Below are 144,179 nucleotides of genomic sequence, written 5' to 3' on the forward strand. Positions count from 1 at the left end.
ACCTTGCGCCCATAAATGCTGCGGTACATTTGACAATCTTGGATCAAAATCACGTAATACATAGTGACCTTTAAAGTCACGTAAAAACAATCATATTCCTTCTGGAGAGCAGAAAATAACTGCACCTAATTCTTTCAATGTTTTAATGCCTAACAAATTTTCTGGACATGTTTTCGTAAGTAATAAATCAGTAGTTCGGGACAATGGACCAACTTCTAGAGTAACTGGCTTTGATATCTCGTTAACTATAGGCTTTCCTGAAAATCCAAGGGAAACATTTCTAGAGCCTGAGAGCGGAGCCCCTGGAACCTCGTCATGACTGATAGTAGTCCTACTTGCCCCTGTATCAATCAGAAACTTTCTGTCTTTCCCTAATACTTGACTATGTACATAGGGACCCTCTTGATCTACAGGTATCTCGATGAGAGGCAAGCCTACCTCCCTCTCTAGGCTGTTTCATGAATACGGTTGATACTCTGGATACTCGGACTGGGCGTACTGGTACATCTGCTGTGTAACATGCTGTGTTGCAGCGATAGGCTGCGGTGCTGGGACTGTCTGTTGTGCATTCTGTGGTAACTGAGAAGTCTGTGAAACTTGTTCTTGTCTAGGCGGACGTGGTCTTTCTTTAGTCTTACCAGTGGCTATGTTGTGTTTCAGAACTGCACACTCGTTTATAAAATGACCTGGCTGTTTACAATAATTGCGTGTCCCTTTAACGGGAGCTGCAGGATGACTGGCTTGATTCGGACCCCTCTTCTGACTGTCTTGTGGAACAGATTGTGCAACTAGTACTTTCATTTTTGTATCTTTCATACGTCTCCTTTCGTGTTCTTGCTCTTCCCTGATTCTGTTCTGGTGATACTGGAGCATCTGAAGCATCTGGGACGGGGTACTAGCTTGCCAGGTACTTTCGACTTTCAAAACTCGATTTTTAACTTGTGGACTTGAATTCTCGACTAGTTTAGTAACAAAAAGATGAGGGTATGACTCGCTACCTGTCTTCAAACCACTGTTAATAATAAAACATTTTTCAAATCTAGAATAAAAATCACTAGTGTCTTCATCCTGTTTCTGTTTGCATGCTGAGATTGCATCCCAATCTTCCTTTTTCGTGGCTAGTAATCTTGGCAAAACTTGAATCAATAACTCTGGCAATTCTTTACATTTGTCCCCAAGACCGGTACCTGGTACTCGTATTTTATCTTCAGCTTCTAGAGCTGTCCAATCAATCTTTTTCTCTCCCACCTCCCATTCTTTTTCCTTGAGTTTTTCGTATACCCCTGCGGGCAACAGGACCTTTAGCATTTTAATTATATCTGGATAAGTGTATTCTCCCATACGGAGCATGTCTTTTAATTCTCGATGGAACCCTGCTGGATCTTTGTCGTGACAGGGAATTAATTTCTTCATCTCTAAGAGTTCCATCTTTGTGATAGGGGTGTAAACAAATACTCGTTGCATTTCACCACCCGGTGTCCTAACTGGGTGTACTTCTCGTAACGGATGCTGTCTATCTATGTAAAACGGTTTACTTTCTGGGGGTGAGACGTGAACAAAATGCGGATTCAGAAACGTTCTATATTTGTGGCGCTGTTCTAGAATGACACTAATTAAATCGGTACCTAAACCTTTCCATTTATACTGGAGTAACTCGTTCAGAACATCATGTAACGGACCTGGATCAGAATGTTGTCCCTCATACAGTGTAATGAGGTGCTGGATCATATACATACCCACCAGTCGCTGCTCGGCTGGGGGCAGTTTCAGAAACATTTGTGCCACTATTTCGTCTGGAAAAGTGGTAGAATCAGTAATCCACCGGACTGCTGATCGGGCTAGTTCTTGTTCATGCATGGTACTAAGTTCACTATAACCGATTCGTGATTTCAGGATGTGATCGGTAGCTTGAAATACTTGTTCTAGAGAACCTTGTTCTGGTGCTGGAAGATGAAAAACTTTCTTGTGTTCTAGGCGTGAATATCGGTCGGGAAGTCTAGTTTTACCTACATACGCTATTCTGGTAGGATTCACGTCGTCTACCTCTTCAGTAGAAGAGTCGTTTTCCTTCTCGCTTACTTGTGCTGCTTTGCGTTTCTCGTGTAACCTTATTATTTCCTTACGAATTTTCTTGTACATACTGTCTATACTACTGAGTGTCTTGTGTCTTCCCTCGGCTATATGATCACTCCACTTTGTCAGAACTTTCATTTCGATCGGATCTTTATCTGGATAATCTTGTTCCCTAATTAAACAATTGATTAGAAACTTTAATAGCATGAGCTGAGTCTCAGCTTTCCTTAGTGACATGATTTCGCCAATACTTTCTGGATCTTCTCCTGTACGGATGAAACGATATATTCTGTCTAGATCTTCTTTCATATTCCGTAGGGTGTCCAAATACTCGGTCACCCGTCTTACACGCAATGAATATATAACCATATTATCATCGCCTGGGACTGGATCATAACGGCATTCAGTAAGAGCTCGTCTGATATCTGCAACGGACTGATATTTGGGCGTACGCTGTAACGCACGTTCATGTAACTCGACTAACGTTATACGTTTGTGTGGCGGCGGGGTTCCAGGAGGACCTCCCCCCGCAGCCCCTAAACTGGAATCATCGACTGATACTCTTTGTGCTGGCAGAGTGACCGATGTAGCGGGAACTTGTATTACGGGCTGGACCGGGGGTACCGTAACAGGTACTGTAACAGGTGCCCCGGTGGCTGGAGGAACAGAAATTACATTATTTACAGGAGCTGGCGGAGCAGGATTCGCATATTCTGGGACTGTGTCGTCCAAATAGGACGAGAGGAAAATATCAGCTGCGGTCGGTTTGTGACGTAGCTTAGTCGGAACTAATGGCGGCGGAAAATTACATGGTGCTTCCGGGGTTGCTTTTGGCAAGCCCTTGGCAAGAAGAGGATACATACCCTTAATGAGGGCATTCCTATGTCTGTCTGACTGTTCGGCTTTAACTCGTTCACCTATTTCGATTAATTCCCTTTCTTGGGCTCTTTCTGAGGATTCTCTACTTAATTCTGACTTTCTGATTTCTTTTTCGGTTCTTTTATGAGATTCTTTGCGCCATAACTCGATGGCATCTTTCTGGGACTGTCTGGCTTTCTTTTTCCATAATGCTTCTTCTACTCGCATGATGCACTCGGCATCCCACGTACCTGATACGGGCCATCTATATTTCTCTTCTAGATCTTTAGTATACTTGACCCATAAGTCTAGATATAATATGGCACTTATGCCATGCTTATGATACATAAAATGACCTGGACTGTCCCTAGGCGGGACAGGAACTGCTTCCTCGAGCAGACCTTTTCTAGTTTTTAACTGACGTAACTTTGAGAACAGAGGCATGGCTTAGACTGGAGTCTGGACGCAATACAATACACAATAAAACACAATAATAACTTGAAAACAAATCGCTCATACCACGACATTGAAAACACATGAAATAACATTTAAAATAACAGTTCGGACAGAATACTACCTGAAATACTGAAAACAGAACACATGAATTTCTCGAGAAACAGAACTTACTAGAATGACTAGATGCACTGCTAAAACAGTACGAAACTTACCGGTCTCATAAAGAGACACGTTAGGACCCGCATCCACCTCGGTGGACACTTCGTGTTGGATCTGTGTACCCAAACCCACGGACCAGAGACAAATCAATTGACCCTGTCTAGATACTACCCCAGCAACGGTACTCACCGGGCAGCAAGAACGGAAGGCCTCGGACTGGACTGGACTGCTACGATGACGGACGGACGAACCTCGGACTTCAGTTACAGGTGGGCCTCCGGATACCTCGGACCTTGGACTCTCGGCTTGGGCTCTGGTCGGGACTCGCCGCGTTCCTCCACCGCCTCGTCTGGACGCTGGACCGCAACCTCCGTCTCCTCCGTGGGCCTGAGGGATACTTGAAGCAGAAATATCTGCACGTGGCCGGTATGGTTCCGTCACGGCTGCAGAGGATCAGGGGGCTTGCGTGGCTTCTCCGGCGCGTGGGGAAAGGGCAAGTACCTATTCGGGCGCCATTATGTGGTAAATAAATAATTAATTACCTGATCTATTTTTGACTATAATCAATAAACGGTTAGCTCAATAAATAAGAGTCAAGATACGAGGTAGCTGGAGTATACAGGCTTTAATAAGCATAAAGGACAGGAACAGGACAGCCTGTACGGGAATAGGATGGCAGGGCCCGGCAGCTGCCGGGGGCAGGATCTGGGAATGGCTAGCAAACTTTAATAACAGTGCACGATATATATAGTTAAACAAAATACATTGCATTCAATACAGTAGGCGTAGCAGTAGGCGGAGTTTGTAGCAGTCGCGAAAGATAAGGCATAAAGTGGGTGTAACAAGAGGTGTGTACAGGGCGTATACATAGACATGTGATGTAAACGTAACAGAATATGTCATAAACGGGGCGGAAACATGGAGGGGGCTACCTGAGCAGCTGGGACCTCTAACCTAGTGGTGCGCGCAAACTGACAATGACGTGTTACTAGGGAGAACTGGGGGCTATGACTTCTGCGCTAGAAGAGGAGACTAAAGTCTGGAGTGTCGGAGCGACATGTACCTAGGCATATCTAGTATCTGGTGTTTATAGTACATGTTGATAGAATCCAAAAGTTATCACAGTAAAGGCTAACAGACATTAAGACTGGTGCATGCATTATTCTACATGTAGTGTGTGTGCGAGGAATATTCTATGAATATTAATACAGTATTTCTCTTACATGGAGACATAAAGGCTAGACCATGACGGAAACTATTGATGCGATTCAGTAGCTTAGGAATGCAGAGAAGGAGGGCTGGACTGATAGCTAGAATCATAACATACTCTTGGCAGACTGGGAGGCAGAGCCAGGCCGAGCCGGGCACTGCGAGGCATGAAAGTAAGTGAAGGGTCAGGGATACAGGTGGGGGCTGTATCGCTCCTCGGAGAGGGTTCAGGAGACAGGAGCTGAATCTGAGTCCGGGCCCTTTTGAGGCCTAGAAACGGGGACAATTCAATGAATTAACGTGCACACTGTAAAACGTGGCAACGTAGCTTTACATAGGCCTGATATTCGTTGTATTCACGAAGACTGGAAACTGGCATACTAGAGATGGACACAACTGTAATTGCGTTTTTAATTGATCAGAAAGGAATACATGCATATCGATCATGCACATATAACATAACATGGGGAACACGTAGGCACATATAACATGGCAAAATTTACTTTTCCACATTACCAAGGACACGTTCCCAGCCGGCCGGCCTGATGTTGTGTCTTCGGTATGAAGCGGTTCTCTCCAAGCGAACAACACCTCGTAACTAAAACATTACACTTGACCTAGAAGCATCCCAAGCTGCCGGGGCAGAAAGAAAGATGGAGTCTCTCCCGTTTGAGGCCTACCAGGCCCGAATTCAGCATAACTCCATGGAAAGTATACTAATACCCTAACTAAAGGACGAATTATCCCTAATACTAGCGAATCTATCCCCTAGCCTATATGTATAAGCCCTAATCTAGGGAGGAGGATACAGAATCATGTCAAAGTGCCTTGTAAATAGGCTCTATCCACTACTCTAACCCTTGCACTGGAATGATAAGAGACTGAAGTCACCATCAATCACCTTTCCTCCAAAGAGGGCCGGGAAAATCGAGCAGAACAAAGGTGCGGCACTGAGGTCTCTCCTGATCACAGGTGAGAAAATCGGAATTTGTGGTTCGGCTGATTTTAGAAGACTTTTTGTAAGTTTCAAAAATGGACACTTGGAAAAAAATTTCAAGCACAAACATGCAATAATATTCAATGGAGGAAATTCAAGTTAGAGGTAATGACAGTTAAAATTACTTTTCAGGATCAGTACTGGGCTCAAAGGTGCAGCACTGAGGTCTCTCCTGATCACAGGTGAGATGATCTGAATTCGTAGTTCGGCTGATTTTAGAGGAATTTTTGTAAGGTTCAAAAATGGTTAATTGGAATCTTTTTTTTAAGCAAAAACATGCAGTGATATCATATGGAGGAAATTCAGGTTCCTGGTAGTACAGTTAAAACAACTTTTCAGGATCCGTACTGGGCTCAAAGGTGCAGCACTGAGGTCTCTCCTGATCACAGGTGAGAAAATCGGAATTCGTAGTTCGGCTGATTTTAGAGGAATTTTTGTAAGTTTCAAAAATGGACACAGAATTTTTTTTAAACAAAAACATGCAATGATATCCAATAGAGGAAATTCAAGTTACTGATAAGTACAGTTAAAACAACTTTTCAGGATCGGTACTGGGCTCTAAGGTGCAGCACTGAGGTCTCTCCTGATCACAGGTGAGAAAATCAGAATTCGTAGTTCGGCTGATTCGGAGGAATTTTTGTAAGTTTCAAAAATGGACATTTGGAATTTTTTTTTTAGCAAAAACAGGCACTGATATCCTATGGAGGAAATTCAAGCTACTGGTAAGTACAGTTAAGTTAACTTCTCAGGATAAATATGGGCCTCAAAGGTGCAGCACTGAGGTCTCTCCTGATCACAGGTGAGAAAATCGGAAGTCGTAGTTCGGCTGATATTAGAGGAATTTTTGTAAGTTTCAATAATGAACACTTTGAATTTTTTTTAAGCAAAAACATGCAATGATATTAAATGTAGGAAATTCAAGTTACTGATAAGTACAGTTAAAACAACTTTTCAGGATCGGTACTGGGCTCAAAGGTGCAGCACTGAGGTCTCTCCTGATCACAGGTGAGAAAATCGGAATTCGTGGTTTAGCCGATTTTAGTGGAATTTTTGTAAGTTTCAAAAATGGACACTTTCAAATTTTATTTTAAGCAAAAACATGCAATGATATCCAATGGAGGAAATTCAAGTTACTGATAAGTACAGTTAAAACAACTTTTCAGGATCGGTACTGGGCTCAAAGGTGCAGCACTGAGTTCTCTCCTGATCACAGGTGAGAAAATCGGAATTCGTGGTTTGGCTGATTTTAGAGGAATTTTTGTAAGTTTAAAAAATGGACACTTTCAAATTTTTTTTAAGCAAAAACATGCAATGATATCCAGTGGAGGAAATTCAAGTTACTGGTAAGTACAGTTAAAACAACTTTTCAGGATCAGTACTGGGCTCAAAGGTGCAGCACTGAGGTCTCTCCTGATCACAGTTGAGATAATCGGAATTCGTAGTTCGGCTTATTCTGAGGAATTTTTGTAAGTTTCAAAAATGGACACTTGGAATTTTTTTTAAGCAAAAACAGGCAATAATATCCAATGGAGGAAATTCAAGTTACTGGTAAGTACAGTTAAAATTACTTTTCAGGATCAGTACTGGGCTCAAAGGTGCAGCACTGAGGTCTCTCCTGATCACAGGTGAGAAAATCGGAAGTCGTAGTTCAGCTGATATTAGAGGAATTTTTGTAAGTTTCAAAAATGGACACTTGGAATTTTTTTTAAGCAAAAACATGCAATGATATCCAATGGAGGAAATTCGAGTAACTAATAAGTACAGTTAAAACAACTTTTCAGGATCGGCACTGGGCTCAAAGGTGCGGCACTGAGGTCTCTCCTGATCACAGGTGAGAAAATCGGAATTTGTGGTTCGGCTGATTTTAGAAGACTTTTTGTAAGTTTCAAAAATGGACACTTTCAAATTTTATTTTAAGCAAAAACATGCAATTATATCCAATGGAGGAAATTCAAGTTACTAGTAAGTACAGTTAAAATTACTTTTCAGGATCAGTACTGGGCTCAAAGGTGCAGCACTGAGGTTTCGCCTGATCACAGGTGAGAACATCAGAATTCGTAGTTCTCCTGAATTTAGAGGAATTTTTGTAAGTTTCAAAAATGGACACTGGATTGTGTTTTAAGCAAAAACAGGCAATATTATCCTATGGAGGAAATTCAAGCTACTGGTAAGTACATTTAAGTTAACTTCTCAGGACCAATATGGGGCTCAAAGGTGCAGCACTGAGGTCTTTCCTGATCACAGGTGAGAAAATCGGAATTCGTTTTCACCTGATTTTGGAAGAATTTTTGTAAGTTTCAAAAATGGACACTTAGAATTTTTTTCAGCAAAAACAGGCAGTGATATCCAATGGAGGAAATTCACATTACGGGTAAGTACAGTTAAAATAAATTTTCAGGATCAGTACTGGGCTCAAAGGTGCAACACAGAGGTCTCTCCTGATCACAGGTGAGAAAATCAGAATTCGTAGTTCGGCTGATTTTAGAGGAATTTTTATAAGTTTCAAAAATGGACATAGAAATTTTTTTCAGCAAAAACAGGCAATGATAATCAATGGAGGAAATTCAAGTTACTGGTAACTACAGTTAAAATAACTTTTCAGGATCAGTCATGGGCTCAAAGGTGCAGCACTGAGGTCTCTCCTGATCAAAGGTGAGATAATCGGAATTAGTAGTTGGCTGATTCTGAGGAATTTTTGTAAGTTTCAAAAAGGGACATTTAGAATTTTTTTCCAGCAAAAACAGGCAATAATATCCTATGGAGGAAATTCAAGCTACTGGTAAGTACATTTAAGTTAACTTATCGGGATCAATATGGGGCTCAAAGGTGCCGCACTGAGGTCTCTCCTGATCATAGGAGACAAGATCGGAATTCGTAGTTCGGCTGATTTTAGAGGAATTTTTGTAAGTTTCAAAAATGGACACTTTCAAATTTTATTTTAAGCAAAAACATGCAATGAAATCCAATGGAGGAAATTCAAGTTACTGGTAATGACAGTTAAAATTACTTTTCAGGATCAGTACTGGGCTCAAAGGTGCAGCACTGAGGTCTCTCCTGATCACAGGTGACAAGATCGGAATTCGTAGTTCGGCTGATTTTAGAGGAATTTTTGTAAGTTTCAAAAATGGACACTTGGACTTTTTTTAAGCAAAAACATGCAATGATATCCAATGGAGGAAATTCAAGTTACTGGTAATGACAGTTAAAATTACTTTTCAGGATCAGTACTGGGCTCAAAGGTGCAGCACTGAGGTCTCTCCTGATCACAGGTGACAAGATCGGAATTCGTAGTTCGGCTGATTTTAGAGGAATTTTTGTAAGTTTCAAAAATGGACACTTGGAATTTTTTTTAAGCAAAAACATGCAATGATATCCAATGGAGGAAATTCGAGTAACTAATAAGTACAGTTAAAACAACTTTTCAGGATCGGCACTGGGCTCAAAGGTGCGGCACTGAGGTCTCTCCTGATCACAGGTGAGAAAATCGGAATTTGTGGTTCGGCTGATTTTAGAAGACTTTTTGTAAGTTTCAAAAATGGACACTTGGAAAAAAATTTCAAGCACAAACATGCAATAATATTCAATGGAGGAAATTCAAGTTAGAGGTAATGACAGTTAAAATTACTTTTCAGGATCAGTACTGGGCTCAAAGGTGCAGCACTGAGGTCTCTCCTGATCACAGGTGAGATGATCTGAATTCGTAGTTCGGCTGATTTTAGAGGAATTTTTGTAAGGTTCAAAAATGGTTAATTGGAATCTTTTTTTTAAGCAAAAACATGCAGTGATATCATATGGAGGAAATTCAGGTTCCTGGTAGTACAGTTAAAACAACTTTTCAGGATCCGTACTGGGCTCAAAGGTGCAGCACTGAGGTCTCTCCTGATCACAGGTGAGAAAATCGGAATTCGTAGTTCGGCTGATTTTAGAGGAATTTTTGTAAGTTTCAAAAATGGACACAGAGTTTTTTTTAAACAAAAACATGCAATGATATCCAATAGAGGAAATTCAAGTTACTGATAAGTACAGTTAAAACAACTTTTCAGGATCGGTACTGGGCTCTAAGGTGCAGCACTGAGGTCTCTCCTGATCACAGGTGAGAAAATCAGAATTCGTAGTTCGGCTGATTCGGAGGAATTTTTGTAAGTTTCAAAAATGGACATTTGGAATTTTTTTTTTAGCAAAAACAGGCACTGATATCCTATGGAGGAAATTCAAGCTACTGGTAAGTACAGTTAAGTTAACTTCTCAGGATAAATATGGGCCTCAAAGGTGCAGCACTGAGGTCTCTCCTGATCACAGGTGAGAAAATCGGAAGTCGTAGTTCGGCTGATATTAGAGGAATTTTTGTAAGTTTCAATAATGAACACTTTGAATTTTTTTTAAGCAAAAACATGCAATGATATTAAATGTAGGAAATTCAAGTTACTGATAAGTACAGTTAAAACAACTTTTCAGGATCGGTACTGGGCTCAAAGGTGCAGCACTGAGGTCTCTCCTGATCACAGGTGAGAAAATCGGAATTCGTGGTTTAGCCGATTTTAGTGGAATTTTTGTAAGTTTCAAAAATGGACACTTTCAAATTTTATTTTAAGCAAAAACATGCAATGATATCCAATGGAGGAAATTCAAGTTACTGATAAGTACAGTTAAAACAACTTTTCAGGATCGGTACTGGGCTCAAAGGTGCAGCACTGAGTTCTCTCCTGATCACAGGTGAGAAAATCGGAATTCGTGGTTTGGCTGATTTTAGAGGAATTTTTGTAAGTTTAAAAAATGGACACTTTCAAATTTTTTTTAAGCAAAAACATGCAATGATATCCAGTGGAGGAAATTCAAGTTACTGGTAAGTACAGTTAAAACAACTTTTCAGGATCAGTACTGGGCTCAAAGGTGCAGCACTGAGGTCTCTCCTGATCACAGTTGAGATAATCGGAATTCGTAGTTCGGCTTATTCTGAGGAATTTTTGTAAGTTTCAAAAATGGACACTTGGAATTTTTTTAAAGCAAAAAAAGCCAATAATATCCAATGGAGGAAATTCAAGTTACTGGTAAGTACAGTTAAAATTACTTTTCAGGATCAGTACTGGGCTCAAAGGTGCAGCACTGAGGTCTCTCCTGATCACAGGTGAGAAAATCGGAAGTCGTAGTTCAGCTGATATTAGAGGAATTTTTGTAAGTTTCAAAAATGGACACTTGGAATTTTTTTTAAGCAAAAACATGCAATGATATCCAATGGAGGAAATTCGAGTAACTAATAAGTACAGTTAAAACAACTTTTCAGGATCGGCACTGGGCTCAAAGGTGCGGCACTGAGGTCTCTCCTGATCACAGGTGAGAAAATCGGAATTTGTGGTTCGGCTGATTTTAGAAGACTTTTTGTAAGTTTCAAAAATGGACACTTGGAAAAAAATTTCAAGCACAAACATGCAATAATATTCAATGGAGGAAATTCAAGTTAGAGGTAATGACAGTTAAAATTACTTTTCAGGATCAGTACTGGGCTCAAAGGTGCAGCACTGAGGTCTCTCCTGATCACAGGTGAGATGATCTGAATTCGTAGTTCGGCTGATTTTAGAGGAATTTTTGTAAGGTTCAAAAATGGTTAATTGGAATCTTTTTTTTAAGCAAAAACCTGCAGTGATATCATATGGAGGAAATTCAGGTTCCTGGTAAGTACAGTTAAAACAACTTTTCAGGATCAGTACTGGGCTCAAAGGTGCAGCACTGAGGTCTCTCCTGATCACAGGTGAGAAAATCGGAATTCGTGGTTTAGCTGATTTTAGTGGAATTTTTGTAAGTTTCAAAAATGGACACTTTCAAATTTTATTTTAAGCAAAAACATGCAATGATATCCAATGGAGGAAATTCAAGTTACTGATAAGTACAGTTAAAACAACTTTTCAGGATCGGTACTGGGCTCAAACGTGCAGCACTGAGTTCTCTCCTGATCACAGGTGAGAAAATCGGAATTCGTGGTTTGGCTGATTTTAGAGGAATTTTTGTAAGTTTCAAAAATGGACACTTTCAAATTTTTTTTAAGCAAAAACATGCAATGATATCCAATGGAGGAAATTCAAGTTACTGGTAATGACAGTTAAAATTACTTTTCAGGATCTGTACTGGGCTCAAAGGTGCAGCACTGAGGTCTCTCCTGATCACAGGTGACAAGATCGGAATTCGTAGTTCGGCTGATTTTAGAGGAATTTTTGTAAGTTTCAAAAATGGACACTTGGAAAAATGTTTTAAGCAAAAACATGCAATGATATCCAATGGAGGAAATTCAAGTTACTGATAAGTACAGTTAAAACAACTTTTCAGGATCAGTACTGGGCTCAAAGGTGCAGCACTGAGGTCTCTCCTGATCACAGGTGAGAAAATCGGAAGTTGTAGTTCGGCTGATATTAGAGGAATTTTTGTAAGTTTCAAAAATGGACACTTGGAATTTTTTTTTACGCAAAAACATGCAATGATATCCAATGGAGGAAATTCAAGCTACTGGTAAGTACAGTTAAAATTACTTTTCAGGAGCAGTACTGGGCTCAAAGGTGCAGCACTAAGGTTTCGCCTGATCACAGGTGAGAACATCGGAATTTGTAGTTCTCCTGAATTTAGAGGAATTTTTGTAAGTTTCAAAAATGGACACTTTCAAATTTTATTTTAAGCAAAAACATGCAATGATATCCAGTGGAGGAAATTCAAGTTACTGGTAAGTACAGTTAAAACAACTTTTCAGGATCAGTACTGGGCTCAAAGGTGCAGCACTGAGGTCTCTCCTGATCACAGTTGAGATAATCGGAATTCGTAGTTCGGCTTATTCTGAGGAATTTTTGTAAGTTTCAAAAATGGACACTTGGAATTTTTTTTAAGCAAAAACAGGCAATAATATCCAATGGAGGAAATTCAAGTTACTGGTAAGTACAGTTAAAATTACTTCTCAGGATCAGTACTGGGCTCAAAGGTGCAGCACCGAGGTCTCTCCTGATCACAGGTGAGAAAATCGGAAGTCGTAGTTAAGCTGATATTAGAGGAATTTTTGTAAGTTTCAAAAATGGACACTTGGAATTTTTTTTAAGCAAAAACATGCAATGATATCCAATGGAGGAAATTCGAGTAACTAATAAGTACAGTTAAAACAACTTTTCAGGATCGGCACTGGGCTCAAAGGTGCGGCACTGAGGTCTCTCCTGATCACAGGTGAGAAAATCGGAATTTGTGGTTCGGCTGATTTTAGAAGACTTTTTGTAAGTTTCAAAAATGGACACTTTCAAATTTTATTTTAAGCAAAAACATGCAATTATATCCAATGGAGGAAATTCAAGTTACTAGTAAGTACAGTTAAAATTACTTTTCAGGATCAGTACTGGGCTCAAAGGTGCAGCACTGAGGTTTCGCCTGATCACAGGTGAGAACATCAGAATTCGTAGTTCTCCTGAATTTAGAGGAATTTTTGTAAGTTTCAAAAATGGACACTGGATTGTGTTTTAAGCAAAAACAGGCAATATTATCCTATGGAGGAAATTCAAGCTACTGGTAAGTACATTTAAGTTAACTTCTCAGGACCAATATGGGGCTCAAAGGTGCAGCACTGAGGTCTTTCCTGATCACAGGTGAGAAAATCGGAATTCGTTTTCACCTGATTTTGGAAGAATTTTTGTAAGTTTCAAAAATGGACACTTAGAATTTTTTTCAGCAAAAACAGGCAGTGATATCCAATGGAGGAAATTCACATTACGGGTAAGTACAGTTAAAATAAATTTTCAGGATCAGTACTGGGCTCAAAGGTGCAACACAGAGGTCTCTCCTGATCACAGGTGAGAAAATCAGAATTCGTAGTTCGGCTGATTTTAGAGGAATTTTTATAAGTTTCAAAAATGGACATAGAAATTTTTTTCAGCAAAAACAGGCAATGATAATCAATGGAGGAAATTCAAGTTACTGGTAACTACAGTTAAAATAACTTTTCAGGATCAGTCATGGGCTCAAAGGTGCAGCACTGAGGTCTCTCCTGATCAAAGGTGAGATAATCGGAATTAGTAGTTGGCTGATTCTGAGGAATTTTTGTAAGTTTCAAAAAGGGACATTTAGAATTTTTTTCCAGCAAAAACAGGCAATAATATCCTATGGAGGAAATTCAAGCTACTGGTAAGTACATTTAAGTTAACTTATCGGGATCAATATGGGGCTCAAAGGTGCCGCACTGAGGTCTCTCCTGATCATAGGAGACAAGATCGGAATTCGTAGTTCGGCTGATTTTAGAGGAATTTTTGTAAGTTTCAAAAATGGACACTTTCAAATTTTATTTTAAGCAAAAACATGCAATGATATCCAATGGAGGAAATTCAAGTTACTGATAAGTACAGTTAAAACAACTTTTCAGGATCGGTACTGGGCTCAAAGGTGCAGCACTGAGTTCTCTCCTGATCACAGGTGAGAAAATCGGAATTCGTGGTTTGGCTGATTTTAGAGGAATTTTTGTAAGTTTCAAAAATGGACACTTTCAAATTTTTTTTTAAGCAAAAACATGCAATGAAATCCAATGGAGGAAATTCAAGTTACTGGTAATGACAGTTAAAATTACTTTTCAGGATCAGTACTGGGCTCAAAGGTGCAGCACTGAGGTCTCTCCTGATCACAGGTGACAAGATCGGAATTCGTAGTTCGGCTGATTTTAGAGGAATTTTTGTAAGTTTCAAAAATGGACACTTGGAATTTTTTTTAAGCAAAAACATGCAATGATATCCAATGGAGGAAATTCGAGTAACTAATAAGTACAGTTAAAACAACTTTTCAGGATCGGCACTGGGCTCAAAGGTGCGGCACTGAGGTCTCTCCTGATCACAGGTGAGAAAATCGGAATTTGTGGTTCGGCTGATTTTAGAAGACTTTTTGTAAGTTTCAAAAATGGACACTTTCAAATTTTATTTTAAGCAAAAACATGCAATTATATCCAATGGAGGAAATTCAAGTTACTGGTAAGTACAGTTAAAATTACTTTTCAGGATCAGTACTGGGCTCAAAGGTGCAGCACTGAGGTTTCGCCTGATCACAGGTGAGAACATCAGAATTCGTAGTTCTCCTGAATTTAGAGGAATTTTTGTAAGTTTCAAAAATGGACACTGGATTGTGTTTTAAGCAAAAACAGGCAATATTATCCTATGGAGGAAATTCAAGCTACTGGTAAGTACATTTAAGTTAACTTCTCAGGACCAATATGGGGCTCAAAGGTGCAGCACTGAGGTCTTTCCTGATCACAGGTGAGAAAATCGGAATTCGTTTTCACCTGATTTTGGAAGAATTTTTGTAAGTTTCAAAAATGGACACTTAAATTTTTTTTCAGCAAAAACAGGCAGTGATATCCAATGGAGGAAATTCACATTACGGGTAAGTACAGTTAAAATACATTTTCAGGATCAGTACTGGGCTCAAAGGTGCAACACAGAGGTCTCTCCTGATCACAGGTGAGAAAATCAGAATTCGTAGTTCGGCTGATTTTAGAGGAATTTTTATAAGTTTAAAAAATGGACATAGAAATTTTTTTCAGCAAAAACAGGCAATGATAATCAATGGAGGAAATTCAAGTTACTGGTAACTACAGTTAAAATAACTTTTCAGGATCAGTCATGGGCTCAAAGGTGCAGCACTGAGGTCTCTCCTGATCTGAGGTACTGGGTTTTTAAGAACCGGTACCGAACCGGTAACCCAGCGGTGCCAGGGGATCAACACCCAGAGACCTCGGGTTCTCCTGAGTCAGACCGAAAGAAACTTCAGAGTCTTCCAGGTGAAGTCAAAGATTAGTTTATTGGCTGCAACCAAGGTGACAGGGTCCTAGAAGTACAATACCAGTATATTCAGGAGACTGCACACTTTCACGAAGTCAGGCTTCTCTTCTTATACCTAATATTCAGCCTTGAGCAAAACATTCCTTGGATTCGTGGTATTTCATTTATGGTTACTGATTACAAAAGAAAAGCAGAGTCATGATGACATGTACATGTCGTGCTGCCCATAACAAATCATCCAGCAAGGCCCAACATTTCATCAGATATCGCTGGACCCCTAATAAAAATGGTCACCTCCCCATCATAAAACAAGTGAGGAAAAGGAGTGGAGAAAGATGTGAGCGAGATATGGCAGGTGTGCGCGCTGAAATGGTTTTATGGCTGGTTGGGCCTAGATGCTATCTTGCTCGGCCACTGGGAGGGAACTGACCTAACGAGTTCGGCCTGGGGCAATGGTTCTAACTTGTACTGGGGTCAGGGAAAAGTCGATTAAGGAGTATGTGTCCTTGTGGAATCAAATTCAACTGGATTAAGGCCTATGTAGAGGGCAACATGCAGCTAAGGGTTTAGAAGGTAAATGACGATTTCGAGGTGAAATCGTCACTCGAATATGCCGAAAATACATGTACTTGATGTACTCGTCATTCTCGGTCTTTTGATACCAAATTCGTCCTATTTCGACGAAGTTTTTATTCTCGAGTCCAGTACTATAATATGAATCCAGATTTTTCAGAACCACAGACCCTCCTTTTGCCCGTACATAGGCAATTAATCTATCCTCATGTTAATCTGAGTCCAGATCTATATTCCTAAAGTCATTGAGATGTTGCTGCAACATCATTCTAGTGCTGAGCTCATGTCTTGACACAGGCTTCCTTACACATGATGTAACACAGAGGCCACATATTGCAGGAGCACACTGTATGCATAGACAGAACAGGAAAAGAACGGCTAAGACCATCCCAATGACCATCAGAATTTTCCATCCCCAGGCAGATATCAGTCCCCAGAACCATCCCATTAATGACCAATCTCCTTTATCCACATGGATAGATTCGGAAATTTTATGTAGTTTGGAGATGGCCCCGTATACTGTTGGAGCATTATCTGGAATAAAAATGCAACAACTGGACTGGATCAATTTGCATACTCCACCTCGGTCCGCAAGTAGTACATCCAAAGCGACCCGGTTCTGAAGGGTCATCAGTCGATCCGACTGGAGCTCAGCAGTCAGGTTACTAAGGGCACCAGCAGTTTCAATCACGGTGGATTCAACTACCCTTGTCAATTGCCTTATGTTTCTGCTGTTAGCCATGGCTCCCCAGAACGGCAGAACACCCATTGCAAAGTCACCAAATTCTTGACCTGCAGTGTCTTCTTTACTCAAAACACCTCTAACTACCCTTGTCCGATGGTAATCCGCCGCTGCTGTGTAGGTGGGAGGTAACAGGAATGAAACAAAACATGAGCCCGAGAAGTCAGGGGGCAACCACGTATAGGCTCTATCACGGCAAATGAAATAAGTACCCTTAGCGGCTAAAAAGGCAGGGGAAGTCTGGGATCCAAAAACGTACGTTTCTGTGCAGACACTCTTCCCTAGCTGAGCTCTGGGATTCTTACCAATACCTTGCAGACACAGGTGACCTTGATGGGGTACGATCCAGATAGGGGACGATCTCTTGGCTTGCTGTTTCTCACTTAATGTAGTGCCATATCCGGTCACATTCCAACCTACATATGCAAGTATCTCATCATCCGGGGTATCTTCGTAAGAAGTTACTCCCTTGATCATGTCAACTATACCCTTGACTAGGGCGCTAGTCTTGAGGTTGTCTTTTACAGAACGTAGGGGTTGGATTTCTCGTGCATATATGAACATTGTCCTATATGCCCATACTGACCCATTGCGACTAAATGGCAGGACCAAATAGGGGATACCTCTATCCGTGGTGTGGGGCATGAGACCACACACCCAACAGTTGGTTGTGTTCATTACAAGTTGGTGTTGGTGTAATAACTGAACGAAGGAGTTATTAATGAACTCTAATCTCCTATTTGATTCGTGGTCAGGCAAAGGGTGGAAAGAATGAGAGGAAACAGTAGGAGGAGGTATGGGTGATGTAGTGGGCGCAAATGTCACATGAAAAGAGAATAAGACATAGCTTATCAAAAAGACCATTACGCTAAATAGCATAAAAATACACATTATTATAAAAATTCTCTTCCTTATTGTTTTCAAAAGTCTCTGCTTAAAGTTCATTTGTTTGGCAGTTCTCTCCACATCAGGAAACTCCATCCTCTCTAAGGTGCTGCCCGCGGCGGTAGGTTGTTTCTGCTAAAGGATGCTTCCGTCAGTCTAGGGTGGCTCCCTTGGACCAACTGGAACCAGCGACCTATCGTCGTCAGCTGCACCCAAAAGTCTTTAATCAACCGCGACCCTAGCAGCGGAACCCGGATGGCGGTTCGAAAAAACCAAAAATAAGCAAGTTACCTAGATGGGAGAATCTGCACTTTCAAAAATAGGATTTTGGGAAAAAAACGCATTTTTTATTAGTCCACAGGTTTTTCTCTCGGATCATAAAATAAATCACTTTTACTTTAGTCTGTTTTTCTTGGTCGCAGATTGTAGCGTCTTTTCCCGGGTACCGTCTGGTCCAGAAATAGTAGCTCAGGTTCCACAGAGTTCAATTGTTCTGGTGGTGGCGCAGTTTCTGAAAAAATGTTCCCACTTTCGCAATCAGGCCTTCCCCTCCACTCTAACAGTCGACCTTGTAGACAGGAGGACGAGGTGAGGCCCGGTCCATCTGGGCTGGTCGTTTCTTGTTCTTCGGAAATTGCGGACCAGCACCCAGGAACCGGGGTCAATGGAGTGACCCGGTGTCTCAGAGACCGGAGGCAAGGTGTTGTGGACCTGTTGATATAAAACATGCAATTTAGCCGTCAATTCATACAAATAGTCAAGCAAAATGGGGTGTTGCAGCTCGCTAAACTTCGTGGGCCTAGGCACTCCCCATATGTTGGCTGGCCGACCAAAGATTATTTCATAGGGGCTGAGTTTCATTCGCGAATGCACAGTCATTCTGGTGGATAGGAGTGCTAAGGGTAGAGCGTCGGGCCATTTAAGACCTGTGCTCGCTTGGATTTTGGCCAATTTAAGTTTAAGCGTGCCATTGTAACATTCCACTAATCCAGCTGATTGGGGGTGATTTGCAGCGTGGAACTTCTGCCTAATGCCTAGCCCTTCACACACTCTTTTCATCACACAACCCACAAATTCACTTCCGTTGTCCGACCAGACCATTCTAGGCATTCCGAACCTGGGGAAGAACTCTTTCACAAGGGCTTTCGCTGTGGACAAGGCAGTATTGTCCCTTAGGGGATAGGCTTCTACCCATCTTGAGAAGGCACAAACAACCACGAGCACATATTTTAAGTTGTTGCACCTCTCCATGTGTATGAAATCTAGCTGCAAAACCTCGAACGGATACGTAGGAGGTGCAAAATGACCAGCTGGAGATGGGGTTCCCCTACCAGGATTGTGCTACAGACATACCATGCAATTCTTGACAACATTCTCTGCACACTTGGGAATCCCTGAATTCTTCCACACTGGGGCCAACAACTCGCAAATCCCTTTCGCGCTGATATGGGCCATCCCATGAGCCATTGTAACCATTGCAGGCACATACGCATCGGGTAACAACCATCTCTGTTGCTTTGTCGATTCAATCCAACAACCATTTGCATCCATTCTCCCTGTACTTTCTCTCCACATGCTTAACTCTTTCTCCGTGGCCTCAGCTTGGATGGACTTCACACTTTCTATCGTGTCTTCACATATTCCAACATCACCAGTCCATCTTTCTGGGCTCGCGACATACATTCGGCTCATCATATTCTTTGCCGTTTCCTTAGCAGTTTCATCAGCAAATGCATTTCCACGACCAACATCATCAATCACTTTCTTGTGTGCACTACATTTCACGATCGCTACTTTCAGGGGCAACGTCAGTGATTCAAGAAGCTCATTTACCAACTGACCATGCTGAATCTTAGCTCCATGCGAAGTCAGGAACCCACGTTCTCTCCACAATCGTCCAAAACTGTGAGCCACTCCAAAAGCATACTGACTGTCGGTATAGACAGTCACTTTCATTCCTTTGGATAACACACATGCTCTCGTCAGCGCCACGAGTTCAGCGGCTTGAGCTGAACCATGTGGTATTCGCGCAGTTTCAACGATTGTGTACAAAGTTGTGACAGCATATGCTGTAGTCACGTTACCATTTGGGAGTTGAAAGCATGAACCATCCACCCATAATGTACCATCACATTCAGCAAGAGGAGTGTCGAATAAATCAACTCTCCCTTTCGTCTCTTCCTCTGTTCTGAGGAAACAATCGTGCTGTTCTGAAACATCCGATTCCTCAGCAATTGGTAACAATGTGGCTATGTTCAAGGTACTGCACCTTTTGATGTGCACATGGCTCGCTAGTAGCGTCAATTCATAACTGGACAGTCGAGCACTAGTTAAGTGCTGTGTCTTGGTCCTATTTAACAACGTGTCTACTGCATGCGGGACCATCACGATTAGTGTATTATTCATTACTAGACCTGCAGACTGTCGAATAGAAACAGCTGCTGCTGCTGTGGCCCTTAAACAACTTGGCAATGCTCGTGCTACCGGATCCAAAGTTGACGAAAAATAGGCGCATGGCCGCTGTCTATCTCCGTATAACTGAGTCAGCACAGACAATGCACAGCCCTCCTTCTCGTGGACATATAATGTGAAAGGCTTACTGTAGTTGGGGTTACCTAACACAGGGGCCGAACATAATGCTGTGCGTAATTCGAGAAAACTTTTCTGACACTTATCAGACCAAGGAATGGGATTGGGTGTATTTGTACACGTTAGTGCCAATAAGGGTTTGGCTAATAACGAAAAATTTGGAATCCACTGTCTACAGTACGATGTAATGCCCAAGAAAGCGCGTACTTCTCTCTGCGTTCTTGGCAAATTCAATTTAGCTATTGCCTGAATTCTTTCTGGGGTCAGTTTCCTTCCCTCCTTCGATAAGAGATGACCTAAGTAGGTCACTTCTTGTCGGCAATATTGAAGCTTGGAAAGTGACACCTTGTGATGCAGATCACATAGATGGCGCAGTAATGTCAACGTGGCCATTTTACAGATTTTCTCAGTATCCGCAGCGATGAGCAAATCGTCCACGTACTGTACGAGAGTGGAACCTTTGGGCAAAACCATTGTGTCAAGCTGACTTTTCAGAGCTTGACTGTATATTGAGGGGCTTTCACAGTAGCCTTGAGGAGCGCGTTTAAAGCGGAAGCTGTGACCACCTAAACTAAAGGAAAAAATATCCCTGCTTTCCTCAGCAATCGGGATACTGAAGAAAGCATTCTTCAGGTCAATCACCGAAAACCAGGATGCAGAGGCTGGAATCATAGTCAATAATGTTGTAATGTCGGGGACAACTGGGAATTGTGGCACCACTATCTTATTTACTTCCCTAAGATCGATCACAAATCTATACACAGGTGGCTGAGAAGGGTCAGTTCGTTTTAAAACAGGCAGAACAGGACTATTGCAAACATTGCCTCGTGTTTCTTCAATTACGTCTTTTTCAATCAACTCGTAAACAATCGCTAGCAAAGCTATTTCGCCCTCATTGGATATTCTGTATTGGGGAATTCGTGGCATTTTGACATTCGGTTTCAATGTTACAATATACGGTGGAATTTCTAAAAGACCTACATCATTCGGACCAGTAGCCCAAAGAATATCTGGTAGAAGTGCCAATTCTGCTGGAAGTGCATTTCTCGACAAATACATGGGAGAAACCACTTTCTTACCTAAAGTAAGTTGTACTCCTGAGGGAGAACAGTACAAAGTCGCATACAATCTTTTTAGCAAATCTAATCCTAGCAAATTTTCACCACAACCTGTTGTCAAAATAAGGGGTGCTTCGAATTCACAAGGACCAACAGAAAGAGATAAAGGGTCAGAAATCGGATTTCTAACCGGGCGCCAGAAAAACCTACGGAAACGTTCATTTCGCCAGACAAAGGTGCGCCAGGGAGTTTGGAGTGCATAATAGAACTCTTTGTAGCACCAGTATCCAACAGAAAAGGTTCTGACACACCCGATGTAATCACCTCAACGTAAGGTCCACTCTGATCTACTGGAACTGAAACAACTCCCTCTCCTTGTCTAAGGCTGTCCTAGCAATCATTACTCTCCCACTGCTCATTTTCTGTGTAATACTCATCAACGTAGTATTGAGCTGTCCTGTCAGATACGTTATTTTGCTGGTCAAACCTGTTCATAGAGTTTTGTGATGGAAGGGGACGTGCGTCCTGAGGGGTGTTTCCACGCCCTCTACCTCTAGGCGCTTGCTGACTACCACGACCTCTTACGCTTGAAATTCCGTTTGCACGTTGTGGTAGGGCAGGACAGTCATATTTGTAATGACCCTCTTGTTTGCAGTATAAACACTGGTTGGGACCTACGCGGTTTTGATTGTAATCGAATCTCTGCAAGTTTCTCTGAGGCTGCTGAAAAGTGTTCTGGTAGTGATTCTGACCATTATTATTTTTATTACCACCACCACGTGGAGGATAGGCTTGCTGTAGCAAAACCTTCGTTTTGAGTTCTCTAGTTTTCTTCTCTACTTTATCTTTCTCATCCTTGTCTCTATTCTCGTAGTACTGTGCGGTAGCTAATATCTGGGCTGAAGATGAGACTGCCCAAGAACTTTCTGAATCTTTTAATTTCCTACACAAGTCTGGAAGTAGATTGTGCACAAATTTATCGACAAACAATCTCTGACCACCTTCTGTGGTCATATCTTGACCGCTGTGGTCAATGAATGTTTCTTCAAATCTGGTGAAGAAATCTGAAACAGTTTCCTCTTTCTTTTGCTTGCATGCAGATAACTTATCCCAATTTACGCGTATTGCAGGCATTATCGTTTTTATGTAATCTACTATTCTACCAGGTAGTTCCGCTATCAGAGGCTCAGGCTTGGCACCACCAACTTGTCGTGCATCTGCAGTAGTAATATTAGCCCACGTGTCACCTAATTCCTGGTCATGATCTACATGACGAATTTTTCCCCATAAAGGCTGTGGAACAACGTTCCCGAATAACATATCGATATCGGCCAAATTCATTATACATGACCCAGCAGTTTGCGACAATTCTTTATAGTACCCTGCAGGATTTTTACGCGGATCTGGTAGTGTTTGTTTGAGTGCTAAAACTTCAGCTCGCTTCCATGGAACATGTACCCATACGCGGTGAAAGTGGGGCAGGACAGGTGGGACAGCTGTCGCGTCACCCTCTCTCCATTGTGGGGGAACTTCTCTCATAGGGTATTGTCGTGCCTTTTTCCTACTAGATGCACCGGATTCCGATGGTGACCCAGAACTGCTTCCCTTACTTCGATATGATAATAGCATTTCAACTGCTTTTTCCACATCGGGACCTACAATCATACCCTCTCCAAACTTAAATCGTACACGACACATCTCTAGCGGGATGCATTCTTGATCATTGTCTTCTAAATCCTCGCCAAGAAAGACACACATTTGTTCGAACACATATCTCTGTGTCGCTGCTTCCCATTGATGGAAGACTTCCATGACAGACTGTAAATCATATTTTGCAGTGTCCATGACCCATTTCCGAGCTAAACCATCCAGGGAATCTCTCTCTTGATAATCAGGCAGTTGACTTCGCAACTGTCTTCGTCCTATTTTAGGGGTCGCAGCAGGCGACCCAAAAAGGGGTAAAAGAAGATTAGTAACAGTGCTGGCCATTTTCTGCCGAAGGGAAGGTGAAACTGAAGGACAAACAGATGAAAAAACGGGGTGAGATAAGGCGGGGGTAGAGATGGCAGAAGAGGTATCAGGAATAATAGAGGTGGTACTAGGCAAAATCATAGAGGGGGCATTAGGAGATGTAGAAAGCACTGTAGGCAAAATCGTAGAAAACACAGGTGAAACAGAAGTGGTCGGTGGGCCTGGAGTAGGCTGCACCGAAGAAGTAGGAGCCAGCTGAAGAACAGCTGGTGGGTGCTGTGGAAGAGCCGGAGGCGCAGCTTGTGCAACTAAAGGTTGCGGGGGTGCTGTAGCATTCTGCGCATAGGGGGGTGGTGAAGTTAATAATTGCGACATTAATTGGTCTTTTTCACGCACTTTTGCTGTCCCTTGCTGAAGAGACGGCAAAACCGGATAACACTTATCTATTGCCATTTTACGTTGCCTGTGCAACTGCTCATTTATCTGCTCTTCCTCATTATCTTTAAACTGCACGGCAGCTTGCATTACTGAAAGTCCCCCTTCTCTCTTATTTTTCTTAGCTAATTTAATTTCTTTTTGTTTGGCTTCTTTGCGCCATAAGCGGAAAGAGTCAAACATCGCCGGCCGGGCTTTCTTTTTGAAGAGTTTAACTTCAAGGTTGTCTAAGATTTCAGAATCAAAGCTACCATATTGGGGCCATTTCAAAACACCATCTTTCCTAGTGTATTTAATCCATACCTCGTTGTAAACGATGGGGCCTACCCCATGTTTAACGTATAGCTCGTAAGTCGGAGTTCCAACTGGAGGAACCGGACACGAGTCCTCCAATCGGGAGTCCCTATTATTACTACCAAGACAAAACCAATTCCCGAGTCTAAGACTAGGCATCCTCGCTCTCTAGTCTAGTTCCAAAACTTCAAAGGATTTATCGATTACGATATTTCTCGTGAATACACGAGTCCTTCGGTTATGGTGCTTGCAAGAACCAATAAAAACCTTATGTATCTCCAAGATACCACAAAGTAAGTCCAACTAAGGACTGGGAGACGCTCCACTTATACTTAACTGAAAAATATCGATGGCTTCACCAGAAGACTCGTCTCAGCGTTTCGCTCTACCGAAAATTTCAAGGGTCCAACATCAGGGCGATAGCCAGGGCAGCAGTCCTTGTAGCCGTCGGGAAGCGGGGAACCTCGCAGTAAAGACCTTCGGACTACGTCGACATGCAGGGGTCGATGAGGTGGTGGGCCCTCCTCCGGAATTTTCACACGTAGCTCCTCACGATCTTCAGGCTTGATTGGTACCACTGGAATCGCCCCAAACGCTGGGCGCCAAATGAGGTACTGGGTTTTTAAGAACCGGTACCGAACCGGTAACCCAGCGGTGCCAGGGGATCAACACCTAGAGACCTCGGGTTCTCCTGAGTCAGACCGACAGAAACTTCAGAGTCTTCCAGGTGAAGTCAAAGATTAGTTTATTGGCTGCAACCAAGGTGACAGGGTCCTAGAAGTACAATACCAGTATATTCAGGAGACTGCACACTTTCACGAAGTCAGGCTTCTCTTCTTATACCTAATATTCAGCCTTGAGCAAAACATTCCTTGGATTCGTGGTATTTCATTTATGGTTACTGATTACAAAAGAAAAGCAGAGTCATGATGACATGTACATATTTCACGTCGTGCTGCCCATAACAAATCATCCAGCAAGGCCCAACATTTCATCAGATATCGCTGGACCCCTAATAAAAATGGTCACCTCCCCATCATAAAACAAGTGAGGAAAAGGAGTGGAGAAAGATGTGAGCGAGATATGGCAGGTGTGCGCGCTGAAATGGTTTTATGGCTGGTTGGGCCTAGATGCTATCTTGCTCGGCCACTGGGAGGGAACTGACCTAACGAGTTCGGCCTGGGGCAATGGTTCTAACTTGTACTGGGGTCAGGGAAAAGTCGATTAAGGAGTATGTGTCCTTGTGGAATCAAATTCAACTGGATTAAGGCCTATGTAGAGGGCAACATGCAGCTAAGGGTTTAGAAGGTAAATGACGATTTCGAGGTGAAATCGTCACTCGAATATGCCGAAAATACATGTACTTGATGTACTCGTCATTCTCGGTCTTTTGATACCAAATTCGTCCTATTTCGACGAAGTTTTTATTCTCGAGTCCAGTACTATAATATGAATCCAGATTTTTCAGAACCACAGATCAAAGGTGAGATAATCGGAATTAGTAGTTGGCTGATTCTGAGGAATTTTTGTAAGTTTCAAAAAGGGACATTTAGAATTTTTTTTCAGCAAAAACAGGCAATAATATCCTATGGAGGAAATTCAAGCTACTGGTAAGTACATTTAAGATAACTTATCGGGATCAATATGGGGCTCAAAGGTGCTGCACTGAGGTCTCTCCTGATCACAGGTGAGAAAATCGGAAGTCGTAGTTCGGCTGATATTAGAGGAATTTATGTACGTTTCAAAAATGGACACTTGGAATTTTTTTTAAGCAAAAACATGCAATGATATCCAATGGAGGAAATTCAAGTTACTAATAAGTACAGTTAAAACAACTTTCCAGGATCGGTACTGGGCTCAAAGGTGCAGCACTGAGGTCTCTCCTGATCACAGGTGAGAAAATCGGAATTCGTGGTTCGGCTGATTTTAGAAGACTTTTTGTAAGTTTCAAAAATGGACACTAAGAATTTTTTTCAGCAAAAACAGGCAATATTATCCTATGGAGGAAATTCAAGCTACTGGTAAGTACATTTAAGTTAACTTCTCAGAACCAATATGGGGCTCAAAGGTGCAGCACTGAGGTCTCTCCTGATCACAGGTGAGAAAATCGGAATTCGTTTTCACCTGATTTTGGAAGAATTTTTGTACGTTTCAAAAATGGACACTTAGAATTTTTTTCAGCAAAAACAGGCAATGATATCCAATGGAGGAAATTCACATTACGGGTAAGTACAGTTAAAATACATTTTCAGGATCAGTACTGGGCTCAAAGGTGCAACACAGAGGTCTCTCCTGATCACAGGTGAGAAAATCAGAATTCGTAGTTCGGCTGATTTTAGAGTAATTTTTTATAAGTTTCAAAAATGGACACAGAATTTTTTTTCAGCAAAAACAGGCAATAATATCCTATGGAGGAAATTCAAGCTACTGGTAAGTACAGTTAAGTTAACTTCTCAGGATCAATATGGGGCTCAAAGGTGCAGCACTGAGGTCTCTCCTGATCACAGGTGAGAAAATAGGAATTCGTAGTTCGCCTGATTTTAGAGGAATTTTTGTAAGGTTCAAAAATGGACAATTGGAATCTTTTTTTTAAGCAAAAACATGCAGTGATATCCTATAAAGGAAATTCAAGTCACTGGTAAATACAGTTAAAACAACTTTTCAGGATCAGTACTGGGCTCAAAGGTGCAGCACTGAGGTCTCTCCTGATCACAGTTGAGATAATCGGAATTCGTAGTTCGGCTGATTTTAGAGGAATTTTTGTAAGTTTCAAAAATTGACACTTGGAAACAAATTTCAAGCACAAACATGCAATGATATCCAATGGAGGAAATTCAAGTTACTGGTAATGACAGTTAAAATTACTTTTCAGGATCAGTACTGGGCTCAAAGGTGCCGCACTGAAGTCTCTCCTGATCACAGGTGACAAGATCGGAATTCGTAGTTCGGCTGATTTTAGAGGAATTTTTGTAAGTTTCAAAAATGGACACTTGGAATTTTTTTTTAAGCAAAAACATGCAATGATATCCAATGGAGGAAATTCAAGTTACTGGTAAGTACAGTTAAAATTACTTTTCAGGATCAGTACTGGGCTCAAAGGTGCAGCACTGAGGTCTCTCCTGATCACAGTTGAGATAATCGGAATTCGTAGTTCGGCTGATTTTAGAGGAATTTTTGTAAGTTTCAAAAATTGACACTTGGAAACAAATTTCAAGCACAAACATGCAATGATATCCAATGGAGGAAATTCAAGTTACTGGTAATGACAGTTAAAATTACTTTTCAGGATCAGTACTGGGCTCAAAGGTGCCGCACTGAAGTCTCTCCTGGTCACAGGTGACAAGATCGGAATTCGTAGTTCGGCTGATTTTAGAGGAATTTTTGTAAGTTTCAAAAATGGACACTTGGAATTTTTTTTTAAGCAAAAACATGCAATGATATCCAATGGAGGAAATTCAAGTTACTGGTAAGTACAGTTAAAATTACTTTTCAGGATCAGTACTGGGCTCAAAGGTGCAGCACTGAGGTCTCTCCTGATCACAGGTGAGAAAATCGGAAGTTGTAGTTCGGCTGATATTAGAGGAATTTTTGTAAGTTTCAAAAATGGACACTTGGAAAACATTTTTAAGCAAAAACATGCAATGATATCCAATGGAGGAAATTCAAGTTACTGATAAGTACAGTTAAAACAACTTTTCAGGATCGGTACTGGGCTCAAAGGTGCAGCACTGAGGTCTCTCCTGATCACAGGTGAGAAAATCGGTAGTTGTAGTTCGGCTGATATTAGAGGAATTTTTGTAAGTTTCAAAAATGGACACTTGGAAAAAAAATTTTAAGCAGAAACATGCAATGATATCCAATGGAGGAAATTCAAGTTACTGATAAGTACAGTTAAAACAACTTTTCAGGATCGGTACTGGGCTCAAAGGCACAGCACTGAGGTCTCTCCTGATCACAGGTGAGAAAATCGGAATTCGTGGTTCGGCTGATTTTAGACAAATTTTTGTACGTTTCAAAAATGGACACAGGATTGTTTTTTAAGCAAAAACAGGCAATGATATCCTATGGAGGAAATTCATGTTACTGGTAACTACAGTTAAAATAACTTTTCAGGATGAGTACTGGGCTCAAAGGTGCAGCACTGAGGTCTCTCCTGATCACAGTTGAGAAAATCGGAATTCGTAGTTCGGCTGATTTTAGAGGAATTTATGTAAGTTTCCAAAATTGACACGGAATTGTTTTTAAGAAAAAACAGGCAATGCTATCCTATGGATGAAATTCAAGTTACTGGTAACTACAGTTAAAATAACTTTTCAGGATCAGTACTGGGCTCAAAGGTGCAGCACTGAGATCTCTCCTGATCACAGGTGAGAAAATCAGAATTCGTAGTTCGGCTGATTCGGAGGTATTTTTGTCAGTTTCAAAAATGGACACTTGGAATTCTTTTTAAGCAAAAACATGCAATGATATCCAATGGAGGAAATTCAAGTTACTGCTAAGTACAGTTAAAACAACTTTTCAGGATCGGTACTGGGCTCAAAGGTGCAGCACTGAGGTCTCTCCTGATCACAGGTGAGAAAATCGGAATTTGTGGTTCGGCTGAATTTAGAGGAATTTTTGTAAGTTTCAAAAATGAACACAGAATTGCTTTTTAAGCAAAAACAGGCAATGCTATCCTATGGAGGAAATTCACGTTACGGGTAAGTACAGTTAAAATAACTTTTCAGGATCAGTACTGGGCTCAAAGGTGCAGTACTGAGGTCTCTCCTGATCACGGGTGAGATAATTGGAATTAGTGGTTTGGCTGATTCTGAGGAATTTTTGTAAGTTTCAAAAATGGACACTTAGACACTTTTTTCAGTAAAAACAGGCAATGATATCCTAAGAATGAAAATCAAATTACTAGTAAGTACAGTTAAAATTACTTTTCAGGATCAGTACTGGGCTCAAAGGTGCAGCACTGAGGTCTCTCCTGATCACAGGTGAGAAAATCGGAATTCATGGTTCGGCTGATTTTAGAGGAATTTTTGTAAGTTTCAAAAATGGACACTTGGCATTTCTTTTAAGCAAAAACAGGCAATAATATCCTATGGAGGAAATTCAAGCTACTGGTAAGTACAGTTAAGTTAACTTCTCAGGATCAATATGGCGCTCAAAGGTGCAGCACTGAGGTCTCTCCTGATCACAGGTGAGAAAATAGGAATTCGTAGTTTGCCTGATTTTAGAGGAATTTTTGTAAGGTTCAAAAATGGACAATTGGAATCCTTTTTTTAAGCAAAAACATGCAGTGATATCCTATAAAGGAAATTCAAGTCACTGGTAAATACAGTTAAAACAACTTTTCAGGATCAGTACTGGGCTCAAAGGTGCAGCACTGAGGTCTCTCCTGATCACAGTTGAGATAATCGGAATTCGTAGTTCGGCTGATTTTAGAGGAATTTTTGTAAGTTTCAAAAATTGACACTTGGAAACAAATTTCAAGCACAAACATGCAATGATATCCAATGGAGGAAATTCAAGTTACTGGTAATGACAGTTAAAATTACTTTTCAGGATCAGTACTGGGCTCAAAGGTGCCGCACTGAAGTCTCTCCTGATCACAGGTGACAAGATCGGAATTCGTAGTTCGGCTGATTTTAGAGGAATTTTTGTAAGTTTCAAAAATGGACACTTGGAATTTTTTTTTAAGCAAAAACATGCAATGATATCCAATGGAGGAAATTCAAGTTACTGGTAAGTACAGTTAAAATTACTTTTCAGGATCAGTACTGGGCTCAAAGGTGCAGCACTGAGGTCTCTCCTGATCACAGTTGAGATAATCGGAATTCGTAGTTCGGCTGATTTTAGAGGAATTTTTGTAAGTTTCAAAAATTGACACTTGGAAACAAATTTCAAGCACAAACATGCAATGATATCCAATGGAGGAAATTCAAGTTACTGGTAATGACAGTTAAAATTACTTTTCAGGATCAGTACTGGGCTCAAAGGTGCCGCACTGAAGTCTCTCCTGGTCACAGGTGACAAGATCGGAATTCGTAGTTCGGCTGATTTTAGAGGAATTTTTGTAAGTTTCAAAAATGGACACTTGGAATTTTTTTTTAAGCAAAAACATGCAATGATATCCAATGGAGGAAATTCAAGTTACTGGTAAGTACAGTTAAAATTACTTTTCAGGATCAGTACTGGGCTCAAAGGTGCAGCACTGAGGTCTCTCCTGATCACAGGTGAGAAAATCGGAAGTTGTAGTTCGGCTGATATTAGAGGAATTTTTGTAAGTTTCAAAAATGGACACTTGGAAAACATTTTTAAGCAAAAACATGCAATGATATCCAATGGAGGAAATTCAAGTTACTGATAAGTACAGTTAAAACAACTTTTCAGGATCGGTACTGGGCTCAAAGGTGCAGCACTGAGGTCTCTCCTGATCACAGGTGAGAAAATCGGTAGTTGTAGTTCGGCTGATATTAGAGGAATTTTTGTAAGTTTCAAAAATGGACACTTGAAAAAAAAAATTTAAGCAGAAACATGCAATGATATCCAATGGAGGAAATTCAAGTTACTGATAAGTACAGTTAAAACAACTTTTCAGGATCGGTACTGGGCTCAAAGGCACAGCACTGAGGTCTCTCCTGATCACAGGTGAGAAAATCGGAATTCGTGGTTCGGCTGATTTTAGACAAATTTTTGTAAGTTTCAAAAATGGACACAGGATTGTTTTTTAAGCAAAAACAGGCAATGATATCCTATGGAGGAAATTCATGTTACTGGTAACTACAGTTAAAATAACTTTTCAGGATGAGTACTGGGCTCAAAGGTGCAGCACTGAGGTCTCTCCTGATCACAGTTGAGAAAATCGGAATTCGTAGTTCGGCTGATTTTAGAGGAATTTATGTAAGTTTCCAAAATTGACACGGAATTGTTTTTAAGAAAAAACAGGCAATGCTATCCTATGGATGAAATTCAAGTTACTGGTAACTACAGTTAAAATAACTTTTCAGGATCAGTACTGGGCTCAAAGGTGCAGCACTGAGATCTCTCCTGATCACAGGTGAGAAAATCAGAATTCGTAGTTCGGCTGATTCGGAGGTATTTTTGTCAGTTTCAAAAATGGACACTTGGAATTCTTTTTAAGCAAAAACATGCAATGATATCCAATGGAGGAAATTCAAGTTACTGCTAAGTACAGTTAAAACAACTTTTCAGGATCGGTACTGGGCTCAAAGGTGCAGCACTGAGGTCTCTCCTGATCACAGGTGAGAAAATCGGAATTCGTGGTTCGGCTGAATTTAGAGGAATTTTTGTAAGTTTCAAAAATGAACACAGAATTGTTTTTTAAGCAAAAACAGGCAATGCTATCCTATGGAGGAAATTCACGTTACGGGTAAGTACAGTTAAAATAACTTTTCAGGATCAGTACTGGGCTCAAAGGTGCAATACTGAGGTCTCTCCTGATCACGGGTGAGATAATTGGAATTCGTGGTTTGGCTGATTCTGAGGAATTTTTGTAAGTTTCAAAAATGGACACTTAGACACTTTTTTCAGTAAAAACAGGCAATGATATCCTAAGAATGAAAATCAAATTACTAGTAAGTACAGTTAAAATTACTTTTCAGGATCAGTACTGGGCTCAAAGGTGCAGCACTGAGGTCTCTCCTGATCACAGGTGAGAAAATCGGAATTCGTGGTTTGGCTGATTTTAGAGGAATTTTTGTAAGTTTCAAAAATGGACACTTGGCATTTCTTTTAATCAAAAACAGGCAATAATATCCTATGGAGGAAATTCAAGCTACTGGTAAGAACAGTTAAGTTAACTTCTCAGGATCAATATGGGGCTCAAAGGTGCAGCACTGAGGTCTCTCCTGATCACAGGTGTGAAAATAGGAATTCGTAGTTCGCCTGATTTTAGAGGAATTTTTGTAAGGTTCAAAAATGGACAATTGGAATCTTTTTTTTAAGCAAAAACATGCAGTGATATCCTATAAAGGAAATTCAAGTCACTGGTAAATACAGTTAAAACAACTTTTCAGGATCAGTACTGGGCTCAAAGGTGCAGCACTGAGGTCTCTCCTGATCACAGGTGAGAACATCGGAATTCGTGGTTCGGCTGATTTTAGACGAATTTTTGTAAGTTTCAAAAATGGACACAGGATTGTTTTTTAAGCAAAAACAGGCAATGATATCCTATGGAGGAAATTCATGTTACTGGTAACTACAGTTAAAATAACTTTTCAGGATGAGTACTGGGCTCAAAGGTGCAGCACTGAGGTCTCTCCTGATCACAGTTGAGAAAATCGGAATTCGTAGTTCGGCTGATTTTAGAGGAATTTATGTAAGTTTCCAAAATTGACACGGAATTGTTTTTAAGAAAAAACAGGCAATGCTATCCTATGGATGAAATTCAAGTTACTGGTAACTACAGTTAAAATAACTTTTCAGGATCAGTACTGGGCTCAAAGGTGCAGCACTGAGATCTCTCCTGATCACAGGTGAGAAAATCAGAATTCGTAGTTCGGCTCATTCGGAGGTATTTTTGAAAGTTTCAAAAATGGACACTTGGAATTTTTTTTTAGCAAAAACAGGCACTGATATCCTATGGAGGAAATTCAAGCTACAGGTAAGTACAGTTAAGTTAACTTCTCGGGATCAATATGGGCCTCAAAGGTGCAGCACTGAGGTCTCTCCTGATCGCAGGTGAGAAAATCGGAAGTCATAGTTCGGCTGATATTAGAGGAATTTTAGTAAGTTTCAAAAATGGACACTTGGAATTCTTTTTAAGCAAAAACATGCAATGATATCCAATGGAGGAAATTCAAGTTACTGATAAGTACAGTTAAAACAACTTTTCAGGATCGGTACTGGGCTCAAAGGTGCAGCACTGAGGTCTTTCCTGATCACAGGTGAGAAAATCGGAATTCGTGGTTCGGGTGAATTTAGAGCAATTTTTGTAAGTTTCAAAAATGAACACAGAATTGTTTTTTAAGCAAAAACAGGCAATGCTATCATATGGAGGAAATTCACGTTACGGGTAAGTACAGTTAAAATAACTTTTCAGGATCAGTACTGGGCTCAAAGGTGCAGTACTGAGGTCTCTCCTGATCACGGGTGAGATAATTGGAATTCGTGGTTTGACTGATTCTGAGGAATTTTTGTAAGTTTCAAAAATGGACACTTAGACACTTTTTCAGTAAAAACAGGCAATGATATCCTAAGAATGAAAATCAAATTACTAGTAAGTACAGTTAAAATTACTTTTCAGGATCAGTACAGGGCTCAAAGGTGCAGCACTGAGGTCTTTCCTGATCACAGGTGAGAAAATCGGAATTTGTGGTTCGGCTGATTTTAGAGGAATTTTTGTAAGTTTCAAAAATGGACACTTGGCATTTCTTTTAAGCAAAAACAGGCAATAATATCCTATGGAGGAAATTCAAGCTACTGGTAAGTACAGTTAAGTTAACTTCTCAGGATCAATATGGGGCTCAAAGGTGCAGCACTGAGGTCTCTCCTGATCACAGGTGAGAAAATCGCAAGTCGTAGTTCGCCTGAATTTAGAGGAATTTTTGTAAGTTTCACAAAAGGACACAGAATTGTTTTTAAGCAAAAACAGGCAATGATATCCTATGGAGGAAATTCACGTTACTGGTAACTACAGTTAAAATAACTTTTCAGGATGAGTACTGGGCTCAAAGGTGCAGCACTGAGGTCTCTCCTGATCACAGTTGAGATAATCGGAATTCGTAGTTCGGCTGATTCTGAGGAATTTTTGTAAGTTTCAAAAAGGGACACTAAGAATTTCTTTTCAGCAAAAACAGGCAATATTATCCTATGGAGGAAATTCAAGCTACTGGTAAGTACAGTTAAGTTAACTTCTCAGGATCAATATGGGGCTCAAAGGTGCAGCACTGAGATCTCTCCTGATCACAGGTGAGAAAATCGTAATTCGTAGTTCACCTGATTTTGGAAGAATTTTTTTAAGTTTCAAAAATGGGCACAGAATTTTGTTTCAGCGAAAACAGGCAATGATAATCAATGGAGGAAATTCAAGTTACTGGTAACTACAGTTAAAATAACTTTTCAGGATCAGTAATGGGCTCAAAGGTGAAGCACTGAGGTCTCTCCTGATCACAGGTGAGAAAATTGGAATTCGTAGTTCGCCTGATTTTAGAGGAATTTTTGTAAGGTTCAAAAATGGACAATTGGAATCTTTTTTTTAAGCAAAAACATGCAGTGATGTCCTATAAAGGAAATTCAAGTCACTGGTAAGTACAGTTAAAACAACTTTTCAGGATCAGTACTGGGCTCAAAGGTGCAGCACTGAGGTCTCTCCTGATCACAGGTGAGAACATCGGAATTCGTGGTTCGGCTGATTTTAGACAAATTTTTGTAAGTTTCAAAAATGGACACAGGATTGTTTTTTAAGCAAAAACAGGCAATGCTATCCTATGGAGGAAATTCACGTTGTTGATAACTACAGTAAAAATAACTTTTCAGGATGAGTACTGGGCTCAAAGGTGCAGCACTGAGGTCTCTCCTGATCACAGTTGAGATAATCGGAATTCGTAGTTCGGCTGATTTTAGAGGAAGTTTTGTAAGATTCAAAAATGGACAATTGGAATCTCTTTTCTTAAGCAAAAACATGCAGTGATATCCTATGGAGGAAATTCAAGTTACTGGTAAGTACAGTTTAAACTTTTTCAGGATCAGTACTGGGCTCAAAGGTGCAGCACTGAGGTCTCTCCTGATCACAGTTGAGATAATCGGAATTCGTAGTTCGGCTTATTCTGAGGAATTTTTGTAAGTTTCAAAAAGGGACACTTGGAATTTTTTTTATGCAAAAACATGCAATATTATCCAATAGAGGAAATTCAAGTTACTGGTAATGACAGTTAAAATTACTTTTCAGGATCAGTACTGGGCTCAAAGATACAGCACTGAGATCTCCCCTGATCACAGGTGAGAAAATCAGAGTTCGTAGTTCGGCTGATTCGGAGACATTTTTGTAAGTTTCAAAAATGGACACTTGGATTTTTTTTTTAAGCAAAAACATGCAATGATATCCAATGGAGGAAATTCAAGTTACTGATAAGTACAGTTAAAACAACTTTTCAGGATCGGTACTGGGCTCAAAGGTGCAGCACTGAGGTCTCTCCTGATCACAGGTGAGAAAATCGGAATTCGTGGTATGGCTGATTTTAGAGGAATTTTTGTAAGTTTCAAAAATGGACACTTTCAAATTTTATTTTAAGCAAAAACATGCAATGATATTCAATGGAGGAAATTCAAGTTACTGGTAAGTACAGTTAAAATTACTTTTCAGGATCAGTACTGGGCTCAAAGGTGCAGCACTGAGGTCTCTCCTGATCACAGGTGAGAAAATCGGAAGTCGTAGTTTGGCTGATATTAGAGAAATTTTTGTAAGTTTCAAAAATGGACACTTGGAATTTTTTTTAAGCAAAAACATGCAATGATATCCAATGGAGGAAATTCAAGTTACTGATAAGTACAGTTAAAACAGCTTTTCATGATCGGTACTGGGCTCAAAGGTGCAGCACTGAGGTCTCTCCTGATCACAGGTGAGAAAATCGGAATTCGTGGTTCGACTGATTTTAGACGACTTTTTGTAAGTTTCAAAAATGGACACTTTCTAATTTTATTTTAAGCAAAAACATGCAATTATATCCAATGGAGGAAATTCAAGTTACTGGTAACTACAGTTAAAATAACTTTTCAGGATGAGTACTGGGCTCAAAGGCGCAGCACTGAGGTCTCTCCTGATCACAGTTGAGATAATCGGAATTCGTAGTTCGGCTGATTCTGAGGAATTTTTGTAAGTTTCAAAAAGGGACACTAAGAATTTTTTTCAGCAAAAACAGGCAATATTATCCTATGGAGGAGATTCAAGCTACTGGTAAGTACATTTAAGTTAACTTCTTAGGACCAATATGGGGCTCAAAGGTGCAGCACTGAGGTCTCTCCTGATCACAGGTGAGAAAATCGGAATTCGTAGTTCGGCTGATTTTAGAGGAATTTTTATAAGTTTCAAAAATGGACACAGAATTTTTTTTCAGCAAAAACAGGCATTGATAATCAATGGAGGAAATTCACGTTACGGGTAAGTACAGTTAAAATAACTTTTCAGGATCAGTACTGGGCTCAAAGGTGCAGCACAGAGGTCTCTCCTGATCACAGGTGAGATAATCAGAATTAGTAGTTGGCTGATTCTGAGGAATTTTTGTAAGTTTCAAAAAGGGACATTTAGATTTTTTTTCAGCAAAAACAGGCAATAATATCCTATGGAGGAAATTCAAGCTACTGGTAAGTACATTTAAGTTAACTTCTCAGGATCAATATGGGGCTCAAAGGTGCCGCACTGAGGTCTCTCCTGATCACAGGTGAGAAGATCGGAATTCGTGGTTCGCCTGATTTTAGAGGAATTTGTGTAAGGTTCAAAAATGGACAATTGGAATCTTTTTTTTAAGCAAAAACATGCAGTGATATCCTATAAAGGAAATTCAAGTGACTGGTAAGTACAGTTAAAACAACTTTTCAGGATCAGTACTGGGCTCAAAGGTGCAGCACTGTGGTCTCTCCTGATCACAGGTGAGAAAATCGGAATTCGTAGTTCGCCTGATTTTAGAGGAATTTTTGTAAGTTTCAAAAATGAACACAGAATTGTTTTTTAAGCAAAAACAGGAAAGGCTATCCTATGGAGGAAATTCACGTTACGGGTAAGTACAGTTAAAATAACTTTTCAGGATCAGTACTGGGCTCAAAGGTGCAGCACAGAGGTCTCTCCTGATCACAGGTGAGAAAAACGGAATTCGTAGTTTGGCTGATTTTAGAGGAATTTTTGTAAGTTTCAAAAATAGACACTTTCAAATTTTATTTTAAGCAAAAACATGCAATGATATCCAATGGAGGAAATTTAAGTTACTGGTAAGTACAGTTAAAACAACTTTTCATGATCGGTACTGGGCTCAAAGGTGCAGCACTGAGGTCTCTCCTGATCACAGTTGAGATAATCGGAATTCGTAGTTCGGCTGATTTTAGAGGAAGTTTTGTAAGATTCAAAAATGGACAATTGGAATCTCTTTTCTTAAGCAAAAACATGCAGTGATATCCTATGGAGGAAATTCAAGTTACTGGTAAGTACAGTTTAAACTTTTTCAGGATCAGTACTGGGCTCAAAGGTGCAGCACTGGGGTCTCTCCTGATCACAGTTGAGATAATCGGAATTCGTAGTTCGGCTTATTCTGAGGAATTTTTTTAAGTTTCAAAAAGGGACACTAGGATTTTTTTTTATGCAAAAACATGCAATATTATCCAATGGAGGAAATTCAAGTTACTGGTAATGACAGTTACTTTTCAGGATCAGTACTGGGCTCAAAGATACAGCACTGAGATCTCTCCTGATCACAGGTGAGAAAATCAGAATTCGTAGTTCGGCTGATTCGGAGACATTTTTGTAAGTTTCAAAAATGGACACTTGGATTTTTTTTAAGCAAAAACATGCAATGATATCCAATGGAGGAAATTCAAGTTACTGATAAGTACAGTTAAAACAACTTTTCAGGATCGGTACTGGGCTCAAAGGTGCAGCACTGAGGTCTCTCCTGATCACAGGTGAGAAAATCGGAATTCGTGGTATGGCTGATTTTAGAGGAATTTTTGTAAGTTTCAAAAATGGACACTTTCAAATTTTATTTTAAGCAAAAACATGCAATGATATTCAATGGAGGAAATTCAAGTTACTGGTAAGTACAGTTAAAATTACTTTTCAGGATCAGTACTGGGCTCAAAGGTGCAGCATTGAGGTCTCTCCTGATCACAGGTGAGAAAATCGAAGTCGTAGTTTGGCTGATATTAGAGAAATTTTTGTAAGTTTCAAAAATGGACACTTGGAATTTTTTTTAAGCAAAAACATGCAATGATATCCAATGGAGGAAATTCAAGTTACTGATAAGTACAGTTAAAACAACTTTTCATGATCGGTACTGGGCTCAAAGGTGCAGCACTGAGGTCTCTCCTGATCACAGGTGAGAAAATCGGAATTCGTGGTTCGACTGATTTTAGACAACTTTTTGTAAGTTTCAAAAATGGACACTTTCTAATTCTATTTTAAGCAAAAACATGCAATTATATCCAATGGAGGAAATTCAAGTTACTGGTAACTACAGTTAAAATAACTTTTCAGGATGAGTACTGGGCTCAAAGGCGCAGCACTGAGGTCTCTCCTGATCACAGTTGAGATAATCGGAATTCGTAGTTCGGCTGATTCTGAGGAATTTTTGTAAGTTTCAAAAAGGGACACTAAGAATTTTTTTCAGCAAAAACAGGCAATATTATCCTATGGAGGAAATTCAAGCTACTGGTAAGTACATTTAAGTTAACTTCTTAGGACCAATATGGGGCTCAAAGGTGCAGCACTGAGGTCTCTCCTGATCACAGGTGAGAAAATCGGAATTCGTAGTTCGGCTGATTTTAGAGGAATTTTTATAAGTTTCAAAAATGGACACAGAATTTTTTTTCAGCAAAAACAGGCATTGATAATCAATGGAGGAAATTCACGTTACGGGTAAGTACAGTTAAAATAACTTTTCAGGATCAGTACTGGGCTCAAAGGTGCAGCACAGAGGTCTCTCCTGATCACAGGTGAGATAATCAGAATTAGTAGTTGGCTGATTCTGAGGAATTTTTGTAAGTTTCAAAAAGGGACATTTAGATTTTTTTTCAGCAAAAACAGGCAATAATATCCTATGGAGGAAATTCAAGCTACTGGTAAGTACATTTAAGTTAACTTCTCAGGATCAATATGGGGCTCAAAGGTGCCGCACTGAGGTCTCTCCTGATCACAGGTGAGAAGATCGGAATTCGTGGTTCGCCTGATTTTAGAGGAATTTGTGTAAGGTTCAAAAATGGACAATTGGAATCTTTTTTTTAAGCAAAAACATGCAGTGATATCCTATAAAGGAAATTCAAGTGACTGGTAAGTACAGTTAAAACAACTTTTCAGGATCAGTACTGGGCTCAAAGGTGCAGCACTGTGGTCTCTCCTGATCACAGGTGAGAAAATCGGAATTCGTAGTTCGCCTGATTTTAGAGGAATTTTTGTAAGTTTCAAAAAGGAACACAGAATTGTTTTTTAAGCAAAAACAGGAAAGGCTATCCTATGGAGGAAATTCACGTTACGGGTAAGTACAGTTAAAATAACTTTTCAGGATCAGTACTGGGCTCAAAGGTGCAGCACAGAGGTCTCTCCTGATCACAGGTGAGAAAAACGGAATTCGTAGTTTGGCTGATTTTAGAGGAATTTTTGTAAGTTTCAAAAATGGACACTTTCAAATTTTATTTTAAGCAAAAACATGCAATTATATCCAATGGAGGAAATTCAAGTTACTGGTAAGTACAGTTAAAATTACTTTTCAGGATAAGTACTGGGCTCAAAGATGCAGCACTGAGGTCTCTCCTGATCTCAGGTGAGAACATCGTAATTCGTAGTTCTCCTGAATTTAGAGGAATTTTTGTAAGTTTTAAAAATGGACACTGGATTGTTTTTTAAGCAAAAACAGGCAATGATATCCTATGGAGGAAATTCAAGTTACTGGTAACTACAGTTAAGTTAACTTCTCAGGATCAATATGGGGTTCAAAGGTGCAGCACTGAGGTCTCTCCTGATCACAGGTGAGAAAACTGCAAGTCGTAGTTCGCCTGAATTTAGAGGAATTTTTGTAAGTTTCACAAAAGGACACAGAATTGTTTTTAAGCAAAAACAGGCAATGATATCCTATGGAGGAAATTCACGTTACTGGTAACTACAGTTAAAATAACTTTTCAGGATGAGTACTGGGCTCAAAGGTGCAGCACTGAGGTCTCTCCTGATCACAGTTGAGATAATCGGAATTCGTAGTTCGGCTGATTCTGAGGAATTTTTGTAAGTTTCAAAAATAGACACTTTCAAATTTTATTTTAAGCAAAAACATGCAATGATATCCAATGGAGGAAATTTAAGTTACTGGTAAGTACAGTTAAAACAACTTTTCATGATCGGTACTGGGCTCAAAGGTGCAGCACTGAGGTCTCTCCTGATCACAGTTGAGATAATCGGAATTCGTAGTTCGGCTGATTTTAGAGGAAGTTTTGTAAGATTCAAAAATGGACAATTGGAATCTCTTTTCTTAAGCAAAAACATGCAGTGATATCCTATGGAGGAAATTCAAGTTACTGGTAAGTACAGTTTAAACTTTTTCAGGATCAGTACTGGGCTCAAAGGTGCAGCACTGGGGTCTCTCCTGATCACAGTTGAGATAATCGGAATTCGTAGTTCGGCTTATTCTGAGGAATTTTTTTAAGTTTCAAAAAGGGACACTAGGATTTTTTTTTATGCAAAAACATGCAATATTATCCAATGGAGGAAATTCAAGTTACTGGTAATGACAGTTACTTTTCAGGATCAGTACTGGGCTCAAAGATACAGCACTGAGATCTCTCCTGATCACAGGTGAGAAAATCAGAATTCGTAGTTCGGCTGATTCGGAGACATTTTTGTAAGTTTCAAAAATGGACACTTGGATTTTTTTTAAGCAAAAACATGCAATGATATCCAATGGAGGAAATTCAAGTTACTGATAAGTACAGTTAAAACAACTTTTCAGGATCGGTACTGGGCTCAAAGGTGCAGCACTGAGGTCTCTCCTGATCACAGGTGAGAAAATCGGAATTCGTGGTATGGCTGATTTTAGAGGAATTTTTGTAAGTTTCAAAAATGGACACTTTCAAATTTTATTTTAAGCAAAAACATGCAATGATATTCAATGGAGGAAATTCAAGTTACTGGTAAGTACAGTTAAAATTACTTTTCAGGATCAGTACTGGGCTCAAAGGTGCAGCATTGAGGTCTCTCCTGATCACAGGTGAGAAAATCGAAGTCGTAGTTTGGCTGATATTAGAGAAATTTTTGTAAGTTTCAAAAATGGACACTTGGAATTGTTTTTTAAGCAAAAACATGCAATGATATCCAATGGAGGAAATTCAAGTTACTGATAAGTACAGTTAAAACAACTTTTCATGATCGGTACTGGGCTCAAAGGTGCAGCACTGAGGTCTCTCCTGATCACAGGTGAGAAAATCGGAATTCGTGGTTCGACTGATTTTAGACAACTTTTTGTAAGTTTCAAAAATGGACACTTTCTAATTCTATTTTAAGCAAAAACATGCAATTATATCCAATGGAGGAAATTCAAGTTACTGGTAACTACAGTTAAAATAACTTTTCAGGATAAGTACTGGGCTCAAAGGCGCAGCACTGAGGTCTCTCCTGATCACAGTTGAGATAATCGGAATTCGTAGTTCGGCTGATTCTGAGGAATTTTTGTAAGTTTCAAAAAGGGACACTAAGAATTTTTTTCAGCAAAAACAGGCAATATTATCCTATGGAGGAAATTCAAGCTACTGGTAAGTACATTTAAGTTAACTTCTTAGGACCAATATGGGGCTCAAAGGTGCAGCACTGAGGTCTCTCCTGATCACAGGTGAGAAAATCGGAATTCGTAGTTCGGCTGATTTTAGAGGAATTTTTATAAGTTTCAAAAATGGACACAGAATTTTTTTTCAGCAAAAACAGGCATTGATAATCAATGGAGGAAATTCACGTTACGGGTAAGTACAGTTAAAATAACTTTTCAGGATCAGTACTGGGCTCAAAGGTGCAGCACAGAGGTCTCTCCTGATCACAGGTGAGATAATCAGAATTAGTAGTTGGCTGATTCTGAGGAATTTTTGTAAGTTTCAAAAAGGGACATTTAGATTTTTTTTCAGCAAAAACAGGCAATAATATCCTATGGAGGAAATTCAAGCTACTGGTAAGTACATTTAAGTTAACTTCTCAGGATCAATATGGGGCTCAAAGGTGCCGCACTGAGGTCTCTCCTGATCACAGGTGAGAAGATCGGAATTCGTGGTTCGCCTGATTTTAGAGGAATTTGTGTAAGGTTCAAAAATGGACAATTGGAATCTTTTTTTTAAGCAAAAACATGCAGTGATATCCTATAAAGGAAATTCAAGTGACTGGTAAGTACAGTTAAAACAACTTTTCAGGATCAGTACTGGGCTCAAAGGTGCAGCACTGTGGTCTCTCCTGATCACAGGTGAGAAAATCGGAATTCGTAGTTCGCCTGATTTTAGAGGAATTTTTGTAAGTTTCAAAAAGGAACACAGAATTGTTTTTTAAGCAAAAACAGGAAAGGCTATCCTATGGAGGAAATTCACGTTACGGGTAAGTACAGTTAAAATAACTTTTCAGGATCAGTACTGGGCTCAAAGGTGCAGCACAGAGGTCTCTCCTGATCACAGGTGAGAAAAACGGAATTCGTAGTTTGGCTGATTTTAGAGGAATTTTTGTAAGTTTCAAAAATGGACACTTTCAAATTTTATTTTAAGCAAAAACATGCAATTATATCCAATGGAGGAAATTCAAGTTACTGGTAAGTACAGTTAAAATTACTTTTCAGGATAAGTACTGGGCTCAAAGATGCAGCACTGAGGTCTCTCCTGATCTCAGGTGAGAACATCGTAATTCGTAGTTCTCCTGAATTTAGAGGAATTTTTGTAAGTTTTAAAAATGGACACTGGATTGTTTTTTAAGCAAAAACAGGCAATGATATCCTATGGAGGAAATTCAAGTTACTGGTAACTACAGTTAAGTTAACTTCTCAGGATCAATATGGGGCTCAAAGGTGCAGCACTGAGGTCTCTCCTGATCACAGGTGAGAAAACCGCAAGTCGTAGTTCGCCTGAATTTAGAGGAATTTTTGTAAGTTTCACAAAAGGACACAGAATTGTTTTTAAGCAAAAACAGGCAATGATATCCTATGGAGGAAATTCACGTTACTGGTAACTACAGTTAAAATAACTTTTCAGGATGAGTACTGGGCTCAAAGGTGCAGCACTGAGGTCTCTCCTGATCACAGTTGAGATAATCGGAATTCGTAGTTCGGCTGATTCTGAGGAATTTTTGTTAGTTTCAAAAAGGGACACTAAGAATTTTTTTTCAGCAAAAACAGGCAATATTATCCTATAGAGGAAAATCAAGCTACTGGTAAGTACATTTAAGTTAACTTCTCAGGACCAATACGGGGCTCAAAGGTGCAGCACTGAGGTCTCTCCTGATCACAGGTGAGAAAATCGGAATTCGTAGTTCGGCTGATTTTAGAGGAATTTTTATAAGTTTCAAAAATGGACTAAGAATTTTTTTTCAGCAAAAACAGGCAATAATATCCAATGGAGGAAATTCAAGTTACTGGTAAGTACAGTTAAAATTACTTTTCTGGATCAGTACTGGGCTAAAAGGTGCAGCACTGAGGTCTCTCCTGATCACAGGTGAGATGATCGGAATTCGTAGTTCGGCTAATTTTAGAGGAATTTTTGTAAGGTTCAAAAATGGTTAATTGGAATCTTTTTTTTAAGCAAAAACATGCAGTGATATCATATGGAGGAAATTCAAGTTCCTGGTAAGTACAGTTAAAACATCTTTTCAGGATCAGTACTGGGCTCAAAGGTGCAGCACTGAGGTCTCTCCTGATCACAGGTGAGAAAATCGGAATTCGTAGTTCGGCTGATTTTAGAGGAATTTTTGTACGTTTCAAAAATGGACACAGAATTGTTTTTAAGCAAAAACAGGCAATGCTATCCTACGGACGAAATTCAAGTTACTGGTAACTACAGTTAAAATACCTTTTCACGATCAGTACTGGGCTCAAAGGTGCAGCACTGAGATCTCTCCTGATCACAGGTGAGAAAATCGGAAGTCGTAGTTCGGCTGATATTAGAGGAATTTTTGTAAGTTTCAAAAATGGACACTTGGATTTTTTTTAAGCAAAAACATGCAATGATATCCAATGGAGGAAATTCAAGTTACTGCTAAGTACAGTTAAAACAACTTTTCAGGATCGGTACTGGGCTCAAAGGTGCAGCACTGAAGTCTCTCCTGATCACAGGTGAGAAAATCGGACTTCGTGGTTCGGCTGATTTTAGACGACTTTTTGTAAGTTTCAAAAATGGACACTTGGAATTTTTTTTTGAGCAAAAACATGCAATGATATCCAATGGAGGAAATTCAAGTTACAGATAAGTACAGTTAAAACAACTTTTCATGATCGGTACTGGGCTCAAAGGTGCAGCACTGAGGTCTCTCCTGATCACAGGTGAGAAAATCAGAATTCGTGGTTCGGCTGATTTTAGACGACTTTTTGTAAGTTTCAAAAATGGACACTTTCAAAGTTTATTTTAAGCAAAAACATGCATTTATATCCAATGGAGGAAATTCAAGTTACTGGTAAGTACAGTTAAAATTACTTTTCAGGATCAGTACTGGGCTCAAAGGTGCAGCACTGAGGTCTCTCCTGATCACAGTTGAGATAATCGGAATTCGTAGTTCGGCTGATTCTGAGGAATGTTTGTAAGTTTCAAAAAGGGACACTAAGAATTTTTTTGCAGCAAAAACAGGCAATATTGTCCTATGGAGGAAATTCCAGCTACTGGTAAGTACATTTAAGTTAACTTCTCAGGACCAATATGGGGCTCAAAGGTGCAGCGCTGAGGTCTCTCCTGATCACAGGTGAGAAAATCGGAATTCGTAGTTCGGCTGATTTTAGAGGAATTTTTATAAGTTTCAAAAATGGACATAGAATTTTTTTTCAGCAAAAACAGGCAATGATAATCAATGGAGGAAATTCACGTTACGGGTAAGTACAGTTAAAATAACTTTTCAGGATCAGTACTGGGCTCAAAGGTGCAGCACAGAGGTCTCTCCTGATCACAGGTGAGATAATCAGAATTAGTAGTTGGCTGATTCTGAGGAATTTTTGTAAGTTTGAAAAAGGGACATTTAGAACTTTTTTCAGCAAAAACAGGCAATAATATCCTATGGAGGAAATTCAAGCTACTGGTAAGTACATTTAAGTTAACTTCTCAGGATCAATATGGGGCTCAAAGGTGCCGCACTGAGGTCTCTCCTGATCACAGGTGAGAAAATCGGAATTCGTAGTTCGCCTGATTTTAGAGGAATTTTTGTAAGTTTCAAAAATGAACACAGAATTGTTTTTTAAGCAAAAACAGGAAAGGCTATCCTATGGAGGAAATTCACTTTACGGGTAAGTACAGTTAAAATAACTTTTCAGGATCAGTACTGGGCTCAAAGGTGCAGCACAGAGGTCTCTCCTGATCACAGGTGAGAAAAACGGAATTCGTAGTTCGGCTGATTTTAGAGGAATTTTTGAAAGTTTCAAAAATGGACACTTGGATTTTTTTTTAAGCAAAAACATGCAATAATATCCAATGGAGGAAATTGAAGTTACTGGTAAGTACAGTTAAAATTACTTTTCAGGATCAGTACTGGGCTAAAAGGTGCAGCACTGAGGTCTCTCCTGATCACAGGTGAGATGATCGGAATTCGTAGTTCGGCTGATTTTAGAGGAATTTTTGTAATGTTCAAAAATGGTTAATTGAAATCTTTTTTTGAAGCAAAAACATGCAGTGATATCATATGGAGGAAATTCAAGTTCCTGGTAAGTACAGTTAAAACAACTTTTCAGGATCAGTACTGGGCTCAAAGGTGCAGCACTGAGGTCTCTCCTGATCACAGGTGAGAAAATCGGAATTCGTAGTTCGGCTGATTTTAGAGGAATTTTTGTAAGTTTCAAAAATGGACACAGAATTGTTTTTAAGCAAAAACAGGCAATGCTATCCTATGGACGAAATTCAATTTACTGATAAGTACAGTTAAAACAACTTTTCAGGATTGGTACTGGGCTCTAAGGTGCAGCACTGAGGTCTCTCCTGATCACAGGTGAGAAAATCGGAATTCGTGGTTCGGCTGATGTTAGAGGTATTTTTGTAAGTTTCAAAAATGAACACAGAATTGTTTTTTAAGAAAAAAGAGGCAATGCTATCCTATGTAGGAAATTCACATTATGGGTAGGTACAGTTAAAATAACTTTTCAGGATCAGTACTGGGCTCAAAGGTGCAGCACAAAGGTCTCTCCTGATCACAGGTGAGATAATTGGAATTCGTAGTTCTTCTGATTTTAGAGGAATTATGTAAGTTTCCAAAATTGACACTTGGAAAATTTTTTTAAGCAAAAACATGCAATAATATCCAATGGAGGAAATTCAAGTTACTGGTAATGACAGTTAAAATTACTTTTCAGTATCAGTACTGGGCTCAAAGGTGCAGCAGTGAGGTCTCTCCTGATCACAGGTGAGAAAATTGGCAGTCGTAGTTCGGCTGATATTAGAGGAATTTTTGTAAGTTTCAAAAATGGACACTTGGAAGTTTTTTTTAAGCAAAAACATGCAATGATATCCAATGGAGGAAATTCAAGTTACTAATAAGTACAGTTAAAACAACTTCTTAGGATCGGTACTGGGCTCAAAGGTGCAGCACTGAGATTTCGCCTGATCACAGGTGAGAACATCGGAATTTGTAGTTCTCCTGAATTTAGAGGAATTTTTGTAAGTTTCAAAAATGGACACTGGATTGTTTTTTAAGCAAAAACAGGCAATGATATCCTATGGAGGAAATTCAAGTTACTGGTAACTACAGTTAAAATAACTTTTCAGGATGAGTACTGGGCTCAAAGGTGCAGCACTGAGGTCTCTCCTGATCACAGTTGAGATAGTCGGAATTCGTAGTTCGGCTGATTCTGAGGAATTTTTGTGCGTTTTAAAAAGGGACACAGAATTTTTTTTCAGAAAAAACAGGCAATATTATCCTATGGAGGAAATTCAAGCTACTGGTAAGTACATTTAAGTTAACTTCTCAGAACCAATATGGGGCTCAAAGGTGCAGCACTGAGGTCTCTCCTGATCACAGGTGAGAAAATCGGAATTCGTTTTCACCTGATTTTGGAAGAATTTTTGTAAGTTTCAAAAATGGACACTTAGAATTTTTTTCACCAAAAACAGGCAATGATATCCAATGGAGGAAATTCACATTACGGGTAAGTACAGTTAAAATACATTTTCAGGATCAGTCATGGGCTCAAAGGTGCAGCACTGAGGTCTCTCCTGATCACAGGTGAGAAAATCAGAATTTGTAGTGCGGCTGATTTTAGAGGAATTTTTGTAAGTTTCAAAAAGGGACATTTCGAATTTTATTTTAAGCAAAAACATGCAATGATATCCAGTGGAGGAAATTCAAGTTACTGGTAAGTACAGTTAAAACAACTTTTCAGGATCGGTACTGGGCTCAAAGGTGCAGCACAGAGGTCTCTTCTGATCACAGGTGAGATAATCGGAATTCGTAATTCGGCTGATTTTAGAGGAATTTTTGTAAGTTTCAAAAATTGACACTTGGAAAAAAATTTCAAGCACAAACATGCAATAATATTCAATGGAGGAAATTCAAGTTACTGGTAATGACAGTTAAAATTACTTTTCAGGATCAGTACTGGGCTCAAAGGTGCAGCACTGAGGTCTCTCCTGATCAGAGGTGACAAGATCGGAATTCGTAGTTCGGCTGATTTTAGAGGATTTTTTGTAAGTTTCAAAAATGGACACTTGGAAAAAAAAGTTAAGCAAAAACATGCAATGATATCCAATGGAGGAAATTCAAGTTACTTATAAGTACAGTTAAAACAACTTTTCAGGATCAGTACTGGGCTCAAAGGTGCAGCACTGAGGTCTCTCCTGATCACAGGTGAGAAAATTGGAAGTTGTAGTTCGGCTGATATTAGAGGAATTTTTGTAAGTTTCAAAAATGGACACTTGTAAGTTTTTTTTTAAGCAAAAACATGCAATGATATCCAACTGAGGAATTTCAAGTTACTGGTAATGACAGTTAAAATTACTTTTCAGGATCAGTACTGGGCTCAAAGGTGCAGCACTGAGGTCTCTCCTGATCACAGGTGAGGTAATCGGAATTAGTAGTTGGCTGATTCTGAGGAATTTTTGTAAGTCTCAAAAAGGGACATTTAGAATTTTTTTCAGCAAAAACAGGCAATAATATCCTATGGAGGAAATTCAAGCTACTGGTAAGTACATTTAAGTTAACTTATCGGGATCAATATGGGGCTCAAAGGTGCCGCACTGAGGTCTCTCCTGATCACAGGAGACAAGATCGGAATTCGTAGTTCGGCTGATTTTAGAGGAATTTTTGTAAGTTTCACAAAAGGACACAGAATTGTTTTTAAGCAAAAACATGCAATGATATCCAATGGAGGAAATTCAAGTTACTGGTAAGTACAGTTAAAATTACTTTTCAGGATCAGTACTGGGCTCAAAGGTGCAGCACTGAGGTCTCTCCTGATCACAGGTGAGAAAATCGGAAGTTGTAGTTCGGCTGATATTAGAGGAATTTTTGTAAGTTTCAAAAATGGACACTTGGAAAACATTTTTAAGCAAAAACATGCAATGATATCCAATGGAGGAAATTCAAGTTACTGATAAGTACAGTTAAAACAACTTTTCAGGATCGGTACTGGGCTCAAAGGTGCAGCACTGAGGTCTCTCCTGATCACAGGTGAGAAAATCGGTAGTTGTAGTTCGGCTGATATTAGAGGAATTTTTGTAAGTTTCAAAAATGGACACTTGGAAAAAAAATTTTAAGCAGAAACATGCAATGATATCCAATGGAGGAAATTCAAGTTACTGATAAGTACAGTTAAAACAACTTTTCAGGATCGGTACTGGGCTCAAAGGCACAGCACTGAGGTCTCTCCTGATCACAGGTGAGAAAATCGGAATTCGTGGTTCGGCTGATTTTAGACAAATTTTTGTACGTTTCAAAAATGGACACAGGATTGTTTTTTAAGCAAAAACAGGCAATGATATCCTATGGAGGAAATTCATGTTACTGGTAACTACAGTTAAAATAACTTTTCAGGATGAGTACTGGGCTCAAAGGTGCAGCACTGAGGTCTCTCCTGATCACAGTTGAGAAAATCGGAATTCGTAGTTCGGCTGATTTTAGAGGAATTTATGTAAGTTTCCAAAATTGACACGGAATTGTTTTTAAGAAAAAACAGGCAATGCTATCCTATGGATGAAATTCAAGTTACTGGTAACTACAGTTAAAATAACTTTTCAGGATCAGTACTGGGCTCAAAGGTGCAGCACTGAGATCTCTCCTGATCACAGGTGAGAAAATCAGAATTCGTAGTTCGGCTGATTCGGAGGTATTTTTGTAAGTTTCAAAAATGGACACTTGGAATTCTTTTTAAGCAAAAACATGCAATGATATCCAATGGAGGAAATTCAAGTTACTGCTAAGTACAGTTAAAACAACTTTTCAGGATCGGTACTGGGCTCAAAGGTGCAGCACTGAGGTCTCTCCTGATCACAGGTGAGAAAATCGGAATTTGTGGTTCGGCTGAATTTAGAGGAATTTTTGTAAGTTTCAAAAATGAACACAGAATTGCTTTTTAAGCAAAAACAGGCAATGCTATCCTATGGAGGAAATTCACGTTACGGGTAAGTACAGTTAAAATAACTTTTCAGGATCAGTACTGGGCTCAAAGGTGCAGTACTGAGGTCTCTCCTGATCACGGGTGAGATAATTGGAATTAGTGGTTTGGCTGATTCTGAGGAATTTTTGTAAGTTTCAAAAATGGACACTTAGACACTTTTTTCAGTAAAAACAGGCAATGATATCCTAAGAATGAAAATCAAATTACTAGTAAGTACAGTTAAAATTACTTTTCAGGATCAGTACTGGGCTCAAAGGTGCAGCACTGAGGTCTCTCCTGATCACAGGTGAGAAAATCGGAATTCATGGTTCGGCTGATTTTAGAGGAATTTTTGTAAGTTTCAAAAATGGACACTTGGCATTTCTTTTAAGCAAAAACAGGCAATAATATCCTATGGAGGAAATTCAAGCTACTGGTAAGTACAGTTAAGTTAACTTCTCAGGATCAATATGGCGCTCAAAGGTGCAGCACTGAGGTCTCTCCTGATCACAGGTGAGAAAATAGGAATTCGTAGTTTGCCTGATTTTAGAGGAATTTTTGTAAGGTTCAAAAATGGACAATTGGAATCCTTTTTTTAAGCAAAAACATGCAGTGATATCCTATAAAGGAAATTCAAGTCACTGGTAAATACAGTTAAAACAACTTTTCAGGATCAGTACTGGGCTCAAAGGTGCAGCACTGAGGTCTCTCCTGATCACAGTTGAGATAATCGGAATTCGTAGTTCGGCTGATTTTAGAGGAATTTTTGTAAGTTTCAAAAATTGACACTTGGAAACAAATTTCAAGCACAAACATGCAATGATATCCAATGGAGGAAATTCAAGTTACTGGTAATGACAGTTAAAATTACTTTTCAGGATCAGTACTGGGCTCAAAGGTGCCGCACTGAAGTCTCTCCTGATCACAGGTGACAAGATCGGAATTCGTAGTTCGGCTGATTTTAGAGGAATTTTTGTAAGTTTCAAAAATGGACACTTGGAATTTTTTTTTAAGCAAAAACATGCAATGATATCCAATGGAGGAAATTCAAGTTACTGGTAAGTACAGTTAAAATTACTTTTCAGGATCAGTACTGGGCTCAAAGGTGCAGCACTGAGGTCTCTCCTGATCACAGTTGAGATAATCGGAATTCGTAGTTCGGCTGATTTTAGAGGAATTTTTGTAAGTTTCAAAAATTGACACTTGGAAACAAATTTCAAGCACAAACATGCAATGATATCCAATGGAGGAAATTCAAGTTACTGGTAATGACAGTTAAAATTCCTTTTCAGGATCAGTACTGGGCTCAAAGGTGCCGCACTGAAGTCTTTCCTGGTCACAGGTGACAAGATCGGAATTCGTAGTTCGGCTGATTTTAGAGGAATTTTTGTAAGTTTCAAAAATGGACACTTGGAATTTTTTTTTAAGCAAAAACATGCAATGATATCCAATGGAGGAAATTCAAGTTACTGGTAAGTACAGTTAAAATTACTTTTCAGGATCAGTACTGGGCTCAAAGGTGCAGCACTGAGGTCTCTCCTGATCACAGGTGAGAAAATCGGAAGTTGTAGTTCGGCTGATATTAGAGGAATTTTTGTAAGTTTCAAAAATGGACACTTGGAAAACATTTTTAAGCAAAAACATGCAATGATATCCAATGGAGGAAATTCAAGTTACTGATAAGTACAGTTAAAACAACTTTTCAGGATCGGTACTGGGCTCAAAGGTGCAGCACTGAGGTCTCTCCTGATCACAGGTGAGAAAATCGGTAGTTGTAGTTCGGCTGATATTAGAGGAATTTTTGTAAGTTTCAAAAATGGACACTTGAAAAAAAAAATTTAAGCAGAAACATGCAATGATATCCAATGGAGGAAATTCAAGTTACTGATAAGTACAGTTAAAACAACTTTTCAGGATCGGTACTGGGCTCAAAGGCACAGCACTGAGGTCTCTCCTGATCACAGGTGAGAAAATCGGAATTCGTGGTTCGGCTGATTTTAGACAAATTTTTGTAAGTTTCAAAAATGGACACAGGATTGTTTTTTAAGCAAAAACAGGCAATGATATCCTATGGAGGAAATTCATGTTACTGGTAACTACAGTTAAAATAACTTTTCAGGATGAGTACTGGGCTCAAAGGTGCAGCACTGAGGTCTCTCCTGATCACAGTTGAGAAAATCGGAATTCGTAGTTCGGCTGATTTTAGAGGAATTTATGTAAGTTTCCAAAATTGACACGGAATTGTTTTTAAGAAAAAACAGGCAATGCTATCCTATGGATGAAATTCAAGTTACTGGTAACTACAGTTAAAATAACTTTTCAGGATCAGTACTGGGCTCAAAGGTGCAGCACTGAGATCTCTCCTGATCACAGGTGAGAAAATCAGAATTCGTAGTTCGGCTGATTCGGAGGTATTTTTGTAAGTTTCAAAAATGGACACTTGGAATTCTTTTTAAGCAAAAACATGCAATGATATCCAATGGAGGAAATTCAAGTTACTGCTAAGTACAGTTAAAACAACTTTTCAGGATCGGTACTGGGCTCAAAGGTGCAGCACTGAGGTCTCTCCTGATCACAGGTGAGAAAATCGGAATTCGTGGTTCGGCTGAATTTAGAGGAATTTTTGTAAGTTTCAAAAATGAACACAGAATTGTTTTTTAAGCAAAAACAGGCAATGCTATCCTATGGAGGAAATTCACGTTACGGGTAAGTACAGTTAAAATAACTTTTCAGGATCAGTACTGGGCTCAAAGGTGCAATACTGAGGTCTCTCCTGATCACGGGTGAGATAATTGGAATTCGTGGTTTGGCTGATTCTGAGGAATTTTTGTAAGTTTCAAAAATGGACACTTAGACACTTTTTTCAGTAAAAACAGGCAATGATATCCTAAGAATGAAAATCAAATTACTAGTAAGTACAGTTAAAATTACTTTTCAGGATCAGTACTGGGCTCAAAGGTGCAGCACTGAGGTCTCTCCTGATCACAGGTGAGAAAATCGGAATTCGTGGTTTGGCTGATTTTAGAGGAATTTTTGTAAGTTTCAAAAATGGACACTTGGCATTTCTTTTAATCAAAAACAGGCAATAATATCCTATGGAGGAAATTCAAGGTACTGGTAAGAACAGTTAAGTTAACTTCTCAGGATCAATATGGGGCTCAAAGGTGCAGCACTGAGGTCTCTCCTGATCACAGGTGTGAAAATAGGAATTCGTAGTTCGCCTGATTTTAGAGGAATTTTTGTAAGGTTCAAAAATGGACAATTGGAATCTTTTTTTTAAGCAAAAACATGCAGTGATATCCTATAAAGGAAATTCAAGTCACTGGTAAATACAGTTAAAACAACTTTTCAGGATCAGTACTGGGCTCAAAGGTGCAGCACTGAGGTCTCTCCTGATCACAGGTGAGAACATCGGAATTCGTGGTTCGGCTGATTTTAGACGAATTTTTGTAAGTTTCAAAAATGGACACAGGATTGTTTTTTAAGCAAAAACAGGCAATGATATCCTATGGAGGAAATTCATGTTACTGGTAACTACAGTTAAAATAACTTTTCAGGATGAGTACTGGGCTCAAAGGTGCAGCACTGAGGTCTCTCCTGATCACAGTTGAGAAAATCGGAATTCGTAGTTCGGCTGATTTTAGAGGAATTTATGTAAGTTTCCAAAATTGACACGGAATTGTTTTTAAGAAAAAACAGGCAATGCTATCCTATGGATGAAATTCAAGTTACTGGTAACTACAGTTAAAATAACTTTTCAGGATCAGTACTGGGCTCAAAGGTGCAGCACTGAGATCTCTCCTGATCACAGGTGAGAAAATCAGAATTCGTAGTTCGGCTCATTCGGAGGTATTTTTGAAAGTTTCAAAAATGGACACTTGGAATTTTTTTTTAGCAAAAACAGGCACTGATATCCTATGGAGGAAATTCAAGCTACAGGTAAGTACAGTTAAGTTAACTTCTCGGGATCAATATGGGCCTCAAAGGTGCAGCACTGAGGTCTCTCCTGATCGCAGGTGAGAAAATCGGAAGTCATAGTTCGGCTGATATTAGAGGAATTTTAGTAAGTTTCAAAAATGGACACTTGGAATTCTTTTTAAGCAAAAACATGCAATGATATCCAATGGAGGAAATTCAAGTTACTGATAAGTACAGTTAAAACAACTTTTCAGGATCGGTACTGGGCTCAAAGGTGCAGCACTGAGGTCTTTCCTGATCACAGGTGAGAAAATCGGAATTCGTGGTTCGGGTGAATTTAGAGCAATTTTTGTAAGTTTCAAAAATGAACACAGAATTGTTTTTTAAGCAAAAACAGGCAATGCTATCATATGGAGGAAATTCACGTTACGGGTAAGTACAGTTAAAATAACTTTTCAGGATCAGTACTGGGCTCAAAGGTGCAGTACTGAGGTCTCTCCTGATCACGGGTGAGATAATTGGAATTCGTGGTTTGACTGATTCTGAGGAATTTTTGTAAGTTTCAAAAATGGACACTTAGACACTTTTTCAGTAAAAACAGGCAATGATATCCTAAGAATGAAAATCAAATTACTAGTAAGTACAGTTAAAATTACTTTTCAGGATCAGTACAGGGCTCAAAGGTGCAGCACTGAGGTCTTTCCTGATCACAGGTGAGAAAATCGGAATTTGTGGTTCGGCTGATTTTAGAGGAATTTTTGTAAGTTTCAAAAATGGACACTTGGCATTTCTTTTAAGCAAAAACAGGCAATAATATCCTATGGAGGAAATTCAAGCTACTGGTAAGTACAGTTAAGTTAACTTCTCAGGATCAATATGGGGCTCAAAGGTGCAGCACTGAGGTCTCTCCTGATCACAGGTGAGAAAATCGCAAGTCGTAGTTCGCCTGAATTTAGAGGAATTTTTGTAAGTTTCACAAAAGGACACAGAATTGTTTTTAAGCAAAAACAGGCAATGATATCCTATGGAGGAAATTCACGTTACTGGTAACTACAGTTAAAATAACTTTTCAGGATGAGTACTGGGCTCAAAGGTGCAGCACTGAGGTCTCTCCTGATCACAGTTGAGATAATCGGAATTCGTAGTTCGGCTGATTCTGAGGAATTTTTGTAAGTTTCAAAAAGGGACACTAAGAATTTCTTTTCAGCAAAAACAGGCAATATTATCCTATGGAGGAAATTCAAGCTACTGGTAAGTACAGTTAAGTTAACGTCTCAGGATCAATATGGGGCTCAAAGGTGCAGCACTGAGATCTCTCCTGATCACAGGTGAGAAAATCGTAATTCGTAGTTCACCTGATTTTGGAAGAATTTTTTTAAGTTTCAAAAATGGGCACAGAATTTTGTTTCAGCGAAAACAGGCAATGATAATCAATGGAGGAAATTCAAGTTACTGGTAACTACAGTTAAAATAACTTTTCAGGATCAGTAATGGGCTCAAAGGTGAAGCACTGAGGTCTCTCCTGATCACAGGTGAGAAAATTGGAATTCGTAGTTCGCCTGATTTTAGAGGAATTTTTGTAAGGTTCAAAAATGGACAATTGGAATCTTTTTTTTAAGCAAAAACATGCAGTGATGTCCTATAAAGGAAATTCAAGTCACTGGTAAGTACAGTTAAAACAACTTTTCAGGATCAGTACTGGGCTCAAAGGTGCAGCACTGAGGTCTCTCCTGATCACAGGTGAGAAAATCGGAAGTTGTAGTTCGGCTGATATTAGAGGAATTTTTGTAAGTTTCAAAAATGGACACTTGGAAAACATTTTTAAGCAAAAACATGCAATGATATCCAATGGAGGAAATTCAAGTTACTGATAAGTACAGTTAAAACAACTTTTCAGGATCGGTACTGGGCTCAAAGGTGCAGCACTGAGGTCTCTCCTGATCACAGGTGAGAAAATCGGTAGTTGTAGTTCGGCTGATATTAGAGGAATTTTTGTAAGTTTCAAAAATGGACACTTGGAATTTTTTTTTAAGCAAAAACATGCAATGATATCCAATGGAGGAAATTCAAGTTACTGGTAAGTACAGTTAAAATTACTTTTCAGGATCAGTACTGGGCTCAAAGGTGCAGCACTGAGGTCTCTCCTGATCACAGGTGAGAAAATCGGAAGTTGTAGTTCGGCTGATATTAGAGGAATTTTTGTAAGTTTCAAAAATGGACACTTGGAAAACATTTTTAAGCAAAAACATGCAATGATATCCAATGGAGGAAATTCAAGTTACTGATAAGTACAGTTAAAACAACTTTTCAGGATCGGTACTGGGCTCAAAGGTGCAGCACTGAGGTCTCTCCTGATCACAGGTGAGAAAATCGGTAGTTGTAGTTCGGCTGATATTAGAGGAATTTTTGTAAGTTTCAAAAATGGACACTTGAAAAAAAAAATTTAAGCAGAAACATGCAATGATATCCAATGGAGGAAATTCAAGTTACTGATAAGTACAGTTAAAACAACTTTTCAGGATCGGTACTGGGCTCAAAAGCACAGCACTGAGGTCTCTCCTGATCACAGGTGAGAAAATCGGAATTCGTGGTTCGGCTGATTTTAGACAAATTTTTGTAAGTTTCAAAAATGGACACAGGATTGTTTTTTAAGCAAAAACAGGCAATGATATCCTATGGAGGAAATTCATGTTACTGGTAACTACAGTTAAAATAACTTTTCAGGATGAGTACTGGGCTCAAAGGTGCAGCACTGAGGTCTCTCCTGATCACAGTTGAGAAAATCGGAATTCGTAGTTCGGCTGATTTTAGAGGAATTTATGTAAGTTTCCAAAATTGACACGGAATTGTTTTTAAGAAAAAACAGGCAATGCTATCCTATGGATGAAATTCAAGTTACTGGTAACTACAGTTAAAATAACTTTTCAGGATCAGTACTGGGCTCAAAGGTGCAGCACTGAGATCTCTCCTGATCACAGGTGAGAAAATCAGAATTCGTAGTTCGGCTGATTCGGAGGTATTTTTGTAAGTTTCAAAAATGGACACTTGGAATTCTTTTTAAGCAAAAACATGCAATGATATCCAATGGAGGAAATTCAAGTTACTGCTAAGTACAGTTAAAACAACTTTTCAGGATCGGTACTGGGCTCAAAGGTGCAGCACTGAGGTCTCTCCTGATCACAGGTGAGAAAATCGGAATTCGTGGTTCGGCTGAATTTAGAGGAATTTTTGTAAGTTTCAAAAATGAACACAGAATTGTTTTTTAAGCAAAAACAGGCAATGCTATCCTATGGAGGAAATTCACGTTATGGGTAAGTACAGTTAAAATAACTTTTCAGGATCAGTACTGGGCTCAAAGGTGCAATACTGAGGTCTCTCCTGATCACGGGTGAGATAATTGGAATTCGTGGTTTGGCTGATTCTGAGGAATTTTTGTAAGTTTCAAAAATGGACACTTAGACACTTTTTTCAGTAAAAACAGGCAATGATATCCTAAGAATGAAAATCAAATTACTAGTAAGTACAGTTAAAATTACTTTTCAGGATCAGTACTGGGCTCAAAGGTGCAGCACTGAGGTCTCTCCTGATCACAGGTGAGAAAATCGGAATTCGTGGTTTGGCTGATTTTAGAGGAATTTTTGTAAGTTTCAAAAATGGACACTTGGCATTTCTTTTAATCAAAAACAGGCAATAATATCCTATGGAGGAAATTCAAGCTACTGGTAAGAACAGTTAAGTTAACTTCTCAGGATCAATATGGGGCTCAAAGGTGCAGCACTGAGGTCTCTCCTGATCACAGGTGTGAAAATAGGAATTCGTAGTTCGCCTGATTTTAGAGGAATTTTTGTAAGGTTCAAAAATGGACAATTGGAATCTTTTTTTTAAGCAAAAACATGCAGTGATATCCTATAAAGGAAATTCAAGTCACTGGTAAATACAGTTAAAACAACTTTTCAGGATCAGTACTGGGCTCAAAGGTGCAGCACTGAGGTCTCTCCTGATCACAGGTGAGAACATCGGAATTCGTGGTTCGGCTGATTTTAGACGAATTTTTGTAAGTTTCAAAAATGGACACAGGATTGTTTTTTAAGCAAAAACAGGCAATGATATCCTATGGAGGAAATTCATGTTACTGGTAACTACAGTTAAAATAACTTTTCAGGATGAGTACTGGGCTCAAAGGTGCAGCACTGAGGTCTCTCCTGATCACAGTTGAGAAAATCGGAATTCGTAGTTCGGCTGATTTTAGAGGAATTTATGTAAGTTTCCAAAATTGACACGGAATTGTTTTTAAGAAAAAACAGGCAATGCTATCCTATGGATGAAATTCAAGTTACTGGTAACTACAGTTAAAATAACTTTTCAGGATCAGTACTGGGCTCAAAGGTGCAGCACTGAGATCTCTCCTGATCACAGGTGAGAAAATCAGAATTCGTAGTTCGGCTCATTCGGAGGTATTTTTGAAAGTTTCAAAAATGGACACTTGGAATTTTTTTTTAGCAAAAACAGGCACTGATATCCTATGGAGGAAATTCAAGCTACAGGTAAGTACAGTTAAGTTAACTTCTCGGGATCAATATGGGCCTCAAAGGTGCAGCACTGAGGTCTCTCCTGATCGCAGGTGAGAAAATCGGAAGTCATAGTTCGGCTGATATTAGAGGAATTTTAGTAAGTTTCAAAAATGGACACTTGGAATTCTTTTTAAGCAAAAACATGCAATGATATCCAATGGAGGAAATTCAAGTTACTGATAAGTACAGTTAAAACAACTTTTCAGGATCGGTACTGGGCTCAAAGGTGCAGCACTGAGGTCTTTCCTGATCACAGGTGAGAAAATCGGAATTCGTGGTTCGGGTGAATTTAGAGCAATTTTTGTAAGTTTCAAAAATGAACACAGAATTGTTTTTTAAGCAAAAACAGGCAATGCTATCATATGGAGGAAATTCACGTTACGGGTAAGTACAGTTAAAATAACTTTTCAGGATCAGTACTGGGCTCAAAGGTGCAGTACTGAGGTCTCTCCTGATCACGGGTGAGATAATTGGAATTCGTGGTTTGACTGATTCTGAGGAATTTTTGTAAGTTTCAAAAATGGACACTTAGACACTTTTTCAGTAAAAACAGGCAATGATATCCTAAGAATGAAAATCAAATTACTAGTAAGTACAGTTAAAATTACTTTTCAGGATCAGTACAGGGCTCAAAGGTGCAGCACTGAGGTCTTTCCTGATCACAGGTGAGAAAATCGGAATTTGTGGTTCGGCTGATTTTAGAGGAATTTTTGTAAGTTTCAAAAATGGACACTTGGCATTTCTTTTAAGCAAAAACAGGCAATAATATCCTATGGAGGAAATTCAAGCTACTGGTAAGTACAGTTAAGTTAACTTCTCAGGATCAATATGGGGCTCAAAGGTGCAGCACTGAGGTCTCTCCTGATCACAGGTGAGAAAATCGCAAGTCGTAGTTCGCCTGAATTTAGAGGAATTTTTGTAAGTTTCACAAAAGGACACAGAATTGTTTTTAAGCAAAAACAGGCAATGATATCCTATGGAGGAAATTCACGTTACTGGTAACTACAGTTAAAATAACTTTTCAGGATGAGTACTGGGCTCAAAGGTGCAGCACTGAGGTCTCTCCTGATCACAGTTGAGATAATCGGAATTCGTAGTTCGGCTGATTCTGAGGAATTTTTGTAAGTTTCAAAAAGGGACACTAAGAATTTCTTTTCAGCAAAAACAGGCAATATTATCCTATGGAGGAAATTCAAGCTACTGGTAAGTACAGTTAAGTTAACTTCTCAGGATCAATATGGGGCTCAAAGGTGCAGCACTGAGATCTCTCCTGATCACAGGTGAGAAAATCGTAATTCGTAGTTCACCTGATTTTGGAAGAATTTTTTTAAGTTTCAAAAATGGGCACAGAATTTTGTTTCAGCGAAAACAGGCAATGATAATCAATGGAGGAAATTCAAGTTACTGGTAACTACAGTTAAAATAACTTTTCAGGATCAGTAATGGGCTCAAAGGTGAAGCACTGAGGTCTCTCCTGATCACAGGTGAGAAAATTGGAATTCGTAGTTCGCCTGATTTTAGAGGAATTTTTGTAAGGTTCAAAAATGGACAATTGGAATCTTTTTTTTAAGCAAAAACATGCAGTGATGTCCTATAAAGGAAATTCAAGTCACTGGTAAGTACAGTTAAAACAACTTTTCAGGATCAGTACTGGGCTCAAAGGTGCAGCACTGAGGTCTCTCCTGATCACAGGTGAGAACATCGGAATTCGTGGTTCGGCTGATTTTAGACAAATTTTTGTAAGTTTCAAAAATGGACACAGGATTGTTTTTTAAGCAAAAACAGGCAATGCTATCCTATGGAGGAAATTCACGTTGTTGATAACTACAGTAAAAATAACTTTTCAGGATGAGTACTGGGCTCAAAGGTGCAGCACTGAGGTCTCTCCTGATCACAGTTGAGATAATCGGAATTCGTAGTTCGGCTGATTTTAGAGGAAGTTTTGTAAGATTCAAAAATGGACAATTGGAATCTCTTTTCTTAAGCAAAAACATGCAGTGATATCCTATGGAGGAAATTCAAGTTACTGGTAAGTACAGTTTAAACTTTTTCAGGATCAGTACTGGGCTCAAAGGTGCAGCACTGAGGTCTCTCCTGATCACAGTTGAGATAATCGGAATTCGTAGTTCGGCTTATTTTGAGGAATTTTTGTAAGTTTCAAAAAGGGACACTTGGAATTTTTTTTATGCAAAAACATGCAATATTATCCAATAGAGGAAATTCAAGTTACTGGTAATGACAGTTAAAATTACTTTTCAGGATCAGTACTGGGCTCAAAGATACAGCACTGAGATCTCCCCTGATCACAGGTGAGAAAATCAGAGTTCGTAGTTCGGCTGATTCGGAGACATTTTTGTAAGTTTCAAAAATGGACACTTGGATTTTTTTTTTAAGCAAAAACATGCAATGATATCCAATGGAGGAAATTCAAGTTACTGATAAGTACAGTTAAAACAACTTTTCAGGATCGGTACTGGGCTCAAAGGTGCAGCACTGAGGTCTCTCCTGATCACAGGTGAGAAAATCGGAATTCGTGGTATGGCTGATTTTAGAGGAATTTTTGTAAGTTTCAAAAATGGACACTTTCAAATTTTATTTTAAGCAAAAACACATGCAATGATATTCAATGGAGGAAATTCAAGTTACTGGTAAGTACAGTTAAAATTACTTTTCAGGATCAGTACTGGGCTCAAAGGTGCAGCACTGAGGTCTCTCCTGATCACAGATGAGAAAATCGGAAGTCGTAGTTTGGCTGATATTAGAGAAATTTTTGTAAGTTTCAAAAATGGACACTTGGAATTTTTTTTAAGCAAAAACATGCAATGATATCCAATGGAGGAAATTCAAGTTACTGATAAGTACAGTTAAAACAACTTTTCATGATCGGTACTGGGCTCAAAGGTGCAGCACTGAGGTCTCTCCTGATCACAGGTGAGAAAATCGGAATTCGTGGTTCGACTGATTTTAGACGACTTTTTGTAAGTTTCAAAAATGGACACTTTCTAATTTTATTTTAAGCAAAAACATGCAATTATATCCAATGGAGGAAATTCAAGTTACTGGTAACTACAGTTAAAATAACTTTTCAGGATGAGTACTGGGCTCAAAGGCGCAGCACTGAGGTCTCTCCTGATCACAGTTGAGATAATCGGAATTCGTAGTTCGGCTGATTCTGAGGAATTTTTGTAAGTTTCAAAAAGGGACACTAAGAATTTTTTTCAGCAAAAACAGGCAATATTATCCTATGGAGGAAATTCAAGCTACTGGTAAGTACATTTAAGTTAACTTCTTAGGACCAATATGGGGCTCAAAGGTGCAGCACTGAGGTCTCTCCTGATCACAGGTGAGAAAATCGGAATTCGTAGTTCGGCTGATTTTAGAGGAATTTTTATAAGTTTCAAAAATGGACACAGAATTTTTTTTCAGCAAAAACAGGCATTGATAATCAATGGAGGAAATTCACGTTACGGGTAAGTACAGTTAAAATAACTTTTCAGGATCAGTACTGGGCTCAAAGGTGCAGCACAGAGGTCTCTCCTGATCACAGGTGAGATAATCAGAATTAGTAGTTGGCTGATTCTGAGGAATTTTTGTAAGTTTCAAAAAGGGACATTTAGATTTTTTTTCAGCAAAAACAGGCAATAATATCCTATGGAGGAAATTCAAGCTACTGGTAAGTACATTTAAGTTAACTTCTCAGGATCAATATGGGGCTCAAAGGTGCCGCACTGAGGTCTCTCCTGATCACAGGTGAGAAGATCGGAATTCGTGGTTCGCCTGATTTTAGAGGAATTTGTGTAAGGTTCAAAAATGGACAATTGGAATCTTTTTTTTAAGCAAAAACATGCAGTGATATCCTATAAAGGAAATTCAAGTGACTGGTAAGTACAGTTAAAACAACTTTTCAGGATCAGTACTGGGCTCAAAGGTGCAGCACTGTGGTCTCTCCTGATCACAGGTGAGAAAATCGGAATTCGTAGTTCGCCTGATTTTAGAGGAATTTTTGTAAGTTTCAAAAATGAACACAGAATTGTTTTTTAAGCAAAAACAGGAAAGGCTATCCTATGGAGGAAATTCACGTTACGGGTAAGTACAGTTAAAATAACTTTTCAGGATCAGTACTGGGCTCAAAGGTGCAGCACAGAGGTCTCTCCTGATCACAGGTGAGAAAAACGGAATTCGTAGTTTGGCTGATTTTAGAGGAATTTTTGTAAGTTTCAAAAATAGACACTTTCAAATTTTATTTTAAGCAAAAACATGCAATGATATCCAATGGAGGAAATTTAAGTTACTGGTAAGTACAGTTAAAACAACTTTTCATGATCGGTACTGGGCTCAAAGGTGCAGCACTGAGGTCTCTCCTGATCACAGTTGAGATAATCGGAATTCGTAGTTCGGCTGATTTTAGAGGAAGTTTTGTAAGATTCAAAAATGGACAATTGGAATCTCTTTTCTTAAGCAAAAACATGCAGTGATATCCTATGGAGGAAATTCAAGTTACTGGTAAGTACAGTTTAAACTTTTTCAGGATCAGTACTGGGCTCAAAGGTGCAGCACTGGGGTCTCTCCTGATCACAGTTGAGATAATCGGAATTCGTAGTTCGGCTTATTCTGAGGAATTTTTTTAAGTTTCAAAAAGGGACACTAGGATTTTTTTTTATGCAAAAACATGCAATATTATCCAATGGAGGAAATTCAAGTTACTGGTAATGACAGTTACTTTTCAGGATCAGTACTGGGCTCAAAGATACAGCACTGAGATCTCTCCTGATCACAGGTGAGAAAATCAGAATTCGTAGTTCGGCTGATTCGGAGACATTTTTGTAAGTTTCAAAAATGGACACTTGGATTTTTTTTAAGCAAAAACATGCAATGATATCCAATGGAGGAAATTCAAGTTACTGATAAGTACAGTTAAAACAACTTTTCAGGATCGGTACTGGGCTCAAAGGTGCAGCACTGAGGTCTCTCCTGATCACAGGTGAGAAAATCGGAATTCGTGGTATGGCTGATTTTAGAGGAATTTTTGTAAGTTTCAAAAATGGACACTTTCAAATTTTATTTTAAGCAAAAACATGCAATGATATTCAATGGAGGAAATTCAAGTTACTGGTAAGTACAGTTAAAATTACTTTTCAGGATCAGTACTGGGCTCAAAGGTGCAGCATTGAGGTCTCTCCTGATCACAGGTGAGAAAATCGAAGTCGTAGTTTGGCTGATATTAGAGAAATTTTTGTAAGTTTCAAAAATGGACACTTGGAATTTTTTTTAAGCAAAAACATGCAATGATATCCAATGGAGGAAATTCAAGTTACTGATAAGTACAGTTAAAACAACTTTTCATGATCGGTACTGGGCTCAAAGGTGCAGCACTGAGGTCTCTCCTGATCACAGGTGAGAAAATCGGAATTCGTGGTTCGACTGATTTTAGACAACTTTTTGTAAGTTTCAAAAATGGACACTTTCTAATTCTATTTTAAGCAAAAACATGCAATTATATCCAATGGAGGAAATTCAAGTTACTGGTAACTACAGTTAAAATAACTTTTCAGGATGAGTACTGGGCTCAAAGGCGCAGCACTGAGGTCTCTCCTGATCACAGTTGAGATAATCGGAATTCGTAGTTCGGCTGATTCTGAGGAATTTTTGTAAGTTTCAAAAAGGGACACTAAGAATTTTTTTCAGCAAAAACAGGCAATATTATCCTATGGAGGAAATTCAAGCTACTGGTAAGTACATTTAAGTTAACTTCTTAGGACCAATATGGGGCTCAAAGGTGCAGCAGTGAGGTCTCTCCTGATCACAGGTGAGAAAATCGGAATTCGTAGTTCGGCTGATTTTAGAGGAATTTTTATAAGTTTCAAAAATGGACACAGAATTTTTTTTCAGCAAAAACAGGCATTGATAATCAATGGAGGAAATTCACGTTACGGGTAAGTACAGTTAAAATAACTTTTCAGGATCAGTACTGGGCTCAAAGGTGCAGCACAGAGGTCTCTCCTGATCACAGGTGAGATAATCAGAATTAGTAGTTGGCTGATTCTGAGGAATTTTTGTAAGTTTCAAAAAGGGACATTTAGATTTTTTTACAGCAAAAACAGGCAATAATATCCTATGGAGGAAATTCAAGCTACTGGTAAGTACATTTAAGTTAACTTCTCAGGATCAATATGGGGCTCAAAGGTGCCGCACTGAGGTCTCTCCTGATCACAGGTGAGAAGATCGGAATTCGTGGTTCGCCTGATTTTAGAGGAATTTGTGTAAGGTTCAAAAATGGACAATTGGAATCTTTTTTTTAAGCAAAAACATGCAGTGATATCCTATAAAGGAAATTCAAGTGACTGGTAAGTACAGTTAAAACAACTTTTCAGGATCAGTACTGGGCTCAAAGGTGCAGCACTGTGGTCTCTCCTGATCACAGGTGAGAAAATCGGAATTCGTAGTTCGCCTGATTTTAGAGGAATTTTTGTAAGTTTCAAAAAGGAACACAGAATTGTTTTTTAAGCAAAAACAGGAAAGGCTATCCTATGGAGGAAATTCACGTTACGGGTAAGTACAGTTAAAATAACTTTTCAGGATCAGTACTGGGCTCAAAGGTGCAGCACAGAGGTCTCTCCTGATCACAGGTGAGAAAAACGGAATTCGTAGTTTGGCTGATTTTAGAGGAATTTTTGTAAGTTTCAAAAATGGACACTTTCAAATTTTATTTTAAGCAAAAACATGCAATTATATCCAATGGAGGAAATTCAAGTTACTGGTAAGTACAGTTAAAATTACTTTTCAGGATAAGTACTGGGCTCAAAGATGCAGCACTGAGGTCTCTCCTGATCTCAGGTGAGAACATCGTAATTCGTAGTTCTCCTGAATTTAGAGGAATTTTTGTAAGTTTTAAAAATGGACACTGAATTGTTTTTTAAGCAAAAACAGGCAATGATATCCTATGGAGGAAATTCAAGTTACTGGTAACTACAGTTAAGTTAACTTCTCAGGATCAATATGGGGCTCAAAGGTGCAGCACTGAGGTCTCTCCTGATCACAGGTGAGAAAACCGCAAGTCGTAGTTCGCCTGAATTTAGAGGAATTTTTGTAAGTTTCACAAAAGGACACAGAATTGTTTTTAAGCAAAAACAGGCAATGATATCCTATGGAGGAAATTCACGTTACTGGTAACTACAGTTAAAATAACTTTTCAGGATGAGTACTGGGCTCAAAGGTGCAGCACTGAGGTCTCTCCTGATCACAGTTGAGATAATCGGAATTCGTAGTTCGGCTGATTCTGAGGAATTTTTGTAAGTTTCAAAAATAGACACTTTCAAATTTTATTTTAAGCAAAAACATGCAATGATATCCAATGGAGGAAATTTAAGTTACTGGTAAGTACAGTTAAAACAACTTTTCATGATCGGTACTGGGCTCAAAGGTGCAGCACTGAGGTCTCTCCTGATCACAGTTGAGATAATCGGAATTCGTAGTTCGGCTGATTTTAGAGGAAGTTTTGTAAGATTCAAAAATGGACAATTGGAATCTCTTTTCTTAAGCAAAAACATGCAGTGATATCCTATGGAGGAAATTCAAGTTACTGGTAAGTACAGTTTAAACTTTTTCAGGATCAGTACTGGGCTCAAAGGTGCAGCACTGGGGTCTCTCCTGATCACAGTTGAGATAATCGGAATTCGTAGTTCGGCTTATTCTGAGGAATTTTTTTAAGTTTCAAAAAGGGACACTAGGATTTTTTTTATGCAAAAACATGCAATATTATCCAATGGAGGAAATTCAAGTTACTGGTAATGACAGTTACTTTTCAGGATCAGTACTGGGCTCAAAGATACAGCACTGAGATCTCTCCTGATCACAGGTGAGAAAATCAGAATTCGTAGTTCGGCTGATTCGGAGACATTTTTGTAAGTTTCAAAAATGGACACTTGGATTTTTTTTAAGCAAAAACATGCAATGATATCCAATGGAGGAAATTCAAGTTACTGATAAGTACAGTTAAAACAACTTTTCAGGATCGGTACTGGGCTCAAAGGTGCAGCACTGAGGTCTCTCCTGATCACAGGTGAGAAAATCGGAATTCGTGGTATGGCTGATTTTAGAGGAATTTTTGTAAGTTTCAAAAATGGACACTTTCAAATTTTATTTTAAGCAAAAACATGCAATGATATTCAATGGAGGAAATTCAAGTTACTGGTAAGTACAGTTAAAATTACTTTTCAGGATCAGTACTGGGCTCAAAGGTGCAGCATTGAGGTCTCTCCTGATCACAGGTGAGAAAATCGAAGTCGTAGTTTGGCTGATATTAGAGAAATTTTTGTAAGTTTCAAAAATGGACACTTGGAATTTTTTTTAAGCAAAAACATGCAATGATATCCAATGGAGGAAATTCAAGTTACTGATAAGTACAGTTAAAACAACTTTTCATGATCGGTACTGGGCTCAAAGGTGCAGCACTGAGGTCTCTCCTGATCACAGGTGAGAAAATCGGAATTCGTGGTTCGACTGATTTTAGACAACTTTTTGTAAGTTTCAAAAATGGACACTTTCTAATTCTATTTTAAGCAAAAACATGCAATTATATCCAATGGAGGAAATTCAAGTTACTGGTAACTACAGTTAAAATAACTTTTCAGGATGAGTACTGGGCTCAAAGGCGCAGCACTGAGGTCTCTCCTGATCACAGTTGAGATAATCGGAATTCGTAGTTCGGCTGATTCTGAGGAATTTTTGTAAGTTTCAAAAAGGGACACTAAGAATTTTTTTCAGCAAAAACAGGCAATATTATCCTATGGAGGAAATTCAAGCTACTGGTAAGTACATTTAAGTTAACTTCTTAGGACCAATATGGGGCTCAAAGGTGCAGCACTGAGGTCTCTCCTGATCACAGGTGAGAAAATCGGAATTCGTAGTTCGGCTGATTTTAGAGGAATTTTTATAAGTTTCAAAAATGGACACAGAATTTTTTTTCAGCAAAAACAGGCATTGATAATCAATGGAGGAAATTCACGTTACGGGTAAGTACAGTTAAAATAACTTTTCAGGATCAGTACTGGGCTCAAAGGTGCAGCACAGAGGTCTCTCCTGATCACAGGTGAGATAATCAGAATTAGTAGTTGGCTGATTCTGAGGAATTTTTGTAAGTTTCAAAAAGGGACATTTAGATTTTTTTTCAGCAAAAACAGGCAATAATATCCTATGGAGGAAATTCAAGCTACTGGTAAGTACATTTAAGTTAACTTCTCAGGATCAATATGGGGCTCAAAGGTGCCGCACTGAGGTCTCTCCTGATCACAGGTGAGAAGATCGGAATTCGTGGTTCGCCTGATTTTAGAGGAATTTGTGTAAGGTTCAAAAATGGACAATTGGAATCTTTTTTTTAAGCAAAAACATGCAGTGATATCCTATAAAGGAAATTCAAGTGACTGGTAAGTACAGTTAAAACAACTTTTCAGGATCAGTACTGGGCTCAAAGGTGCAGCACTGTGGTCTCTCCTGATCACAGGTGAGAAAATCGGAATTCGTAGTTCGCCTGATTTTAGAGGAATTTTTGTAAGTTTCAAAAATGAACACAGAATTGTTTTTTAAGCAAAAACAGGAAAGGCTATCCTATGGAGGAAATTCACGTTACGGGTAAGTACAGTTAAAATAACTTTTCAGGATCAGTACTGGGCTCAAAGGTGCAGCACAGAGGTCTCTCCTGATCACAGGTGAGAAAAACGGAATTCGTAGTTTGGCTGATTTTAGAGGAATTTTTGTAAGTTTCAAAAATAGACACTTTCAAATTTTATTTTAAGCAAAAACATGCAATGATATCCAATGGAGGAAATTTAAGTTACTGGTAAGTACAGTTAAAACAACTTTTCATGATCGGTACTGGGCTCAAAGGTGCAGCACTGAGGTCTCTCCTGATCACAGTTGAGATAATCGGAATTCGTAGTTCGGCTGATTTTAGAGGAAGTTTTGTAAGATTCAAAAATGGACAATTGGAATCTCTTTTCTTAAGCAAAAACATGCAGTGATATCCTATGGAGGAAATTCAAGTTACTGGTAAGTACAGTTTAAACTTTTTCAGGATCAGTACTGGGCTCAAAGGTGCAGCACTGGGGTCTCTCCTGATCACAGTTGAGATAATCGGAATTCGTAGTTCGGCTTATTCTGAGGAATTTTTTTAAGTTTCAAAAAGGGACACTAGGATTTTTTTTTATGCAAAAACATGCAATATTATCCAATGGAGGAAATTCAAGTTACTGGTAATGACAGTTACTTTTCAGGATCAGTACTGGGCTCAAAGATACAGCACTGAGATCTCTCCTGATCACAGGTGAGAAAATCAGAATTCGTAGTTCGGCTGATTCGGAGACATTTTTGTAAGTTTCAAAAATGGACACTTGGATTTTTTTTAAGCAAAAACATGCAATGATATCCAATGGAGGAAATTCAAGTTACTGATAAGTACAGTTAAAACAACTTTTCAGGATCGGTACTGGGCTCAAAGGTGCAGCACTGAGGTCTCTCCTGATCACAGGTGAGAAAATCGGAATTCGTGGTATGGCTGATTTTAGAGGAATTTTTGTAAGTTTCAAAAATGGACACTTTCAAATTTTATTTTAAGCAAAAACATGCAATGATATTCAATGGAGGAAATTCAAGTTACTGGTAAGTACAGTTAAAATTACTTTTCAGGATCAGTACTGGGCTCAAAGGTGCAGCATTGAGGTCTCTCCTGATCACAGGTGAGAAAATCGAAGTCGTAGTTTGGCTGATATTAGAGAAATTTTTGTAAGTTTCAAAAATGGACACTTGGAATTTTTTTTAAGCAAAAACATGCAATGATATCCAATGGAGGAAATTCAAGTTACTGATAAGTACAGTTAAAACAACTTTTCATGATCGGTACTGGGCTCAAAGGTGCAGCACTGAGGTCTCTCCTGATCACAGGTGAGAAAATCGGAATTCGTGGTTCGACTGATTTTAGACAACTTTTTGTAAGTTTCAAAAATGGACACTTTCTAATTCTATTTTAAGCAAAAACATGCAATTATATCCAATGGAGGAAATTCAAGTTACTGGTAACTACAGTTAAAATAACTTTTCAGGATGAGTACTGGGCTCAAAGGCGCAGCACTGAGGTCTCTCCTGATCACAGTTGAGATAATCGGAATTCGTAGTTCGGCTGATTCTGAGGAATTTTTGTAAGTTTCAAAAAGGGACACTAAGAATTTTTTTCAGCAAAAACAGGCAATATTATCCTATGGAGGAAATTCAAGCTACTGGTAAGTACATTTAAGTTAACTTCTTAGGACCAATATGGGGCTCAAAGGTGCAGCACTGAGGTCTCTCCTGATCACAGGTGAGAAAATCGGAATTCGTAGTTCGGCTGATTTTAGAGGAATTTTTATAAGTTTCAAAAATGGACACAGAATTTTTTTTCAGCAAAAACAGGCATTGATAATCAATGGAGGAAATTCACGTTACGGGTAAGTACAGTTAAAATAACTTTTCAGGATCAGTACTGGGCTCAAAGGTGCAGCACAGAGGTCTCTCCTGATCACAGGTGAGATAATCAGAATTAGTAGTTGGCTGATTCTGAGGAATTTTTGTAAGTTTCAAAAAGGGACATTTAGATTTTTTTTCAGCAAAAACAGGCAATAATATCCTATGGAGGAAATTCAAGCTACTGGTAAGTACATTTAAGTTAACTTCTCAGGATCAATATGGGGCTCAAAGGTGCCGCACTGAGGTCTCTCCTGATCACAGGTGAGAAGATCGGAATTCGTGGTTCGCCTGATTTTAGAGGAATTTGTGTAAGGTTCAAAAATGGACAATTGGAATCTTTTTTTTAAGCAAAAACATGCAGTGATATCCTATAAAGGAAATTCAAGTGACTGGTAAGTACAGTTAAAACAACTTTTCAGGATCAGTACTGGGCTCAAAGGTGCAGCACTGTGGTCTCTCCTGATCACAGGTGAGAAAATCGGAATTCGTAGTTCGCCTGATTTTAGAGGAATTTTTGTAAGTTTCAAAAATGAACACAGAATTGTTTTTTAAGCAAAAACAGGAAAGGCTATCCTATGGAGGAAATTCACGTTACGGGTAAGTACAGTTAAAATAACTTTTCAGGATCAGTACTGGGCTCAAAGGTGCAGCACAGAGGTCTCTCCTGATCACAGGTGAGAAAAACGGAATTCGTAGTTTGGCTGATTTTAGAGGAATTTTTGTAAGTTTCAAAAATAGACACTTTCAAATTTTATTTTAAGCAAAAACATGCAATGATATCCAATGGAGGAAATTTAAGTTACTGGTAAGTACAGTTAAAACAACTTTTCATGATCGGTACTGGGCTCAAAGGTGCAGCACTGAGGTCTCTCCTGATCACAGTTGAGATAATCGGAATTCGTAGTTCGGCTGATTTTAGAGGAAGTTTTGTAAGATTCAAAAATGGACAATTGGAATCTCTTTTCTTAAGCAAAAACATGCAGTGATATCCTATGGAGGAAATTCAAGTTACTGGTAAGTACAGTTTAAACTTTTTCAGGATCAGTACTGGGCTCAAAGGTGCAGCACTGGGGTCTCTCCTGATCACAGTTGAGATAATCGGAATTCGTAGTTCGGCTTATTCTGAGGAATTTTTTTAAGTTTCAAAAAGGGACACTAGGATTTTTTTTTATGCAAAAACATGCAATATTATCCAATGGAGGAAATTCAAGTTACTGGTAATGACAGTTACTTTTCAGGATCAGTACTGGGCTCAAAGATACAGCACTGAGATCTCTCCTGATCACAGGTGAGAAAATCAGAATTCGTAGTTCGGCTGATTCGGAGACATTTTTGTAAGTTTCAAAAATGGACACTTGGATTTTTTTTAAGCAAAAACATGCAATGATATCCAATGGAGGAAATTCAAGTTACTGATAAGTACAGTTAAAACAACTTTTCAGGATCGGTACTGGGCTCAAAGGTGCAGCACTGAGGTCTCTCCTGATCACAGGTGAGAAAATCGGAATTCGTGGTATGGCTGATTTTAGAGGAATTTTTGTAAGTTTCAAAAATGGACACTTTCAAATTTTATTTTAAGCAAAAACATGCAATGATATTCAATGGAGGAAATTCAAGTTACTGGTAAGTACAGTTAAAATTACTTTTCAGGATCAGTACTGGGCTCAAAGGTGCAGCATTGAGGTCTCTCCTGATCACAGGTGAGAAAATCGAAGTCGTAGTTTGGCTGATATTAGAGAAATTTTTGTAAGTTTCAAAAATGGACACTTGGAATTTTTTTTAAGCAAAAACATGCAATGATATCCAATGGAGGAAATTCAAGTTACTGATAAGTACAGTTAAAACAACTTTTCATGATCGGTACTGGGCTCAAAGGTGCAGCACTGAGGTCTCTCCTGATCACAGGTGAGAAAATCGGAATTTGTGGTTCGACTGATTTTAGACAACTTTTTGTAAGTTTCAAAAATGGACACTTTCTAATTCTATTTTAAGCAAAAACATGCAATTATATCCAATGGAGGAAATTCAAGTTACTGGTAACTACAGTTAAAATAACTTTTCAGGATGAGTACTGGGCTCAAAGGCGCAGCACTGAGGTCTCTCCTGATCACAGTTGAGATAATCGGAATTCGTAGTTCGGCTGATTCTGAGGAATTTTTGTAAGTTTCAAAAAGGGACACTAAGAATTTTTTTCAGCAAAAACAGGCAATATTATCCTATGGAGGAAATTCAAGCTACTGGTAAGTACATTTAAGTTAACTTCTTAGGACCAATATGGGGCTCAAAGGTGCAGCACTGAGGTCTCTCCTGATCACAGGTGAGAAAATCGGAATTCGTAGTTCGGCTGATTTTAGAGGAATTTTTATAAGTTTCAAAAATGGACACAGAATTTTTTTTCAGCAAAAACAGGCATTGATAATCAATGGAGGAAATTCACGTTACGGGTAAGTACAGTTAAAATAACTTTTCAGGATCAGTACTGGGCTCAAAGGTGCAGCACAGAGGTCTCTCCTGATCACAGGTGAGATAATCAGAATTAGTAGTTGGCTGATTCTGAGGAATTTTTGTAAGTTTCAAAAAGGGACATTTAGATTTTTTTTCAGCAAAAACAGGCAATAATATCCTATGGAGGAAATTCAAGCTACTGGTAAGTACATTTAAGTTAACTTCTCAGGATCAATATGGGGCTCAAAGGTGCCGCACTGAGGTCTCTCCTGATCACAGGTGAGAAGATCGGAATTCGTGGTTCGCCTGATTTTAGAGGAATTTGTGTAAGGTTCAAAAATGGACAATTGGAATCTTTTTTTTAAGCAAAAACATGCAGTGATATCCTATAAAGGAAATTCAAGTGACTGGTAAGTACAGTTAAAACAACTTTTCAGGATCAGTACTGGGCTCAAAGGTGCAGCACTGTGGTCTCTCCTGATCACAGGTGAGAAAATCGGAATTCGTAGTTCGCCTGATTTTAGAGGAATTTTTGTAAGTTTCAAAAATGAACACAGAATTGTTTTTTAAGCAAAAACAGGAAAGGCTATCCTATGGAGGAAATTCACGTTACGGGTAAGTACAGTTAAAATAACTTTTCAGGATCAGTACTGGGCTCAAAGGTGCAGCACAGAGGTCTCTCCTGATCACAGGTGAGAAAAACGGAATTCGTAGTTTGGCTGATTTTAGAGGAATTTTTGTAAGTTTCAAAAATAGACACTTTCAAATTTTATTTTAAGCAAAAACATGCAATGATATCCAATGGAGGAAATTTAAGTTACTGGTAAGTACAGTTAAAACAACTTTTCATGATCGGTACTGGGCTCAAAGGTGCAGCACTGAGGTCTCTCCTGATCACAGTTGAGATAATCGGAATTCGTAGTTCGGCTGATTTTAGAGGAAGTTTTGTAAGATTCAAAAATGGACAATTGGAATCTCTTTTCTTAAGCAAAAACATGCAGTGATATCCTATGGAGGAAATTCAAGTTACTGGTAAGTACAGTTTAAACTTTTTCAGGATCAGTACTGGGCTCAAAGGTGCAGCACTGGGGTCTCTCCTGATCACAGTTGAGATAATCGGAATTCGTAGTTCGGCTTATTCTGAGGAATTTTTTTAAGTTTCAAAAAGGGACACTAGGATTTTTTTTTATGCAAAAACATGCAATATTATCCAATGGAGGAAATTCAAGTTACTGGTAATGACAGTTACTTTTCAGGATCAGTACTGGGCTCAAAGATACAGCACTGAGATCTCTCCTGATCACAGGTGAGAAAATCAGAATTCGTAGTTCGGCTGATTCGGAGACATTTTTGTAAGTTTCAAAAATGGACACTTGGATTTTTTTTAAGCAAAAACATGCAATGATATCCAATGGAGGAAATTCAAGTTACTGATAAGTACAGTTAAAACAACTTTTCAGGATCGGTACTGGGCTCAAAGGTGCAGCACTGAGGTCTCTCCTGATCACAGGTGAGAAAATCGGAATTCGTGGTATGGCTGATTTTAGAGGAATTTTTGTAAGTTTCAAAAATGGACACTTTCAAATTTTATTTTAAGCAAAAACATGCAATGATATTCAATGGAGGAAATTCAAGTTACTGGTAAGTACAGTTAAAATTACTTTTCAGGATCAGTACTGGGCTCAAAGGTGCAGCATTGAGGTCTCTCCTGATCACAGGTGAGAAAATCGAAGTCGTAGTTTGGCTGATATTAGAGAAATTTTTGTAAGTTTCAAAAATGGACACTTGGAATTTTTTTTAAGCAAAAACATGCAATGATATCCAATGGAGGAAATTCAAGTTACTGATAAGTACAGTTAAAACAACTTTTCATGATCGGTACTGGGCTCAAAGGTGCAGCACTGAGGTCTCTCCTGATCACAGGTGAGAAAATCGGAATTCGTGGTTCGACTGATTTTAGACAACTTTTTGTAAGTTTCAAAAATGGACACTTTCTAATTCTATTTTAAGCAAAAACATGCAATTATATCCAATGGAGGAAATTCAAGTTACTGGTAACTACAGTTAAAATAACTTTTCAGGATGAGTACTGGGCTCAAAGGCGCAGCACTGAGGTCTCTCCTGATCACAGTTGAGATAATCGGAATTCGTAGTTCGGCTGATTCTGAGGAATTTTTGTAAGTTTCAAAAAGGGACACTAAGAATTTTTTTCAGCAAAAACAGGCAATATTATCCTATGGAGGAAATTCAAGCTACTGGTAAGTACATTTAAGTTAACTTCTTAGGACCAATATGGGGCTCAAAGGTGCAGCACTGAGGTCTCTCCTGATCACAGGTGAGAAAATCGGAATTCGTAGTTCGGCTGATTTTAGAGGAATTTTTATAAGTTTCAAAAATGGACACAGAATTTTTTTTCAGCAAAAACAGGCATTGATAATCAATGGAGGAAATTCACGTTACGGGTAAGTACAGTTAAAATAACTTTTCAGGATCAGTACTGGGCTCAAAGGTGCAGCACAGAGGTCTCTCCTGATCACAGGTGAGATAATCAGAATTAGTAGTTGGCTGATTCTGAGGAATTTTTGTAAGTTTCAAAAAGGGACATTTAGATTTTTTTTCAGCAAAAACAGGCAATAATATCCTATGGAGGAAATTCAAGCTACTGGTAAGTACATTTAAGTTAACTTCTCAGGATCAATATGGGGCTCAAAGGTGCCGCACTGAGGTCTCTCCTGATCACAGGTGAGAAGATCGGAATTCGTGGTTCGCCTGATTTTAGAGGAATTTGTGTAAGGTTCAAAAATGGACAATTGGAATCTTTTTTTTAAGCAAAAACATGCAGTGATATCCTATAAAGGAAATTCAAGTGACTGGTAAGTACAGTTAAAACAACTTTTCAGGATCAGTACTGGGCTCAAAGGTGCAGCACTGTGGTCTCTCCTGATCACAGGTGAGAAAATCGGAATTCGTAGTTCGTCTGATTTTAGAGGAATTTTTGTAAGTTTCAAAAAGGAACACAGAATTGTTTTTTAAGCAAAAACAGGAAAGGCTATCCTATGGAGGAAATTCACGTTACGGGTAAGTACAGTTAAAATAACTTTTCAGGATCAGTACTGGGCTCAAAGGTGCAGCACAGAGGTCTCTCCTGATCACAGGTGAGAAAAACGGAATTCGTAGTTTGGCTGATTTTAGAGGAATTTTTGTAAGTTTCAAAAATGGACACTTTCAAATTTTATTTTAAGCAAAAACATGCAATTATATCCAATGGAGGAAATTCAAGTTACTGGTAAGTACAGTTAAAATTACTTTTCAGGATAAGTACTGGGCTCAAAGATGCAGCACTGAGGTCTCTCCTGATCTCAGGTGAGAGCATCGTAATTCGTAGTTCTCCTGAATTTAGAGGAATTTTTGTAAGTTTAAAAAATGGACACTGGATTGTTTTTTAAGCAAAAACAGGCAATGATATCCTATGGAGGAAATTCAAGTTACTGGTAACTACAGTTAAGTTAACTTCTCAGGATCAATATGGGGCTCAAAGGTGCAGCACTGAGGTCTCTCCTGATCACAGGTGAGAAAACCGCAAGTCGTAGTTCGCCTGAATTTAGAGGAATTTTTGTAAGTTTCACAAAAGGACACAGAATTGTTTTTAAGCAAAAACAGGCAATGATATCCTATGGAGGAAATTCACGTTACTGGTAACTACAGTTAAAATAACTTTTCAGGATGAGTACTGGGCTCAAAGGTGCAGCACTGAGGTCTCTCCTGATCACAGTTGAGATAATCGGAATTCGTAGTTCGGCTGATTCTGAGGAATTTTTGTTAGTTTCAAAAAGGGACACTAAGAATTTTTTTTCAGCAAAAACAGGCAATATTATCCTATAGAGGAAAATCAAGCTACTGGTAAGTACATTTAAGTTAACTTCTCAGGATCAATATGGGGCGCAAAGGTGCAGCACTGAGGTCTCTCCTGATCACAGGTGAGAAAATCGGCAGTCGTAGTTCGGCTGATATTAGAGGAATTTTTGTAAGTTTCCAAAATGGACACTTGGAATTCTTTTTTTAAGCAAAAACATGCAATGATATCCAATGGAGGAAATTCAAGTTACTGATAAGTACAGTTAAAACAACTTTTCAGGATCGGTACTGGGCTCAAAGGTGCAGCACTGAGGACTCTCATGATCACAGGTGAGAAAATCGGAATTCGTGGTTCGGCTGATTTTAGAGGTATTTTTGTAAGTTTAAAAAATGAACACAGAATTTTTTTTTAAGCAAAAACAGGCAATGATATCCTATGTAGGAAATTCACGTTATGGGTAACAACAGTTAAAATAACTTTTCAGGATCAGTACTGGGCTCAAAGGTGCAGCACAGAGGTCTCTCCTGATCACAGGTGAGATAATCGGAATTCGTAGTTCGGCTGATTTTAGAGGAATTTTTGTAAGTTTCAAAAATGGACACTTGGAATGTTTTTTTTAAGCAAAAACATGCAATGCTATCCAATGGAGGAAATCCAAGTTACTGGTAAGTACAGTTAAAATTACTTTTCAGGATCAGTACTGGGCTCAAAGGTGGAGCACTGAGGTCTCTCCTGATCACAGGTGAGAAAATCGGAAGTTGTAATTCGGCTGATATTAGAGGAATTTTTGTAAGTTTCAAAAATGGACACTTGGAATTTTTTTAAGCAAAAACATGCAATGATATCCAATGGAGGAAATTCAAGTTACTGATAAGTACAGTTAAAACAACTTTTCAGGATCGGTACTGGGCTCAAAGGTGCAGCACTGAGGTCTCTCCTGATCACAGGTGAGAAAATCGGAAGTTGTAGTTCGGCTGATATTAGAGGAATTTTTGTAAGTTTTAAAAATGGACACTTGGAATTTTTTTTAAGCAAAAACATGCAATGATATCCAATGGAGGAAATTCAAGTTACTGATAAGTACAGTTAAAACAACTTTTCAGGATCGGTACTGGGCTCAAAGGTGCAGCACTGAGGTCTCTCCTGATCACAGGTGAGAATATTGGAATTCGTGGTTCGGCTGATTTTAGACAAATTTTTGTAAGTTTCAAAAATGGACACAGGATTGTTTTTTAAGCAAAAACAGGCAATGATATCCTATGGAGGAAATTCATGTTACTGATAACTACAGTTAAAATAACTTTTCAGGATGAGTACTGGGCTCAAAGGTGCAGCACTGAGGTCTCTCCTGATCACAGTTGAGATAATCGGAATTCGTAGTTCGGCTGATTTTAGAGGAAGTTTTGTAAGATTCAAAAATGGACAATTGGAATCTCTTTTTTTAAGCAAAAACATGCAGTGATATCCTATGGAGGAAATTCAAGTTACTGGTAAGTACAGTTTAAACAACTTTTCAGGATCAGTACTGGGCTCAAAGGTGCAGCATTGAGGTCTCTCCTGATCACAGTTGAGATAATCGGAATTCGTAGTTCGGCTTATTCTGAGGAATTTTTGTAAGTTTCAGAAATGGACACTTAGAATTTTTTTTTAAGCAAAAACATGCAATGATATCCAATGGAGGAAATTCAAGTTACTGGTAAGTACAGTTAAAATTACTTTTCAGGATCAGTACTGGGCTCAAAGGTGCAGCACTGAGGTCTCTCCTGATCACAGGTGAGAAAATCGGAAGTTGTAGTTCGGCTGATATTAGAGGAATTTTTGTAAGTTTCAAAAATGGACACTTGGAAAACATTTTTAAGCAAAAACATGCAATGATATCCAATGGAGGAAATTCAAGTTACTGATAAGTACAGTTAAAACAACTTTTCAGGATCGGTACTGGGCTCAAAGGTGCAGCACTGAGGTCTCTCCTGATCACAGGTGAGAAAATCGGTAGTTGTAGTTCGGCTGATATTAGAGGAATTTTTGTAAGTTTCAAAAATGGACACTTGGAAAAAAATTTTGAAGCAGAAACATGCAATGATATCCAATGGAGGAAATTCAAGTTACTGATAAGTACAGTTAAAACAACTTTTCAGGATCGGTACTGGGCTCAAAGGCACAGCACTGAGGTCTCTCCTGATCACAGGTGAGAAAATCGGAATTCGTGGTTCGGCTGATTTTAGACAAATTTTTGTACGTTTCAAAAATGGACACAGGATTGTTTTTTAAGCAAAAACAGGCAATGATATCCTATGGAGGAAATTCATGTTACTGGTAACTACAGTTAAAATAACTTTTCAGGATGAGTACTGGGCTCAAAGGTGCAGCACTGAGGTCTCTCCTGATCACAGTTGAGAAAATCGGAATTCGTAGTTCGGCTGATTTTAGAGGAATTTATGTAAGTTTCCAAAATTGACACGGAATTGTTTTTAAGAAAAAACAGGCAATGCTATCCTATGGATGAAATTCAAGTTACTGGTAACTACAGTTAAAATAACTTTTCAGGATCAGTACTGGGCTCAAAGGTGCAGCACTGAGATCTCTCCTGATCACAGGTGAGAAAATCAGAATTCGTAGTTCGGCTGATTCGGAGGTATTTTTGTAAGTTTCAAAAATGGACACTTGGAATTCTTTTTAAGCAAAAACATGCAATGATATCCAATGGAGGAAATTCAAGTTACTGCTAAGTACAGTTAAAACAACTTTTCAGGATCGGTACTGGGCTCAAAGGTGCAGCACTGAGGTCTCTCCTGATCACAGGTGAGAAAATCGGAATTTGTGGTTCGGCTGAATTTAGAGGAATTTTTGTAAGTTTCAAAAATGAACACAGAATTGCTTTTTAAGCAAAAACAGGCAATGCTATCCTATGGAGGAAATTCACGTTACGGGTAAGTACAGTTAAAATAACTTTTCAGGATCAGTACTGGGCTCAAAGGTGCAGTACTGAGGTCTCTCCTGATCACGGGTGAGATAATTGGAATTAGTGGTTTGGCTGATTCTGAGGAATTTTTGTAAGTTTCAAAAATGGACACTTAGACACTTTTTTCAGTAAAAACAGGCAATGATATCCTAAGAATGAAAATCAAATTACTAGTAAGTACAGTTAAAATTACTTTTCAGGATCAGTACTGGGCTCAAAGGTGCAGCACTGAGGTCTCTCCTGATCACAGGTGAGAAAATCGGAATTCATGGTTCGGCTGATTTTAGAGGAATTTTTGTAAGTTTCAAAAATGGACACTTGGCATTTCTTTTAAGCAAAAACAGGCAATAATATCCTATGGAGGAAATTCAAGCTACTGGTAAGTACAGTTAAGTTAACTTCTCAGGATCAATATGGCGCTCAAAGGTGCAGCACTGAGGTCTCTCCTGATCACAGGTGAGAAAATAGGAATTCGTAGTTTGCCTGATTTTAGAGGAATTTTTGTAAGGTTCAAAAATGGACAATTGGAATCCTTTTTTTAAGCAAAAACATGCAGTGATATCCTATAAAGGAAATTCAAGTCACTGGTAAATACAGTTAAAACAACTTTTCAGGATCAGTACTGGGCTCAAAGGTGCAGCACTGAGGTCTCTCCTGATCACAGTTGAGATAATCGGAATTCGTAGTTCGGCTGATTTTAGAGGAATTTTTGTAAGTTTCAAAAATTGACACTTGGAAACAAATTTCAAGCACAAACATGCAATGATATCCAATGGAGGAAATTCAAGTTACTGGTAATGACAGTTAAAATTACTTTTCAGGATCAGTACTGGGCTCAAAGGTGCCGCACTGAAGTCTCTCCTGATCACAGGTGACAAGATCGGAATTCGTAGTTCGGCTGATTTTAGAGGAATTTTTGTAAGTTTCAAAAATGGACACTTGGAATTTTTTTTTAAGCAAAAACATGCAATGATATCCAATGGAGGAAATTCAAGTTACTGGTAAGTACAGTTAAAATTACTTTTCAGGATCAGTACTGGGCTCAAAGGTGCAGCACTGAGGTCTCTCCTGATCACAGTTGAGATAATCGGAATTCGTAGTTCGGCTGATTTTAGAGGAATTTTTGTAAGTTTCAAAAATTGACACTTGGAAACAAATTTCAAGCACAAACATGCAATGATATCCAATGGAGGAAATTCAAGTTACTGGTAATGACAGTTAAAATTACTTTTCAGGATCAGTACTGGGCTCAAAGGTGCCGCACTGAAGTCTCTCCTGGTCACAGGTGACAAGATTGGAATTCGTAGTTCGGCTGATTTTAGAGGAATTTTTGTAAGTTTCAAAAATGGACACTTGGAATTTTTTTTTAAGCAAAAACATGCAATGATATCCAATGGAGGAAATTCAAGTTACTGGTAAGTACAGTTAAAATTACTTTTCAGGATCAGTACTGGGCTCAAAGGTGCAGCACTGAGGTCTCTCCTGATCACAGGTGAGAAAATCGGAAGTTGTAGTTCGGCTGATATTAGAGGAATTTTTGTAAGTTTCAAAAATGGACACTTGGAAAACATTTTTAAGCAAAAACATGCAATGATATCCAATGGAGGAAATTCAAGTTACTGATAAGTACAGTTAAAACAACTTTTCAGGATCGGTACTGGGCTCAAAGGTGCAGCACTGAGGTCTCTCCTGATCACAGGTGAGAAAATCGGTAGTTGTAGTTCGGCTGATATTAGAGGAATTTTTGTAAGTTTCAAAAATGGACACTTGAAAAAAAAAATTTAAGCAGAAACATGCAATGATATCCAATGGAGGAAATTCAAGTTACTGATAAGTACAGTTAAAACAACTTTTCAGGATCGGTACTGGGCTCAAAGGCACAGCACTGAGGTCTCTCCTGATCACAGGTGAGAAAATCGGAATTCGTGGTTCGGCTGATTTTAGACAAATTTTTGTAAGTTTCAAAAATGGACACAGGATTGTTTTTTAAGCAAAAACAGGCAATGATATCCTATGGAGGAAATTCATGTTACTGGTAACTACAGTTAAAATAACTTTTCAGGATGAGTACTGGGCTCAAAGGTGCAGCACTGAGGTCTCTCCTGATCACAGTTGAGAAAATCGGAATTCGTAGTTCGGCTGATTTTAGAGGAATTTATGTAAGTTTCCAAAATTGACACGGAATTGTTTTTAAGAAAAAACAGGCAATGCTATCCTATGGATGAAATTCAAGTTACTGGTAACTACAGTTAAAATAACTTTTCAGGATCAGTACTGGGCTCAAAGGTGCAGCACTGAGATCTCTCCTGATCACAGGTGAGAAAATCAGAATTCGTAGTTCGGCTGATTCGGAGGTATTTTTGTAAGTTTCAAAAATGGACACTTGGAATTCTTTTTAAGCAAAAACATGCAATGATATCCAATGGAGGAAATTCAAGTTACTGCTAAGTACAGTTAAAACAACTTTTCAGGATCGGTACTGGGCTCAAAGGTGCAGCACTGAGGTCTCTCCTGATCACAGGTGAGAAAATCGGAATTCGTGGTTCGGCTGAATTTAGAGGAATTTTTGTAAGTTTCAAAAATGAACACAGAATTGTTTTTTAAGCAAAAACAGGCAATGCTATCCTATGGAGGAAATTCACGTTACGGGTAAGTACAGTTAAAATAACTTTTCAGGATCAGTACTGGGCTCAAAGGTGCAATACTGAGGTCTCTCCTGATCACGGGTGAGATAATTGGAATTCGTGGTTTGGCTGATTCTGAGGAATTTTTGTAAGTTTCAAAAATGGACACTTAGACACTTTTTTCAGTAAAAACAGGCAATGATATCCTAAGAATGAAAATCAAATTACTAGTAAGTACAGTTAAAATTACTTTTCAGGATCAGTACTGGGCTCAAAGGTGCAGCACTGAGGTCTCTCCTGATCACAGGTGAGAAAATCGGAATTCGTGGTTTGGCTGATTTTAGAGGAATTTTTGTAAGTTTCAAAAATGGACACTTGGCATTTCTTTTAATCAAAAACAGGCAATAATATCCTATGGAGGAAATTCAAGCTACTGGTAAGAACAGTTAAGTTAACTTCTCAGGATCAATATGGGGCTCAAAGGTGCAGCACTGAGGTCTCTCCTGATCACAGGTGTGAAAATAGGAATTCGTAGTTCGCCTGATTTTAGAGGAATTTTTGTAAGGTTCAAAAATGGACAATTGGAATCTTTTTTTTAAGCAAAAACATGCAGTGATATCCTATAAAGGAAATTCAAGTCACTGGTAAATACAGTTAAAACAACTTTTCAGGATCAGTACTGGGCTCAAAGGTGCAGCACTGAGGTCTCTCCTGATCACAGGTGAGAACATCGGAATTCGTGGTTCGGCTGATTTTAGACGAATTTTTGTAAGTTTCAAAAATGGACACAGGATTGTTTTTTAAGCAAAAACAGGCAATGATATCCTATGGAGGAAATTCATGTTACTGGTAACTACAGTTAAAATAACTTTTCAGGATGAGTACTGGGCTCAAAGGTGCAGCACTGAGGTCTCTCCTGATCACAGTTGAGAAAATCGGAATTCGTAGTTCGGCTGATTTTAGAGGAATTTATGTAAGTTTCCAAAATTGACACGGAATTGTTTTTAAGAAAAAACAGGCAATGCTATCCTATGGATGAAATTCAAGTTACTGGTAACTACAGTTAAAATAACTTTTCAGGATCAGTACTGGGCTCAAAGGTGCAGCACTGAGATCTCTCCTGATCACAGGTGAGAAAATCAGAATTCGTAGTTCGGCTCATTCGGAGGTATTTTTGAAAGTTTCAAAAATGGACACTTGGAATTTTTTTTTAGCAAAAACAGGCACTGATATCCTATGGAGGAAATTCAAGCTACAGGTAAGTACAGTTAAGTTAACTTCTCGGGATCAATATGGGCCTCAAAGGTGCAGCACTGAGGTCTCTCCTGATCGCAGGTGAGAAAATCGGAAGTCATAGTTCGGCTGATATTAGAGGAATTTTAGTAAGTTTCAAAAATGGACACTTGGAATTCTTTTTAAGCAAAAACATGCAATGATATCCAATGGAGGAAATTCAAGTTACTGATAAGTACAGTTAAAACAACTTTTCAGGATCGGTACTGGGCTCAAAGGTGCAGCACTGAGGTCTTTCCTGATCACAGGTGAGAAAATCGGAATTCGTGGTTCGGGTGAATTTAGAGCAATTTTTGTAAGTTTCAAAAATGAACACAGAATTGTTTTTTAAGCAAAAACAGGCAATGCTATCATATGGAGGAAATTCACGTTACGGGTAAGTACAGTTAAAATAACTTTTCAGGATCAGTACTGGGCTCAAAGGTGCAGTACTGAGGTCTCTCCTGATCACGGGTGAGATAATTGGAATTCGTGGTTTGACTGATTCTGAGGAATTTTTGTAAGTTTCAAAAATGGACACTTAGACACTTTTTCAGTAAAAACAGGCAATGATATCCTAAGAATGAAAATCAAATTACTAGTAAGTACAGTTAAAATTACTTTTCAGGATCAGTACAGGGCTCAAAGGTGCAGCACTGAGGTCTTTCCTGATCACAGGTGAGAAAATCGGAATTTGTGGTTCGGCTGATTTTAGAGGAATTTTTGTAAGTTTCAAAAATGGACACTTGGCATTTCTTTTAAGCAAAAACAGGCAATAATATCCTATGGAGGAAATTCAAGCTACTGGTAAGTACAGTTAAGTTAACTTCTCAGGATCAATATGGGGCTCAAAGGTGCAGCACTGAGGTCTCTCCTGATCACAGGTGAGAAAATCGCAAGTCGTAGTTCGCCTGAATTTAGAGGAATTTTTGTAAGTTTCACAAAAGGACACAGAATTGTTTTTAAGCAAAAACAGGCAATGATATCCTATGGAGGAAATTCACGTTACTGGTAACTACAGTTAAAATAACTTTTCAGGATGAGTACTGGGCTCAAAGGTGCAGCACTGAGGTCTCTCCTGATCACAGTTGAGATAATCGGAATTCGTAGTTCGGCTGATTCTGAGGAATTTTTGTAAGTTTCAAAAAGGGACACTAAGAATTTCTTTTCAGCAAAAACAGGCAATATTATCCTATGGAGGAAATTCAAGCTACTGGTAAGTACAGTTAAGTTAACTTCTCAGGATCAATATGGGGCTCAAAGGTGCAGCACTGAGATCTCTCCTGATCACAGGTGAGAAAATCGTAATTCGTAGTTCACCTGATTTTGGAAGAATTTATTTAAGTTTCAAAAATGGGCACAGAATTTTGTTTCAGCGAAAACAGGCAATGATAATCAATGGAGGAAATTCAAGTTACTGGTAACTACAGTTAAAATAACTTTTCAGGATCAGTAATGGGCTCAAAGGTGAAGCACTGAGGTCTCTCCTGATCACAGGTGAGAAAATTGGAATTCGTAGTTCGCCTGATTTTAGAGGAATTTTTGTAAGGTTCAAAAATGGACAATTGGAATCTTTTTTTTAAGCAAAAACATGCAGTGATGTCCTATAAAGGAAATTCAAGTCACTGGTAAGTACAGTTAAAACAACTTTTCAGGATCAGTACTGGGCTCAAAGGTGCAGCACTGAGGTCTCTCCTGATCACAGGTGAGAAAATCGGAAGTTGTAGTTCGGCTGATATTAGAGGAATTTTTGTAAGTTTCAAAAATGGACACTTGGAAAACATTTTTAAGCAAAAACATGCAATGATATCCAATGGAGGAAATTCAAGTTACTGATAAGTACAGTTAAAACAACTTTTCAGGATCGGTACTGGGCTCAAAGGTGCAGCACTGAGGTCTCTCCTGATCACAGGTGAGAAAATCGGTAGTTGTAGTTCGGCTGATATTAGAGGAATTTTTGTAAGTTTCAAAAATGGACACTTGGAATTTTTTTTTAAGCAAAAACATGCAATGATATCCAATGGAGGAAATTCAAGTTACTGGTAAGTACAGTTAAAATTACTTTTCAGGATCAGTACTGGGCTCAAAGGTGCAGCACTGAGGTCTCTCCTGATCACAGGTGAGAAAATCGGAAGTTGTAGTTCGGCTGATATTAGAGGAATTTTTGTAAGTTTCAAAAATGGACACTTGGAAAACATTTTTAAGCAAAAACATGCAATGATATCCAATGGAGGAAATTCAAGTTACTGATAAGTACAGTTAAAACAACTTTTCAGGATCGGTACTGGGCTCAAAGGTGCAGCACTGAGGTCTCTCCTGATCACAGGTGAGAAAATCGGTAGTTGTAGTTCGGCTGATATTAGAGGAATTTTTGTAAGTTTCAAAAATGGACACTTGAAAAAAAAAATTTAAGCAGAAACATGCAATGATATCCAATGGAGGAAATTCAAGTTACTGATAAGTACAGTTAAAACAACTTTTCAGGATCGGTACTGGGCTCAAAGGCACAGCACTGAGGTCTCTCCTGATCACAGGTGAGAAAATCGGAATTCGTGGTTCGGCTGATTTTAGACAAATTTTTGTAAGTTTCAAAAATGGACACAGGATTGTTTTTTAAGCAAAAACAGGCAATGATATCCTATGGAGGAAATTCATGTTACTGGTAACTACAGTTAAAATAACTTTTCAGGATGAGTACTGGGCTCAAAGGTGCAGCACTGAGGTCTCTCCTGATCACAGTTGAGAAAATCGGAATTCGTAGTTCGGCTGATTTTAGAGGAATTTATGTAAGTTTCCAAAATTGACACGGAATTGTTTTTAAGAAAAAACAGGCAATGCTATCCTATGGATGAAATTCAAGTTACTGGTAACTACAGTTAAAATAACTTTTCAGGATCAGTACTGGGCTCAAAGGTGCAGCACTGAGATCTCTCCTGATCACAGGTGAGAAAATCAGAATTCGTAGTTCGGCTGATTCGGAGGTATTTTTGTAAGTTTCAAAAATGGACACTTGGAATTCTTTTTAAGCAAAAACATGCAATGATATCCAATGGAGGAAATTCAAGTTACTGCTAAGTACAGTTAAAACAACTTTTCAGGATCGGTACTGGGCTCAAAGGTGCAGCACTGAGGTCTCTCCTGATCACAGGTGAGAAAATCGGAATTCGTGGTTCGGCTGAATTTAGAGGAATTTTTGTAAGTTTCAAAAATGAACACAGAATTGTTTTTTAAGCAAAAACAGGCAATGCTATCCTATGGAGGAAATTCACGTTACGGGTAAGTACAGTTAAAATAACTTTTCAGGATCAGTACTGGGCTCAAAGGTGCAATACTGAGGTCTCTCCTGATCACGGGTGAGATAATTGGAATTCGTGGTTTGGCTGATTCTGAGGAATTTTTGTAAGTTTCAAAAATGGACACTTAGACACTTTTTTCAGTAAAAACAGGCAATGATATCCTAAGAATGAAAATCAAATTACTAGTAAGTACAGTTAAAATTACTTTTCAGGATCAGTACTGGGCTCAAAGGTGCAGCACTGAGGTCTCTCCTGATCACAGGTGAGAAAATCGGAATTCGTGGTTTGGCTGATTTTAGAGGAATTTTTGTAAGTTTCAAAAATGGACACTTGGCATTTCTTTTAATCAAAAACAGGCAATAATATCCTATGGAGGAAATTCAAGCTACTGGTAAGAACAGTTAAGTTAACTTCTCAGGATCAATATGGGGCTCAAAGGTGCAGCACTGAGGTCTCTCCTGATCACAGGTGTGAAAATAGGAATTCGTAGTTCGCCTGATTTTAGAGGAATTTTTGTAAGGTTCAAAAATGGACAATTGGAATCTTTTTTTTAAGCAAAAACATGCAGTGATATCCTATAAAGGAAATTCAAGTCACTGGTAAATACAGTTAAAACAACTTTTCAGGATCAGTACTGGGCTCAAAGGTGCAGCACTGAGGTCTCTCCTGATCACAGGTGAGAACATCGGAATTCGTGGTTCGGCTGATTTTAGACGAATTTTTGTAAGTTTCAAAAATGGACACAGGATTGTTTTTTAAGCAAAAACAGGCAATGATATCCTATGGAGGAAATTCATGTTACTGGTAACTACAGTTAAAATAACTTTTCAGGATGAGTACTGGGCTCAAAGGTGCAGCACTGAGGTCTCTCCTGATCACAGTTGAGAAAATCGGAATTCGTAGTTCGGCTGATTTTAGAGGAATTTATGTAAGTTTCCAAAATTGACACGGAATTGTTTTTAAGAAAAAACAGGCAATGCTATCCTATGGATGAAATTCAAGTTACTGGTAACTACAGTTAAAATAACTTTTCAGGATCAGTACTGGGCTCAAAGGTGCAGCACTGAGATCTCTCCTGATCACAGGTGAGAAAATCAGAATTCGTAGTTCGGCTCATTCGGAGGTATTTTTGAAAGTTTCAAAAATGGACACTTGGAATTTTTTTTTAGCAAAAACAGGCACTGATATCCTATGGAGGAAATTCAAGCTACAGGTAAGTACAGTTAAGTTAACTTCTCGGGATCAATATGGGCCTCAAAGGTGCAGCACTGAGGTCTCTCCTGATCGCAGGTGAGAAAATCGGAAGTCATAGTTCGGCTGATATTAGAGGAATTTTAGTAAGTTTCAAAAATGGACACTTGGAATTCTTTTTAAGCAAAAACATGCAATGATATCCAATGGAGGAAATTCAAGTTACTGATAAGTACAGTTAAAACAACTTTTCAGGATCGGTACTGGGCTCAAAGGTGCAGCACTGAGGTCTTTCCTGATCACAGGTGAGAAAATCGGAATTCGTGGTTCGGGTGAATTTAGAGCAATTTTTGTAAGTTTCAAAAATGAACACAGAATTGTTTTTTAAGCAAAAACAGGCAATGCTATCATATGGAGGAAATTCACGTTACGGGTAAGTACAGTTAAAATAACTTTTCAGGATCAGTACTGGGCTCAAAGGTGCAGTACTGAGGTCTCTCCTGATCACGGGTGAGATAATTGGAATTCGTGGTTTGACTGATTCTGAGGAATTTTTGTAAGTTTCAAAAATGGACACTTAGACACTTTTTCAGTAAAAACAGGCAATGATATCCTAAGAATGAAAATCAAATTACTAGTAAGTACAGTTAAAATTACTTTTCAGGATCAGTACAGGGCTCAAAGGTGCAGCACTGAGGTCTTTCCTGATCACAGGTGAGAAAATCGGAATTTGTGGTTCGGCTGATTTTAGAGGAATTTTTGTAAGTTTCAAAAATGGACACTTGGCATTTCTTTTAAGCAAAAACAGGCAATAATATCCTATGGAGGAAATTCAAGCTACTGGTAAGTACAGTTAAGTTAACTTCTCAGGATCAATATGGGGCTCAAAGGTGCAGCACTGAGGTCTCTCCTGATCACAGGTGAGAAAATCGCAAGTCGTAGTTCGCCTGAATTTAGAGGAATTTTTGTAAGTTTCACAAAAGGACACAGAATTGTTTTTAAGCAAAAACAGGCAATGATATCCTATGGAGGAAATTCACGTTACTGGTAACTACAGTTAAAATAACTTTTCAGGATGAGTACTGGGCTCAAAGGTGCAGCACTGAGGTCTCTCCTGATCACAGTTGAGATAATCGGAATTCGTAGTTCGGCTGATTCTGAGGAATTTTTGTAAGTTTCAAAAAGGGACACTAAGAATTTCTTTTCAGCAAAAACAGGCAATATTATCCTATGGAGGAAATTCAAGCTACTGGTAAGTACAGTTAAGTTAACTTCTCAGGATCAATATGGGGCTCAAAGGTGCAGCACTGAGATCTCTCCTGATCACAGGTGAGAAAATCGTAATTCGTAGTTCACCTGATTTTGGAAGAATTTTTTTAAGTTTCAAAAATGGGCACAGAATTTTGTTTCAGCGAAAACAGGCAATGATAATCAATGGAGGAAATTCAAGTTACTGGTAACTACAGTTAAAATAACTTTTCAGGATCAGTAATGGGCTCAAAGGTGAAGCACTGAGGTCTCTCCTGATCACAGGTGAGAAAATTGGAATTCGTAGTTCGCCTGATTTTAGAGGAATTTTTGTAAGGTTCAAAAATGGACAATTGGAATCTTTTTTTTAAGCAAAAACATGCAGTGATGTCCTATAAAGGAAATTCAAGTCACTGGTAAGTACAGTTAAAACAACTTTTCAGGATCAGTACTGGGCTCAAAGGTGCAGCACTGAGGTCTCTCCTGATCACAGGTGAGAACATCGGAATTCGTGGTTCGGCTGATTTTAGACAAATTTTTGTAAGTTTCAAAAATGGACACAGGATTGTTTTTTAAGCAAAAACAGGCAATGCTATCCTATGGAGGAAATTCACGTTGTTGATAACTACAGTAAAAATAACTTTTCAGGATGAGTACTGGGCTCAAAGGTGCAGCACTGAGGTCTCTCCTGATCACAGTTGAGATAATCGGAATTCGTAGTTCGGCTGATTTTAGAGGAAGTTTTGTAAGATTCAAAAATGGACAATTGGAATCTCTTTTCTTAAGCAAAAACATGCAGTGATATCCTATGGAGGAAATTCAAGTTACTGGTAAGTACAGTTTAAACGTTTTCAGGATCAGTACTGGGCTCAAAGGTGCAGCACTGAGGTCTCTCCTGATCACAGTTGAGATAATCGGAATTCGTAGTTCGGCTTATTCTGAGGAATTTTTGTAAGTTTCAAAAAGGGACACTTGGAATTTTTTTTATGCAAAAACATGCAATATTATCCAATAGAGGAAATTCAAGTTACTGGTAATGACAGTTAAAATTACTTTTCAGGATCAGTACTGGGCTCAAAGATACAGCACTGAGATCTCCCCTGATCACAGGTGAGAAAATCAGAGTTCGTAGTTCGGCTGATTCGGAGACATTTTTGTAAGTTTCAAAAATGGACACTTGGATTTTTTTTTTAAGCAAAAACATGCAATGATATCCAATGGAGGAAATTCAAGTTACTGATAAGTACAGTTAAAACAACTTTTCAGGATCGGTACTGGGCTCAAAGGTGCAGCACTGAGGTCTCTCCTGATCACAGGTGAGAAAATCGGAATTCGTGGTATGGCTGATTTTAGAGGAATTTTTGTAAGTTTCAAAAATGGACACTTTCAAATTTTATTTTAAGCAAAAACATGCAATGATATTCAATGGAGGAAATTCAAGTTACTGGTAAGTACAGTTAAAATTACTTTTCAGGATCAGTACTGGGCTCAAAGGTGCAGCACTGAGGTCTCTCCTGATCACAGGTGAGAAAATCGGAAGTCGTAGTTTGGCTGATATTAGAGAAATTTTTGTAAGTTTCAAAAATGGACACTTGGAATTTTTTTTAAGCAAAAACATGCAATGATATCCAATGGAGGAAATTCAAGTTACTGATAAGTACAGTTAAAACAACTTTTCATGATCGGTACTGGGCTCAAAGGTGCAGCACTGAGGTCTCTCCTGATCACAGGTGAGAAAATCGGAATTCGTGGTTCGACTGATTTTAGACGACTTTTTGTAAGTTTCAAAAATGGACACTTTCTAATTTTATTTTAAGCAAAAACATGCAATTATATCCAATGGAGGAAATTCAAGTTACTGGTAACTACAGTTAAAATAACTTTTCAGGATGAGTACTGGGCTCAAAGGCGCAGCACTGAGGTCTCTCCTGATCACAGTTGAGATAATCGGAATTCGTAGTTCGGCTGATTCTGAGGAATTTTTGTAAGTTTCAAAAAGGGACACTAAGAATTTTTTTCAGCAAAAACAGGCAATATTATCCTATGGAGGAAATTCAAGCTACTGGTAAGTACATTTAAGTTAACTTCTTAGGACCAATATGGGGCTCAAAGGTGCAGCACTGAGGTCTCTCCTGATCACAGGTGAGAAAATCGGAATTCGTAGTTCGGCTGATTTTAGAGGAATTTTTATAAGTTTCAAAAATGGACACAGAATTTTTTTTCAGCAAAAACAGGCATTGATAATCAATGGAGGAAATTCACGTTACGGGTAAGTACAGTTAAAATAACTTTTCAGGATCAGTACTGGGCTCAAAGGTGCAGCACAGAGGTCTCTCCTGATCACAGGTGAGATAATCAGAATTAGTAGTTGGCTGATTCTGAGGAATTTTTGTAAGTTTCAAAAAGGGACATTTAGATTTTTTTTCAGCAAAAACAGGCAATAATATCCTATGGAGGAAATTCAAGCTACTGGTAAGTACATTTAAGTTAACTTCTCAGGATCAATATGGGGCTCAAAGGTGCCGCACTGAGGTCTCTCCTGATCACAGGTGAGAAGATCGGAATTCGTGGTTCGCCTGATTTTAGAGGAATTTGTGTAAGGTTCAAAAATGGACAATTGGAATCTTTTTTTTAAGCAAAAACATGCAGTGATATCCTATAAAGGAAATTCAAGTGACTGGTAAGTACAGTTAAAACAACTTTTCAGGATCAGTACTGGGCTCAAAGGTGCAGCACTGTGGTCTCTCCTGATCACAGGTGAGAAAATCGGAATTCGTAGTTCGCCTGATTTTAGAGGAATTTTTGTAAGTTTCAAAAATGAACACAGAATTGTTTTTTAAGCAAAAACAGGAAAGGCTATCCTATGGAGGAAATTCACGTTACGGGTAAGTACAGTTAAAATAACTTTTCAGGATCAGTACTGGGCTCAAAGGTGCAGCACAGAGGTCTCTCCTGATCACAGGTGAGAAAAACGGAATTCGTAGTTTGGCTGATTTTAGAGGAATTTTTGTAAGTTTCAAAAATAGACACTTTCAAATTTTATTTTAAGCAAAAACATGCAATGATATCCAATGGAGGAAATTTAAGTTACTGGTAAGTACAGTTAAAACAACTTTTCATGATCGGTACTGGGCTCAAAGGTGCAGCACTGAGGTCTCTCCTGATCACAGTTGAGATAATCGGAATTCGTAGTTCGGCTGATTTTAGAGGAAGTTTTGTAAGATTCAAAAATGGACAATTGGAATCTCTTTTCTTAAGCAAAAACATGCAGTGATATCCTATGGAGGAAATTCAAGTTACTGGTAAGTACAGTTTAAACTTTTTCAGGATCAGTACTGGGCTCAAAGGTGCAGCACTGGGGTCTCTCCTGATCACAGTTGAGATAATCGGAATTCGTAGTTCGGCTTATTCTGAGGAATTTTTTTAAGTTTCAAAAAGGGACACTAGGATTTTTTTTATGCAAAAACATGCAATATTATCCAATGGAGGAAATTCAAGTTACTGGTAATGACAGTTACTTTTCAGGATCAGTACTGGGCTCAAAGATACAGCACTGAGATCTCTCCTGATCACAGGTGAGAAAATCAGAATTCGTAGTTCGGCTGATTCGGAGACATTTTTGTAAGTTTCAAAAATGGACACTTGGATTTTTTTTAAGCAAAAACATGCAATGATATCCAATGGAGGAAATTCAAGTTACTGATAAGTACAGTTAAAACAACTTTTCAGGATCGGTACTGGGCTCAAAGGTGCAGCACTGAGGTCTCTCCTGATCACAGGTGAGAAAATCGGAATTCGTGGTATGGCTGATTTTAGAGGAATTTTTGTAAGTTTCAAAAATGGACACTTTCAAATTTTATTTTAAGCAAAAACATGCAATGATATTCAATGGAGGAAATTCAAGTTACTGGTAAGTACAGTTAAAATTACTTTTCAGGATCAGTACTGGGCTCAAAGGTGCAGCATTGAGGTCTCTCCTGATCACAGGTGAGAAAATCGAAGTCGTAGTTTGGCTGATATTAGAGAAATTTTTGTAAGTTTCAAAAATGGACACTTGGAATTTTTTTTAAGCAAAAACATGCAATGATATCCAATGGAGGAAATTCAAGTTACTGATAAGTACAGTTAAAACAACTTTTCATGATCGGTACTGGGCTCAAAGGTGCAGCACTGAGGTCTCTCCTGATCACAGGTGAGAAAATCGGAATTCGTGGTTCGACTGATTTTAGACAACTTTTTGTAAGTTTCAAAAATGGACACTTTCTAATTCTATTTTAAGCAAAAACATGCAATTATATCCAATGGAGGAAATTCAAGTTACTGGTAACTACAGTTAAAATAACTTTTCAGGATGAGTACTGGGCTCAAAGGCGCAGCACTGAGGTCTCTCCTGATCACAGTTGAGATAATCGGAATTCGTAGTTCGGCTGATTCTGAGGAATTTTTGTAAGTTTCAAAAAGGGACACTAAGAATTTTTTTCAGCAAAAACAGGCAATATTATCCTATGGAGGAAATTCAAGCTACTGGTAAGTACATTTAAGTTAACTTCTTAGGACCAATATGGGGCTCAAAGGTGCAGCACTGAGGTCTCTCCTGATCACAGGTGAGAAAATCGGAATTCGTAGTTCGGCTGATTTTAGATGAATTTTTATAAGTTTCAAAAATGGACACAGAATTTTCTTTTCAGCAAAAACAGGCATTGATAATCAATGGAGGAAATTCACGTTACGGGTAAGTACAGTTAAAATAACTTTTCAGGATCAGTACTGGGCTCAAAGGTGCAGCACAGAGGTCTCTCCTGATCACAGGTGAGATAATCAGAATTAGTAGTTGGCTGATTCTGAGGAATTTTTGTAAGTTTCAAAAAGGGACATTTAGATTTTTTTTCAGCAAAAACAGGCAATAATATCCTATGGAGGAAATTCAAGCTACTGGTAAGTACATTTAAGTTAACTTCTCAGGATCAATATGGGGCTCAAAGGTGCCGCACTGAGGTCTCTCCTGATCACAGGTGAGAAGATCGGAATTCGTGGTTCGCCTGATTTTAGAGGAATTTGTGTAAGGTTCAAAAATGGACAATTGGAATCTTTTTTTTAAGCAAAAACATGCAGTGATATCCTATAAAGGAAATTCAAGTGACTGGTAAGTACAGTTAAAACAACTTTTCAGGATCAGTACTGGGCTCAAAGGTGCAGCACTGTGGTCTCTCCTGATCACAGGTGAGAAAATCGGAATTCGTAGTTCGCCTGATTTTAGAGGAATTTTTGTAAGTTTCAAAAATGAACACAGAATTGTTTTTTAAGCAAAAACAGGAAAGGCTATCCTATGGAGGAAATTCACGTTACGGGTAAGTACAGTTAAAATAACTTTTCAGGATCAGTACTGGGCTCAAAGGTGCAGCACAGAGGTCTCTCCTGATCACAGGTGAGAAAAACGGAATTCGTAGTTTGGCTGATTTTAGAGGAATTTTTGTAAGTTTCAAAAATGGACACTTTCAAATTTTATTTTAAGCAAAAACATGCAATTATATCCAATGGAGGAAATTCAAGTTACTGGTAAGTACAGTTAAAATTACTTTTCAGGATAAGTACTGGGCTCAAAGGTGCAGCACTGAGGTCTCTCCTGATCTCAGGTGAGAACATCGTAATTCGTAGTTCTCCTGAATTTAGAGGAATTTTTGTAAGTTTTAAAAATGGACACTGGATTGTTTTTTAAGCAAAAACAGGCAATGATATCCTATGGAGGAAATTCAAGTTACTGGTAACTACAGTTAAGTTAACTTCTCAGGATCAATATGGGGCTCAAAGGTGCAGCACTGAGGTCTCTCCTGATCACAGGTGAGAAAACCGCAAGTCGTAGTTCGCCTGAATTTAGAGGAATTTTTGTAAGTTTCACAAAAGGACACAGAATTGTTTTTAAGCAAAAACAGGCAATGATATCCTATGGAGGAAATTCACGTTACTGGTAACTACAGTTAAAATAACTTTTCAGGATGAGTACTGGGCTCAAAGGTGCAGCACTGAGGTCTCTCCTGATCACAGTTGAGATAATCGGAATTCGTAGTTCGGCTGATTCTGAGGAATTTTTGTTAGTTTCAAAAAGGGACACTAAGAATTTTTTTTCAGCAAAAACAGGCAATATTATCCTATAGAGGAAAATCAAGCTACTGGTAAGTACATTTAAGTTAACTTCTCAGGACCAATACGGGGCTCAAAGGTGCAGCACTGAGGTCTCTCCTGATCACAGGTGAGAAAATCGGAATTCGTAGTTCGGCTGATTTTAGAGGAATTTTTATAAGTTTCAAAAATGGACTAAGAATTTTTTTTCAGCAAAAACAGGCAATAATATCCAATGGAGGAAATTCAAGTTACTGGTAAGTACAGTTAAAATTACTTTTCTGGATCAGTACTGGGCTAAAAGGTGCAGCACTGAGGTCTCTCCTGATCACAGGTGAGATGATCGGAATTCGTAGTTCGGCTAATTTTAGAGGAATTTTTGTAAGGTTCAAAAATGGTTAATTGGAATCTTTTTTTTAAGCAAAAACATGCAGTGATATCATATGGAGGAAATTCAAGTTCCTGGTAAGTACAGTTAAAACATCTTTTCAGGATCAGTACTGGGCTCAAAGGTGCGCAGCACTGAGATCTCTCCTGATCACAGGTGAGAAAATCGGAAGTCGTAGTTCGGCTGATATTAGAGGAATTTTTGTAAGTTTCAAAAATGGACACTTGGATTTTTTTTAAGCAAAAACATGCAATGATATCCAATGGAGGAAATTCAAGTTACTGCTAAGTACAGTTAAAACAACTTTTCAGGATCGGTACTGGGCTCAAAGGTGCAGCACTGAAGTCTCTCCTGATCACAGGTGAGAAAATCGGACTTCGTGGTTCGGCTGATTTTAGACGACTTTTTGTAAGTTTCAAAAATGGACACTTGGAATTTTTTTTGAGCAAAAACATGCAATGATATCCAATGGAGGAAATTCAAGTTACAGATAAGTACAGTTAAAACAACTTTTCATGATCGGTACTGGGCTCAAAGGTGCAGCACTGAGGTCTCTCCTGATCACAGGTGAGAAAATCAGAATTCGTGGTTCGGCTGATTTTAGACGACTTTTTGTAAGTTTCAAAAATGGACACTTTCAAAGTTTATTTTAAGCAAAAACATGCATTTATATCCAATGGAGGAAATTCAAGTTACTGGTAAGTACAGTTAAAATTACTTTTCAGGATCAGTACTGGGCTCAAAGGTGCAGCACTGAGGTCTCTCCTGATCACAGTTGAGATAATCGGAATTCGTAGTTCGGCTGATTCTGAGGAATGTTTGTAAGTTTCAAAAAGGGACACTAAGAATTTTTTTGCAGCAAAAACAGGCAATATTGTCCTATGGAGGAAATTCCAGCTACTGGTAAGTACATTTAAGTTAACTTCTCAGGACCAATATGGGGCTCAAAGGTGCAGCGCTGAGGTCTCTCCTGATCACAGGTGAGAAAATCGGAATTCGTAGTTCGGCTGATTTTAGAGGAATTTTTATAAGTTTCAAAAATGGACATAGAATTTTTTTTCAGCAAAAACAGGCAATGATAATCAATGGAGGAAATTCACGTTACGGGTAAGTACAGTTAAAATAACTTTTCAGGATCAGTACTGGGCTCAAAGGTGCAGCACAGAGGTCTCTCCTGATCACAGGTGAGATAATCAGAATTAGTAGTTGGCTGATTCTGAGGAATTTTTGTAAGTTTCAAAAAGGGACATTTAGAACTTTTTTCAGCAAAAACAGGCAATAATATCCTATGGAGGAAATTCAAGCTACTGGTAAGTACATTTAAGTTAACTTCTCAGGATCAATATGGGGCTCAAAGGTGCCGCACTGAGGTCTCTCCTGATCACAGGTGAGAAAATCGGAATTCGTAGTTCGCCTGATTTTAGAGGAATTTTTGTAAGTTTCAAAAATGAACACAGAATTGTTTTTTAAGCAAAAACAGGAAAGGCTATCCTATGGAGGAAATTCACTTTACGGGTAAGTACAGTTAAAATAACTTTTCAGGATCAGTACTGGGCTCAAAGGTGCAGCACAGAGGTCTCTCCTGATCACAGGTGAGAAAAACGGAATTCGTAGTTCGGCTGATTTTAGAGGAATTTTTGAAAGTTTCAAAAATGGACACTTGGATTTTTTTTTAAGCAAAAACATGCAATAATATCCAATGGAGGAAATTGAAGTTACTGGTAAGTACAGTTAAAATTACTTTTCAGGATCAGTACTGGGCTAAAAGGTGCAGCACTGAGGTCTCTCCTGATCACAGGTGAGATGATCGGAATTCGTAGTTCGGCTGATTTTAGAGGAATTTTTGTAATGTTCAAAAATGGTTAATTGAAATCTTTTTTTGAAGCAAAAACATGCAGTGATATCATATGGAGGAAATTCAAGTTCCTGGTAAGTACAGTTAAAACAACTTTTCAGGATCAGTACTGGGCTCAAAGGTGCAGCACTGAGGTCTCTCCTGATCACAGGTGAGAAAATCGGAATTCGTAGTTCGGCTGATTTTAGAGGAATTTTTGTAAGTTTCAAAAATGGACACAGAATTGTTTTTAAGCAAAAACAGGCAATGCTATCCTATGGACGAAATTCAATTTACTGATAAGTACAGTTAAAACAACTTTTCAGGATTGGTACTGGGCTCTAAGGTGCAGCACTGAGGTCTCTCCTGATCACAGGTGAGAAAATCGGAATTCGTGGTTCGGCTGATGTTAGAGGTATTTTTGTAAGTTTCAAAAATGAACACAGAATTGTTTTTTAAGAAAAAAGAGGCAATGCTATCCTATGTAGGAAATTCACATTATGGGTAGGTACAGTTAAAATAACTTTTCAGGATCAGTACTGGGCTCAAAGGTGCAGCACAAAGGTCTCTCCTGATCACAGGTGAGATAATTGGAATTCGTAGTTCTTCTGATTTTAGAGGAATTATGTAAGTTTCAAAAATTGACACTTGGAAAAAATTTTTAAGCAAAAACATGCAATAATATCCAATGGAGGAAATTCAAGTTACTGGTAATGACAGTTAAAATTACTTTTCAGTATCAGTACTGGGCTCAAAGGTGCAGCAGTGAGGTCTCTCCTGATCACAGGTGAGAAAATTGGCAGTCGTAGTTCGGCTGATATTAGAGGAATTTTTGTAAGTTTCAAAAATGGACACTTGGAAGTTTTTTTTAAGCAAAAACATGCAATGATATCCAATGGAGGAAATTCAAGTTACTAATAAGTACAGTTAAAACAACTTCTTAGGATCGGTACTGGGCTCAAAGGTGCAGCACTGAGATTTCGCCTGATCACAGGTGAGAACATCGGAATTTGTAGTTCTCCTGAATTTAGAGGAATTTTTGTAAGTTTCAAAAATGGACACTGGATTGTTTTTTAAGCAAAAACAGGCAATGATATCCTATGGAGGAAATTCAAGTTACTGGTAACTACAGTTAAAATAACTTTTCAGGATGAGTACTGGGCTCAAAGGTGCAGCACTGAGGTCTCTCCTGATCACAGTTGAGATAGTCGGAATTCGTAGTTCGGCTGATTCTGAGGAATTTTTGTACGTTTTAAAAAGGGACACAGAATTTTTTTTCAGAAAAAACAGGCAATATTATCCTATGGAGGAAATTCAAGCTACTGGTAAGTACATTTAAGTTAACTTCTCAGAACCAATATGGGGCTCAAAGGTGCAGCACTGAGGTCTCTCCTGATCACAGGTGAGAAAATCGGAATTCGTTTTCACCTGATTTTGGAAGAATTTTTGTAAGTTTCAAAAATGGACACTTAGAATTTTTTTCACCAAAAACAGGCAATGATATCCAATGGAGGAAATTCACATTACGGGTAAGTACAGTTAAAATACATTTTCAGGATCAGTCATGGGCTCAAAGGTGCAGCACTGAGGTCTCTCCTGATCACAGGTGAGAAAATCAGAATTTGTAGTGCGGCTGATTTTAGAGGAATTTTTGTAAGTTTCAAAAAGGGACATTTCGAATTTTATTTTAAGCAAAAACATGCAATGATATCCAGTGGAGGAAATTCAAGTTACTGGTAAGTACAGTTAAAACAACTTTTCAGGATCGGTACTGGGCTCAAAGGTGCAGCACAGAGGTCTCTTCTGATCACAGGTGAGATAATCGGAATTCGTAATTCGGCTGATTTTAGAGGAATTTTTGTAAGTTTCAAAAATTGACACTTGGAAAAAAATTTCAAGCACAAACATGCAATAATATTCAATGGAGGAAATTCAAGTTACTGGTAATGACAGTTAAAATTACTTTTCAGGATCAGTACTGGGCTCAAAGGTGCAGCACTGAGGTCTCTCCTGATCAGAGGTGACAAGATCGGAATTCGTAGTTCGGCTGATTTTAGAGGATTTTTTGTAAGTTTCAAAAATGGACACTTGGAAAAAAAAGTTAAGCAAAAACATGCAATGATATCCAATGGAGGAAATTCAAGTTACTTATAAGTACAGTTAAAACAACTTTTCAGGATCAGTACTGGGCTCAAAGGTGCAGCACTGAGGTCTCTCCTGATCACAGGTGAGAAAATTGGAAGTTGTAGTTCGGCTGATATTAGAGGAATTTTTGTAAGTTTCAAAAATGGACACTTGTAAGTTTTTTTTTAAGCAAAAACATGCAATGATATCCAACTGAGGAATTTCAAGTTACTGGTAATGACAGTTAAAATTACTTTTCAGGATCAGTACTGGGCTCAAAGGTGCAGCACTGAGGTCTCTCCTGATCACAGGTGAGGTAATCGGAATTAGTAGTTGGCTGATTCTGAGGAATTTTTGTAAGTCTCAAAAAGGGACATTTAGAATTTTTTTTCAGCAAAAACAGGCAATAATATCCTATGGAGGAAATTCAAGCTACTGGTAAGTACATTTAAGTTAACTTATCGGGATCAATATGGGGCTCAAAGGTGCCGCACTGAGGTCTCTCCTGATCACAGGAGACAAGATCGGAATTCGTAGTTCGGCTGATTTTAGAGGAATTTTTGTAAGTTTCAAAAATGGACACTTGGAATTTTTTTTAAGCAGAAACATGCAATGATATCCAATGGAGGAAATTCAAGTAACTGATAAGTACAGTTAAAACAACTTTTCAGGATCGGTACTGGGCTCTAAGGTGCAGCACTGAGGTCTCTCCTGATCACAGGTGAGAAAATCGGAATTTGTGGTTCGGCTGATTTTAGAGGTATTTTTGTAAGTTTCAAAAATGAACACAGAATTGTTTTTTAAGCAAAAACAGGCAATGCTATCCTATGTAGGAAATTCACATTATGGGTAAGTACAGTTAAAATAACTTTTCAGGATCAGTACTGGGCTCAAAGGTGCAGCACAGAGGTCTCTCCTGATCACAGTTGAGATAATCGGAATTCGTAGTTCGGCTGATTTTCGAGGAATTTTTGTAAGTTTCAAAAATTGACACTTGGAAAAAAAATTTAAGCAAAAACATGCAATAATATCCAATGGAGGAAATTCAAGTTACTGGTAATGACTGTTAAAATTACTTTTCAGGATCAGTACTGGGCTCAAAGGTGCAGCACTGAGATCTCTCCTGATCACAGGTGAGAAAATCAGAATTCGTAGTTCGACTGATATTAGAGGAATTTTTGTAAGTGTCAAAAATGGACACTTGGAATTTTTTTAAGCAAAAACATGCAATGATATCCAATGGAGGAAATTCAAGTTACTGATAAGTACAGTTAAAACAACTTTTCAGGATCGGTACTGGGCTCAAATGTGCAGCACTGAGGTCTCTCCTGATCACAGGTGAGAAAATCGGAATTCGTGGTTTGGCTGATTTTAGAGGAATTTTTGTAAGTTTCAAAAATGGACACTTTCACATTTTATTTTAAGCAAAAACATGCAATAATATCCAATGGAGGAAATTCAAGTTACTGGTAAGTACAGTTAAAATTACTTTTCAGGATCAGTACTGGGCTCAAAGGTGCAGCACTGAGGTCTCTCCTGATCACAGGTGAGAAAATCGGAAGTCGTAGTTCGGCTGATATTAGAGGAATTTTTGTAAGTTTAAAAAATGGACACTTGGAATTTTTTTTAAGCAAAAACATGCAATGATATCCAATGGAGGAAATTCGAGTAACTAATAGGTACAGTTAAAACAACTTTTCAGGATCGGCACTGGGCTCAAAGGTGCGGCACTGAGGTCTCTCCTGATCACAGGTGAGAAAATCGGAATTTGTGGTTCGGCTGATTTTAGAAGACTTTTTGTAAGTTTCAAAAATGGACACTTGCAAATTTTATTTTAAGCAAAAACATGCAATGATATCCAATGGAGGAAATTCAAGTTACTGGTAAGTACAGTTAAAATTACTTTTCAGGATCAGTACTGGGCTCAAAGGTGCAGCACTGAGGTTTCGCCTGATCACAGGTGAGAACATCGGAATTCGTAGTTCTCCTGAATTTAGAGGAATTTTTATAAGTTTCAAAAATGGACACTGGATTGTTTTTTAAGCAAAAACAGTCAATGATATCCTATGGAGGAAATTCAAGTTACTGGTAACTACAGTTAAAATAACTTTTCAGGATGAGTACTGGGCTCAAAGGTGCAGCACTGAGGTCTCTCCTGATCACAGTTGAGATAATCGGAATTCGTAGTTCGGCTGATTCTGAGGAATTTTTGTAAGTTTTAAAAAGGGACACTAAGAATTTTTTGTCAGCAAAAACAGGCAATATTATCCTATGGAGGAAATTCAAGCTACTGGTAAGTACATTTAAGTTAACTTCTCAGGACCAATATGGGGCTCAAAGGTGCAGCACTGAGGTCTTTCTTGATCACAGGTGAGAAAATCGGAATTCGTTTTCACCTGATTTTGGAAGAATTTTTGTAAGTTTCAAAAATGGACACCCTAGAATTTTTTTCAGCAAAAACAGGCAGTGATATCCAATGGAGGAAATTCACATTACGGGTAAGTACAGTTAAAATACATTTTCAGGATCAGTACTGGGCTCAAAGGTGCAACACAGAGGTCTCTCCTGATCACAGTTGAGAAAATCAGAATTCGTAGTTCGGCTGATTTTAGAGGAATTTTTATAAGTTTCAAAAATGGACTTAGAATTTTTTTTCAGCAAAAACAGGCAATGATAATCAATGGAGGAAATTCAAGCTACTGGTAAGTACATTTAAGTTAACTTGCCGGGATCAATATGGGGCTCAAAGGTGCCGCACTGAGGTCTCTCCTGATCATAGGAGACAAGATCGGAATTCGTAGTTCGGCTGATTTTAGAGGAATTTTTGTAAGTTTCAAAAATGGACACTGGATTGATTTTTAAGCAAAAACAGGCAATGATATCCTATAAAGGAAATTCAAGTCACTGGTAAGTACAGTTAAAGCAACTTTTCAGGATCAGTACTGGGCTCAAAGGTGCAGCACTGAGGTCTCTCCTGATCACAGGTGAGATGAGCGGAATTCGTAGTTCGGCTGATTTTAGAGGAATTTTTGTAAGGTTCAAAAATGGTTAATTGGAATCTTTTTTTAAGCAAAAACATGCAGTGATATCATATGGACGAAATTCAAGTTACTGGTAACTACAGTTAAAATAACTTTTCACGATCAGTACTGGGCTCAAAGGTGCAGCACTGAGATCTCTCCTGATCACAGGTTAGAAAATCGGAATTCGTAGTTCGGATGATTCGGAGGAATTTTTGTAAGTTTAAAAAATGGACACTTGGAAATTTTTTTCAGCAAAAACAGGCACTGATATCCTATGGAGGAATTTCAAGTTACTGGTAAGTACAGTTAAGTTAACTTCTCAGGATCAATATGGGGCTCAAAGGTGCAGCACTGAGGTCTCTCCTGATCACAGGTGAGAAAATCGGAAGTCGTAGTTCGGCTAATATTAGAGGAATTTTTGTAAGTTTCAAAAATGGACACTTGGAATTTTTTTAAGCAAAAACATGCAATGATATCCAATGGAGGAAATTCAAGTTACTGATAAGTACAGTTAAAACAACTTTTCAGGATCGGTACTGGGCTCTAAGGTGCAGCACTGATGTCTCTCCTGATCACAGGTGAGAAAATCGGAATTCGTGGTTCGGCTGATTTTAGAGGTATTTTTGTAAGTTTCAAAAATGAACACAGAATTGTTTTTTAAGCAAAAACAGGCAATGCTATCCTATGTAGGAAATTCACATTATGGGTAAGTACAGTTAAAATAACTTTTCAGGATCAGTAATGGGCTCAAAGGTGCAGCACAGAGGTCTCTTCCGATCACACGTGAGATAATCTGAATTCGTAGTTCGGCTGATTTTAGAGGAATTTTTGTAAGTTTCGAAAATTACACTTGGAATTTTTTTTAAGCAAAAACATGCAATAATATCCAATGGAGGAAATTCAAGTTACTGGTAATGACAGTTAAAATTACTTTTCAGGATCAGTACTGGGCTCAAAGGTGCAGCACTGAGATCTCTCCTGATCACAGGTGAGAAAATCGGAATTCGTGGTTTGGCTGGTTTTAGAGGAATTTTTGTAAGTTTCAAAAATGGACACTTTCAAATTTTATTTTAAGCAAAAACATGCAATGATATCCAAAGGAGGAAATTCAAGTTACTGGTAAGCACAGTTAAAATTACTTTTCAGGATCAGTACTGGGCTCAAAGGTGCAGCACTGAGGTCTCTCCTGATCACAGGTGAGAAAATTGGAAGTCGTAGTTCGGCTGATATTAGAGGAATTTTTGTAAGTTTAAAAAATTGACACTTTCAAATTTTTTTTTAAACAAAAACATGCAATGATATCCAATGGAGGAAATTCAAGTTACTGGTAAGCACAGTTAAAATTACTTTTCAGGATCAGTACTGGGCTCAAAGGTGCAGCACTGAGATCTCTCCTGATCACAGGTGAGAAAATCGGAATTCGTAGTACGGCTGATTCGGAGGAATTTTTGTAAGTTTAAAAAATGGACACTTGGAAATTTTTTTCCTCAAAAAACAGGCACTGATATCCTATGGAGGAAATTCAAGCTACTGGTAAGTACAGTTAAGTTAACTTCTCAGGATCAATATGGGGCGCAAAGGTGCAGCACTGAGGTCTCTCCTGATCACAGGTGAGAAAATCGGCAGTCGTAGTTCGGCTGATATTAGAGGAATTTTTGTAAGTTTCAAAAATGGACACTTGGAATTCTTTTTTTAAGCAAAAACATGCAATGATATCCAATGGAGGAAATTCAAGTTACTGATAAGTACAGTTAAAACAACTTTTCAGGATCGGTACTGGGCTCAAAGGTGCAGCACTGAGGACTCTCATGATCACAGGTGAGAAAATCGGAATTCGTGGTTCGGCTGATTTTAGAGGTATTTTTGTAAGTTTAAAAAATGAACACAGAATTTTTTTTTAAGCAAAAACAGGCAATGATATCCTATGTAGGAAATTCACGTTATGGGTAACAACAGTTAAAATAACTTTTCAGGATCAGTACTGGGCTCAAAGGTGCAGCACAGAGGTCTCTCCTGATCACAGGTGAGATAATCGGAATTCGTAGTTCGGCTGATTTTAGAGGAATTTTTGTAAGTTTCAAAAATGGACACTTGGAATGTTTTTTTTAAGCAATAACATGCAATGCTATCCAATGGAGGAAATCCAAGTTACTGGTAAGTACAGTTAAAATTACTTTTCAGGATCAGTACTGGGCTCAAAGGTGGAGCACTGAGGTCTCTCCTGATCACAGGTGAGAAAATCGGAAGTTGTAATTCGGCTGATATTAGAGGAATTTTTGTAAGTTTCAAAAATGGACACTTGGAATTTTTTTAAGCAAAAACATGCAATGATATCCAATGGAGGAAATTCAAGTTACTGATAAGTACAGTTAAAACAACTTTTCAGGATCGGTACTGGGCTCAAAGGTGCAGCACTGAGGTCTCTCCTGATCACAGGTGAGAAAATCGGAAGTTGTAGTTCGGCTGATATTAGAGGAATTTTTGTAAGTTTTAAAAATGGACACTTGGAATTTTTTTTAAGCAAAAACATGCAATGATATCCAATGGAGGAAATTCAAGTTACTGATAAGTACAGTTAAAACAACTTTTCAGGATCGGTACTGGGCTCAAAGGTGCAGCACTGAGGTCTCTCCTGATCACAGGTGAGAATATTGGAATTCGTGGTTCGGCTGATTTTAGACAAATTTTTGTAAGTTTCAAAAATGGACACAGGATTGTTTTTTAAGCAAAAACAGGCAATGATATCCTATGGAGGAAATTCATGTTACTGATAACTACAGTTAAAATAACTTTTCAGGATGAGTACTGGGCTCAAAGGTGCAGCACTGAGGTCTCTCCTGATCACAGTTGAGATAATCGGAATTCGTAGTTCGGCTGATTTTAGAGGAAGTTTTGTAAGATTCAAAAATGGACAATTGGAATCTCTTTTTTTAAGCAAAAACATGCAGTGATATCCTATGGAGGAAATTCAAGTTACTGGTAAGTACAGTTTAAACAACTTTTCAGGATCAGTACTGGGCTCAAAGGTGCAGCATTGAGGTCTCTCCTGATCACAGTTGAGATAATCGGAATTCGTAGTTCGGCTTATTCTGAGGAATTTTTGTAAGTTTCAGAAATGGACACTTAGAATTTTTTTTTAAGCAAAAACATGCAATGATATCCAATGGAGGAAATTCAAGTTACTGATAAGTACAGTTAGAACAACTTTTCAGGATTGGTACTGGGCTCTAAGGTGCAGCACTGAGGTCTCTCCTGATCACAGGTGAGAAAATCGGAATTCGTGGTTCGGCTGATTTTAGAGGTATTTTTGTAAGTTTCAAAAATGAACACAGAATTGTTTTTAAAGCAAAAACAGGCAATGCTATTCTATGTAGGAAATTCACATTATGGGTTTGTACAGTTAAAATAACTTTTCAGGATCAGTACTGGGCTCAAAGGTGCAGCACAGAGGTCCCTCCTGTTCACAGGTGAGATAGTCGGAATTCGTAGTTCGGCTGATTTTAGAGGAATTTTTGTAAGTTTCAAAAATTGACACTTGGAATTTTTTTTAAGCAAAAACATGCAATAATATCCAATGGAGGAAATTCAAGTTACTGGTAATGACAGTTAAAATTACTTTTCAGGATCAGTACTGGGCTCAAAGATGCAGCACTGAGATCTCTCCTGATCACAGGTGAGAAAATCAGAATTCGTAGTTCGGTTGATTCGGAGAAATTTTTGTAAGTGTCAAAAATGGACACTTGGATTTTTTTTTTGCAAAAACAGGCACTGATATCCTATGGAGGAAATTCAAGCTACTGGTAAGTACAGTTAAGTTAACTTCTCAGGATCAATATGGGCCTCAAAGGTGCAGCACTGAGGTCTCTCCTGATCACAGGTGAGAAAATAAAATCGGTAGTCGTAGTTCGGCTGATATTAGAGGAATTTTTGTAAGTTTCAAAAATGGACACTTGGAATTTTTTTTAAGCAAAAACATGCAATGATATCCAATGGAGGAAATTCAAGTTACTGATAAGTACAGTTAAAACAACTTTTCAGGATCGGTACTGGGCTCAAAGGTGCAGCACTGAGGTCTCTCCTGATCACAGGTGAGAAAATCGGAATTCGTGGTATGGTTGATTTTAGAGGAATTTTTGTAAGTTTCAAAAATGGACACTTTCAAATTTTATTTTAAGCAAAAACATGCAATGATATCCAATGGAGGAAATTCAAGTTACTGGTAAGTACAGTTAAAATTACTTTTCAGGATCAGTACTGGGCTCAAAGGTGCAGCACTGTGGTCTCTCCTGATCACAGGTGAGAAAATCGGAAGTCGTAGTTCGGCTTATATTAGAGGAATTTTTGTAAGTTTAAAAAATGGACGCTTGGAATTTTTTTTAAGCAAAAACATGCAATGATATCCAATGGAGGAAATTCAAGTTACTGATAAGTACAGTTAAAACAACTTTTCATGATCGGTACTGGGCTCAAAGGTGCAGCACTGAGGTCTCTCCTGATCACAGGTGAGAAGATCGGAATTCGTAGTTCGCCTGATTTTAGAGGAATTTGTGTAAGGTTCAAAAATGGACAATTGGAATCTTTTTTTAAGCAAAAACATGCAGTGATATCCTATAAAGGAAATTCAAGTCACTGGTAAGTACAGTTAAAACTACTTTTCAGGATCAGTACTGGGTTCAAAGGTGCAGCACTGAGGTCTCTCCTGATCACAGGTGAGAAAATCGGAATTCGTAGTTCGCCTGATTTTAGAGGAATTTTTGTAAGTTTCAAAAATTAACACAGAATTGTTTTTTAAGCAAAAACAGGAAAGGCTATCCTATGGAGGAAATTCACGTTACGGGTAAGTACAGTTAAAATAACTTTTCAGGATCTGTACTGGGCTCAAAGGTGCAGCACAGAGGTCTCTCCTGATCACAGGTGAGAAAAACGGAATTCGTAGTTCGGCTGATTTTACAGGAATTTTTGTAAGTTTCAAAAATGGACACTTTCAAATTTTATTTTAAGCAAAAACATGCAATGATATCCAATGGAGGAAAATCAAGTTACTGGTAAGTACAGTTAAAACAACTTTTCATGATCGGTACTGGGCTCAAAGGTGCAGCACTGAGGTCTCTCCTGATCACAGGTGAGAAAATCGGAATTCGTGGTTCGGCTGATTTTAGACGACTTTTTGTAAGTTTCAAAAATGGACACTTTCAAATTTTATTTTAAGCAAAAACATGCAATTATATCCAATGGAGGAAATTCAAGTTATTGGTAAGTACAGTTAAAATTACTTTTCAGGATCAGTACTGGGCTCAAAGGTGCAGCACTGAGGTCTCTCCTGATCTCAGGTGAGAACATCGTAATTCGTAGTTCTCCTGAATTTAGAGGAATTTTTGTAAGTTTTAAAAATGGACACTGGATTGTTTTTTAAGCAAAAACAGGCAATGATATCCTATGGAGGAAATTCAAGTTACTGGTAACTACAGTTAAAATAACTTTTCAGGATGAGTACTGGGCTCAAAGGTGCAGAACTGAGGTCTCTCCTGATCACAGTTGAGATAATCGGAATTCGTAGTTCGGCTGATTCTGAGGAATTTTTGTAAGTTTCAAAAAGGGACACTAAGAATTTTTTTTCAGCAAAAACAGGCAATATTATCCTATGGAGGAAATTCAAGCTACTGGTAAGTACATTTAAGTTAACTTCTCAGGACCAATACGGGGCTCAAAGGTGCAGCACTGAGGTCTCTCCTTATCACAGGTGAGAAAATCGGAATTCGTAGTTCGGCTGATTTTAGAGCAATTTTTGTACGTTTCAAAAATGGACACAGAATTGTTTTTAAGCAAAAACAGGCAATGCTATCCTATGGACGAAATTCAAGTTACTGGTAACTACAGTTAAAATACCTTTTCACGATCAGTACTGGGCTCAAAGGTGCAGCACTGAGATCTCTCTTGATCACAGGTGAGAAAATCGGAAGTCGTAGTTCGGCTGATATTAGAGGAATTTTTGTAAGTTTCAAAAAGGGACACTAAGAATTTTTTTCAGCAAAAACAGGCAATATTATCCTATGGAGGAAATTCAAGCTACTGGTAAGTACATTTAAGTTAACTTCTCAGGACCAATACGGGGCTCAAAGGTGCAGCACTGAGGTCTATCCTGATCACAGGTGAGAAAATCGGAATTCGTAGTTCGGCTGATTTTGGAAGAATTTTTGTAAGTTTCAAAAAGGGACATTTAGAATTTTTTTCAGCAAAAACAAGCAATAATATCCTACGGAGGAAATTCAAGCTACTGGTAAGTACACTTAAGTTAACTTCTCAGGATCAATATGGGGCTCAAAGGTGCCGCACTGAGGTTCTCCTGATCACAGGTGAGAAGATTGGAATTCGTAGTTCGGCTGATTTTGGAAGAATTTTTGTAAGTTTCAAAAAGGGACATTTAGAATTTTTTTCAGCAAAAACAAGCAATAATATCCTATGGAGGAAATTCAAGCTACTGGTAAGTACACTTAAGTTAACTTCTCAGGATCAATATGGGGCTCAAAGGTGCCGCACTGAGGTTCTCCTGATCACAGGTGAGAACATCGGAATTTGTAGTTCTCCTGAATTTAGAGGAATTTTTGTAAGTTTTAAAAATGGACACTGGATTGTTTTTTAAGCAAAAACAGGCAATGATATCCTATGGAGGAAATTCAAGTTACTGGTAACTACAGTTAAAAAAGCTTTTCAGGATGAGTACTGTGCTCAAAGGTGCAGCACTGAGGTCTCTCCCGATCACAGTTGAGATAATCGGAATTCGTAGTTCGGCTGATTCTGAGGAATGTTTGTAAGTTTCAAAAAGGGACACTAAGAACTTTTTTTCAGCAAAAACAGGAAATATTATCCTATGGAGGAAATTCCAGCTACTGGTAAGTACATTTAAGTTAACTTCTCGGGACCAATACGGGGCTCAAAGGTGCAGCACAGAGGTCTCTCCTGATCACAGGTGAGATAATCAGAATTAGTAGTTGGCTGATTCTGAGGAATTTTTGTAAGTTTCAAAAAGAGACATTTAGAACTTTTTTTCAGCAAAAACAGGCAATAATATCCTATGGAGGAAATTCAAGCTACTGGTAAGTACATTTAAGTTAACTTCTCAGGATCAATATGGGGCTCAAAGGTGCCGCACTGAGGTCTCTCCTGATCACAGGTGAGAAGATCGGAATTCGTAGTTCGCCTGATTTTAGAGGAATTTTTGTAAGGTTCAAAAAAGGACAATTGGAATCTTTTTTTTAAGCAAAAACATGCAGTGATATCATATAAAGGAAATTCATGTCACTGGTACGTACAGTTAAAACAACTTTTCAGGATCAGTACTGGACTCAAAGGTGCAGCACTGAGGTCTCTCCTGATCACAGGTGAGAAAATCGGAATTCGTAGTTCGCCTGATTTTAGAGGAATTTTTGTAAGTTTCAAAAATGAACACAGAATTGTTTTTTAAGCAAAAACAGGAAAGGCTATCCTATGGAGGAAATTCACTTTACGGGTAAGTACAGTTAAAATAACTTTTCAGGATCAGTACTGGGCTCAAAGGTGCAGCACAGAGGTCTCTCCTGATCACAGGTGAGAAAAACGGAATTCGTAGTTCGGCTGATTTTAGAGGAATTTTTGAAAGTTTCAAAAATGGACAATTGGATTTTTTTTTAAGCAAAAACATGCAATAATATCCAATGGAGGAAATTGAAGTTACTGGTAAGTACAGTTAAAATTACTTTTCAGGATCAGTACTGGGCTAAAAGGTGCAACACAGAGGTCTCTCCTGATCACAGTTGAGAAAATCAGAATTCGTAGTTCGGCTGATTTTAGAGGAATTTTTATAAGTTTCAAAAATGGACTTAGAATTTTTTTTCAGCAAAAACAGGCAATGATAATCAATGGAGGAAATTCAAGCTACTGGTAAGTACATTTAAGTTAACTTGCCGGGATCAATATGGGGCTCAAAGGTGCCGCACTGAGGTCTCTCCTGATCATAGGAGACAAGATCGGAATTCGTAGTTCGGCTGATTTTAGAGGAATTTTTGTAAGTTTCAAAAATGGACACTGGATTGATTTTTAAGCAAAAACAGGCAATGATATCCTATAAAGGAAATTCAAGTCACTGGTAAGTACAGTTAAAACAACTTTTCAGGATCAGTACTGGGCTCAAAGGTGCAGCACTGAGGTCTCTCCTGATCACAGGTGAGATGAGCGGAATTCGTAGTTCGGCTGATTTTAGAGGAATTTTTGTAAGGTTCAAAAATGGTTAATTGGAATCTTTTTTTAAGCAAAAACATGCAGTGATATCATATGGACGAAATTCAAGTTACTGGTAACTACAGTTAAAATAACTTTTCACGATCAGTACTGGGCTCAAAGGTGCAGCACTGAGATCTCTCCTGATCACAGGTTAGAAAATCGGAATTCGTAGTTCGGATGATTCGGAGGAATTTTTGTAAGTTTAAAAAATGGACACTTGGAAATTTTTTTCAGCAAAAACAGGCACTGATATCCTATGGAGGAAATTCAAGTTACTGGTAAGTACAGTTAAGTTAACTTCTCAGGATCAATATGGGGCTCAAAGGTGCCGCACTGAGGTCTCTCCTGATCACAGGTGAGAAAATCGGAAGTCGTAGTTCGGCTAATATTAGAGGAATTTTTGTAAGTTTCAAAAATGGACACTTGGAATTTTTTTTAAGCAAAAACATGCAATGATATCCAATGGAGGAAATTCAAGTTACTGATAAGTACAGTTAAAACAACTTTTCAGGATCGGTACTGGGCTCTAAGGTGCAGCACTGATGTCTCTCCTGATCACAGGTGAGAAAATCGGAATTCGTGGTTCGGCTGATTTTAGAGGTATTTTTGTAAGTTTCAAAAATGAACACAGAATTGTTTTTTAAGCAAAAACAGGCAATGCTATCCTATGTAGGAAATTCACATTATGGGTAAGTACAGTTAAAATAACTTTTCAGGATCAGTAATGGGCTCAAAGGTGCAGCACAGAGGTCTCTTCCGATCACACGTGAGATAATCTGAATTCGTAGTTCGGCTGATTTTAGAGGAATTTTTGTAAGTTTCGAAAATTACACTTGGAATTTTTTTTAAGCAAAAACATGCAATAATATCCAATGGAGGAAATTCAAGTTACTGGTAATGACAGTTAAAATTACTTTTCAGGATCAGTACTGGGCTCAAAGGTGCAGCACTGAGATCTCTCCTGATCACAGGTGAGAAAATCGGAATTCGTGGTTTGGCTGGTTTTAGAGGAATTTTTGTAAGTTTCAAAAATGGACACTTTCAAATTTTATTTTAAGCAAAAACATGCAATGATATCCAAAGGAGGAAATTCAAGTTACTGGTAAGCACAGTTAAAATTACTTTTCAGGATCAGTACTGGGCTCAAAGGTGCAGCACTGAGGTCTCTCCTGATCACAGGTGAGAAAATTGGAAGTCGTAGTTCGGCTGATATTAGAGGAATTTTTGTAAGTTTAAAAAATTGACACTTTCAAATTTTTTTTTAAACAAAAACATGCAATGATATCCAATGGAGGAAATTCAAGTTACTGGTAAGCACAGTTAAAATTACTTTTCAGGATCAGTACTGGGCTCAAAGGTGCAGCACTGAGATCTCTCCTGATCACAGGTGAGAAAATCGGAATTCGTAGTACGGCTGATTCGGAGGAATTTTTGTAAGTTTCAAAAATGGACATTTGGAATTTTTTTTTTAGCAAAAACAGGCACTGATATCCTATGGAGGAAATTCAAGCTACTGGTAAGTACAGTTAAGTTAACTTCTCAGGATAAATATGGGCCTCAAAGGTGCAGCACTGAGGTCTCTCCTGATCACAGGTGAGAAAATCGGAAGTCGTAGTTCGGCTGATATTAGAGGAATTTTTGTAAGTTTCAATAATGAACACTTTGAATTTTTTTTAAGCAAAAACATGCAATGATATTAAATGTAGGAAATTCAAGTTACTGATAAGTACAGTTAAAACAACTTTTCAGGATCGGTACTGGGCTCAAAGGTGCAGCACTGAGGTCTCTCCTGATCACAGGTGAGAAAATCGGAATTCGTGGTTTAGCCGATTTTAGTGGAATTTTTGTAAGTTTCAAAAATGGACACTTTCAAATTTTATTTTAAGCAAAAACATGCAATGATATCCAATGGAGGAAATTCAAGTTACTGATAAGTACAGTTAAAACAACTTTTCAGGATCGGTACTGGGCTCAAAGGTGCAGCACTGAGTTCTCTCCTGATCACAGGTGAGAAAATCGGAATTCGTGGTTTGGCTGATTTTAGAGGAATTTTTGTAAGTTTAAAAAATGGACACTTTCAAATTTTTTTTAAGCAAAAACATGCAATGATATCCAGTGGAGGAAATTCAAGTTACTGGTAAGTACAGTTAAAACAACTTTTCAGGATCAGTACTGGGCTCAAAGGTGCAGCATTGAGGTCTCTCCTGATCACAGTTGAGATAATCGGAATTCGTAGTTCGGCTTATTCTGAGGAATTTTTGTAAGTTTCAAAAATGGACACTTGGAATTTTTTTTAAGCAAAAACAGGCAATAATATCCAATGGAGGAAATTCAAGTTACTGGTAAGTACAGTTAAAATTACTTTTCAGGATCAGTACTGGGCTCAAAGGTGCAGCACTGAGGTCTCTCCTGATCACAGGTGAGAAAATCGGAAGTCGTAGTTCAGCTGATATTAGAGGAATTTTTGTAAGTTTCAAAAATGGACACTTGGAATTTTTTTTAAGCAAAAACATGCAATGATATCCAATGGAGGAAATTCGAGTAACTAATAAGTACAGTTAAAACAACTTTTCAGGATCGGCACTGGGCTCAAAGGTGCGGCACTGAGGTCTCTCCTGATCACAGGTGAGAAAATCGGAATTTGTGGTTCGGCTGATTTTAGAAGACTTTTTGTAAGTTTCAAAAATGGACACTTGGAAAAAAATTTCAAGCACAAACATGCAATAATATTCAATGGAGGAAATTCAAGTTAGAGGTAATGACAGTTAAAATTACTTTTCAGGATCAGTACTGGGCTCAAAGGTGCAGCACTGAGGTCTCTCCTGATCACAGGTGAGATGATCTGAATTCGTAGTTCGGCTGATTTTAGAGGAATTTTTGTAAGGTTCAAAAATGGTTAATTGGAATCTTTTTTTTAAGCAAAAACCTGCAGTGATATCATATGGAGGAAATTCAGGTTCCTGGTAAGTACAGTTAAAACAACTTTTCAGGATCAGTACTGGGCTCAAAGGTGCAGCACTGAGGTCTCTCCTGATCACAGGTGAGAAAATCGGAATTCGTGGTTTAGCTGATTTTAGTGGAATTTTTGTAAGTTTCAAAAATGGACACTTTCAAATTTTATTTTAAGCAAAAACATGCAATGATATCCAATGGAGGAAATTCAAGTTACTGATAAGTACAGTTAAAACAACTTTTCAGGATCGGTACTGGGCTCAAACGTGCAGCACTGAGTTCTCTCCTGATCACAGGTGAGAAAATCGGAATTCGTGGTTTGGCTGATTTTAGAGGAATTTTTGTAAGTTTCAAAAATGGACACTTTCAAATTTTTTTTAAGCAAAAACATGCAATGATATCCAATGGAGGAAATTCAAGTTACTGGTAATGACAGTTAAAATTACTTTTCAGGATCTGTACTGGGCTCAAAGGTGCAGCACTGAGGTCTCTCCTGATCACAGGTGACAAGATCGGAATTCGTAGTTCGGCTGATTTTAGAGGAATTTTTGTAAGTTTCAAAAATGGACACTTGGAAAAATGTTTTAAGCAAAAACATGCAATGATATCCAATGGAGGAAATTCAAGTTACTGATAAGTACAGTTAAAACAACTTTTCAGGATCAGTACTGGGCTCAAAGGTGCAGCACTGAGGTCTCTCCTGATCACAGGTGAGAAAATCGGAAGTTGTAGTTCGGCTGATATTAGAGGAATTTTTGTAAGTTTCAAAAATGGACACTTGGAATTTTTTTTTACGCAAAAACATGCAATGATATCCAATGGAGGAAATTCAAGCTACTGGTAAGTACAGTTAAAATTACTTTTCAGGAGCAGTACTGGGCTCAAAGGTGCAGCACTAAGGTTTCGCCTGATCACAGGTGAGAACATCGGAATTTGTAGTTCTCCTGAATTTAGAGGAATTTTTGTAAGTTTCAAAAATGGACACTTTCAAATTTTATTTTAAGCAAAAACATGCAATGATATCCAGTGGAGGAAATTCAAGTTACTGGTAAGTACAGTTAAAACAACTTTTCAGGATCAGTACTGGGCTCAAAGGTGCAGCACTGAGGTCTCTCCTGATCACAGTTGAGATAATCGGAATTCGTAGTTCGGCTTATTCTGAGGAATTTTTGTAAGTTTCAAAAATGGACACTTGGAATTTTTTTTAAGCAAAAACAGGCAATAATATCCAATGGAGGAAATTCAAGTTACTGGTAAGTACAGTTAAAATTACTTCTCAGGATCAGTACTGGGCTCAAAGGTGCAGCACCGAGGTCTCTCCTGATCACAGGTGAGAAAATCGGAAGTCGTAGTTAAGCTGATATTAGAGGAATTTTTGTAAGTTTCAAAAATGGACACTTGGAATTTTTTTTAAGCAAAAACATGCAATGATATCCAATGGAGGAAATTCGAGTAACTAATAAGTACAGTTAAAACAACTTTTCAGGATCGGCACTGGGCTCAAAGGTGCGGCACTGAGGTCTCTCCTGATCACAGGTGAGAAAATCGGAATTTGTGGTTCGGCTGATTTTAGAAGACTTTTTGTAAGTTTCAAAAATGGACACTTTCAAATTTTATTTTAAGCAAAAACATGCAATTATATCCAATGGAGGAAATTCAAGTTACTAGTAAGTACAGTTAAAATTACTTTTCAGGATCAGTACTGGGCTCAAAGGTGCAGCACTGAGGTTTCGCCTGATCACAGGTGAGAACATCAGAATTCGTAGTTCTCCTGAATTTAGAGGAATTTTTGTAAGTTTCAAAAATGGACACTGGATTGTGTTTTAAGCAAAAACAGGCAATATTATCCTATGGAGGAAATTCAAGCTACTGGTAAGTACATTTAAGTTAACTTCTCAGGACCAATATGGGGCTCAAAGGTGCAGCACTGAGGTCTTTCCTGATCACAGGTGAGAAAATCGGAATTCGTTTTCACCTGATTTTGGAAGAATTTTTGTAAGTTTCAAAAATGGACACTTAGAATTTTTTTCAGCAAAAACAGGCAGTGATATCCAATGGAGGAAATTCACATTACGGGTAAGTACAGTTAAAATAAATTTTCAGGATCAGTACTGGGCTCAAAGGTGCAACACAGAGGTCTCTCCTGATCACAGGTGAGAAAATCAGAATTCGTAGTTCGGCTGATTTTAGAGGAATTTTTATAAGTTTCAAAAATGGACATAGAATTTTTTTTCAGCAAAAACAGGCAATGATAATCAATGGAGGAAATTCAAGTTACTGGTAACTACTTTTCAGGATCAGTCATGGGCTCAAAGGTGCAGCACTGAGGTCTCTCCTGATCAAAGGTGAGATAATCGGAATTAGTAGTTGGCTGATTCTGAGGAATTTTTGTAAGTTTCAAAAAGGGACATTTAGAATTTTTTTCCAGCAAAAACAGGCAATAATATCCTATGGAGGAAATTCAAGCTACTGGTAAGTACATTTAAGTTAACTTATCGGGATCAATATGGGGCTCAAAGGTGCCGCACTGAGGTCTCTCCTGATCATAGGAGACAAGATCGGAATTCGTAGTTCGGCTGATTTTAGAGGAATTTTTGTAAGTTTCAAAAATGGACACTTTCAAATTTTATTTTAAGCAAAAACATGCAATGATATCCAATGGAGGAAATTCAAGTTACTGATAAGTACAGTTAAAACAACTTTTCAGGATCGGTACTGGGCTCAAAGGTGCAGCACTGAGTTCTCTCCTGATCACAGGTGAGAAAATCGGAATTCGTGGTTTGGCTGATTTTAGAGGAATTTTTGTAAGTTTCAAAAATGGACACTTTCAAATTTTTTTTTAAGCAAAAACATGCAATGAAATCCAATGGAGGAAATTCAAGTTACTGGTAATGACAGTTAAAATTACTTTTCAGGATCAGTACTGGGCTCAAAGGTGCAGCACTGAGGTCTCTCCTGATCACAGGTGACAAGATCGGAATTCGTAGTTCGGCTGATTTTAGAGGAATTTTTGTAAGTTTCAAAAATGGACACTTGGAATTTTTTTTAAGCAAAAACATGCAATGATATCCAATGGAGGAAATTCGAGTAACTAATAAGTACAGTTAAAACAACTTTTCAGGATCGGCACTGGGCTCAAAGGTGCGGCACTGAGGTCTCTCCTGATCACAGGTGAGAAAATCGGAATTTGTGGTTCGGCTGATTTTAGAAGACTTTTTGTAAGTTTCAAAAATGGACACTTTCAAATTTTATTTTAAGCAAAAACATGCAATTATATCCAATGGAGGAAATTCAAGTTACTGGTAAGTACAGTTAAAATTACTTTTCAGGATCAGTACTGGGCTCAAAGGTGCAGCACTGAGGTTTCGCCTGATCACAGGTGAGAACATCAGAATTCGTAGTTCTCCTGAATTTAGAGGAATTTTTGTAAGTTTCAAAAATGGACACTGGATTGTGTTTTAAGCAAAAACAGGCAATATTATCCTATGGAGGAAATTCAAGCTACTGGTAAGTACATTTAAGTTAACTTCTCAGGACCAATATGGGGCTCAAAGGTGCAGCACTGAGGTCTTTCCTGATCACAGGTGAGAAAATCGGAATTCGTTTTCACCTGATTTTGGAAGAATTTTTGTAAGTTTCAAAAATGGACACTTAAATTTTTTTTCAGCAAAAACAGGCAGTGATATCCAATGGAGGAAATTCACATTACGGGTAAGTACAGTTAAAATACATTTTCAGGATCAGTACTGGGCTCAAAGGTGCAACACAGAGGTCTCTCCTGATCACAGGTGAGAAAATCAGAATTCGTAGTTCGGCTGATTTTAGAGGAATTTTTATAAGTTTCAAAAATGGACATAGAAATTTTTTTCAGCAAAAACAGGCAATGATAATCAATGGAGGAAATTCAAGTTACCGGTAACTACAGTTAAAATAACTTTTCAGGATCAGTCATGGGCTCAAAGGTGCAGCACTGAGGTCTCTCCTGATCTGAGGTACTGGGTTTTTAAGAACCGGTACCGAACCGGTAACCCAGCGGTGCCAGGGGATCAACACCCAGAGACCTCGGGTTCTCCTGAGTCAGACCGAAAGAAACTTCAGAGTCTTCCAGGTGAAGTCAAAGATTAGTTTATTGGCTGCAACCAAGGTGACAGGGTCCTAGAAGTACAATACCAGTATATTCAGGAGACTGCACACTTTCACGAAGTCAGGCTTCTCTTCTTATACCTAATATTCAGCCTTGAGCAAAACATTCCTTGGATTCGTGGTATTTCATTTATGGTTACTGATTACAAAAGAAAAGCAGAGTCATGATGACATGTACATGTCGTGCTGCCCATAACAAATCATCCAGCAAGGCCCAACATTTCATCAGATATCGCTGGACCCCTAATAAAAATGGTCACCTCCCCATCATAAAACAAGTGAGGAAAAGGAGTGGAGAAAGATGTGAGCGAGATATGGCAGGTGTGCGCGCTGAAATGGTTTTATGGCTGGTTGGGCCTAGATGCTATCTTGCTCGGCCACTGGGAGGGAACTGACCTAACGAGTTCGGCCTGGGGCAATGGTTCTAACTTGTACTGGGGTCAGGGAAAAGTCGATTAAGGAGTATGTGTCCTTGTGGAATCAAATTCAACTGGATTAAGGCCTATGTAGAGGGCAACATGCAGCTAAGGGTTTAGAAGGTAAATGACGATTTCGAGGTGAAATCGTCACTCGAATATGCCGAAAATACATGTACTTGATGTACTCGTCATTCTCGGTCTTTTGATACCAAATTCGTCCTATTTCGACGAAGTTTTTATTCTCGAGTCCAGTACTATAATATGAATCCAGATTTTTCAGAACCACAGACCCTCCTTTTGCCCGTACATAGGCAATTAATCTATCCTCATGTTAATCTGAGTCCAGATCTATATTCCTAAAGTCATTGAGATGTTGCTGCAACATCATTCTAGTGCTGAGCTCATGTCTTGACACAGGCTTCCTTACACATGATGTAACACAGAGGCCACATATTGCAGGAGCACACTGTATGCATAGACAGAACAGGAAAAGAACGGCTAAGACCATCCCAATGACCATCAGAATTTTCCATCCCCAGGCAGATATCAGTCCCCAGAACCATCCCATTAATGACCAATCTCCTTTATCCACATGGATAGATTCGGAAATTTTATGTAGTTTGGAGATGGCCCCGTATACTGTTGGAGCATTATCTGGAATAAAAATGCAACAACTGGACTGGATCAATTTGCATACTCCACCTCGGTCCGCAAGTAGTACATCCAAAGCGACCCGGTTCTGAAGGGTCATCAGTCGATCCGACTGGAGCTCAGCAGTCAGGTTACTAAGGGCACCAGCAGTTTCAATCACGGTGGATTCAACTACCCTTGTCAATTGCCTTATGTTTCTGCTGTTAGCCATGGCTCCCCAGAACGGCAGAACACCCATTGCAAAGTCACCAAATTCTTGACCTGCAGTGTCTTCTTTACTCAAAACACCTCTAACTACCCTTGTCCGATGGTAATCCGCCGCTGCTGTGTAGGTGGGAGGTAACAGGAATGAAACAAAACATGAGCCCGAGAAGTCAGGGGGCAACCACGTATAGGCTCTATCACGGCAAATGAAATAAGTACCCTTAGCGGCTAAAAAGGCAGGGGAAGTCTGGGATCCAAAAACGTACGTTTCTGTGCAGACACTCTTCCCTAGCTGAGCTCTGGGATTCTTACCAATACCTTGCAGACACAGGTGACCTTGATGGGGTACGATCCAGATAGGGGACGATCTCTTGGCTTGCTGTTTCTCACTTAATGTAGTGCCATATCCGGTCACATTCCAACCTACATATGCAAGTATCTCATCATCCGGGGTATCTTCGTAAGAAGTTACTCCCTTGATCATGTCAACTATACCCTTGACTAGGGCGCTAGTCTTGAGGTTGTCTTTTACAGAACGTAGGGGTTGGATTTCTCGTGCATATATGAACATTGTCCTATATGCCCATACTGACCCATTGCGACTAAATGGCAGGACCAAATAGGGGATACCTCTATCCGTGGTGTGGGGCATGAGACCACACACCCAACAGTTGGTTGTGTTCATTACAAGTTGGTGTTGGTGTAATAACTGAACGAAGGAGTTATTAATGAACTCTAATCTCCTATTTGATTCGTGGTCAGGCAAAGGGTGGAAAGAATGAGAGGAAACAGTAGGAGGAGGTATGGGTGATGTAGTGGGCGCAAATGTCACATGAAAAGAGAATAAGACATAGCTTATCAAAAAGACCATTACGCTAAATAGCATAAAAATACACATTATTATAAAAATTCTCTTCCTTATTGTTTTCAAAAGTCTCTGCTTAAAGTTCATTTGTTTGGCAGTTCTCTCCACATCAGGAAACTCCATCCTCTCTAAGGTGCTGCCCGCGGCGGTAGGTTGTTTCTGCTAAAGGATGCTTCCGTCAGTCTAGGGTGGCTCCCTTGGACCAACTGGAACCAGCGACCTATCGTCGTCAGCTGCACCCAAAAGTCTTTAATCAACCGCGACCCTAGCAGCGGAACCCGGATGGCGGTTCGAAAAAACCAAAAATAAGCAAGTTACCTAGATGGGAGAATCTGCACTTTCAAAAATAGGATTTTGGGAAAAAAACACATTTTTTATTAGTCCACAGGTTTTTCTCTCGGATCATAAAATAAATCACTTTTACTTTAGTCTGTTTTTCTTGGTCGCAGATTGTAGCGTCTTTTCCCGGGTACCGTCTGGTCCAGAAATAGTAGCTCAGGTTCCACAGAGTTCAATTGTTCTGGTGGTGGCGCAGTTTCTGAAAAAATGTTCCCACTTTCGCAATCAGGCCTTCCCCTCCACTCTAACAGTCGACCTTGTAGACAGGAGGACGAGGTGAGGCCCGGTCCATCTGGGCTGGTCGTTTCTTGTTCTTCGGAAATTGCGGACCAGCACCCAGGAACCGGGGTCAATGGAGTGACCCGGTGTCTCAGAGACCGGAGGCAAGGTGTTGTGGACCTGTTGATATAAAACATGCAATTTAGCCGTCAATTCATACAAATAGTCAAGCAAAATGGGGTGTTGCAGCTCGCTAAACTTCGTGGGCCTAGGCACTCCCCATATGTTGGCTGGCCGACCAAAGATTATTTCATAGGGGCTGAGTTTCATTCGCAAATGCACAGTCATTCTGGTGGATAGGAGTGCTAAGGGTAGAGCGTCGGGCCATTTAAGACCTGTGCTCGCTTGGATTTTGGCCAATTTAAGTTTAAGCGTGCCATTGTAACATTCCACTAATCCAGCTGATTGGGGGTGATTTGCAGCGTGGAACTTCTGCCTAATGCCTAGCCCTTCACACACTCTTTTCATCACACAACCCACAAATTCACTTCCGTTGTCCGACCAGACCATTCTAGGCATTCCGAACCTGGGGAAGAACTCTTTCACAAGGGCTTTCGCTGTGGACAAGGCAGTATTGTCCCTTAGGGGATAGGCTTCTACCCATCTTGAGAAGGCACAAACAACCACGAGCACATATTTTAAGTTGTTGCACCTCTCCATGTGTATGAAATCTAGCTGCAAAACCTCGAACGGATACGTAGGAGGTGCAAAATGACCAGCTGGAGATGGGGTTCCCCTACCAGGATTGTGCTACAGACATACCATGCAATTCTTGACAACATTCTCTGCACACTTGGGAATCCCTGAATTCTTCCACACTGGGGCCAACAACTCGCAAATCCCTTTCGCGCTGATATGGGCCATCCCATGAGCCATTGTAACCATTGCAGGCACATACGCATCGGGTAACAACCATCTCTGTTGCTTTGTCGATTCAATCCAACAACCATTTGCATCCATTCTCCCTGTACTTTCTCTCCACATGCTTAACTCTTTCTCCGTGGCCTCAGCTTGGATGGACTTCACACTTTCTATCGTGTCTTCACATATTCCAACATCACCAGTCCATCTTTCTGGGCTCGCGACATACATTCGGCTCATCATATTCTTTGCCGTTTCCTTAGCAGTTTCATCAGCAAATGCATTTCCACGACCAACATCATCAATCACTTTCTTGTGTGCACTACATTTCACGATCGCTACTTTCAGGGGCAACGTCAGTGATTCAAGAAGCTCATTTACCAACTGACCATGCTGAATCTTAGCTCCATGCGAAGTCAGGAACCCACGTTCTCTCCACAATCGTCCAAAACTGTGAGCCACTCCAAAAGCATACTGACTGTCGGTATAGACAGTCACTTTCATTCCTTTGGATAACACACATGCTCTCGTCAGCGCCACGAGTTCAGCGGCTTGAGCTGAACCATGTGGTATTCGCGCAGTTTCAACGATTGTGTACAAAGTTGTGACAGCATATGCTGTAGTCACGTTACCATTTGGGAGTTGAAAGCATGAACCATCCACCCATAATGTACCATCACATTCAGCAAGAGGAGTGTCGAATAAATCAACTCTCCCTTTCGTCTCTTCCTCTGTTCTGAGGAAACAATCGTGCTGTTCTGAAACATCCGATTCCTCAGCAATTGGTAACAATGTGGCTATGTTCAAGGTACTGCACCTTTTGATGTGCACATGGCTCGCTAGTAGCGTCAATTCATAACTGGACAGTCGAGCACTAGTTAAGTGCTGTGTCTTGGTCCTATTTAACAACGTGTCTACTGCATGCGGGACCATCACGATTAGTGTATTATTCATTACTAGACCTGCAGACTGTCGAATAGAAACAGCTGCTGCTGCTGTGGCCCTTAAACAACTTGGCAATGCTCGTGCTACCGGATCCAAAGTTGACGAAAAATAGGCGCATGGCCGCTGTCTATCTCCGTATAACTGAGTCAGCACAGACAATGCACAGCCCTCCTTCTCGTGGACATATAATGTGAAAGGCTTACTGTAGTTGGGGTTACCTAACACAGGGGCCGAACATAATGCTGTGCGTAATTCGAGAAAACTTTTCTGACACTTATCAGACCAAGGAATGGGATTGGGTGTATTTGTACACGTTAGTGCCAATAAGGGTTTGGCTAATAACGAAAAATTTGGAATCCACTGTCTACAGTACGATGTAATGCCCAAGAAAGCGCGTACTTCTCTCTGCGTTCTTGGCAAATTCAATTTAGCTATTGCCTGAATTCTTTCTGGGGTCAGTTTCCTTCCCTCCTTCGATAAGAGATGACCTAAGTAGGTCACTTCTTGTCGGCAATATTGAAGCTTGGAAAGTGACACCTTGTGATGCAGATCACATAGATGGCGCAGTAATGTCAACGTGGCCATTTTACAGATTTTCTCAGTATCCGCAGCGATGAGCAAATCGTCCACGTACTGTACGAGAGTGGAACCTTTGGGCAAAACCATTGTGTCAAGCTGACTTTTCAGAGCTTGACTGTATATTGAGGGGCTTTCACAGTAGCCTTGAGGAGCGCGTTTAAAGCGGAAGCTGTGACCACCTAAACTAAAGGAAAAAATATCCCTGCTTTCCTCAGCAATCGGGATACTGAAGAAAGCATTCTTCAGGTCAATCACCGAAAACCAGGATGCAGAGGCTGGAATCATAGTCAATAATGTTGTAATGTCGGGGACAACTGGGAATTGTGGCACCACTATCTTATTTACTTCCCTAAGATCGATCACAAATCTATACACAGGTGGCTGGGAAGGGTCAGTTCGTTTTAAAACAGGCAGAACAGGACTATTGCAAACATTGCCTCGTGTTTCTTCAATTACGTCTTTTTCAATCAACTCGTAAACAATCGCTAGCAAAGCTATTTCGCCCTCATTGGATATTCTGTATTGGGGAATTCGTGGCATTTTGACATTCGGTTTCAATGTTACAATATACGGTGGAATTTCTAAAAGACCTACATCATTCGGACCAGTAGCCCAAAGAATATCTGGTAGAAGTGCCAATTCTGCTGGAAGTGCATTTCTCGACAAATACATGGGAGAAACCACTTTCTTACCTAAAGTAAGTTGTACTCCTGAGGGAGAACAGTACAAAGTCGCATACAATCTTTTTAGCAAATCTAATCCTAGCAAATTTTCACCACAACCTGTTGTCAAAATAAGGGGTGCTTCGAATTCACAAGGACCAACAGAAAGAGATAAAGGGTCAGAAATCGGATTTCTAACCGGGCGCCAGAAAAACCTACGGAAACGTTCATTTCGCCAGACAAAGGTGCGCCAGGGAGTTTGGAGTGCATAATAGAACTCTTTGTAGCACCAGTATCCAACAGAAAAGGTTCTGACACACCCGATGTAATCACCTCAACGTAAGGTCCACTCTGATCTACTGGAACTGAAACAACTCCCTCTCCTTGTCTAAGGCTGTCCTAGCAATCATTACTCTCCCACTGCTCATTTTCTGTGTAATACTCATCAACGTAGTATTGAGCTGTCCTGTCAGATACGTTATTTTGCTGGTCAAACCTGTTCATAGAGTTTTGTGATGGAAGGGGACGTGCGTCCTGAGGGGTGTTTCCACGCCCTCTACCTCTAGGCGCTTGCTGACTACCACGACCTCTTACGCTTGAAATTCCGTTTGCACGTTGTGGTAGGGCAGGACAGTCATATTTGTAATGACCCTCTTGTTTGCAGTATAAACACTGGTTGGGACCTACGCGGTTTTGATTGTAATCGAATCTCTGCAAGTTTCTCTGAGGCTGCTGAAAAGTGTTCTGGTAGTGATTCTGACCATTATTATTTTTATTACCACCACCACGTGGAGGATAGGCTTGCTGTAGCAAAACCTTCGTTTTGAGTTCTCTAGTTTTCTTCTCTACTTTATCTTTCTCATCCTTGTCTCTATTCTCGTAGTACTGTGCGGTAGCTAATATCTGGGCTGAAGATGAGACTGCCCAAGAACTTTCTGAATCTTTTAATTTCCTACACAAGTCTGGAAGTAGATTGTGCACAAATTTATCGACAAACAATCTCTGACCACCTTCTGTGGTCATATCTTGACCGCTGTGGTCAATGAATGTTTCTTCAAATCTGGTGAAGAAATCTGAAACAGTTTCCTCTTTCTTTTGCTTGCATGCAGATAACTTATCCCAATTTACGCGTATTGCAGGCATTATCGTTTTTATGTAATCTACTATTCTACCAGGTAGTACCGCTATCAGAGGCTCAGGCTTGGCACCACCAACTTGTCGTGCATCTGCAGTAGTAATATTAGCCCACGTGTCACCTAATTCCTGGTCATGATCTACATGACGAATTTTTCCCCATAAAGGCTGTGGAACAACGTTCCCGAATAACATATCGATATCGGCCAAATTTATTATACATGACCCAGCAGTTTGCGACAATTCTTTATAGTACCCTGCAGGATTTTTACGCGGATCTGGTAGTGTTTGTTTGAGTGCTAAAACTTCAGCTCGCTTCCATGGAACATGTACCCATACGCGGTGAAAGTGGGGCAGGACAGGTGGGACAGCTGTCGCGTCACCCTCTCTCCATTGTGGGGGAACTTCTCTCATAGGGTATTGTCGTGCCTTTTTCCTACTAGATGCACCGGATTCCGATGGTGACCCAGAACTGCTTCCCTTACTTCGATATGATAATAGCATTTCAACTGCTTTTTCCACATCGGGACCTACAATCATACCCTCTCCAAACTTAAATCGTACACGACACATCTCTAGCGGGATGCATTCTTGATCATTGTCTTCTAAATCCTCGCCAAGAAAGACACACATTTGTTCGAACACATATCTCTGTGTCGCTGCTTCCCATTGATGGAAGACTTCCATGACAGACTGTAAATCATATTTTGCAGTGTCCATGACCCATTTCCGAGCTAAACCATCCAGGGAATCTCTCTCTTGATAATCAGGCAGTTGACTTCGCAACTGTCTTCGTCCTATTTTAGGGGTCGCAGCAGGCGACCCAAAAAGGGGTAAAAGAAGATTAGTAACAGTGCTGGCCATTTTCTGCCGAAGGGAAGGTGAAACTGAAGGACAAACAGATGAAAAAACGGGGTGAGATAAGGCGGGGGTAGAGATGGCAGAAGAGGTATCAGGAATAATAGAGGTGGTACTAGGCAAAATCATAGAGGGGGCATTAGGAGATGTAGAAAGCACTGTAGGCAAAATCGTAGAAAACACAGGTGAAACAGAAGTGGTCGGTGGGCCTGGAGTAGGCTGCACCGAAGAAGTAGGAGCCAGCTGAAGAACAGCTGGTGGGTGCTGTGGAAGAGCCGGAGGCGCAGCTTGTGCAACTAAAGGTTGCGGGGGTGCTGTAGCATTCTGCGCATAGGGGGGTGGCGAAGTTAATAATTGCGACATTAATTGGTCTTTTTCACGCACTTTTGCTGTCCCTTGCTGAAGAGACGGCAAAACCGGATAACACTTATCTATTGCCATTTTACGTTGCCTGTGCAACTGCTCATTTATCTGCTCTTCCTCATTATCTTTAAACTGCACGGCAGCTTGCATTACTGAAAGTCCCCCTTCTCTCTTATTTTTCTTAGCTAATTTAATTTCTTTTTGTTTGGCTTCTTTGCGCCATAAGCGGAAAGAGTCAAACATCGCCGGCCGGGCTTTCTTTTTGAAGAGTTTAACTTCAAGGTTGTCTAAGATTTCAGAATCAAAGCTACCATATTGGGGCCATTTCAAAACACCATCTTTCCTAGTGTATTTAATCCATACCTCGTTGTAAACGATGGGGCCTACCCCATGTTTAACGTATAGCTCGTAAGTCGGAGTTCCAACTGGAGGAACCGGACACGAGTCCTCCAATCGGGAGTCCCTATTATTACTACCAAGACAAAACCAATTCCCGAGTCTAAGACTAGGCATCCTCGCTCTCTAGTCTAGTTCCAAAACTTCAAAGGATTTATCGATTACGATATTTCTCGTGAATACACGAGTCCTTCGGTTATGGTGCTTGCAAGAACCAATAAAAACCTTATGTATCTCCAAGATACCACAAAGTAAGTCCAACTAAGGACTGGGAGACGCTCCACTTATACTTAACTGAAAAATATCGATGGCTTCACCAGAAGACTCGTCTCAGCGTTTCGCTCTACCGAAAATTTCAAGGGTCCAACATCAGGGCGATAGCCAGGGCAGCAGTCCTTGTAGCCGTCGGGAAGCGGGGAACCTCGCAGTAAAGACCTTCGGACTACGTCGACATGCAGGGGTCGATGAGGTGGTGGGCCCTCCTCCGGAATTTTCACACGTAGCTCCTCACGATCTTCAGGCTTGATTGGTACCACTGGAATCGCCCCAAACGCTGGGCGCCAAATGAGGTACTGGGTTTTTAAGAACCGGTACCGAACCGGTAACCCAGCGGTGCCAGGGGATCAACACCTAGAGACCTCGGGTTCTCCTGAGTCAGACCGACAGAAACTTCAGAGTCTTCCAGGTGAAGTCAAAGATTAGTTTATTGGCTGCAACCAAGGTGACAGGGTCCTAGAAGTACAATACCAGTATATTCAGGAGACTGCACACTTTCACGAAGTCAGGCTTCTCTTCTTATACCTAATATTCAGCCTTGAGCAAAACATTCCTTGGATTCGTGGTATTTCATTTATGGTTACTGATTACAAAAGAAAAGCAGAGTCATGATGACATGTACATATTTCACGTCGTGCTGCCCATAACAAATCATCCAGCAAGGCCCAACATTTCATCAGATATCGCTGGACCCCTAATAAAAATGGTCACCTCCCCATCATAAAACAAGTGAGGAAAAGGAGTGGAGAAAGATGTGAGCGAGATATGGCAGGTGTGCGCGCTGAAATGGTTTTATGGCTGGTTGGGCCTAGATGCTATCTTGCTCGGCCACTGGGAGGGAACTGACCTAACGAGTTCGGCCTGGGGCAATGGTTCTAACTTGTACTGGGGTCAGGGAAAAGTCGATTAAGGAGTATGTGTCCTTGTGGAATCAAATTCAACTGGATTAAGGCCTATGTAGAGGGCAACATGCAGCTAAGGGTTTAGAAGGTAAATGACGATTTCGAGGTGAAATCGTCACTCGAATATGCCGAAAATACATGTACTTGATGTACTCGTCATTCTCGGTCTTTTGATACCAAATTCGTCCTATTTCGACGAAGTTTTTATTCTCGAGTCCAGTACTATAATATGAATCCAGATTTTTCAGAACCACAGATCAAAGGTGAGATAATCGGAATTAGTAGTTGGCTGATTCTGAGGAATTTTTGAGAGTTTCAAAAAGGGACATTTAGAATTTTTTTTCAGCAAAAACAGGCAATAATATCCTATGGAGGAAATTCAAGCTACTGGTAAGTACATTTAAGATAACTTATCGGGATCAATATGGGGCTCAAAGGTGCTGCACTGAGGTCTCTCCTGATCACAGGTGAGAAAATCGGAAGTCGTAGTTCGGCTGATATTAGAGGAATTTATGTACGTTTCAAAAATGGACACTTGGAATTTTTTTTAAGCAAAAACATGCAATGATATCCAATGGAGGAAATTCAAGTTACTAATAAGTACAGTTAAAACAACTTTCCAGGATCGGTACTGGGCTCAAAGGTGCAGCACTGAGGTCTCTCCTGATCACAGGTGAGAAAATCGGAATTCGTGGTTCGGCTGATTTTAGAAGACTTTTTGTAAGTTTCAAAAATGGACACTAAGAATTTTTTTCAGCAAAAACAGGCAATATTATCCTATGGAGGAAATTCAAGCTACTGGTAAGTACATTTAAGTTAACTTCTCAGAACCAATATGGGGCTCAAAGGTGCAGCACTGAGGTCTCTCCTGATCACAGGTGAGAAAATCGGAATTCGTTTTCACCTGATTTTGGAAGAATTTTTGTACGTTTCAAAAATGGACACTTAGAATTTTTTTCAGCAAAAACAGGCAATGATATCCAATGGAGGAAATTCACATTACGGGTAAGTACAGTTAAAATACATTTTCAGGATCAGTACTGGGCTCAAAGGTGCAACACAGAGGTCTCTCCTGATCACAGGTGAGAAAATCAGAATTCGTAGTTCGGCTGATTTTAGAGTAATTTTTTATAAGTTTCAAAAATGGACACAGAATTTTTTTTCAGCAAAAACAGGCAATAATATCCTATGGAGGAAATTCAAGCTACTGGTAAGTACAGTTAAGTTAACTTCTCAGGATCAATATGGGGCTCAAAGGTGCAGCACTGAGGTCTCTCCTGATCACAGGTGAGAAAATAGGAATTCGTAGTTCGCCTGATTTTAGAGGAATTTTTGTAAGGTTCAAAAATGGACAATTGGAATCTTTTTTTTAAGCAAAAACATGCAGTGATATCCTATAAAGGAAATTCAAGTCACTGGTAAATACAGTTAAAACAACTTTTCAGGATCAGTACTGGGCTCAAAGGTGCAGCACTGAGGTCTCTCCTGATCACAGTTGAGATAATCGGAATTCGTAGTTCGGCTGATTTTAGAGGAATTTTTGTAAGTTTCAAAAATTGACACTTGGAAACAAATTTCAAGCACAAACATGCAATGATATCCAATGGAGGAAATTCAAGTTACTGGTAATGACAGTTAAAATTACTTTTCAGGATCAGTACTGGGCTCAAAGGTGCCGCACTGAAGTCTCTCCTGATCACAGGGGACAAGATCGGAATTCGTAGTTCGGCTGATTTTAGAGGAATTTTTGTAAGTTTCAAAAATGGACACTTGGAATTTTTTTTTAAGCAAAAACATGCAATGATATCCAATGGAGGAAATTCAAATTACTGGTAAGTACAGTTAAAATTACTTTTCAGGATCAGTACTGGGCTCAAAGGTGCAGCACTGAGGTCTCTCCTGATCACAGTTGAGATAATCGGAATTCGTAGTTCGGCTGATTTTAGAGGAATTTTTGTAAGTTTCAAAAATTGACACTTGGAAACAAATTTCAAGCACAAACATGCAATGATATCCAATGGAGGAAATTCAAGTTACTGGTAATGACAGTTAAAATTACTTTTCAGGATCAGTACTGGGCTCAAAGGTGCCGCACTGAAGTCTCTCCTGGTCACAGGTGACAAGATCGGAATTCGTAGTTCGGCTGATTTTAGAGGAATTTTTGTAAGTTTCAAAAATGGACACTTGGAATTTTTTTTTAAGCAAAAACATGCAATGATATCCAATGGAGGAAATTCAAGTTACTGGTAAGTACAGTTAAAATTACTTTTCAGGATCAGTACTGGGCTCAAAGGTGCAGCACTGAGGTCTCTCCTGATCACAGGTGAGAAAATCGGAAGTTGTAGTTCGGCTGATATTAGAGGAATTTTTGTAAGTTTCAAAAATGGACACTTGGAAAACATTTTTAAGCAAAAACATGCAATGATATCCAATGGAGGAATTTCAAGTTACTGATAAGTACAGTTAAAACAACTTTTCAGGATCGGTACTGGGCTCAAAGGTGCAGCACTGAGGTCTCTCCTGATCACAGGTGAGAAAATCGGTAGTTGTAGTTCGGCTGATATTAGAGGAATTTTTGTAAGTTTCAAAAATGGACACTTGGAAAAAAAATTTTAAGCAGAAACATGCAATGATATCCAATGGAGGAAATTCAAGTTACTGATAAGTACAGTTAAAACAACTTTTCAGGATCGGTACTGGGCTCAAAGGCACAGCACTGAGGTCTCTCCTGATCACAGGTGAGAAAATCGGAATTCGTGGTTCGGCTGATTTTAGACAAATTTTTGTACGTTTCAAAAATGGACACAGGATTGTTTTTTAAGCAAAAACAGGCAATGATATCCTATGGAGGAAATTCATGTTACTGGTAACTACAGTTAAAATAACTTTTCAGGATGAGTACTGGGCTCAAAGGTGCAGCACTGAGGTCTCTCCTGATCACAGTTGAGAAAATCGGAATTCGTAGTTCGGCTGATTTTAGAGGAATTTATGTAAGTTTCCAAAATTGACACGGAATTGTTTTTAAGAAAAAACAGGCAATGCTATCCTATGGATGAAATTCAAGTTACTGGTAACTACAGTTAAAATAACTTTTCAGGATCAGTACTGGGCTCAAAGGTGCAGCACTGAGATCTCTCCTGATCACAGGTGAGAAAATCAGAATTCGTAGTTCGGCTGATTCGGAGGTATTTTTGTCAGTTTCAAAAATGGACACTTGGAATTCTTTTTAAGCAAAAACATGCAATGATATCCAATGGAGGAAATTCAAGTTACTGCTAAGTACAGTTAAAACAACTTTTCAGGATCGGTACTGGGCTCAAAGGTGCAGCACTGAGGTCTCTCCTGATCACAGGTGAGAAAATCGGAATTTGTGGTTCGGCTGAATTTAGAGGAATTTTTGTAAGTTTCAAAAATGAACACAGAATTGCTTTTTAAGCAAAAACAGGCAATGCTATCCTATGGAGGAAATTCACGTTACGGGTAAGTACAGTTAAAATAACTTTTCAGGATCAGTACTGGGCTCAAAGGTGCAGTACTGAGGTCTCTCCTGATCACGGGTGAGATAATTGGAATTAGTGGTTTGGCTGATTCTGAGGAATTTTTGTAAGTTTCAAAAATGGACACTTAGACACTTTTTTCAGTAAAAACAGGCAATGATATCCTAAGAATGAAAATCAAATTACTAGTAAGTACAGTTAAAATTACTTTTCAGGATCAGTACTGGGCTCAAAGGTGCAGCACTGAGGTCTCTCCTGATCACAGGTGAGAAAATCGGAATTCATGGTTCGGCTGATTTTAGAGGAATTTTTGTAAGTTTCAAAAATGGACACTTGGCATTTCTTTTAAGCAAAAACAGGCAATAATATCCTATGGAGGAAATTCAAGCTACTGGTAAGTACAGTTAAGTTAACTTCTCAGGATCAATATGGCGCTCAAAGGTGCAGCACTGAGGTCTCTCCTGATCACAGGTGAGAAAATAGGAATTCGTAGTTTGCCTGATTTTAGAGGAATTTTTGTAAGGTTCAAAAATGGACAATTGGAATCCTTTTTTTAAGCAAAAACATGCAGTGATATCCTATAAAGGAAATTCAAGTCACTGGTAAATACAGTTAAAACAACTTTTCAGGATCAGTACTGGGCTCAAAGGTGTAGCACTGAGGTCTCTCCTGATCACAGTTGAGATAATCGGAATTCGTAGTTCGGCTGATTTTAGAGGAATTTTTGTAAGTTTCAAAAATTGACACTTGGAAACAAATTTCAAGCACAAACATGCAATGATATCCAATGGAGGAAATTCAAGTTACTGGTAATGACAGTTAAAATTACTTTTCAGGATCAGTACTGGGCTCAAAGGTGCCGCACTGAAGTCTCTCCTGATCACAGGTGACAAGATCGGAATTCGTAGTTCGGCTGATTTTAGAGGAATTTTTGTAAGTTTCAAAAATGGACACTTGGAATTTTTTTTTAAGCAAAAACATGCAATGATATCCAATGGAGGAAATTCAAGTTACTGGTAAGTACAGTTAAAATTACTTTTCAGGATCAGTACTGGGCTCAAAGGTGCAGCACTGAGGTCTCTCCTGATCACAGTTGAGATAATCGGAATTCGTAGTTCGGCTGATTTTAGAGGAATTTTTGTAAGTTTCAAAAATTGACACTTGGAAACAAATTTCAAGCACAAACATGCAATGATATCCAATGGAGGAAATTCAAGTTACTGGTAATGACAGTTAAAATTACTTTTCAGGATCAGTACTGGGCTCAAAGGTGCCGCACTGAAGTCTCTCCTGGTCACAGGTGACAAGATCGGAATTCGTAGTTCGGCTGATTTTAGAGGAATTTTTGTAAGTTTCAAAAATGGACACTTGGAATTTTTTTTTAAGCAAAAACATGCAATGATATCCAATGGAGGAAATTCAAGTTACTGGTAAGTACAGTTAAAATTACTTTTCAGGATCAGTACTGGGCTCAAAGGTGCAGCACTGAGGTCTCTCCTGATCACAGGTGAGAAAATCGGAAGTTGTAGTTCGGCTGATATTAGAGGAATTTTTGTAAGTTTCAAAAATGGACACTTGGAAAACATTTTTAAGCAAAAACATGCAATGATATCCAATGGAGGAAATTCAAGTTACTGATAAGTACAGTTAAAACAACTTTTCAGGATCGGTACTGGGCTCAAAGGTGCAGCACTGAGGTCTCTCCTGATCACAGGTGAGAAAATCGGTAGTTGTAGTTCGGCTGATATTAGAGGAATTTTTGTAAGTTTCAAAAATGGACACTTGAAAAAAAAAATTTAAGCAGAAACATGCAATGATATCCAATGGAGGAAATTCAAGTTACTGATAAGTACAGTTAAAACAACTTTTCAGGATCGGTACTGGGCTCAAAGGCACAGCACTGAGGTCTCTCCTGATCACAGGTGAGAAAATCGGAATTCGTAGTTCGGCTGATTTTAGAGGAATTTATGTAAGTTTCCAAAATTGACACGGAATTGTTTTTAAGAAAAAACAGGCAATGCTATCCTATGGATGAAATTCAAGTTACTGGTAACTACAGTTAAAATAACTTTTCAGGATCAGTACTGGGCTCAAAGGTGCAGCACTGAGATCTCTCCTGATCACAGGTGAGAAAATCAGAATTCGTAGTTCGGCTGATTCGGAGGTATTTTTGTAAGTTTCAAAAATGGACACTTGGAATTCTTTTTAAGCAAAAACATGCAATGATATCCAATGGAGGAAATTCAAGTTACTGCTAAGTACAGTTAAAACAACTTTTCAGGATCGGTACTGGGCTCAAAGGTGCAGCACTGAGGTCTCTCCTGATCACAGGTGAGAAAATCGGAATTCGTGGTTCGGCTGAATTTAGAGGAATTTTTGTAAGTTTCAAAAATGAACACAGAATTGTTTTTTAAGCAAAAACAGGCAATGCTATCCTATGGAGGAAATTCACGTTACGGGTAAGTACAGTTAAAATAACTTTTCAGGATCAGTACTGGGCTCAAAGGTGCAATACTGAGGTCTCTCCTGATCACGGGTGAGATAATTGGAATTCGTGGTTTGGCTGATTCTGAGGAATTTTTGTAAGTTTCAAAAATGGACACTTAGACACTTTTTTCAGTAAAAACAGGCAATGATATCCTAAGAATGAAAATCAAATTACTAGTAAGTACAGTTAAAATTACTTTTCAGGATCAGTACTGGGCTCAAAGGTGCAGCACTGAGGTCTCTCCTGATCACAGGTGAGAAAATCGGAATTCGTGGTTTGGCTGATTTTAGAGGAATTTTTGAAAGTTCAAAAATGGACACTTGGCATTTCTTTTAATCAAAAACAGGCAATAATATCCTATGGAGGAAATTCAAGCTACTGGTAAGAACAGTTAAGTTAACTTCTCAGGATCAATATGGGGCTCAAAGGTGCAGCACTGAGGTCTCTCCTGATCACAGGTGTGAAAATAGGAATTCGTAGTTCGCCTGATTTTAGAGGAATTTTTGTAAGGTTCAAAAATGGACAATTGGAATCTTTTTTTTAAGCAAAAACATGCAGTGATATCCTATAAAGGAAATTCAAGTCACTGGTAAATACAGTTAAAACAACTTTTCAGGATCAGTACTGGGCTCAAAGGTGCAGCACTGAGGTCTCTCCTGATCACAGGTGAGAACATCGGAATTCGTGGTTCGGCTGATTTTAGACGAATTTTTGTAAGTTTCAAAAATGGACACAGGATTGTTTTTTAAGCAAAAACAGGCAATGATATCCTATGGAGGAAATTCATGTTACTGGTAACTACAGTTAAAATAACTTTTCAGGATGAGTACTGGGCTCAAAGGTGCAGCACTGAGGTCTCTCCTGATCACAGTTGAGAAAATCGGAATTCGTAGTTCGGCTGATTTTAGAGGAATTTATGTAAGTTTCCAAAATTGACACGGAATTGTTTTTAAGAAAAAACAGGCAATGCTATCCTATGGATGAAATTCAAGTTACTGGTAACTACAGTTAAAATAACTTTTCAGGATCAGTACTGGGCTCAAAGGTGCAGCACTGAGATCTCTCCTGATCACAGGTGAGAAAATCAGAATTCGTAGTTCGGCTCATTCGGAGGTATTTTTGAAAGTTTCAAAAATGGACACTTGGAATTTTTTTTTAGCAAAAACAGGCACTGATATCCTATGGAGGAAATTCAAGCTACAGGTAAGTACAGTTAAGTTAACTTCTCGGGATCAATATGGGCCTCAAAGGTGCAGCACTGAGGTCTCTCCTGATCGCAGGTGAGAAAATCGGAAGTCATAGTTCGGCTGATATTAGAGGAATTTTAGTAAGTTTCAAAAATGGACACTTGGAATTCTTTTTAAGCAAAAACATGCAATGATATCCAATGGAGGAAATTCAAGTTACTGATAAGTACAGTTAAAACAACTTTTCAGGATCGGTACTGGGCTCAAAGGTGCAGCACTGAGGTCTTTCCTGATCACAGGTGAGAAAATCGGAATTCGTGGTTCGGGTGAATTTAGAGCAATTTTTGTAAGTTTCAAAAATGAACACAGAATTGTTTTTTAAGCAAAAACAGGCAATGCTATCATATGGAGGAAATTCACGTTACGGGTAAGTACAGTTAAAATAACTTTTCAGGATCAGTACTGGGCTCAAAGGTGCAGTACTGAGGTCTCTCCTGATCACGGGTGAGATAATTGGAATTCGTGGTTTGACTGATTCTGAGGAATTTTTGTAAGTTTAAAAAATGGACACTTAGACACTTTTTCAGTAAAAACAGGCAATGATATCCTAAGAATGAAAATCAAATTACTAGTAAGTACAGTTAAAATTACTTTTCAGGATCAGTACAGGGCTCAAAGGTGCAGCACTGAGGTCTTTCCTGATCACAGGTGAGAAAATCGGAATTTGTGGTTCGGCTGATTTTAGAGGAATTTTTGTAAGTTTCAAAAATGGACACTTGGCATTTCTTTTAAGCAAAAACAGGCAATAATATCCTATGGAGGAAATTCAAGCTACTGGTAAGTACAGTTAAGTTAACTTCTCAGGATCAATATGGGGCTCAAAGGTGCAGCACTGAGGTCTCTCCTGATCACAGGTGAGAAAATCGCAAGTCGTAGTTCGCCTGAATTTAGAGGAATTTTTGTAAGTTTCACAAAAGGACACAGAATTGTTTTTAAGCAAAAACAGGCAATGATATCCTATGGAGGAAATTCACGTTACTGGTAACTACAGTTAAAATAACTTTTCAGGATGAGTACTGGGCTCAAAGGTGCAGCACTGAGGTCTCTCCTGATCACAGTTGAGATAATCGGAATTCGTAGTTCGGCTGATTCTGAGGAATTTTTGTAAGTTTCAAAAAGGGACACTAAGAATTTCTTTTCAGCAAAAACAGGCAATATTATCCTATGGAGGAAATTCAAGCTACTGGTAAGTACAGTTAAGTTAACTTCTCAGGATCAATATGGGGCTCAAAGGTGCAGCACTGAGATCTCTCCTGATCACAGGTGAGAAAATCGTAATTCGTAGTTCACCTGATTTTGGAAGAATTTTTTTAAGTTTCAAAAATGGGCACAGAATTTTGTTTCAGCGAAAACAGGCAATGATAATCAATGGAGGAAATTCAAGTTACTGGTAACTACAGTTAAAATAACTTTTCAGGATCAGTAATGGGCTCAAAGGTGAAGCACTGAGGTCTCTCCTGATCACAGGTGAGAAAATTGGAATTCGTAGTTCGCCTGATTTTAGAGGAATTTTTGTAAGGTTAAAAAATGGACAATTGGAATCTTTTTTTTAAGCAAAAACATGCAGTGATGTCCTATAAAGGAAATTCAAGTCACTGGTAAGTACAGTTAAAACAACTTTTCAGGATCAGTACTGGGCTCAAAGGTGCAGCACTGAGGTCTCTCCTGATCACAGGTGAGAACATCGGAATTCGTGGTTCGGCTGATTTTAGACAAATTTTTGTAAGTTTCAAAAATGGACACAGGATTGTTTTTTAAGCAAAAACAGGCAATGCTATCCTATGGAGGAAATTCACGTTGTTGATAACTACAGTAAAAATAACTTTTCAGGATGAGTACTGGGCTCAAAGGTGCAGCACTGAGGTCTCTCCTGATCACAGTTGAGATAATCGGAATTCGTAGTTCGGCTGATTTTAGAGGAAGTTTTGTAAGATTCAAAAATGGACAATTGGAATCTCTTTTCTTAAGCAAAAACATGCAGTGATATCCTATGGAGGAAATTCAAGTTACTGGTAAGTACAGTTTAAACTTTTTCAGGATCAGTACTGGGCTCAAAGGTGCAGCACTGAGGTCTCTCCTGATCACAGTTGAGATAATCGGAATTCGTAGTTCGGCTTATTCTGAGGAATTTTTGTAAGTTTCAAAAAGGGACACTTGGAATTTTTTTTATGCAAAAACATGCAATATTATCCAATAGAGGAAATTCAAGTTACTGGTAATGACAGTTAAAATTACTTTTCAGGATCAGTACTGGGCTCAAAGATACAGCACTGAGATCTCCCCTGATCACAGGTGAGAAAATCAGAGTTCGTAGTTCGGCTGATTCGGAGACATTTTTGTAAGTTTCAAAAATGGACACTTGGATTTTTTTTTTAAGCAAAAACATGCAATGATATCCAATGGAGGAAATTCAAGTTACTGATAAGTACAGTTAAAACAACTTTTCAGGATCGGTACTGGGCTCAAAGGTGCAGCACTGAGGTCTCTCCTGATCACAGGTGAGAAAATCGGAATTCGTGGTATGGCTGATTTGAGAGGAATTTTTGTAAGTTTCAAAAATGGACACTTTCAAATTTTATTTTAAGCAAAAACATGCAATGATATTCAATGGAGGAAATTCAAGTTACTGGTAAGTACAGTTAAAATTACTTTTCAGGATCAGTACTGGGCTCAAAGGTGCAGCACTGAGGTCTCTCCTGATCACAGGTGAGAAAATCGGAAGTCGTAGTTTGGCTGATATTAGAGAAATTTTTGTAAGTTTCAAAAATGGACACTTGGAATTTTTTTTAAGCAAAAACATGCAATGATATCCAATGGAGGAAATTCAAGTTACTGATAAGTACAGTTAAAACAACTTTTCATGATCGGTACTGGGCTCAAAGGTGCAGCACTGAGGTCTCTCCTGATCACAGGTGAGAAAATCGGAATTCGTGGTTCGACTGATTTTAGACGACTTTTTGTAAGTTTCAAAAATGGACACTTTCTAATTTTATTTTAAGCAAAAACATGCAATTATATCCAATGGAGGAAATTCAAGTTACTGGTAACTACAGTTAAAATAACTTTTCAGGATGAGTACTGGGCTCAAAGGCGCAGCACTGAGGTCTCTCCTGATCACAGTTGAGATAATCGGAATTCGTAGTTCGGCTGATTCTGAGGAATTTTTGTAAGTTTCAAAAAGGGACACTAAGAATTTTTTTCAGCAAAAACAGGCAATATTATCCTATGGAGGAAATTCAAGCTACTGGTAAGTACATTTAAGTTAACTTCTTAGGACCAATATGGGGCTCAAAGGTGCAGCACTGAGGTCTCTCCTGATCACAGGTGAGAAAATCGGAATTCGTAGTTCGGCTGATTTTAGAGGAATTTTTATAAGTTTCAAAAATGGACACAGAATTTTTTTTCAGCAAAAACAGGCATTGATAATCAATGGAGGAAATTCACGTTACGGGTAAGTACAGTTAGAATAACTTTTCAGGATCAGTACTGGGCTCAAAGGTGCAGCACAGAGGTCTCTCCTGATCACAGGTGAGATAATCAGAATTAGTAGTTGGCTGATTCTGAGGAATTTTTGTAAGTTTTAAAAAGGGACATTTAGATTTTTTTTCAGCAAAAACAGGCAATAATATCCTATGGAGGAAATTCAAGCTACTGGTAAGTACATTTAAGTTAACTTCTCAGGATCAATATGGGGCTCAAAGGTGCCGCACTGAGGTCTCTCCTGATCACAGGTGAGAAGATCGGAATTCGTGGTTCGCCTGATTTTAGAGGAATTTGTGTAAGGTTCAAAAATGGACAATTGGAATCTTTTTTTTAAGCAAAAACATGCAGTGATATCCTATAAAGGAAATTCAAGTGACTGGTAAGTACAGTTAAAACAACTTTTCAGGATCAGTACTGGGCTCAAAGGTGCAGCACTGTGGTCTCTCCTGATCACAGGTGAGAAAATCGGAATTCGTAGTTCGCCTGATTTTAGAGGAATTTTTGTAAGTTTCAAAAATGAACACAGAATTGTTTTTTAAGCAAAAACAGGAAAGGCTATCCTATGGAGGAAATTCACGTTACGGGTAAGTACAGTTAAAATAACTTTTCAGGATCAGTACTGGGCTCAAAGGTGCAGCACAGAGGTCTCTCCTGATCACAGGTGAGAAAAACGGAATTCGTAGTTTGGCTGATTTTAGAGGAATTTTTGTAAGTTTCAAAAATAGACACTTTCAAATTTTATTTTAAGCAAAAACATGCAATGATATCCAATGGAGGAAATTTAAGTTACTGGTAAGTACAGTTAAAACAACTTTTCATGATCGGTACTGGGCTCAAAGGTGCAGCACTGAGGTCTCTCCTGATCACAGTTGAGATAATCGGAATTCGTAGTTCGGCTGATTTTAGAGGAAGTTTTGTAAGATTCAAAAATGGACAATTGGAATCTCTTTTCTTAAGCAAAAACATGCAGTGATATCCTATGGAGGAAATTCAAGTTACTGGTAAGTACAGTTTAAACTTTTTCAGGATCAGTACTGGGCTCAAAGGTGCAGCACTGGGGTCTCTCCTGATCACAGTTGAGATAATCGGAATTCGTAGTTCGGCTTATTCTGAGGAATTTTTTTAAGTTTCAAAAAGGGACACTAGGATTTTTTTTTATGCAAAAACATGCAATATTATCCAATGGAGGAAATTCAAGTTACTGGTAATGACAGTTACTTTTCAGGATCAGTACTGGGCTCAAAGATACAGCACTGAGATCTCTCCTGATCACAGGTGAGAAAATCAGAATTCGTAGTTCGGCTGATTCGGAGACATTTTTGTAAGTTTCAAAAATGGACACTTGGATTTTTTTTAAGCAAAAACATGCAATGATATCCAATGGAGGAAATTCAAGTTACTGATAAGTACAGTTAAAACAACTTTTCAGGATCGGTACTGGGCTCAAAGGTGCAGCACTGAGGTCTCTCCTGATCACAGGTGAGAAAATCGGAATTCGTGGTATGGCTGATTTTAGAGGAATTTTTGTAAGTTTCAAAAATGGACACTTTCAAATTTTATTTTAAGCAAAAACATGCAATGATATTCAATGGAGGAAATTCAAGTTACTGGTAAGTACAGTTAAAATTACTTTTCAGGATCAGTACTGGGCTCAAAGGTGCAGCATTGAGGTCTCTCCTGATCACAGGTGAGAAAATCGAAGTCGTAGTTTGGCTGATATTAGAGAAATTTTTGTAAGTTTCAAAAATGGACACTTGGAATTTTTTTTAAGCAAAAACATGCAATGATATCCAATGGAGGAAATTCAAGTTACTGATAAGTACAGTTAAAACAACTTTTCATGATCGGTACTGGGCTCAAAGGTGCAGCACTGAGGTCTCTCCTGATCACAGGTGAGAAAATCGGAATTCGTGGTTCGACTGATTTTAGACAACTTTTTGTAAGTTTCAAAAATGGACACTTTCTAATTCTATTTTAAGCAAAAACATGCAATTATATCCAATGGAGGAAATTCAAGTTACTGGTAACTACAGTTAAAATAACTTTTCAGGATGAGTACTGGGCTCAAAGGCGCAGCACTGAGGTCTCTCCTGATCACAGTTGAGATAATCGGAATTCGTAGTTCGGCTGATTCTGAGGAATTTTTGTAAGTTTCAAAAAGGGACACTAAGAATTTTTTTCAGCAAAAACAGGCATTGATAATCAAAGGAGGAAATTCACGTTACGGGTAAGTACAGTTAAAATAACTTTTCAGGATCAGTACTGGGCTCAAAGGTGCAGCACAGAGGTCTCTCCTGATCACAGGTGAGATAATCAGAATTAGTAGTTGGCTGATTCTGAGGAATTTTTGTAAGTTTCAAAAAGGGACATTTAGATTTTTTTTCAGCAAAAACAGGCAATAATATCCTATGGAGGAAATTCAAGCTACTGGTAAGTACATTTAAGTTAACTTCTCAGGATCAATATGGGGCTCAAAGGTGCCGCACTGAGGTCTCTCCTGATCACAGGTGAGAAGATCGGAATTCGTGGTTCGCCTGATTTTAGAGGAATTTGTGTAAGGTTCAAAAATGGACAATTGGAATCTTTTTTTTAAGCAAAAACATGCAGTGATATCCTATAAAGGAAATTCAAGTGACTGGTAAGTACAGTTAAAACAACTTTTCAGGATCAGTACTGGGCTCAAAGGTGCAGCACTGTGGTCTCTCCTGATCACAGGTGAGAAAATCGGAATTCGTAGTTCGCCTGATTTTAGAGGAATTTTTGTAAGTTTCAAAAAGGAACACAGAATTGTTTTTTAAGCAAAAACAGGAAAGGCTATCCTATGGAGGAAATTCACGTTACGGGTAAGTACAGCTAAAATAACTTTTCAGGATCAGTACTGGGCTCAAAGGTGCAGCACAGAGGTCTCTCCTGATCACAGGTGAGAAAAACGGAATTCGTAGTTTGGCTGATTTTAGAGGAATTTTTGTAAGTTTCAAAAATGGACACTTTCAAATTTTATTTTAAGCAAAAACATGCAATTATATCCAATGGAGGAAATTCAAGTTACTGGTAAGTACAGTTAAAATTACTTTTCAGGATAAGTACTGGGCTCAAAGATGCAGCACTGAGGTCTCTCCTGATCTCAGGTGAGAACATCGTAATTCGTAGTTCTCCTGAATTTAGAGGAATTTTTGTAAGTTTTAAAAATGGACACTGGATTGTTTTTTAAGCAAAAACAGGCAATGATATCCTATGGAGGAAATTCAAGTTACTGGTAACTACAGTTAAGTTAACTTCTCAGGATCAATATGGGGCTCAAAGGTGCAGCACTGAGGTCTCTCCTGATCACAGGTGAGAAAACCGCAAGTCGTAGTTCGCCTGAATTTAGAGGAATTTTTGTAAGTTTCACAAAAGGACACAGAATTGTTTTTAAGCAAAAACAGGCAATGATATCCTATGGAGGAAATTCACGTTACTGGTAACTACAGTTAAAATAACTTTTCAGGATGAGTACTGGGCTCAAAGGTGCAGCACTGAGGTCTCTCCTGATCACAGTTGAGATAATCGGAATTCGTAGTTCGGCTGATTCTGAGGAATTTTTGTTAGTTTCAAAAAGGGACACTAAGAATTTTTTTTCAGCAAAAACAGGCAATATTATCCTATAGAGGAAAATCAAGCTACTGGTAAGTACATTTAAGTTAACTTCTCAGGACCAATACGGGGCTCAAAGGTGCAGCACTGAGGTCTCTCCTGATCACAGGTGAGAAAATCGGAATTCGTAGTTCGGCTGATTTTAGAGGAATTTTTATAAGTTTCAAAAATGGACTAAGAATTTTTTTTCAGCAAAAACAGGCAATAATATCCAATGGAGGAAATTCAAGTTACTGGTAAGTACAGTTAAAATTACTTTTCTGGATCAGTACTGGGCTAAAAGGTGCAGCACTGAGGTCTCTCCTGATCACAGGTGAGATGATCGGAATTCGTAGTTCGGCTAATTTTAGAGGAATTTTTGTAAGGTTCAAAAATGGTTAATTGGAATCTTTTTTTTAAGCAAAAACATGCAGTGATATCATATGGAGGAAATTCAAGTTCCTGGTAAGTACAGTTAAAACATCTTTTCAGGATCAGTACTGGGCTCAAAGGTGCAGCACTGAGGTCTCTCCTGATCACAGGTGAGAAAATCGGAATTCGTAGTTCGGCTGATTTTAGAGGAATTTTTGTACGTTTCAAAAATGGACACAGAATTGTTTTTAAGCAAAAACAGGCAATGCTATCCTACGGACGAAATTCAAGTTACTGGTAACTACAGTTAAAATACCTTTTCACGATCAGTACTGGGCTCAAAGGTGCAGCACTGAGATCTCTCCTGATCACAGGTGAGAAAATCGGAAGTCGTAGTTCGGCTGATATTAGAGGAATTTTTGTAAGTTTCAAAAATGGACACTTGGATTTTTTTTAAGCAAAAACATGCAATGATATCCAATGGAGGAAATTCAAGTTACTGCTAAGTACAGTTAAAACAACTTTTCAGGATCGGTACTGGGCTCAAAGGTGCAGCACTGAAGTCTCTCCTGATCACAGGTGAGAAAATCGGAAGTCGTAGTTCGGCTGATATTAGAGGAATTTTTGTAAGTTTCAAAAATGGACACTTGGATTTTTTTTAAGCAAAAACATGCAATGATATCCAATGGAGGAAATTCAAGTTACTGCTAAGTACAGTTAAAACAACTTTTCAGGATCGGTACTGGGCTCAAAGGTGCAGCACTGAAGTCTCTCCTGATCACAGGTGAGAAAATCAGAATTCGTGGTTCGGCTGATTTTAGACGACTTTTTGTAAGTTTCAAAAATGGACACTTTCAAAGTTTATTTTAAGCAAAAACATGCATTTATATCCAATGGAGGAAATTCAAGTTACTGGTAAGTACAGTTAAAATTACTTTTCAGGATCAGTACTGGGCTCAAAGGTGCAGCACTGAGGTCTCTCCTGATCACAGTTGAGATAATCGGAATTCGTAGTTCGGCTGATTCTGAGGAATGTTTGTAAGTTTCAAAAAGGGACACTAAGAATTTTTTTGCAGCAAAAACAGGCAATATTGTCCTATGGAGGAAATTCCAGCTACTGGTAAGTACATTTAAGTTAACTTCTCAGGACCAATATGGGGCTCAAAGGTGCAGCGCTGAGGTCTCTCCTGATCACAGGTGAGAAAATCGGAATTCGTAGTTCGGCTGATTTTAGAGGAATTTTTATAAGTTTCAAAAATGGACATAGAATTTTTTTTCAGCAAAAACAGGCAATGATAATCAATGGAGGAAATTCACGTTACGGGTAAGTACAGTTAAAATAACTTTTCAGGATCAGTACTGGGCTCAAAGGTGCAGCACAGAGGTCTCTCCTGATCACAGGTGAGATAATCAGAATTAGTAGTTGGCTGATTCTGAGGAATTTTTGTAAGTTTCAAAAAGGGACATTTAGAACTTTTTTCAGCAAAAACAGGCAATAATATCCTATGGAGGAAATTCAAGCTACTGGTAAGTACATTTAAGTTAACTTCTCAGGATCAATATGGGGCTCAAAGGTGCCGCACTGAGGTCTCTCCTGATCACAGGTGAGAAAATCGGAATTCGTAGTTCGCCTGATTTTAGAGGAATTTTTGTAAGTTTCAAAAATGAACACAGAATTGTTTTTTAAGCAAAAACAGGAAAGGCTATCCTATGGAGGAAATTCACTTTACGGGTAAGTACAGTTAAAATAACTTTTCAGGATCAGTACTGGGCTCAAAGGTGCAGCACAGAGGTCTCTCCTGATCACAGGTGAGAAAAACGGAATTCGTAGTTCGGCTGATTTTAGAGGAATTTTTGAAAGTTTCAAAAATGGACACTTGGATTTTTTTTTAAGCAAAAACATGCAATAATATCCAATGGAGGAAATTGAAGTTACTGGTAAGTACAGTTAAAATTACTTTTCAGGATCAGTACTGGGCTAAAAGGTGCAGCACTGAGGTCTCTCCTGATCACAGGTGAGATGATCGGAATTCGTAGTTCGGCTGATTTTAGAGGAATTTTTGTAATGTTCAAAAATGGTTAATTGAAATCTTTTTTTGAAGCAAAAACATGCAGTGATATCATATGGAGGAAATTCAAGTTCCTGGTAAGTACAGTTAAAACAACTTTTCAGGATCAGTACTGGGCTCAAAGGTGCAGCACTGAGGTCTCTCCTGATCACAGGTGAGAAAATCGGAATTCGTAGTTCGGCTGATTTTAGAGGAATTTTTGTAAGTTTCAAAAATGGACACAGAATTGTTTTTAAGCAAAAACAGGCAATGCTATCCTATGGACGAAATTCAATTTACTGATAAGTACAGTTAAAACAACTTTTCAGGATTGGTACTGGGCTCTAAGGTGCAGCACTGAGGTCTCTCCTGATCACAGGTGAGAAAATCGGAATTCGTGGTTCGGCTGATGTTAGAGGTATTTTTGTAAGTTTCAAAAATGAACACAGAATTGTTTTTTAAGAAAAAAGAG

This window comes from Lissotriton helveticus, chromosome 9, assembly GCF_964261635.1.
Source record: "Lissotriton helveticus chromosome 9, aLisHel1.1, whole genome shotgun sequence".
NCBI lineage: Eukaryota > Metazoa > Chordata > Amphibia > Caudata > Salamandridae > Lissotriton > Lissotriton helveticus.